Below are 144,179 nucleotides of genomic sequence, written 5' to 3'. Positions count from 1 at the left end.
TCTCCCAGCCCACACCTCGGCCCTCCCTCTGGGGCCCTGGGGTCTCCCCCACCCCCTACACGAGATGGGGAAGTGTGGGATCCCTCCTGCTGGAAGAAGAAGGCACTGCCCCTTCGTTCCAGCTCCTGATTTGCTGTGTGACTTCAGGCAAGTCCCTGCCCCTTTCTGGGCCTTGGACCCCTGTCTCTGAAATGAGGAGGGCAAAGATTTCCAAGCTCTCTGGGAACTCTGACACTCTGGGATCCTGCTGGGGGTTGAGGGGCCTGAGAAAGAGAATTGGGATAGGAGCTGGATTCCAGGGCCTTGCTCTTGAGTGGAAGGTAGAGGGGGTGGAAGGAGGAAAGTGGGAGAAAAGGAGCCCCAAGGCCTCCAGGTGGCTGTAAGAGGGGGCAAGGCGAGCCTGAGGTTTTGGAAACATTTATTTTTAAGTGTCCGGTGTCACCGGGGGCTTTTTCTTTGGGTTTTGAAACGCTCCAGAAGTCGGCACTCTGCATGTGCGTGTTTGCGGAGCAGAATATGGGCTGTATTTATTCATCCTTTAGCCCGAGCCCTTAAAAATATAGACGGCTAATGTCTTCAGTATGTATGAAATATCCCATATGCTCGGAAACAAAAGGGGCTCTGTTATTAAAGTTTCATTTCCACACGCCCCCTCCCCTCCCTCCCGCCCGCCCCTGACACCCTGCCCTCCTCCCATCCCGCTCAGCCTGATCAAGACAGAGCAGGAGCCAGGAGGCAGGCGGGCAGGGCTGGAGCCCGGGCACAGCCGGTCCCTGCGAGAGTGGGCGCGGATTCCGGCTCCAGGTGAGGGGGAGTCCATGGAGGACAGGAGCAGGGTCTTCCAGGGGAGAGGGGCCTCCAGGGTCGCTGGGATGGCTAGTGGAGGAGTGGGGACCAAGGTGGCCCTTCTTGCGGGCGCCTGTGGGGCAGGGCCCCTGGCAGGGCCCGGCTGTCTGGGACGGAAATGCCCGCTCTGCTGCTAACGGAAACCACATGTGTCTCCCAGGCAGCGGGACAGAGACGCCGCCAGGCCTGGCGCTTGGGACTGGGGGGAGGAGAGATGCAGGCTGGCCCCCACTGTGTGCCCCGGGGCGGCTGGGGGGATAGGGAGGGTGGGGGTCATTTGCATGTGTACCAGAGCGTGCGTGACTCTGAGTTCTGTGTGTGTGCATGTTGCATGGGTGGGTGGTCTGTGTGTCGGTGGGGGTGTGTGTGTGTAAGCGTGTCTGCAGATTGGTGGGGTGTCCCTGCTCGCAGGACCGAATGAGTCTCCCCCTTGGCCTCCTGTGGCCTGAGTCCTGGGCGGACTCCTACCTAACACCCAGAGCCTGGGAGCCCGCTGGCTGCCTCCTGGGAGGGTCCTCTGGGGTGAGGAGACACCCAGCCGAGCTGGTGGCAGTCCTCCTATGCTGAGACTACCCTGTAGCCACCGCCCTCCTTCCTTTTGCCTCCAGCCCAGTTCAGTCTCCTCACGCCTGCACAACCTCTAACCATTTCCCAGAGAGAAAGGCTGAGGCGTGGAGCAAGGGGCTGACAACAATCTCTTCTCCCACGTCTGCCGTCATCTTTTTTCAGAGTGCTCGCCTCCAGGAGCTTGGCATCTTCACTGTAGCCCTTGGAGGTGAGGAAACCAAGCCCAAGACAGGGGACAGCTTGCCCATGGCATGAGGGAGAGAGTATGGGGGCTGTCCGAACCCGCAGGGGTCAGGGGATGACTGGGACAAGGGCTCCTTGGAAAAAGGCTGCACTCAGATTCTAGGGCAAATAGGGGCACCCCGCTCTGGGGGAGCTCTGTAACCTGAGTCCTGGGTCTTCTCTCCCTAAAGAGCCAGCCTTGCCGGGAGCTGGGCTCTGGGTCCTGGGGGTGGCCCTGGCACTGCCTTGCTCTGGAAGTTGGATGGGTCTCCTCCTGAATCCGGGTCTCAGTTTCCCCATCCCCACAAAGACAAGTGTGGAGTAAGATAGTATTTCCCAAAGCGTGGTGTGCACGGCGCCAGCGGCTGCGGAGATGATGCCACGGGGACTGCCAGTTTTCATTTTAACAAGGGTTGTGTGTTATTTTCACCCCCTCCATTAGGGGAAAATACATAAAAGCGCCTCAAACCAGGGAGCAGATTTAAATAAAAATATAAACAACCCAAATGAATGAAGACTGAGTTCCGCTAGGAGATCCCTGGGGTCCTCTCCATTTTAGCAACAGGCCCGCTTTACGTTTCTACCATTTTAAATGCTCATGAGAGTGCTGGTTCCGGCTATCTAGGACCTAAAGATGTGATCTGCTGTGTAGATCATTTTTTGGCCTCCACAGATTAGCAGCCCTGTTATTCTGTGTCACCTTGGAGTGTGTGGGGTGTGTGTGTGTGTGGGGGGGGGGTGTGTGTGTGTGTGTGGGGTGTGTGTGTGTGTGTGTGTGTGTGTGTGTGTGTGTGTGTGTGTGTGTGTGTGTTGTGTGGGAAGGGACTGGGAATGGAATGGGCAGAGCTGGGGAAAACATTAGCCCATCCGAGGTTGAGAGTAGGTGCCCAAGGTCAGAGGCAGGGAGCTGGGGAAAGAGATTGTTCCCTGCCTGACTGACATTTTCAAGTGCTTTGTCCGCCCTCAGCCTTGCACTGAATCGCCGGGATGGGTGGGTAGGCGAGGGGCCGCCCTAACTTCAGCCTTTCCTGTCATTCAGCCCTGGCTCCCTGGCCACTTGGCTGCGTTTTATGTGCCAACCCAGGACTGGCCCAGGAAAGGTGCCCCGGGAGGATGCAGGGCGTGTGGGAGGCCCCTTGGCGGAGGCCTCATCACTCCTGCAGGCTGGGCTGCTTGGGTCTGGCGCCATTGAGCATGTGCTCCTCACCCCCACCCCACTGTGTGGCTCGCTGTTACCGTTACTCAGGACAATGTTTGTTTTTTCATGGATCTTCATTGGCAACTTGTCTCGTCACCAGCCCTCTAGGCCAGCACGGCATTTCCCTGCGGCAGGAAGTGCACCTTCCCAGACTGTCTGACTTGTCTCATCCTGCACTGGGAAGAGGGCATCCAGAGGGCTCAAGGATGGGGATGGCATCCTCGGTGGGGATGAATGCATGGCCCCTTCCTGGGGAGGCAGCAAGTGCCCACGAAGGAGCCCAGGGCAAGCTCCCTGACCTTTTGGGGTCTCAGTGTCCCTACCACCCCCAGGAGACATTGTCCTCAGAGAGGCTAAAGTAATTTTCTAGTTCTGTCCTAAGATGAAGCAACACCCATCTACCTCTAGAGGGTTCTTGTTCCTCTGGAAGAGGGCCTTTCTAGGGAAGGAGCGGGGGACAAACCTTGCGAGTCTGGGGAGGGACTCCCTGAGCAGGGATGGGCCACATGGAGTCATCCATACTCCTTGAGCCCAGGTTCCCTTGTGGGCTGGACTAGCTGTCTCAAACTCTGGGGAAGCAGCTGGCCGGGGTCAGGGGCAAAGTCCCTGCTTGCAGAACTTACCACATTCTAACTGGCTTTCAGTGGCCCTGGGAGCTACCAGCAGCTACACCCAAGGCCAAGGGCAAGTGGAGACATGGGCAGCCTTATGGGCATTGTTACAGAGAGATCAACCTGGCCAGGGAGTGGGAGGTGGCACTGATTACTGGGGAGGACACGGACTTAAAGAGCAACCTCTTCCTAAGGAAACATTCTCATTTGGAAAATGAAACTCTTCATACGACCACTGTCTGCTTAAACATGTCCCCCACGGTGGGCTCTGCCATGGGTTCCAACGGAGGCAGAGGATTCCAGTTAAACTTGGCTCATCTACCCAAAGTGATGCCCCGGGGGCTCCACTTCCTTAGATTTCACCTTGATTTCTTTTTCCTGGGTTTGCTACACGCAGAGTGTGGAGTGGTGACAAAGCAGTCCACCTATAGGGTCACACCCAGATCTACTGACAATATTTTCAGGCAAAGGAAAGCTGAAGTTTGCTCTTGGGTTAGGAACAAAGAAAAAGGAAAGAGATCAGTTGGACCTGCGCTCTGCTCCGGCCGCAGCTGTGGGACCTTGCCAGGTCCCTGCATCTCTCTTAGCTTGACCTTCCTGATCTGTAAAATGGGTTGTCATGAAGAGTCAGGAGATGATGGTACAGAAGACCTGGCAGACACTGTATCCGGCACTCGATAAATAGCAGCTCAAAGGTATCAGGCCTGAGGATAACTCTGCTGACTTCGGGAGGGTGTGTCATCGCCACTTCACACAGGGGAGGGGCCTCGGAGCCACGTGCAGTGAGATGAGGGTAGAGCACCAACTCTTTCCCAGGCCTGGGTTCCGCTGGCTCTGTGCCTGCTGGCAGGTTCCTTCACTCTCTGAGTCTCAGTTTCCTCAGCTATAAAACTGGGCCAGGGATAGCACCTAGGGACCTCATCGGGCGGTTGTGGGGATTAAACGAGCCAACCTAAAACTCCTGGCATGTAGTGGGTTCTCAGGGAACACTACTCTAGCTGAGCGGGAACCTGGAGGCCCGAAGCCAGGTCCTGGGCTGACCTCAGGGGCCAGGCCCCTCAAAATGCTTGCTTCAAATCATCCCAGTCGTCCCCAGTTGGGGCCACAGCGTTTGGAGCAGGAAGGTCAGGCAATCAGAGGCTCTGCAGCCCTGGGAGGGCATCTCCCCTCTGGACTGGTTTCAGGTCCTGCCACAAACACTACCAAAAACATCTCCTAGAGGGGTGCTCTGTCCCGGTCCCTGTCCCCAGGCAGAGGGTGGGCAGTAACAGTACACCTCACTATCACGGCCAGCAGGCGTGTGAGTTGGCTTCCTACCTGAAGGATCTTGAGAGAAAGGAGGAAACTGGGAAAACTGAGGCTCTAAGAGGGAAGGGGCCTGCGGAGGTGAGGCGGGGACTGGAGGGGTGCAGGCGAGAGGGTGGGAAACCTTGTGGGGAGAGGGAGGCGGGGAGGGCCCTGTACCGACCCAGCCAGGGCTTCCTTCTAACGCTGTTCCCTGGAAGCAGGAACCGGTTGAAGGCGAACCGGAAAAGAGAGAAAGAAAGCAAACAGAATCAGAGAAAAGCCTAGAGCTCCAAGCGCTGGGGTTGTTTGGTCTGGCTGACCACCTCCTGGGCCACTCACAGCTGCTCTGCAGACAGATTCCAGCAACCCTCACCACACGCGCTCACACACACACACACACACACACACACACAGTCCCACACAGAGACACACACGTATGCACAGAGGCAGGGCGCAGGAGCTCCGAGCAGGAGGGCAGGTGCTGGGACGGAGGGCTTCCGCAGCCCCTTCCAGCTTGGGCGCCTCTCTTCCCACACAGCCACGGCACACAGCAGCCCAGCCCCTTGCTGCAATTATAGTAACACCTACCAGGCACTTACTGTCGAGCTCTAAGCCCTTTACTTGGATGAACTTGTTTAAGCCTCACAGCAACCCCACGAGGTGGGCACTGTAATCAGCCCCAGTCTGCAGATGGGAAAGCGGGCTTGGAGTGGCAGGGCCCGGAGCGTGGTGCCCCTCCCTGTCTCTGTGCCAGGCCCTGGGATCAGCCCTTTCACCCTGCCCCCACTCTCCACACCATGTGACCAGCAACATGATGCTGCCCTCTTCTCAGGCCCCAGGAAGGGGAGTCACAGAGAGTGGAGGGCACAGGGCTGGATGTCTTTGCGTGTGCGGAGAGGAGAGACAGGGGGTCGGGGTCGGACAAACTCTCGCGTCACAAGTAGGCTCAGTGTCCTCCAGCCTCCTCTTCCAGCGTCTCTGCCATAGCTCCCTTCCGTCACCTGCCCCAACCCCTGAGACTCACCTCTATCCCCTAGACCTCACCATCCAGCATCTCTCACCCTCACGCTAGTTTATCCAGCCAGCCATTACCTCAACGAGCGTGTCCTGAGCTTCCTAATAATAGCATTGGATGCCTGTTGACAAAACATATTTCCCTTCCATTATTTTATTTCATTCTGCATGTGTGTGGTGGTGGTTATTATTTTCTTTTACCCTGTCTCCACCATTCACTGAGAATCTTTTCCAGTCGAGGGCCAGACTCACTAAAATGCATATCAGAGTCCTCCACTGGGCTCAAAATGCCAACTGTACATGTACAGGGTGTAGGAGATGTGGCTCAAAAGCAGCAGTGGTATAGTGATGTCTTGGTGAAGCATAAAGACAATATAATTCACCGGAGATATCGCAGTTGAAAGGGGGGAAACGCTACTCTGATGTTAGGCTGCGTTAATAAAGATAGAGTGCCCAGAATGAGGGAAGTCATGGCCTTGCCCTGGTCTATGCTGGTTTGATTTTCCTGGATTACTGTGGTCAGTTTAGTTCTGAGAATCTGACAGACTGGGTTGAGAGTAGAGGAGTGTGAACAGGAGAGAAGGGGTCGGAAAATTCTTCCCTATATGGAATAGTTGAAGCGACTGAGGTTTAGCTTGAGGAAGGGAATAGAAAATACTCAGAGGATGGGATTAAAATCAGTGGGGTAGAGTGGGGGGAGATTTCACCTCTCTAGAAAAGGGATGCGAAAGATGGAATGAATGAGCTGCCTCTGGGGAAAGTGAGGCCACTGACACCAGAGATGCACAAGGCTGGAGGCCTTAGTGAAAGGGGATTTGAGATTGAGATGGGGGCTTTTGTTCCCTTCCAGTCCCAACACCGAGCCGCTCTGAGTCGGTGTCTCCTCACTCCAGCTCTTCCCACAGGTTGTGCTGAAGGTAAGGGGTCCCCAGGGAGGCCTGAGCACATCCCACCCCTGGTCTCTCCATGCTGCACATCCTCAACTCCCACGCCCGCCCCACAGCCCACCAGGACCAGGACACAAAGTCTTGGACAGGCTAATCCACATGGTTGGAGGAACCCTTGGGAAGCACCTTGTCCACCCCCTCCCTGTATGGTGGGGTGAATGGAGGCAAGTGAGGAGAAAGGGTTTGCCCGAAGTCAGTGGCTTGTACGAGGTGATCATAACTCCACCTTGAACCCAGACCTCCACCCCTGGGCTCCTGCCTCCGAGCCTGCCAGGTCATTAGTGGAGCGACAATGTGGTTCCCCCAGTCAGGGAAGGTTCCCAGGCAGAATCAGTCCCACTCTTTTCCACACCCCATAGTGTCTCTCATTTGAGATCTGCTTGACATGCATTTATTGAGAACCTACTAGGTGCCAGGCATTATGCTAGCACTTAGTGATGTGATAGTGGCTGCATTAGAGTAGGGGGTGAGCTTCTTCCCTCTGTCGCCTTCAGAGCACTTCTCAGTTTTGAAATTACTTGGTTTATTTATTCATCTAATGGCTTACTCCCTGCCTTCCCTGTGCCACCCTGCCCTGCTCTCAACCCATCCAAGCCCCCACTGTACTCCCAGCTCCCAGAGCAGTCCGGGTTCATAGGATATGTTTATAAACTGCTTGCTGAATGAGTGAATGGGGAGCAAAACTGACGCGATGCCAGCCCTTGTGGCATGGGTAACAACCCATGGGTAACAACCAGGGTAACAATCAACACTTCCTGAGCCCGTCCATAGGCCTGGCACTATGCCAAGTGTTTCTCCCACATCATCTCATTTGATTTTCACAACAGTGCCTAGAAGGTAGTGCTATCATTGGCCCCATTTTACAGATGAGGAAACTGAGGCTCAGAGAGGTTGAATAGCCTCTCACGGCTCTTGCCACCTCCCACCTTATATTATAACTATCTAAGCCCCTGTCTCATGCCCCTCTGACCACACTAGACTCCTGGAAGGCAGGAACCACTTCTGCTTTCCCTCTGTTCTCCCCTGTGTCCTGCACAGCGCTGACCTTCCTTGGCACCTATAAACGTTTATTACATTCAGTTGGGTTGAATAAAGATTTGGGAAAGGAAAAGAGGACACGGTGAGGAAGAGAGGATGAGTAGAGAACACCAAGCAAGGGGCAGACAGCAGCATAACGCAGCGTCAGTGCTGGGAGCCAGCTTCAAAGACCGTTTCACCCAGTGCCTCCCCCACCCACATTCAACTTTGGGACTCCCTCCAGAGCAGCCCGCCAAGGAGTTTCCCAGGCTCTGCTTGTTCACCACCAGTGATGGGGAGCTCAGCACCTATTGAGGCATGAGATGATCCAAGGATATCACTTAGCCCAGGGCCAGGTGGTTCCCTGACAGCTCGTCTTTCCTGAGTACTTTCTCTGTGCCAGGCACATTAGAGCCACAAGAGGTAGGTACTATTATTATCCTAGTTGGACAGATGAGAAAACCGGGGCATGGAGAGTTGTATAACTTGCCCAAGGTCTCACAGCTGGTAAGTGGGAGAATACAGAATACAGTTTGAAGCCCAGGAGTGGGGCCCTAGAGAGCCTGCCCTCCTAACCTCTATGCCAGCGCTGTCCATTGAAATAAATGCAAACACACATGTAATGTTACATTTTCTAAAAGCCACACTAAAACAGTAAAAAGAAACAGGTGAAAAAAAAAGGAACCTGAGAAATTTATCTTAATAATATGTTCACTTAAATCCAAAATAGTATCGTTTTAACATGTAATAAATCTAAGAAAACTCATTAATGTGACACTTTACGTTCTTCTTTGGGTTCTAAGCCTTGGAAATCTGGTATGCATTGTAGCACATCTCAGTTTGAACTCAGCACCTTTCAAAAGCTTAGTAGCACATGTGGCTAGTGGCCACCATACTGGACCACACAGTTGTGTACTAGACTGCCTTTCAAGGTGCTTGCTATGCTATATCCTAGTGCATAGGAAGAATCCAATAAATGTCAGGCACCGTTATGATTATTTTTATCACTGGCTGTTGTTGGTGGTGGTCCAGGGAGAAGCTGGGCTGAGGCCCCAAGCCCTTGGCATAAGCACTGATGTTTCTGTTCTTAATCTGAGTCCTCCAAGCCAGCAGCTTGATGTCTCCCAGGCTAAGCCAAGCTTTGTGCACCCTTGGCCTCTGGGTTGGGAAGAGCCAGCCTAATTCTCTCTAGGAGGTGAGGGAGAGACCAGGCCGAGGTCTCTCCATCTCCCCAGCTGGCCAGCTGAGCACCACATGAAGTGAGGCCTCCTTGGGGTTTATAAGCCTGTGGCCCATCTGCTGTGGAGTGTGGGGTGGCCAGGTACACATCTGGAAGGAAAAGGACAAAGGCCCCTCCTTCTGTGGTCTCTGGAAGCAGCACCTCCTGCACGCCTTAGGCAGATTAGGTCTTTACACAGAACAAACAAACACACAAATCCCCACACATTTTTTTAATACTTCTTTTTTTCATGAAACCCCACGAGTTAAATGGAACAGAGATAAGGGGTTGGCATTGCCCCCTATCCCTCTGTGGTTCCTGGACAGTTGCTGAGCGCTTGCAAAGTGGTTCCCAAACCTGCCTGCACATTGGAATCACCTGGGAAATTTTGAAATATACCAATGCCTCAGAGGTTGCGATTGAATTGCCTTAGGGTGCGGCGGCTGGGGCTTTGGAATGTGTAAAAGATCTCGGGAGATCTATCAGGCAGACGATTTCGGGAACTGCTCTGCTAACCCTTTGGGGCACAAGCTCATCTAGTCCTCACAGCAGCTAGGATGCTGGTGTGGTGGTTATAGTTCCCACTTTACAGATGGAAAGATGGAGGCTCACAGAAGTAAAATAACGGGCCCAAGTTCAGACAGCCAGGAAACAGGCATGGTAGGGATTTACTAGCCATGGTCTTAGCCAGTGGTGTGCTGTTAAATGTTTAACGACTGGCTCTCTGGAGCCAAAACAAAAGCCCTGATTTGTAGCATCTGCCCATATCCATGGTGGAATGACTCCCACCATGGCTGATTTCAAGCTACCAAAGTGACGTCACTGAGCACAGAGTTGGGAAGTGGTTCACACAATTGGCTGTTGGGTCAGTACATTGGGCTCCAGCATGTGGCTGGGCCACGCGGCACGGTGAAGAGGGGGGGATCCTGTTGAGTAGGAGGTAGATATTGTAGTAATTTGCTGAATTTTTAGTCATAGAACACTTTCTCAAATGAAAAATTTGAAAGCCCCCAATATTTCCAACAGATAAAAAGCAGTATGTTATCAGTAGAGGTTTATTTTATAAACTTAAATTATAATAAGATCTTGCTCTTGCTAAACTGGGTGAGCCCCAGGGCGGGGTGGAGACTTATGATAATGGGCAGTAGGTGGCGTGAACAGCAGCCTCCACTCAGAACCAGAAGCCTTGTGGTCCAGGCCTACCTCTGACCTCAGTGCCCGGGTGGCCTTGGGCCAGTCCCTGTCCCTCTGGGCCTCCATTTTTTTGTGTGTCCAGGAGGAGCCTGGACGGCACGTGGGACCCGCAGGGTGTGGTTTTCTAAGCTGGTGTTGGCCCTGCAGCACCCCTGCCTGACCCCAGCCAGCCTTGGCCCTGTATTTATAGCCATGACTTCAGTCTCTCCAGTGCCACTGAAGCTAGTTCCCTGGACCACATATTTATAAACCCAGCAGGGCAGAAATAGATGTGACGTGCAGGGAACTTGGCTGATTTGGTGAGCAGACTGGATTTGGTGTGTCCATTTGGAATGGGCTCAAGCTCCCAGCATCCTGGGTACCAGGACTCAGGCAATCCAGAGCCGGAAGGGCGCTTGGAGACTCCAAGCCCAGCCCTGTATTTGTGTGGTTGGGGGTCACTCAGGCCCAGGAGCGAAGGGACATGTCCAGGTGTGCAGAGGGCATGGCAGAGACAGGCCCAGAATAAAGAATTTTTCTGTACTGTGCAAAATGGCCTCTCCCCGGACCCTGGGGAGACCGCCCCCTCCACGAGTGATCATATCAGGTGCCAGGTACCTGTCAGGTCCTGGTTTGGTTGTTTTTCTGCTCTGGGACTGTGGGCAGAGATTATCCTCCCTCGGCCTCTGTTTCTCCATCTGTTAAATGTGAATAGTAGTAGGTACCTGCCTTCTAAGGTTACTGTGGGGAATAAATAAGGTCATGCTTGATATCATATACCTGGACAGTGCCAGCACACAGTCACAGTCAGTGTTCGGTCAGTGGTGCCTTATATCCTCAGTCACCCCTTAACAAAAGTAACCTATAGGATATCATTATTATTATCCCCAAACTCATTGTATAGCATGTGTTTTACATCGAGGAGACACTCTATCCATTTAATGAACTTGGAAAAGAACGCCCTCAAAGAAATAAAGCTAATATGTGAAATCACATTTTTATATACTGGACCATAAAAATGCTCAATCCTAGATGGTAGACAGGTTCGTAGTGGAACATGAAGGTTCTAAAGTGGTGAATGCTTGAATAATCAGAGTGTTAGCGTAAGACATCTCCCAGGGGCTTGCAGGGTTTGTGTTCCTGAGTTTGCCACCTAATGTTGATTTTCCATATTTTTAATTGTATATGAGAATTTAATGTAATACTGAACCTGAAATACATATGCCATACAAAACAGAAGATAGCATCATAGTAATACCACTGTTTTTCCTGTCCTAATGATACATGCACTCCCCAGTCCCCTTTCCTGCTTAATTATTTTTCCATTGCACTTATCACCCTCTGACATACTTTCTTATTTATTTATTGTCCGTCCACCCCAACTAACGTGTGAGCTTCACGTGGGCAGGGTTTCTCTCTCTTTTGTTCACTGTGTACTGCCAGGGCTTAAAATAGTGGATGGCACAGAGCAGGTGTTCAGTGAATATGTGTCAAAAGAAAGAATGAATGAATAAGTGAATGTGTGCGTCTCCATCCTACCAAGAAGGCAACTGGAATTCAGTGAGATGAGTGACTGGTCCAAAGTTACCAAGCTATCATGAGGCTGAACTGAGGCCTGGCTGACACTCATCTCTCCTGAGACCACCCAGTGTGTCCAGCTCAGGAGTTCTTCCCAGGCCCTCACAGCTACCTCTTCTCAAGGGATGGTTTCCTGACGCTTCCAGAGCTCTCCCAGCTTCACATGACGCTCGTCCAACACTGGTCCCTTAGGTCCCAGGAGTAGGACAGGAACAGTGGGGAGAAGGGAAGTGGGGAAGAAGGAAGAGCAGTCAGAGCAGGCTGGGCAGCCAGGGTGGTGATGGCCGGAGGCCAAGGCAAGAAGAAAGGAGGCCACGATCGGTCAGTCTGTCCTGCAGGTCTGGAGGGAGGGGTCAGTAATGTGGGGTCACATTTGCACATCCCTCTGGGACTGACTCTGCCCACTGGAAAATGCCAGGGGAGGGCAAGTCCAGGGAGGATTCAGGGACACCTTCAATCGTGGATACTGCCATCCCCACCAACCACTCTGCCCAAGGCCTTTTTTAGCTGGGGAAACTGAGGCCCATTGAAAGGAAGTGACTCTTCCAGAACACATAGCAAGATAGTTCCAAATGCCAGGCTTCCTCATTCTCACCAGTTCTGGAGGTTGGAGGGGGTTGAGACTCCCCCTTTGGAGCCATGGGGAAGAGACCCCCACCCACGTTGGCTCCCATCCCCCCCTTGAGAGAAAAGCACTAAGGCAGGAACATACTCTCAGTTCAGACCCTTGAGGACAACAAAAGCTCTCTTCCTAGTGGCCAAGAGAACTCAGCTCTGGACAGTCCAGACACTACCCTCCACCCCACTCCTAATGCGAGGGTGCTGCCAGACAGGGGTGGGGTGAGTAGGGGCACCCTGAGCCATCTGGACCAGTTCTGGGTGACCCCTTTCCCCAGAGTGACTCCAATTCTGTCCCTAGGCTATACATACAGTTAGTACCTCAGTTACTCCAAGTCCATTATTCCACTTGATAAATATTTATTTAGTGACTCCTATGTTCCAGGCAGTGTACCAAGCACCGCAGATAATCTTCCCCTCTCTCCCTTCCACCCTCCCATCCTCCCATCTTTCCATTCTTCCTCCTCATTCATTCATTCGTTCATTTAGTAACTACTTAAACTATTAAGGCAGTACAGCCTATGGAGAAGAGGGATATCTGGAGCTGGACTATCCGGATCTGACCCCCAACTCAGCCACTCACTAGCTGTGTGAGCTTGGCAAGTCACATAAGTTCAATTTCCTTATCTGTAAAATGGGGATAATAATAGCATCTTCCTTATAGGGTTGTGATGAGGATAACATGAGTCAATGTACACTAAGTGTCTGGAATAACACCTGATGTAGTAAACACTTCATAGACTTCAGCCATCATCCTTGTCATTGTGATTATGTGCCTGGCGCTGTGCCAGGTGCTGAGGAAATTGCTTCAAAATGCTCCTCTCACAGAGGCGTCTGCACGCCAGCCCTTGTTTCAGCCTCCACTTCCACCCCCAAAGCTGGGCCTTGTCACGGCTCCCGCAGCCCTATAGGGCTACCCTCTACATGACCTCTCAAGCCAGCAGGAGAGAGTCCAGGCAGCTGAAGCCTGTCGCAATTTGGCCACCTTCTCTCCCAGCCTCACCTCCCTCTGCCCTGCCACACGTGCCCTAGCCTCAGCCTATCCAGGCCCTTGTGGTTCTCCAGATTCGTCCTCAAAGGGTCCTTCCTTCTTGCCTCCACGGGGCCTTGATGGACGGAGTACCCTCCATTCATCAGACTGCCAAACGCTTCCTGACAAAATCCTTCAAATTCAACTGAAACATCGTCCATCATCCCAGGAAGCCCTCCTTCCTTCCCCTCAGCCAAGAATCATGAGATCTGCCTCTGCATCTGCATTTCCCTTTGTTTGCAACTTTTCTTTATTCCATGAGCAATGGGGAGCCACGGAGGGTTCCTGAGCAGCTGAGCAACACACTCAGAGGTACACTTTAGAAGAATGGGCCAGATCCTGTAGAGGACGGAGACAGGGAGAGATCGCAGGTAGGCAGGCCAGGCATGGAGTCCTTCAGAGGAATAAGGGTTTCAGCTTCCTGGGCTGCTTATCCCCTCTCTGCCTACTCTAGTCTCCCCCTTACGAAATCAGATCCTGTGATTTCCCCAGCACTGACCCAGGAAGTCAGGGGGAAAGTCAAAACTAGGACCCCATGCCTGATGCTGCCATGTGCCTACTTAAGCCTGATCCTCAGCATTCCTCACTCCCTTTATTTCCTCTGCAGCTGCAAAGCAGGCTGAGGGCACTGAAGACGATGAAGAATCAGGGCAGGCCAGACTGTGCTTTATGTTCACCTGGCCTGTGAGCCAAGCATCCCCAGAGCCCCATAGGTGAGCAGCACCCGGCCCTGCTCCCTCATCCCCCGCCAAGTAAAGGAACGAGCCTGTATCTTTCAGTTAATCCCTCAACAACCCTGTGAAGTAGGCTCTGTGTTAATCTGTTTTACAGAAGGGGAAACTGAAGCTCACAAAGACAGAGAGACTTGCCCAGAGTCGGGCAGCCACTGAACAGAGGAGTCAGAATTCAAACCCAGATCTGATTCCAAAGCCAGTGCCCTTCCTCCACCACATAGGGACGTGAGGCTCCCAAGGCCACGTCTCCTGGGCCCACTCATGGCAGAAGGCAACCACTGAAGGAGCCTCTGGAGATCTCGGCAGACTCTCAGAGCTGCACGGACAGGGGCTGTAGAGATCTGATGCTCAGCTAGGCCTCTGGTCCTGGGGGCCCTGCTTGGACTCCTGGGAGGCGAGGGGAGGGAGGACAGGAGGCTGACCGCTCAGGAGGGAGCAGGGCTTGTGCAAGAGGCTGGAGGCAGGTGTCTTGACACCTGGGCTCTAATGCCAGGCCTGTGTCTGAACCTTCTGTACAACCTAAGCGATACCTTCCCTGTCCTGGGCTCAGAGCTCCCCTCTCTGAGATGAACGCAGTGGGTTTGCTGGACTCTGTCAGCCCTATCAGCTGAGGGTGGATGGCCTGGAACCTTGGGCCTGTGGCCAGAGGAGGGCTGTGGATTTGGGGAAGCTGGTATCAGAGGACTCCCCCTCCCGTTTCTGTGGAGGCCGGAGCAGGCTCTCTCCTGCCCACGGTGGAGCCGTGCCCACACTGACAGGTGTGCTGTGTCTGAGCGCGCAAGCTCGGGGGCTGGGCGGGGTCCCTGGAGTCAAGTCTGCAGCCACTGAGAGTGCGGGTAAGAGCACGGGGCCCAGCAGTTCTACCACTCAGCCCCCTGTGACCCTGGATGCAGAATTTCTCTCTCCGTGCCTCAGTTTCCTCATCTGTAGACAGCACTCAACGTGGCTGTCCCACAGGAGCGTTAGGTCAAAGCCTTGTCCAGGCACCAGCAGATGCTCAGGAAGGGGCAGCCGCCATTACTGTTCCGGGTCCTGACACCCCCGCCCCTTCCCCAGGCTCCGGAGCAGGGTGGGTGTTCCAGGGCTTGGGCCCACAATGGGGCCTGCCCAGACCCCCCAGCTGGGCTGGGAGCCTTCCCTCTTTGGGAGGGAGACTTGAATTGGAGCGCCCCTGCCAACTCCTCCCTCCCGGCTTGGCAGTGCGAAGACAACGCCGGCCAAAAATATTTGTGTGGGTGGCGGAAAGTTAACTTTTCCGCCTCTGTCTTCTTTCCTGGAAACCGTGGCCACCGTCAAATACAGCAAAACAGAAGCAGGCATAGAGTGAGGCGAGGCCCTGTGGGGCGTCCCAGGGAGCCCTGCCCCCCACACCCACTCCTGCCTCCTGCCATCTGGCTCCATGGTGGGGCGGGTGGCGGTGGTGATGGAGGGCTCCAAAGGCTTAGGATCATGGCATCCTGCAATGCCAGGGCTGGCTGGACCCTCCAGCATCATCTGGCTCAAGCCCACCATGGTGCCTTTGGGCAAACCGACTCGAGTACAGAAGGCCCCTGCCCAAGGTCAAACAGCCAGCTAGGACTCTTCAGAATTCTACCAGCCCTTCGTGAGATTCTAAGATTCTCTGAAACTCTAATGGCAGAAATCTGGCAGGAGCTGGCGAGTGAGAAGGAATCTGGAGACGAATGAGGCCCTGGAACCTCTCTTCCCTGTGTCCACCATGACGGTCAAGGTGCCAGAGATCAGCCTTATCACTTACTAGCTGTGTGACTCAGGCCAGAAGTCACTTCGCCTCTCTGATCCTCAATTTCCCCACCTCCGAAATGGGATAATAACAGTACCTCCCTCATAGGAGCCTACTGGGGTGGGGGATGCCTGACCCTGCCTGGGGGCGGAGGCATGGCCTCCAGGTACCACAGCAGCAGAGGTCAGCCCAGGCCCTGAGGTCGCCAACGTCCACAGTCTTTCACAATTCTCAGAATTCTCACTGCCCATGGGGCAGCCAGTAGGAGGTGGGGGGGATTCTTCTCTTTCTGTTTTATAACAGGATAAGTGACATTCGGAGAGTTCAGATCCTCCAGAGTTCACACAGCTGAGCAGTGGTGGAATCCAAGATCTGTTAACCAATATCTATAAACTTCAAGGTTTCCTCCCGAGTGCAATTGGTCACTGACCCTGACTTAAGCTCTACCTGCCCATCCTGGGGCATCTTGCCCACCTCTGCCTGGGGCCTCCACAAACGATTTTTAAATCTTTGTCTCCAACCTGGACCTCTCCCCTGCTCTTCAGGCCTCCCTGTGGAGCTGACCGTGCTCAGCTCCCCCGGAAATCCCAAATCAAACTCATCTCCCTGCTCCCCTGAACACCTGCTCCTAACCATTTATTCCTGATCTCTATTAACGAAATCACACTGTCACCAGAGTGACGAACTGGGCTGCATCCTAGCCTCCTCCCTCTTCCTTCACACCCACTCTCCATCTGCCTCCCCGCCCAGCCAATTCTTCCGCCCAAGTTTCTCTCCCATCTATCCCCTCCGTGCATCCCTGTAGAAAAGACTCCATCCTCTCTCTCCTGGATTGCCATCATTTTTTTTTTTTTGCCATCATTTTTAACATTTCTAAATAATCATACTGTTATTATTATTGTCCCTGTTGTCATTCACAGCTCTCCCCACCAGATTTGAAGGCTTCTCAAGCCAGAGTACCATGTCTTCTTTAGTCCCACTGTAGCCCCAGTACATTTTATAGTGTCTAAAATGTAAACAGGAGCTCAAAAGTTTTTGGTGGAATGAAAGAATAGTCAACATGTATTAAGTTATGTCTCAGAAACTGTCCTAAGTCCTCTGCATGCATTTTCTCACTTAGTCCTCATTGCAACACTATGATGGAAATATTACGGTTCCCATTTTACAGATGGGGAAGCTGAAGTTCACAAAGGTCATGGGACTTGTTGCCCACCACACAGGTGGCAGAGGTGGGATTCTAGCTCAAAGCCTGGGCATGTAAGCACATCACTGCACCCCATCCCTTGGTGCACAGCCTCCTCAGGGGGTCCTGGCCCCAGTCTTGCGCCCTCTGCGCCATTGCTGTGATTCCTTGTGGCATATGTACCTTTGGTGACACATGAGAGAATTTTTTCTAGGAGGTGCCCAGATAAATATTTTTAAATAACTAGGTATTTATTTAATGTGTATTAAGGGGGAAAATGACTTAGCACAACATATTTGTGGTTTCTCTGCAATTATTGCTTAAGATAAGTCTAAAGTAATAGAAGTAAGTTATTTAAAGTTGATTTACAGAAAGATATTAAGCAAATAAAGTGTAAGTGACATAAGGATATGGCAAAAATTGGGGCAAAAATTTGGGATGTCGAATGACTGAAGCTTGGGACTTTCCTATGGACACGTGAGACCTGTACCCCCAAACACCAGTCAGTTCAGTTCTCAGGGTTCCCCTAAAGTGGAGTCAGAGACTCAGCCTGGAACACGCAGAGAACCATCTCATGCACTGTTTCTTTTCTCCCTCTGCAGATAGATCATCTTGAAGGGGAGGCCTCACAGGCGAGAGACGTGTTAAGGAGGAGGGCTTGGGGGGCCACCACCCACCCAGTCCAGGAAGTCTAGCAGTTGAACCCCATTCCAGCTCTGTGAAAAGTCCCCGAGAAGAGCAGAGACCAGGGCTTACTCGGGAGCCTCCAGTCTGGCCTCAGCCCAGGCGCCAGCTTCTCTGTGTCCCTGAGGAGAGGCAGCACCATGCTGGGCCCTCACCTTCCAACCCCACCCCTGGGGCCCAGCGAAGGCAAGTCCTCACCCTGCACATTTGGGCTTCCTGACGGGAGCTACAGGTGTCTGGCCTTGGAGGCCGAGGAGAGCGGCGGCGAGGAGGGCCTACAGGGAGAGGCGGGGCTCACGGACTTGGAGGAAAACGAAGTGGCCAGAAGGAGTGAGGACAATGCCTGCAGAGCCACCCAAGGGGCACCACAGCTTCCCAGACCCCGGGGCATCCAGTCACCCAGCTGCTCCAGGGAGGCACGAGGGGGTTCCCAGCATGACAACAGAGCCAGCCAGGACTGGGACACGGTGAAGGCCCAGCAGGTGATGACAGCCAGCCTCAGCCCCAGCCCTGGGCCCAGGGTTGCCCAGAAACCAGGTAAGCTCATGGCGCTTTTCCCCTGGACTGCCAGAGTCATGGGGGACCCCACAGGTGCTTAACACAGGCACTCCCGACCATATTTTCCCATGGTACACAAGAGACCATCAGAGTCCCACGGGCCTGCCCAGATTAACAGCTGTGGGGAGACAGGGGAGGCTGTGTCATACGTGTCATTCCAGCTGTACCACATCTAAGTCCACTCTTTTCTCTGCCAAAGAGGGCACGTGAGAAGGCAGCGAGAGAAAGCCACGTTATCATGCTTGGTTAAAAAAAGCCCATCACACGCTCTTGTCTGCCTTTTTTTTTTTTTTTTTTGCGGTTCGCGGGCCTCTCACTGTTGTGGCCTCTCCCGTTGCGGAGCACAGGCTCCGGACGCGCAGGCTCAGCGGCCATGGCTCACGGGCCCAGCCGCTCCACGGCATGTGGGATCCTCCCGGACCGGGGCACGAACCCGTGTCCCCTGCATCGGCAGGTGGACTCTCAACCACTGCGCCACCAGGGAAGCCCCTTGTCTGCCCTTTGATCATTCGTGGTAACAAATGACCTTAGAGTCTGAGCAACTGATGGGGCAGGACCACCTTGCTGAACGCACTAAGCGCCAACTACTTGCGGGGGCTGGGGATGCAGCACGGGGCGCAACAGATGTGGTCCCTGCCCTCGTGGTGCTTTGGAGGTAGAGACTGAGCCTTTGATCTAAACCGACCTCCTAATTTTACAGGTGGGAAAACTGAGGCCCAGAGTGAGGAAGAGACTGCTCCAGGTCACTCGGCCTGTCGGTGGCTGAGCCGAGCCCACATTCCTCATCCAGGCCTTGGTTTCCCATCTGTTAGAGGCGACAGAGGCACGTCACCTGGGCTGCAGTGATGACTCAGTGACATTGTGTAGGGGAGAGCTCGGTGTGCATGGCACAGGAGGAAGGAAGGAAGGGAGGAAGATCAATTTCCCACAGGCGGCAAGAGTCGGCAGGGCGGGACAGGGAAACCCACACTGAATCACCTCCACCGCTGGGTCCATGGCAACGCTGAAGGGGGTCCAGATGGGGAGGACATGAGCCGGGCCATGCTCGCTCAGGCGGGAGCTGCTGCCAGCAGATCCCGGGGGCGCAGGGCGTGCGGGGGACACAGGCCTGGGAGGGCTTGTGCGTCAGGAAACTGAAGGAGCACTTCATATCTGTGCAGGCGTCGCCGACACCCAGCCTGGCGTCTCACCAGCCTCCCACCCACTCCCTTTTCCGAAATAATTCTCTCCAGGCTCTGACCACACCCCACGGGCACCATTCCCCATCCCCGTGGCCCCCAGGTTTGGGTCACACAGGGAACCAGGCAGGAACAAGGAGGGGCCTTCAATGCATTTGGGGTAGGTAGGAGGAGGATCCCAGGGGGATCCAGCAGCCTTGAACTTGGAGACAGGCCTCCACACCAGAGTCGACACAAATCCAGGTCCCCTAGAGCTGGAAGCCTCAGGACCTGCTCCCTTCCCTCTCACAGACCATGGCTGGGGGTCAGGAGACATGGGTGCTGGTTCTGGACCTGATGCAACTAGCCAAGGCCCCAAAAATCCCTTCTCAGTTTCTTCATCTGTGAAAATAAAAATAGGAGCCCTATCTACCTCATAGAGCTATCGGGAGGTTGCAGGGTAATCTAGATAAACGTGTAAGGGATGTTGATAACAACTACAATGATCATTGTCAGCGCAACAATACAAGAGCTATTATTTGTTGAGCCCTCATGTGCCAAGTCCACTGTGCTAACAGCTTTGCACAGATCACTTCATTTAATCACATAACAATCCCCATAAGGGACATACTGTTACTGTCTCCATTATACAGAAGAGAAGACTGAGGCTCAGAGAATATAAGTGACTTGTCCAAGACTCATGGCTCGCAAGCTGCAAAGCCATGATTCAATCACAGTGTTTTGAATGTGGGGCTTTGCTCTTGGCTACCACTGTGCTCTGGATCTACACGGGCGAGAGTTGTCTGCTGACACCCTTGAGGGGAAGAGACCATATGTGGAGAAACTACCAGTACCGACTCCTGTTGGCTTCTCACACAGAGCTGGCCCATTTCATGGTATCTCATTCTTGTTGATCTTTCAAGGCAGCTATTATTCTCCCCATTGTACAGGTGAGGCAACTGAGGCTCAGAGACTTACGTCCCTTGCCCAAGGTCACAGTCAGCGCTGGAGCTGAGACTATGGTCTTGTTCTTCTTGCTCACAGTCTGGTTCATTCCTCTCTTTAACAACTAGCCAGATGGTTATCTAGTTCTGTCCTGAACATTTCTAGGGACAGAAGAGGTAGGAGTAACCTCAGGAGGATGGAGTGGGCAGGGGAGACTTCTCAGAAGTGGAGGCAGAAAGGAAGCTGGGTCTTGGGAGAGAGTAGAAACCCGGGTGGTCTTGGGTCAGAGCCTACACTGGCCTTTCTGCTCCCTTGAGAAAGGGAGTGGCCAGAGTCCCTTCTCTCTATGCGGAGATCTGGAGGGAAGGGGCCTGTGGCTGCCAGGTTATTAGCGGATTAGGGCGTCCTTTTAAAACTTCCTCCCGTTACTGCCAAAGGATTATAAGCATCTTCAGACAGTTACACCCATCCTTCCGCAATTATACCTGCCTCTCTTGAGTGCTCCCTGACAGTTTTAACTATGGGTCACGGCATCTTCTGCCTTGGGTATCCACCACTTGGGGTGGGTGGGTTTCAGTGACATTTTGCTCAGGCCTGAGTACAAGCTGAGCAGAACAGAAGGGGGTCCTTGGCAGGCTGGAGGGTCAGGGGATGCAAAGAGATGAGGTGGGCAGCAGCCTGCAGCTCAAGTTTCCTGCCATCAGCTGCTGCCAACTTGAGAGAAGATACGTGGGAAGGAAAGTGTCCCATAGGGCTACTCATCAGCGCTGGCTAGTCCATAGCTCACCAAGAGAGACCCACGCTGTACTTCCCACAAAGTCTCAGCTGGTCGTAACTGGCAGGGCTTATTGAGATTACTCTATAGATAATCTTGTGGAGATTCCTAAGTCCAGAGATGGCAAGTGAATTGTCCAAGGTCACACAGTAAGCTGGTGGCAAAGCTATAGCTGGAACCCAGAATTTCTGCCCCTCAATTCAGCTGCCAGGCCCTGTGTTAAATGCTTTGCATGGGTTCTTTCTTTTCATCCTCTAAACAACCCTCTGAAGTTCATAATTTTCTTATCTGTTTGACAGATGAGGAAACTAAGGCATAACAAGTTTAGGTGACTTGTCAAAGTATCAGGCCAGCGGGTGGAGGAGCTGAGATGTGAACCCTGGGAGGTCTGGCCCATGCTTTCAACCACCCTCTGTGCTGCCTTGTCTCCATGGAGACAAGGCAGCAGGCTGTGTTCTTCCACCCACCTGGGGCTGGGGAAAGGTTGTTCAGACTCTGAGGGATGGTGGACAAGCCATACCCCTTCCTCCTTGGAGACACTCAGGGAGACCTGGGACCCACTGCCAATCCAGCCCCTCCTCTGCCCCTGGCTTTGGGATTCCCACCTTCCCTCCTCTCCAGGCCATTGTTCTGGAGGTCCAGGTTATCTGGAGAATGTGGAGACCTTTCCAACTCTACTGGACACTGCCCCAAGCCTTTGGGGTGGAGATAGGGGTGTGGACCTGGGTTGTCAGAGGAGCCCTGCCCCTGGCCATGTCTATCTTGCTGAGGCAGAGGAGTCAGTACCCATGATGAGAGCTGATCCCTGGGCCAAGGACAAGGCCCCTGCTCCTCAGGCCCGTGGAAAAGAGGGCAGACAGAAAGGCAAGGTGCTGCCCACTCTCCCTCCCCCCACCCCCCGACCACGGTGACTCTAATAGGGGTGATGGTGTAGGAGCAGGGCTCACAGGTTCTCATAGACCTCACACGTGTACCCACACATACTTGCTCACACTCCCTACAAACACACGTGTATGCACAATGATATCTACACACCATGTTCTTATGCAAATGCTCATGTGTATATATTCACAACTGCACACACATGCATGCTCTCAGACACCAACACACCCGTGCATGGGGTAGACATTGGCACACACCCTCCCACAGATGCCCCTCTCATCCATGCATGCTTAACTTTCACATGTGGACACATGTGTCAGATTTGCATACATAGCAGTCCCACCTGAAAACATACAAGCACACATATTCCCTCCCTTAGGTACAGGTTAAAAGCATGTTCCTTTCTCCATTTTCTTTTGCTCACACACCTACACTGTGCAATCTCTCTTGCATGCACACACTCTCTCCTACAGGCATATCCACTCTGCACACCCACTGTCACATACCCACATACAGACCGAACCACTTTCTGTCCTTCCTTTCCCCCATCTCTTTCACTTTCATACCCACCCACACAGTAATCCTAGCCTCCCTCCCTCTCTCTCTCTCTTTCTCTCTCCCACACAGTTTGTTTCCTGGTTTCTCACAGGCTGGGCTATAGCACGTGCACTCACAGAGCAGGCAATACCCTGCCTGATGCCAATCCCCAGGACCCCTTCAGTGCCCACCTCCACCCCCCCCCCACTGTCACCTGGGGCAGCCCCAGCACAGGAGCAGCCACCGGGTCAGAGGGATTCTCTGAAGCCATGAAGCCAAGCAGAGGGTCAGCAGCCAGGGAGGGTTTGTCCCTTCTGTCACCTGACCCCATGCACTCTAAGCCCACCCACTGGGGACAGGGGACGTCTCAAAATCAGGCCACTTACACCTCTGCATTTCACAGAACCTTGGGTGAGTGGGCTTACATCAGCACATTTCTAACTTCCTCTAGCAGAAATCTAAACACAGAACCTTGATATAAAGGACACAAAAGTGGAACCACCCTGGTTAAAGGGGTGGGGTACTTGGAACCCAGGGAAACTTCGGTGAAAACCCAGGACAGCGTTTTTCCACGTGCTTTGTTGGGGGCGTGAAAGGTGCTTCTTATCAGCCCACTTTCCAAGCCCATTGCTAGCCCCTCCACCACTGGGAGGGAGCATGTGATTGTGGAAATCTTGACTTTTCACAGCATCCCCACTAGATTCTGATGCACAATGACCCTTGCCATGGGGCTCTGAATGTCACTGCCCTTGTTGTTGCTGGCCCACTAGTTAGGACAGTGGATGGCCCCAGACTGCCTGGGAGGTGACAACCTTCCTCAACCTCTATTTGCCAAGGCCTACTTAGGCAGTCCTACCTGCCTAAGTCCTAGACAGTTATTCTAGTTACTGGGGCTGAGAAGGGAGAGGACGGGCCTAAGAGGGTACTGCATCTGGGTCTGAAAGGAAATGGGCTGGGGAGATGGGAGGTGGTGTCAGTTATGGGGACTCACAAAGACAGACTTAAAATGGGGTTAGTGGGAAGGATAGAGAAAAGAGGGGGGCATGAAATAGATGGGAGAGACATGAAGAAACTGAGTGAAATAGCAAGCAGAAGGATTCAGGGACCCATCGAGAGACACAAAAATTGAGGAGGAAACAGAGAGACAGACAATCAGGCAGCAGAGAGTGAGGCCAGGGAGAGGAAAGAGGCAGAGAGAGGGGACCCGAGGGGAGATGGGAGGCCTAGCCCGTGGAGGAGGGAGTCGCACCTCCGAGGGCTGGGCGGGGCGGGCGGGAAGGGCGGCGCTAGGGCCCCGGGGAGCGAGCGGCAGGAGCGTGGCTCGCCAGCCCGCCCAGCCCTCCCGGCTCCCGGTCCCGGAGCAGCCTGCTAGGCGGTGGAGTGGGCTGTGGCGGAGGTTAGGAGGGGGCGCCAGGCGCGGGGGGGGGGGGGTGTCGGCGGGGGTCTCGATCGGGGCGGGGCGCGCTGACGGACGTGGCCAGGTGCGCGGAGGTGGTGGCGCCGGTGAGCTCGGGGACCGCGCGCGGAGGCTGGAGGTGAGTGAGGGGCGCCGGCCGGGCAGGGGTGCCGGTGCCGAGCGAGCCTCGCCCCTTCCCACCTGTGCCGGTCTAGGCGCCGCCCATGTGGAGGTGGCACGTCTGGGCTCCAGTCCCCACACGCAGGGTGACCTTGGCTGAGTCGCTGCTACACTCTGGGCCTCAGTTTCCCCACCTGTACGGTGGGGTGGAGGCGGGGACCTGGGGAAATCTCGAAGCTCCGCGGCAGCTCAGCAGCGCGCCCCGAAGCCGGGCTGCGTGGGAGCTCCAGCCCTCGAGCCCCAGCCCGCAAGCAGATCGCGGCCGGGTCAGCCGCGGGCTGGCGGGCGGGCGACAGCCGGAGGTCTGCGTCCCCCGGCCCGCTCTGGGGAAGGGGGAAACGGCTTGACTCCGGGAAGTGGCGGGTTGGGTTCTGCCGGGGGTTGACCAACATGGGCAGCTGTGGGGCAGCGGGAACGGCGTGTGCTGGGCCCGGGCCCTCACCCCTTACCGCGGGCGGGGCTCCCGGGTCCGGCTGCGCGGGCGAGGCACGCAGGACGCGGAACCCGCAGACCGCGGGGAACACCAGCGCGAGCCCCACCTGGGGAAATCGAGGCCTTTCCTGAGTGCCTAAGGGGGAGAGGGGGACCTGTCCTAAGGACTCTACACCGCATTCTCACAGTTTGCCCAGTCTGCCAGGGTGAGCGCGGAGGCCCTAGAGGTGAAGGGCGGGGCTCCTATCTAACCACTACACCGTGGAATCGGGGGCTCCATCCAGAGCCCGGACAGGACCTTTCTGAGAACTCGGGAGAAAAGGTCTCCCTCCTCCCCACCTCCACCCCAAGTTATAGGCTAACTCTGGATGGGGACAGGACCTCCCGTGTTCCATGCCTGGGTTGTTCACAGGGACAAGAGCCAGTGGGGAAGCAGCACGCGCCCCAGTCCCCGTCCTACGCTGAGTGGCAGGTGGCACTGGAGTAAACCACCTTGCTCTGTGATCTTGGGGCAAGCCTCCTGCCCTCTCTGGCTCCCAGTGAGAGGGTGGGCGGGTGGCCCCTGAGGGGCTAACTGCGTTGGAGACAGCAGCACTGGTAGTGGCTGTAGTGGCAGTCGGAGGTTGTCCCAGCCCTGTCATGTTGCACGATTAGGATGAGATAGGATGCTGCTCAGAGGGACCAGGGCATGCTGGGGTAGGGGGCTGGGAGCCTTGCTGGTGCCAGCCTGACTGTCACCACCCCCGGGCCTGGCCCCCACCCTGTGTTGGGGGACAGCACCACAAACAAACTGATGTCCTCCTCCCAGTGCTTTGCTGTGTTATCTCAGGCAGTGGAATGGGACCTCAAGGGAGGTGAAAATACTTTGTTTGCTTGGGAGGTGGGGGAACACCTGCCTCCGTCTCCCTGTGGGATCTTGGGTTGGTGCCTCTTCCTCTCTCTCCTATCTGTACAACGAGGGGAACGGACTAGGATCATTCTGGTTTGATATTCAGAGAACTTCCCAAAAGCAAACTGTTTGCTGCTATGCTACCTTGGCTCCCCATCGCCACTTTGCAGGCCTTGAAACGGCTCCCCCCACTCCCCGCCCCCAGACTAGTACCTAAATTAAACTGTGGTTGGAATCAGCATTTACATTATTAAAATAAGGCCTTTTAACTCCTTCCCTCCCTTGTTATCTGTTGCCTTTCCTCTAAGGTAAAAAAAATAATAATAAAGCAAAAAGAAAAAAATCCTGTGGCATTCGGGGCCTGGTTCCCAACTGATCCCTAGCCTCTGCAGTCAGCACTTTATCTAATCTCCCCATTTTAGAGTTGGGGAGACTGAGGCCGGGGAGGGGAAGAGATTTGCTCAGGGTGGTTCTGTGAGGAGAAGGCAGCAGAGAGCCCCCTTTCCTTGGGACAGAGCAGCTCCTTGACAAGCAGGAGGGGCCAGTGTGGCAGAGGAGCGCCTGGAGAGATGGGAGAAGCACAGGAGGAACCTTTTCTCCATCTCCTCTCTACCCCTAGTCGTGCTCTATCTCCCTGGATGACACGTGTCTCCCTGAGCCCACTGCACAGCCCTGGGCGCTGGGATGGGCAGGGGTCATCACACTTTCTCCACCCGCCAGGGCTGCTATCCCACAAGGCTGAACACACCTCCAGACCTAGGGGCCCGGCCTGGGAGGCACCTTTTCCTTCAGGGCAGCTCCCAGGCCTCCAGACATGAGCTCATCGGAGATGCTGATGCCAGGAAGGGAGGGACAGAGGGGGAAGCAGGCTGGGCTGCCCAGAATGGGGCACCAAAGGCCCCTGGGGCAGTGGAGGGACGCTGTTGTCAAGGACTGGCAGGCTCTGGCCCCACTGTAGTGTGAAGGCAGGGACAAGATAGGCCAACAGAGGGTCAACTGGGGTGGGGATGGGGACAGGCCAAGTGCTCTGGGCCGTAGTACAGAGTTGCAGGTGCTAGACCGACCTCTGCGACTTGCTTGCTGTATGACCTTGGGTGAATCCCTTGCCCTCTATGGACCTCAGTGTCCCTGTCTAGCAATGGGGTGCGTGGATCCTTAGGCGCTGGGGTTACAATAGTGAACAAGATAGACTGGTCCCTGCCCTCAAGATTGCTCTTTAATTGGGGAGATAGACAAGAAAAAGGGAAGCAAAGAAATCAGCAAGATAGTTTCAGATAGATAAAAGTAGCCTGAAAAACAAACGAAAAGCCACATTGCTAAGATGAAGAGCACTTAGAGGGGTTCTTTGTCTTGGTGGTTAGGGAAGGCCTCTCTCTGGAGGTGGCGTTGGATCAACACCCTGAATGTTATTTGAAGGTGTGGTCATGGCTGCCTTTGTGGAGCTGGCATGTCCAGAACTTGGGTCTAGAAGAATGGGAGGGATTTGGTTGGGAGAAAGGGTGTTTCAGAGGCTGGTGAAAGGTCTAAACTAAGAGCTGGGGGAAGGGAGTGGGGTGGGCATTGGCTGTAGGTTATGAAAATGCCTTCATTCCTCAGGGCTTCAGGCTGTCCACCCAAAGGAACCCAGGCCTGTGATCTGGTCACAGGGGCAGCTGGGCTCTACCAGGCGCGCGCGCGCGTGTGTGTGTGTGTGTGTGTGTGTGTGTGTGTGTGTGAGAGAGAGAGAGAGAGAGAGAGCTCAGAGTCCTTTGTGAACTGTCCCTGGACACTGTGGCTCAATTGCTACCCAGTGTGGCCAGAGGAGAAGTCAATGTGGGGACAGCCTCCAGGCCCTGTAATTCCAGAGGCTCACAAAAGCCCTCTCTCTCCGAAATGAAATCTTTACCAACTGGCCGCTGCCTGAAATTCCATCATCCTAGCTTCATCTTTTCCACTCAGTGAGGCAGTATAGTATAGTGCTGTGTTGACCCTACCCTACCCTACCCTTCTCTGTCCAGCCTCCGAGGGCTGCTGCAGGTGACGCAAAATTCGGTCTACTCCTGTGCTAGCTGTTTCCCGCGTGTCTAATACACAGATCCTGTGGTTGGACCCCTGGATTCTCTCCCCAGCTTGCTGGGAGATCTTGAGTGTGTTATATAACCTCTCTAGGCTTTTGTTTCCTCATCTATAAAATAGAAACAATAACAGACCCTACCTTGTACTGTTGTTCTGAAAATTAAATGAGATGATAAAAATAACTATTACCTATTAAATAGTATTATAATGTTTTGATCTCTGTTAAAATAGCAAGCCCTGGAGAAGAGGGACACTCGCTGAAGACTCATATCTCAGTATATGTTACTTTTTGACGTTTAGCCAGGAACAGGTTTGATAGTGGGAGGATGGGCACAGTATGGTGGAAAAGGGCCTGGATCGAGCTTCAGGAATGGGTACTTGAACCTCCAGCCTTAGCCAACAAGCTGGTGGTCTTGGACAAATCATTTGCTTCCTCTGGGGCTCAGGCTTTGGTTCTGAGCTACCATGAAATGGACTAAGAAGGATATAAGGGGATCGTGAGTGTGAAAGAGCTCGACAGACGCGAAAGCCACTGGGCTGGCGGGAAGGGTGGTCAGCAGGGTGGGTCAGGAAGGGGCAGGAGAGTGGGCTGACGTGAGACTCCTGCATGTCGTCCTCCGGAATAAAATCTTTTGGAGACAAAGAGTGTTCGATAGGTAAAAGCCAAAGTTCTTGAAAAATAGTTCACATTTATGGTAACTTACTATGTGCCAGGGTGTTTTACGTTCTTTACACGTCACCAACTCTATGAAGTAAGTCCTGTTATCATCAACATTTTACAGATGGGAAACTGAGGCACAGAGAGGTTAAGTGAGCTTCCCAAGGTCACACAGTGGTAACTGGCCAGGTTCAAACCTAGGCAGTCTGGCCTCTAAGCCCATGTGCTTAACTCCTGCACAACATGCTCTCTCCTGCCTTAGGTGGAGTGCCAGAGGCTCAGAGGGGCCAAGCCACGTGCTTAATAACACACCTCTTTGCCCTTTGATCCTCATCATCTCTGCCCCTCAGGTGCTGGAAGGGGGAGCCTCACTGGGTCTGGGGCCTGGGGTTCTGAGGTTGACCCTTGAGCCAGCTCAGCCTCTTATCTTCTCCCCTCATCCCCTGGGAGTAGGTCAGGGAGGATCATGTGTGCCCTGGGAATGCTGTGGGCAAAGGAGGCTCTGCCAGGGCCTGACAAGTGAGCGTCATTAGTGTCGTGAAGCTTGAGTGGATCCCAAGAGCCTGAGCTGTAATAAACTGTCATGGAGTCTGGCATGACTCTCTTCACTGTACGGACGGGGTAAACTGAGGTCAGAGAGTCCAGGGACAGGCCCAAGCCCACACAGCCTCCCTGAGTCTCCTGTACTGCCTTCTGGGCTGCTTAGGACTTGTGGGTTTCGTGACGATATGGGACTTGGGGACCCTCCCACCAATCTCCAAGGTGGCCCCTGGTCTCAGCCAGGACGTGGTTCCTAATATGTACCCTTTAGGAGGGCACATGAAGTTGGGGGATGGGGAGGGCGCTGATTAAAAAATAGACCGTCACGCGCATGCGGAACAGGCCTGCCACCACCCAGCTTGAGCCAGTTGGCTCCCCTATGCCCAGCTGCCAGGCCCCACTCAGGGCTCCTGCTGGGGGCCCCGCCCACCCCAACCCTGGCTCTGGGCCTGAGGCTGGATGCTCCCAGCCACCTCCTCTCCTCTCCTCCTCCACCCCTGCCCCGCCTCCAGCCAGATGGTGCCCTCACTGAGTCTGGGTGGGCCTGTTGGCTTTAAGCTGTGCCACGGGGGGTCTGGCGTCACCACACACTGGCTGTGTGGCCTTGAATGAGGCCCTTTCCCTCTCTGGGCCTCAAACATGGATGAGTAGAGCTACCAGTTAAAGCTCTTTCTAGCTTTCAGAGCCTTTCCCAGATTCTACCTCTCATTTAGACCCGACAAACAGCGCTCCCCATTCAGAGAGGTGATATGACCTGTGAAGGCCACTCAGCTGGAGCGTAGCAGAGCAGAGCGTTAGACCCACATAATCTTGCAAGTCCTGGTCCTTTACAACTTCTCCAGGGTGAGCGAGGTCACTGGGAAACGTGGAGGTAGATGTCAGCACTGGTTTTATTCATTTATTCCCTCATTCGGTCAGGAAATGTTTATTGAGCCCAGCTATGGCCTAGGCACGGGGGCAGGAACATAGCAGAGAAATGATAGCCAAGGTCCCTGCCCGGCGGGACCTCCTTACCATGGGGCAGGGCAGACTGACACTAAAACAAATGACGATGGAATTACAAATCTCATGAGAGTTTGGAGGAGAGATAGAGAGGGTGCTGTGGCAGAGGAATGTGACCTCCCAGGATAGGCGCACCCTCCCTGAGACCTGTAAACGTATCTGAAGGAGGAGAAGTATGGCCAGAAAGGGGCAACGGAGGGGTATGGGAGGAAAGGGTTCTAGGCAAAAGCAGCAGCCAGTGCAAAGGCCCTGAGGTGCGAAGTGCTTGGTTCCTGTCTGAGCACTTGAAGGAAGGCCAGCGTGGCTGGCGTGTAGGGAGGGCAAACACCACGAGGGGAGCTGCAGCCTGGCATGGAGGGGCAGTGGGGCTAGTCATGCAGGGCCTGGAGCCTGCAAAGGGGTTTGAGACCAAGCCTAGGAAGGAGGAGCTGTTCCTAGTGTTGGTCTTAGAGGCTGATCTTGCCTCCTTTCTTTTCTGCTTTCCTTCCGATGCCCATCCTGATAGTGCAGTGGGCCCCCCCGCGCACTCCCCCAGCCACTTCTCAGTATGACTGAATGCAGAGTGCTCAGACCTCATCTTCCTCTGTCTGGATCTTGTTTGCATTTTAATAGCCCCCTGTTTCATCCTGCCTTCCAGGAGGGTACCAGCCCCTCGGGCCTCAAATGCAAACTGATGAGGGCATGATTTTGAGCAAGGGGCTGCAGTCACTTCAGCTGAGCGCCTCTGTTCCGGTGGATTCTTATTTCCTCTTATGGCTTGTGGGAGCCTGTGGACCCCAGGAGGTTCAGCTTTTGGCTGAATGAAGGCCCGCCCCCCGGGCCGACTCCTGCTGCCTGAAACTGCTGTCTGTCCCCTGTCCCACTCCAGCCACCTCCATTCAACCCCAGAGCCCCTCTAGGACCAAGCCCCAGGAGGATTCAGGAGGCCTGTGTTCTGAGCCTAGCTCTGCTGTATGCTTTCGGGCACATCCCTTTTCCTTTCTGGGCCTCGGTTTCTCCATCTAGTTTATAAGGAAATACACTAGTTTTTCTGTACTCATGGTATGGCAATCATGTATGCAATATCAGCGTCACCCAGAAGCTTCTTAGAAATGCAGACTCTGAGGCCGCACCCCAGACCTCCTGAATCAGAATCTGCAATTTAACAACAACCCTGAGTAACTACTATGTACATTAAAGTATGAGAAGCGCTAAGTCAGTCATTTTTCAACTTAAAAAAGTTTTTTTAATCAAAAGCTATAGAATCTTCTTCTCTCTCCAAAGTCTTACAGATGAAAACACATTAAGAGGGGAACCGCCCACTCTGTTCATCACATGACTGGGGGTGGGGATCGTGGGGTATGGGCTAGGGGCACGGGCTTTATTGGGATGGGCATCAGAAGGGAGGAGGAAAAGAAACAGCCCCAGTGGGCGAGGGTGGGTGGTGCCCCGTCTCCTCAGGCCTCTCCTGACCGGGTGCCCCCAGGAGCCCTTTCAGCTCAGACCTCCAGGGTCATCAGTTTGATGGGTTTGGAAAGGTGGGCCTGAAGAAAGGGCGCCTGATGGGCCACAGTCTAGCGATGCCTTTTCCTGCTTGTCCCCATCTTGGTGTCCTCCTCTCTCTTCCCTGAGAAATCCCTGAAAGGGTAGCTGGTGCTATTCTTAGCATGACAGGATGGCGAGCAGAGAATGTGCTAGTGCATTATTTATGCCTCTGAGTCAACAGGATTGCACTCAGGTCTCCCAGAACACGGCCCTCCCCAGCGGCCTTCATCAGTGTCTTCCCAGGACCCGTGACCCATCCCTCTGGCCCCGAGCATCTCTGCTCTGTGCATCCAGCCCCCACGCTGGGAAATGGGTCATGAAAGACAATGATGAGCTGGGATCAGGAAGAAGTTCGAGACGACATCTCATTTCTCACCCATTCGGGTGCGTATTAATCGAGCCTACGACACGTGGTAGGTGTGGGTGCCCTGATGACCGCTTTGTGGGTTCCTGCCTTCCAGGAGCTCACACTTCAGCCTGCAAGTTAGTGGCGCTCCAGCATTGCAGAAGCGTGGGTACCAGGCGAGATGCTGGGTACTTTGCACAAAAGACCTTATCCTCACAATCACCCCGAAGGATAGGAATTAGGAGACCCCTTCGCAGAGGAGGAAACTGAGGCTTAGCATAGACAAGGTAGTGATCTGCTCAGGTGGGATCTGGACTCAGGTTGGCTGGAACAGAAACACCATTCCAGATCAAACGGTAGCATGGAGCATAAGGGCTTTGGGAACCCCCTGCCCTACCCAGTGAGAAGGGTATTTCAGCTGGAAGGAAATTAACCGGCTGAGGTTGTCCCATTGTCAGCGAACCCCAAGTGACTGGAAAAGTCAGTGCACCTGGAGTGGAAGGACTGTGTTTGCTGTGTACACAGTGCACACTGTGGGCTGGGCTGTGACAAGGCCCCGGGGTGGCGCATCTAACGAAGCTGGCCCAAGGACTCTGGCTGGGAGCCAAAGACCTGTGTTCTGTGAGATTCTGGCCAGGCCCCTTGACCTTTCTCTGCCTCAGTTTTCTAGTCTTTAAAATAGCATCACAATCCCTGCTCTACTTCTTTCTCTGACGGATGTGAAGCTGCTAGGAAAACTATAAACGTGTGTGCATGTTCAAGGCTGGTGTATGATCACTACGTGGAATTACTTATGTAAACATATTTTCTCAAACTTATTTTTTGTTGACGTGGGTCTATCTGCCAGCCTATGTTCCAAGCATTTCCCTCTATGTTCATTTAATTATAAACACATTTATAAAATCATGAGCTCTAAAGCCCCCTGGGTCCCCAACCTAGCTGTGCTTCAGAACCCCTCAGGGAGACTGTTAATGTGCATACTCCGTGGTCCTGGGTCTGGGGCGGAGCCCAGGAATCGGCATGTTGGACACACTCCCTGAGAAATTCTGCCACACCCACAGGTTTCCGATCTGGGCCAGAGAGGGGACAGGACTCGCCTGAGGCCTCGCGATGCGTTGGAGACCAGGTTGCAACTAAAACCCAGGCCTGAAGCTCGCAGTCTGGCCTTTTCCTTCTACTCATCAGCTGCCCCCTGAGCTCCCTAAAGGCATGAAGCCAGGGATGCGGATGACTGTGACGAGCGATGATGCCAGTAGCGGCTGATCCTGTTTACAGCGCTGTGCTAGGCATTTTCCATGGCTTTTCTATTTAACTGCAGTAGGGGTAGAAAAGGGGACATGCTCCACAGCAACGTGCTCCCTTGGGACATTTGAGCAGCAGGTGGCCGATTTTAATGTAGCCCTGGAAATGGGAAACCATGACTGAGGTGCAGAGATATGGAGAAGTGAATTTGAAACCACGCCATCGGGGCACTTGCCCTCCAGGCAAGGGTGGTCTGGTAACTCAGAGACAGGGCAGGCTGGCAGGAGGGAGACACATATGTCCGCTCATAAGGTGTGTACCCGCTGCACGTGCATCTGCGTCAGTGTGCCACCTGAGTACCTGTGTGTCTCCACATGCATACCGACGGGTGCTATGCGTGCACACACGGGTGTGTAGGTTCTTCCCCCTCTACGGGTGCACACGCAAAGAGCACCTTTGTGTGTGGGTGTGTGTGCAGAGGAAGATATACTATTGCTGGCTAGGCTCTCACCAGCATGAGGGAGCTGTCCAGAATGTGCGTGTTGCAGGGTGTGTGTGTGTGCGTGTGCGCACAGGCACAAATGGTTGCAATGCAGGGGGATCCCCGAGACCCTGCAGGCCACTAGAAAGACCACTAGAGAAGCTGGTTTCCTTATTCACGTCCCACCTCCACATCACGTGCACCATCCTCAACCTGCCAGGTGCGAGCCTGCCTAGGGACCTTAGCACTAGCTGTTCCCTTTGCCTGGTCTTTCCTCCCCTAGAAATGCACAAGCCTCACTCCCTCACCTTCTTCACTTCTTCACTCCGATGGGACTTCTCAGTGATGCCTCCTTTGATTACCTTATTCACCTTTGCACACCACTCCCCACCCTGTGCAGTCTGTATATCTCCCACCCCTGCTTTATTTTTCTCTACAGAATTTATTATAGAATAAGATTATAGATATATAATATAATAAGATAATATAATAAGATTATAGAAATAGTCTGATTTTTTGGCTCCCGTGCTAGAATGCAAGCAGGGCTTTATCTGTTTCTCTTCATGGCTGTGAACAGTGCCTGGCCCTTAGTTGGTGTGCAATAAATATCAGTTGAGTGAATGAGTTCATACACCACCTATACTTGTTTTCTTTAAATTGTCTAACTTTTGTTGCTGAAATATCCACTTTTACCTCTCCCTAAGCAGTACTATACCTTTGATGGATTTATTATCCTCCTTTTCTAATACACGTGTGAAATTTACATAACTAGTAAGATGTTATTAAGTATCAGGGTGCCACTTAAATCCTTTTGCTCCCACTAGAGGTGTGGGGGTACCACACTCTAGGAATCACTGGTCCAGGCCAATCCCTTCTCTGAAACAAACACATGGACAAACTGAAACCCAAAGAGGGTCAGGAACTAGTCCAGCATCTCACCCAGATTGTGACAGAACAGACTGGAACCAAATCCCCTGACCTCCAGCCTGCTTTCCTTTTGCAGTTCGAGGGACAAGGGGACGGTTCAGCCTCCCTCTGGCTGGAGACTCCTCCAGCTGGAGGGGAGCCACACATGCCTGGTAACCGGCGAATGGCATGAGGGGATGGCAGGGTCGGTAGCCTCCTGCCCGCTCAGGACCACAGCACCCTCCTGGCTGCAGGACTGCGTACTGAGTGGTGGGAGCCTTGGCCATACCTTCCCTCCCAGGAGTCTTGGGTCTGGGGCCATCCAAGGGGGCCTGGGTGCTCACATCCAGTAAGAGGCAGACCTGGTATTCAAACCTGGTTCTCTCCTGCTACAGCACAGTTAGCTAGAGGTTGACACCGGGGTTCCCTTGCTGAGAGGATGCTGGAGGGGGAGGGGAAGGTTGGGCTGTGCCTGACTATGAGCAGAAGAGGGAGACCAGCCCCAGAGAGGGCTGGAGAAGGGAGGGAGACAGACAGCGCCCTAGCCTGGTACAGTTATACAAAGGTAGGTTTGTGCAAAAGGCTGAAGTTAAATCCCCCTCAGGTGTGCACAATGCTTTCTGCCATAGAAATAATTTGTGCATCTCATTTGCTCAGCAGTGACTCTGCAAAGCAGCTATACTCATCCCTGGTTTACTGATGAGGAAGTTGAGACTCAGAGGTGAGGTGACTTACTAAAGGTAGCCCGCACAGGATGCTTTGTTGAGCAGGACGTGGGAAGGGAACAGGCTGCACCTCTGGTTGGATTTGGTAAAGGAGGGCTGTCTGGGGGAGGACAGACAGGCTGAATAGATATGGGAGTAAGAGGCAGGAGTGGAGAGGGTAGACCACTCACTGGCCAAACTACTTTCGCGAATCATAAAACCTTTCTGAGCCTCAGTTTCCTCATCTGTAAAATGGGTATGACAGTACTTCCAGTTCACAGCTTGCAAAGATAAATCAAAACATAATGTGATAATGCCTGGAACATAAGAAGCGCTCAGTAAACAACAACCTGAGTAGTAAAAGTGAAGGGCGCCCAGCCTCTGGCGAGTTTGCCCTCGGAGGTCACCTGCCACAACCGAAAGATTCTCAGCACCTTTCCCAGCACCTTCTTCAGCAGATATGAGTGACTCTGAGAACAAAAGAGGGTTGAGAGGCCTGGGGGAGCGGTGAGGGGCTGCAGGCAGCTCGTCTATCCCAGGGCCTGGCAGTGAGGATGCCTCAGGGAGAAGCAGCAGCGTCCCCATCCCCGCCCCAGCCCAGGATGGGGCTCTGCTCTACAGGGTGGGGAGGCGAGCTGGGACTGCAGCGTGCTGGGGCCGTCATTATCATTCCTCCAGCATTTTTTTCTCCCCGTTATTTATTTTTCTGTGAGGAAGGAATGTGGGGAATTTACCACAGGGCGCTGGCCTTGCTTTGGGCAGTGCAGCGGCCTCTTCTATGAGAGGGAAGCAGCAGAGACAGATGGCTGGGGAGGTGGAGGCGGAGGAGGGTCCCGGCTGAATCTGTGGCCCCGGTGGGGCGGTTATGTAACCCACCCGGAGGCCCAGGGCAGATACCACGGTGCTTCTGAGCTCTAGGCATGTGCATTCCCATGTACATAGCTCCCTTGGAACTCTACCTGGACCACCCCAGTCACCCTTAGCCTCTGGGCAAGCCCAGTGGTGGACGTGTTCCTCTGTCAGAGGTGCCTTCCTCTCCAGCTGTCTTGACTGGAGGTGTGAGTGGAGGGGTGTAGAGGTTGGGGTGGGGACCACCTTGAGCCTTCCAGCCTCCACTGGCCTGTCCCATTGCTTGAAATACTTCCACATCTCCATCTTTCAAGACCTAGGGCATATGCCGCCTCCTCCAGGAAGACTTCCCAGATTTCTTCATCCTCGTTCATCTCTCTCTTAAGCTCTGTATTCTCCTGGCACTCAATGGAATATTCTGCCTCTTGGATCTAACACTGCCATTTGAGGTTTCATCTCCCTCTTCACCCAAAGTCTTGTTGCTACCTCCCTCCTTCCTCTCTCCCCTTCCTCGAGGAACCACCCTCTAGATCTCTGACCTAGAATCTCCATAACTCTGGGATCTAGACACATCGAGAATTTGTCTCCTGGGGTGAATGGTGGAGTGAAATGTGAAGGTAGATTTGGACTGTGGGAGTGCTCATCCTTCAGTCATTTGTTTAGTCAACACTTAGTGAACCCCTCCTGGGTGACGGCCTCTGCTGAGTCTGGGGAATTTAGAGAGAATGGGACCAACTCCAGCCCCAGGCTGCCCCAGGGCCAAGAGGAAGGGCTGTATCTTTGTCGAGGGCCTTGGGCTGGGTGCTGGGGACCCTGAGATAGACTAGGCTCAGCCCTGCTCCTGGCAGAGGCATAGTTCAGGGGAAATGCCCTCTCTCCCGCCCTGGCTCACCACCTTTACGTCTCCTGGATTCACTGTTTTCTCTGGAAGGGTTGGGTGTGGTAGTCCTTTCTGTACTCTCAAGGCTCCCAGGGCTGGGATGATGGAGGCTGATGCAGCAGGAGAGGGCTTGGGGGTCGCGGGGGAAGCCTGGCTTACCAGGGCTGGACTGGGGGAGGTGGGAGCCTGGGTCTGAACTCGGCTCCCTGTGAACCAGCCCTTTCCAGTTTGTTGTGCACCTGGAACTGAACCTGCCTCTCTCTGGGTCACCATTTCCAAGTCCCTGAAAATCTAACTGTAGATTAGTGTTTAGGCCAGTAGAGCAGGCAGGAGGAAGGTGGTGGCTCCCGGCCTTTGGGAGAGGAGGACCGCATAGCAGGGCCCTCGTCAGCCAGCAGTGAGCAGTGCCTGTGGCCTACGGGGATACCTGCTAGCCGACACCCATGCCGACCTGACTTAGCCCACCCACCCTGCCCTGCATGATCCCGAACCCCTGTCAGGGAGATACCAGGAGTTGGGCCAGTCCCAGCCTCCTTCCCCTTGGGCCTTGGCTCCTGACCTTCCTCAACCCGTTGTTTCCTTCAAGCCCTGCTCCTGCTGCGAGGCCCCTGGGCCCGGTCAAGTAGGGGAGGGGCACTGATCGAGGAGTCTGGATGGATTGATGAAAGCTTCCTGGAGGAAGTGGCAGTTGGGCTGGGCCTGGGACAGTAGGTGGGAAAGTGAGTGTGCTTTGTGGGCTGAGCTCTTCAGAAGGAGGGGCCCAGGTTTGGGATCAGTCAGACTCCCGGCTCCAGCTCTGCTCTGCCTGTCCCTTGCTGGCTGTAAGACCTGGGGTGAGTTGGCTAATTCTCTGGGTCTCGTTTTCCTCATCAATAAAACAGAGGTAAGGGGGCCTCTTTTATGAGTTGCTGTGAGGATTCAGTGAGAAAAAAAATATATGCTAAACCCTTAGCTTGGCAGCATCTGGAGCTCCTCATGTGTTGGCTGTTGTCATCCCCATTGACTCCATCCTTTCTGCAAGCCCCCGGGGAAGGTGTAGGGGACAAGGCGGAAGCAGTTGAGGGCCCTGTCCCCCGGCTCTTGCACTCTCTGGGGGAAGATAAGACCCAGACCCTGACTGCTGCAAAGCAAGATGTTGGGAGGAGGCAGCAGGGCCCATGTGATGGGTCCTGGGCTGGGTGCGGGGCCACCCTGGGTTCGAATCCCAACTCTGCCTCTGGCTAGCTGTACCACTTAAGTCACTTCACCTCTCTGAGCCCGTTTCTCCTCTAACATGGAGATGAGGGGACTGCTGACCTCCTGGCTGCTGTTAATGAAGCCAGGGCCTGGCACGGGGCATGTGGTGAGCACGCCCCGGTGAAAACTCTGACTAAAACAAATAATATGCCAAGTGATGAGGTTATTAAGCAGTGCAGATAAAACACTGATGATCTGGGGATTGAGCGTGCAGAAAGGATAGGAGACAGAGATGGGTTCCGGGTGGAGAGATGCGCGCAAACCCACAGCAGAGGCTGGAACTCGCAGGGCAGGCGTGGCACCACGAGCCGCTGGACTCCTCTGACGGTTGCTGAGGGCGCAGGGAGCAGGTGAGCGAGCTCTCGGGCAGACCCTGACGTCAGGGACCCTGAATGCCAGGACGAGGACTGGTTGCTTGATCCCCCATGTCCTGGAGAGGAGGAGAGAGGCCCGACACAGAGCGGAGCCAGGCAGGAGGAAGACGGATCTGGCAGCGTGGGGTGGGTAGATTGTCGGGGGAGAGACTGGGGGCGGAGGGACCATTTAAAAGGCTGTTGCGAAATCGGTTTTCCTGATAAAGAGCTAGGCTGAGTCATCTGTGGAGGAGAGAAGTCACATCCAGCTCCTCCGCGTTGCCGTCAACGTGGGATTTTCCTCTGTGTCAGCTAGTCGATTGGCTGCCTTTCGCGGAGGCTTTGAGAAGCAAGGCCGGCTCAGCATCCGGAGGGAAGCTGGGCTGCAGGGAGGACCCAGCCGGAGTGAGTAAAGCGAGCACCCAGAGGTGCCTCTGTGGTTTGGGGTGTGTGACTTAGGGCATACAGCATCCTCCTGTGGTCTCAGTTCCCCCTGGGCATTAAGGGAGAGGCGTGCCATGACTTCTGCCGGCCAGTGGGTGGCCAGGCTGGAGCTAGGTCTGGGGCTCCTCACTTCCATTCCTATGCATCTCCCGTGTCTGGCAGTCCTTCCCACCTTGGTATGAATTATTCTCTGCAAGGAGGCCTGGCAGTCTGCTGGGACTCAGGCAGGTTGCACTCACCAGGACTTTGGCATGGATGGAGAACTCCCCAGGGAAAGGAGGCTGTGTCATTTCCTCCTTTCAGGAGGGAGGATGCGGGGCAGGGGCTGGCAAGGTAGTCAGGCCATTACTCAGGTCCAGTTCATCTTCCTGCCCCCGGCTGAGGCCGAGGTTGTGCAGCAGCCAGCCATTGGTTCCTTCCTGACCCCACCAGGGGGGCAGTTATCCCAGCCTGTTTACCTGTCCCGTTGCCAAGACTCCCAGGCAGCCACAATGGGCCGTCTCCAGCCAGTCTCTCTTCCTACCTCTGGCTCCCTGTCCCACTCCACCCTGCCCGGGCCCTGGGCACTCCCATTGACGGCAGCCGTGTGAAGAAGAATTTCCTTGCATTCTCTCCCTGTCCTGACCTTCTGCTCTGGCCTCCGTTCCCCTGCCCTGCCTCCCTCCTCTGGATCCTCTGTCCAAAAGGCCTGATGGCCGGCAGAACAGGCAGTTGCCTACAGAAGTAATGGGGTGGGAGAAAGGGCTTATATACCCTGCCTGAGCACCACTTGAACTCAGGTCTCCTGACTCCCCACACCGTGCTCTTTCTACTCCACTAGTTTTTTATGTCCTAGCAGTCATCTCTACCTTAGTCACAATGCGTTTATCAGCTCTTCTCCCGAGAGGAAGAAGGACGACAAAGCATGAGCTGCTCTGGGCAGCTGAATATGAAGAGGCGAGGGCACTGCCGCGGGCACTGATCACGAGATGTGGAAACAGAGGGCTCTTCAGACCAGCATCCAGGAGCACCAGAGTCTCTGTGGGTGCCCCTCCCACCGGAGTGAGGATCCGGAAGGCAGGGTGGTTAAGAAATGAGATTCAGCAAAGCCAGATTTTGAGTTTTGAATCCCACCTCTGCTGCTTAAAAGTCATATGACCCCGGGCAGGTCTTTCTGAGCTCTGGTTTCATCTGCAAACTGGGAAGAGCGCTAGTACCTATCTCTTAGGGTCATCGGGAGGATCGAACAAGACGATGGGTCTACAGTGCGTGGCACAGCACTTTATACCGGGCAGTAGTGAGGGCTCGCTAATTATAGCACCCACTGCGATCTTCATTCGAAGGGCTGTACTCAGGGCTTCCTGTCCCCCTTCCCCACTTAGGGATTTAACCCTGTTGGACCCAGGTCTCCTGACGCTGGGCAGCTCCTCCTTGAGTCTGCCCTCACCCCTCCGTCTCTGGAAGGCCGGTCTTCAGAGCTCCTCACCCATTGTCCAGGGTGGGGCTTTCAAGGACCAGCCCTGAAGAGGCTGAGGGAAGAGGGGGTGTTAGGACTTGTACAGGTGTAGACTGCAGCCAAGCAGATTGGGGGCTCAGCAAGGGGCCTCTCCCCTGTGGCCCTTGGCCACCTCTTGCCTCTCTGACACCAGGGACCACAATCTTGGACCCACCTGACTGGGGCATCACTAGAGGTGGCAGTTCCCTAGTCTGGGGAACTTTGAATGGAGCTGCCACCCCCAGTACCCTGCAGTGGGGGACTCTGGGATGCCCGTAGTTGGCCCAGCCCCCCTTCTCCCAGCTTTGTTTGTGCAGGGTGGCAAAAGTCATCTGGATTGCTGGCTGGGTCTGGTCCAAGCCTCCTGCCAAATTCCTTTTCCGTGGAGTCATTGCAGGCTGGGATGGGGGGCACGGGAGCTCCCTCGGAGGCAGGGCTGTCTCACCCCCTGGCGTTTTCTGATGGGTTCCTCTTGTCCCAGAACAACAGCGTGGGGAACGTTCCCAGCCTGGCTGGGGGTCAGCAGACCAGGTCTTGGCCCATGGCCTCCTCTGCAACCCCTTCCCTCTCTAAAGCCTCCCAGGCCAGCTTATCCCTGAGGGCCCTTCACTCTCTGACACTGGAGCATTTTCTAGCCCCATGGCCCTTAGAACCAACCTTGGGATAGGACTGAAGCAGAGAGGTGAAGAGAAAAAAGAGAAAAGTGCAGGGATTTGGGAGGTCTGAATTACACAAACACTGAAGCCCCTTCTAGGAGCCTGGCACTGTGGGAACCCGCTAGCCGGGTACACAGTAAGAGCCCAATCTATGTGAGCTACGATGGCTGCAGTTGTGTCATAAGAGCCACTGGTGGGACCAGGGATGTTTATCCTGACCGTGCCCCGTGGGGATGTGATTTGTGCCTGAGTCTCTGCAGGGCTGTCAGGTTGCAAAGAGAAAGCTCTTTATCTGTGTGGCGATGAGGGGCAGAGTCATGTCAAGAGGTGGGAGTTAATATGAGGAGTGACTTTATAGCTAAAGAAAGAATGTTAATTAGCAGAAGGTACATCTTCAGGGTAGTGAGCTCCCTGTCAGTTGAGGGTATAAACAGAGGCTTGTACACGCAGGGACATGGCTTTAGGGACGCAGGAATTGTGTGGGGGATTGGACCCGGTGACAGCCATCTCTGAGATTCTGAGGTTCTGTGATTTGGGGCAATGATCCCTGCCTCCCAATAACTCTAGAATCCCCTGCTCTGTGACCTTAAGACAGTCACCCCTCTCAGGACCATGATCTGTAGGGTGAATCTCCTTTGCTAGAAGAAGCGCTGACCCCTTCCAGGGTGTCACGTGGGGTCAGCGTCAACTCCATCCCAGAGTAGCATGAGCCCTCGGTCCTCTCTACTTGGGCTGAATGACAGTAACCCCCGTGGCATCCGCGATCTCAGTGTAGCCTCCTAACCCTAATGTCAGTGCTTTTATTTTTATTTTTATTATTATTATTTTTTTGCGGTACGCGGGCCTCTCACTGTTGTGGCCTCTCCCGTTGCGGAGCACAGGCTCCGGACGCGCAGGCCCAGCGGCCATGGCTCACGGGCCCAGCCGCTCTGCGGCATGTGGGATCTTCCCAGACCAGGGCACGAACCCGTGTCCCCCGCATCGGCAGGCGGACTCTCAATCACTGCGCCACCAGGGAAGCCCCTGTCAGTGCTTTTAGTACCTTCTTCTCAGCTAAGGAAACTGGCTCCGAGAGGTGTAGTAACTTGCCAAGGTCACACAGCTAGCAAATAGCAGAGCCTGGATTTGGGCCGGGAGGCTTGGTTTCTAAGCAGACCAGAGGAGATGGACATCACATGAGCTGAGCAACTCCTCCTGTGTTGCTGGCTTGTCCCCTACTTAAGTTCCCCACAGGGGAGCAGCCTGGCCCAACCCCCAAAGCCTTCATCATGGGGTGATCCAGGCAGGAGAGGAGCCCTACCAGGAGGAAGCAGGCGTCAGGGGCGCATGGGGCAGGCTGTGTGCTGTCACTGTTCTGGACCTGTGGCCACAGGTGTGTGTGGTGGGGAGCCAGGTCGTGATGGGAGGAGGGAAGAAGGAGCTTGGGGCCAGACAGCCTGTGGCTGCTCGGCCTGGTCCCAGCGAAGCAGCTGTCGGCAGCCACTCTGTCCTGTGTGGGCCTCCCCGCTGACCCTAGTGTGAGCTCTACGCTGCACCACTCTCCGAACCTTGGTTTCTTCATCTATAAAATGGGGGTGGTAGTGAAACAGCTCCTCTATAGGGGCCCTCCCAGCTCTGAGAGTCCATGAATTCTGAGCCTCGCTGGCAAGATGCCTAGAAAAACTGTCCCTGGAGACCCACTCAGCATGTCATGGCCAGTGCTAATGAGGGCAAGATAGGAGGAAGGGCAGGGTCAGATTCCTCTAGAACTAATTAGCTTCCCTCGATGGGGGTGGGGTGACAAAGGGAGGAATTTTCCCAGCCACCCACTGAGCTGCTAGCCCGGCCACAGGCTGTCCCATCCATCTGTCCGTAAGTTCATTTGTTCATGCGTCCATTTCTTCATTCCTTATTCAATAAGCACAAATTAACCACTGACTCTGTGCCAGCCGGGCACTGGTGATATAGAAAGAAATGGTTGCCTGTAATGAACTTACAGATTAATAGGGCCTGACCCCCAGCCTGATCCCTGACCTCAGGCCCCAGACTCCGGTCCTAGCCTGCACCCCGACTCCCACCGACTCTGTCCCCTATATGTCCCAAAGGGACCTTTGGGACAAGCAGGCAGCTTGAGCATGCACTGTGGACCCAGAGAGAAATGGTTCTGATCTGACTCCAGCCTTGCCACCCTTTGCTGTGTGATCTTGGGTGAGTTACTTACAAGTCTCTAGACCTCATTTTCCACTTCTGTAAAATAGGGAGCAAGTAATGCTTGTGTCCTAGTGTTCTTGTGAGGATAAAATGAGGTAATGCAATGTTCTAGTAGAGTCACTGCTGAAATTAGCCCAATTTATTACTTTTATAACATTAAAGTGTGAGAATTTTTCAATGATTGTTTAAATGAAAATGGTAAGAAATTCTGCAAGGACTTGGAAGAAACTATTAACAGTTGTTACCTGATTTGTGGTAGAGGTAGAGAGACATTTTTTACTGTATACTTTTTTATGTTTTTAAGTTAAAAAAAAATTTTAGTCCATGTAAATGTATTACCTATTCTAAAAAGAGGAAGTGTTAGTGTTAAGAAATGACTATACTATGAGTTTGAAAGTGTAAAGGGCCCTAAGATATGCACTTAGGCATATGAATATCCTGCAGGTTCATTCATGCCCTCAGTAATGCTTCCTGAGTGCCCACTTTTTGCCAGGCACTATTCTAGGGGCTAGGGTTAGAGGGATGAACAAGTCAAGCAAGTTCAGTTCCCCCTTAGAGCTTGCGTTCTAGGTGCGGGAGACAGATAATAGACAAGGAAACGTGTAAAGAAGATAATACTGAATTGTGTTGGATGCTATGAAGAAAACAAAACAAAGAGATGGGTTGGGGGGGGGTGCTGATTATAGAGGAAGGCCCCTCCAGAGAGGTGACATTCACGTGAGTCCTGAGCGATGAGGAACCAACATGGAATGCCACTTGGGAAAAGATCATTCCAAGCAGAGAGAACAGCAAGTGCAAAGGCCCTGGGGCAGGAACACACTTGGCGTTTTCAAGGAACAGAAAGCCAGCCAGGAAGAGCCCAGTGGGAGAGAAAGGTGGCACAAGATGAGTCCGAGATGGAGTGGAGCCTTGACTGCTAGGGTGAGGTGTTCTTGCTGAGTTTGGTAAATGCCATGTCAACAACCTTCAGCGGGAATCCAAACAAGGGGGCAGTTAATACTAAAAGGGTAATCAGGGGAGGTTTTACATGGCTATTTGAGTTGGGCCATGATGGTTGGGTCAGGGATCTTTATGAGGAGATTCTAGGACACGGTGAGTAAAGATCAAATTCCGGAGGAAAAGGCCATCTGTAGTGGGGCATGGGTGACCATCTGTCTGTCTGTGTGTGTACCCCTGTGGCTCTGCAATCCCATTTGCTGACTCGGCCTCTGTCCCTCCTGCAGCGCTGGGCCGGAGCACTAGCCTCACCGAGAAGGATCTAAAAGAGGCCAAGGCGAGGAGCCAGCAGATCGCAGCCCAGCTGACCACCCCTCCCAGCTCCAACTCCCGCGGCGTCCAGCTCTTCAACAGGCGCCGGCAGAGGGTGAACGAGTTCACCTTGGAGAGCCACGGCCAGAGGGGACAGAAGCCCGGCCAGGAGTCCCTCAGGGTGCCCCCCGCCAGCCCCGCAGGCCATGCCCCAGGGCTCAGCCTGAGTCCCACCTCCCTCCCTGAACCAGGCCCTCCGAGAAACCCCGCCTGCCAGAGCGCTGACACAGGGGTCCCTGGTCACAGCATGGAGGGCTCCTCAGAGGAAGCCAACTTGCTGCGGCACCTGGAGAAGGTGGCCAGTGAGGAAGAGGAGGTACCACTGGTGGTTTATTTAAAGGAGAACGCGGCCCTGCTGACGGCCAATGGGCTCCACCTGTCCCAGAACCGAGAAGCCCAGCAGACACCCCCAACTCCACCTCCGGCGGAGGTCCACAGCCCAGCCACAGATGCCAGCCAAAACCCTCCCTCACCCGGCGCCACGCTCATCACGCCAGCTTCCAACAGCAACCACAACCTGCCAGCCACAGATGTCGATCAGAACCCACCGGCAACTGTCACCCCGCAGAGCCTGCCACTGTCCAGCGTCCAACAGAATTCCTCACAGGCACAGCTCCCGCCGAAGGGTGCGGTGCCAGATTTCAAACCCAGCACCCCGTGTGCTGGTGGGCAACCCCAGGAGCCAGCCGCGGAGGTGAGATCCAGCACCCTACTAATTGACAAGGTATCGGCTCCACCTACCACCACCAGCACCTTCTCCAGAGAAGTGACTCCCATCTCCAGCTCCAGGTCCCCAGCCCCAGATTTCATGTCCAGCTCCCTGCTCATCGATATCCAGCTTGGTGCCCCAGTGGCATCCACAGAACAAGAGATGTCCGGGCGGGCAGCTGCCACCACGCCCACCAAACTGTACAGCGAGGTCCACCTCACGCTGGCCAAGCCCCCATCTGTGGTCAACAGGACGGCCAGGCCCTTTGGGATTCAGGCACCGGGCGGCACGAGCCAGATGGAACGAAGCCCCATGGTAGAGAGACGACATCTTGGAGAGAAGGGTCCCGCTCCCCGGCCCCCCAGCGTGGCAGACAGGAGCCCTCGGCCACAGAGACACATCATGTCCCATAGCCCCATGCTGGAGAGGAGGCCCGTGGCACAGCGAAGCCCCGCCTTGGAGAGACGCCCCTTGGGGAACTTCACCCCGCCCCCAACCTATGCCGAGACCTTGTCCACAGCCCCCCTGACTTCCCGGGTTAGGTCTCCCCCCTCTTACTCTGCCCTGTACCCCAGCTCCGACCCCAAGCCTTCTCATCTAAAGGGCCAGGCAGTTCCTGCCAGCAAGACGGGCATTTTGGAGGAGTCGATGGCCCGCAGGGGCAGCCGGAAATCCATGTTCACCTTCGTGGAGAAGCCCAAGGTGACCCCGAATCCGGACCTGCTGGATCTGGTACAGACAGCGGACGAGAAGCGGAGGCAGAGGGACCAGGGGGAGATGGGCGTGGAGGAGGAGCCCTTCGCGCTGGGGGCCGAGGCCTCCAACTTCCAGCAGGAGCCCGCACCCCGGGACAGGGCCAGCCCCGCAGGTGCCGAGGAGATTGTCCCCGAGTGGGCCTCATGCCTCAAGTCACCGCGTATCCAGGCCAAGCCCAAGCCCAAACCCAACCAGAACCTCTCCGAGGCCTCTGGGAAGGGGGCCGAGCTCTACGCCCGCCGCCAGTCCCGCATGGAGAAGTACGTCATCGAGTCTTCGGGCCACGCGGAACGGGCCCGCTGCCCTTCACCCACCATGTCCCTGCCTTCGTGCTGGAAGTACCCCACCCACGCGCCCGGCGGCTTCCGAGTGGCGTCCCGAAGCCCCGCTCGAACCCCGCCTGCCTCCCTCTATCACGGCTACCTGCCTGAGAATGGGGTCCTGCGCCCAGAGCCCTCCAGGCAGCCGCCCTGCCAGCTGCGGCCCTCGCTCTTTGTCCTCTCACCCATCAAGGAACCTGCCAAGTCCTCGCCCACAGCCGCCTCGCCTGCCAAGCCGAGCTCCCTGGACCTGGCGCCCAGCCTGCCCAAGGCGGCCCTCCCACCGTCGCCTGCCCTGCCTCGGCCCTCCCGCTCCTCCCCCGGCCAGGATGGCCTCCAGCCCACTGCCGTGAGCCCTACCTACAGCAGTGATGTCTCGCCCGTGTCTCCCTCCAGGGCGTGGTCTCCCCGAGCCAAGCAAGCCCCCAGGCCCTCCTTCTCCACCCGGAATGCCGGGATCGAGGCTCAGGTGTGGAAGCCTTCTTTCTGCTTCAAGTAATGGACCCCACAGGGATCCCGCTGCCTGTCAGAGCCCGCTCTCCGAGGGCTGGATGGAGAGCAGGAAGTGGCACAGGGCTGAGTCAGGAGTATGGGGACTCAGGTCTCAAGGGCTGATGCTGCCACCAGCTAGCTTTGTGACATCGGGCAAGTCACCTCCCCTCTCTGAGCTGCAGCCGCCCCTTCCCTACCACAGAGTGGTTCGACTCCATGTCTGAGGGATCTGAAGTCTGCCACTGCAGGGGGAGGAGGGTCACGGAGAGAGAACTCCCTTGGCAGGCCCTAACGAGGCTGGGGGGCTTCACCTGGCCTTGGTGAGCTGTAGGGATGCCAGCGTCTTGCTGAGGGGCTTCTGCAGCATACAGAGCCTGCCCTGGCCTGTGGGACCAGCCAGCCAAGGGTCTGCCTCCTCAGCCACCCCGGTGGGGCCGTCCTCACCGTGGCCCCAGCTCTGGCAACTCTCTGCCTCTTGCTGGATTCTCACCTCCACAGGTCTGTCTCTTCCACCCACCTCTGCCTTCCGGACACTGTTTCCTCTCCGCTGCTTCAGAGACCTCTGCCTCGGCCTCCACATTTTCTCTTCTCTCGGGTTCTGCTGGATGAGGACTCAGCCCACCACTGCTGTCTGACACTCTTCTTCCTGGCCCTCTGCTCAGCTGCCTTCATGCCCGCTCCAAACATCTAGCTCCGCTTTCGAGACAGCTAACGCAGTTCATCCCAGACCTCAGTCCTGGTTCGACCTAGCTTGCCCTCACCGTTCTGGGATGTGGGAGGTCCCAGGGGACCCCTGAGAGACAGAGAGCCCTGTAGGAGGCTGCGCAGAGGTTGGTGTGCAGCTAGGAGAGAGGCCCCTAGCAGTGTATCCGTCAGCTGTTTTGCCTTCAACCTCAGCCAAGATCTGCACGACTGAAAGCAGCCGTCTACGTGCAGTGGAAGGGGCCGCAAGGAGAGAGGCATCTCAGCCTGCCGTTTGCTGTGCGACTTTGGCCAAGTCACTTTCCCTTTTTGTGCCTCAGTTTTCTCATTTATACGAGGAGGGCCCTCCTAGCTGGACAATCTGTGAGGAATGAGAGGACAGGCTGGTGCTTTGGGAGAAAGGCCCTGTAAGTGATAAGACAGTCCCCTGGGAAGAGAGGGGAAGGAAATGGGACAGTTGCCATAGGACAGATGGTGAGTAGATGTAAGGGTGTCCTTGGGAGGGTGTGGCTGGAATGAGCTGCAGCAGGAGGCCAGGAGATCAGAAATTTAGGCTGGGACTGCTCAGGCTCAGGATCGCCTGGAGACAGTGGGAACACGGCAAGGGCTGGGGCAGGAGCACAGCAGCTCAAGGAAGGGACAAAGGAGACCTTAAGGTTTAGAAGAAAAGGCTGGGACTTAGGAGGTCTGGATTCTCAAAGATGGACTCCGTGTGCAGCTTTGGGTCTCAGTTTCCCCATCATACTGTGAGGGTTTTGAGTCAGGTAGTCTGAGATCCTCACCACCTCTGACACCTTTGATGTGCTGCAGCCCCCCAAAACCACACTTTGTGGGGGTTAGAGAACATAGACGCAAGAGGCAGAATTCAGATGGAAGCTTCCCAAGACCGGGGGCGAGCACCACCCACTTTCTCTTTCCCAGCCCTATTTCTGGGCTCCCCAGAGGGGCGAGGGGTGGTGGAGGCGGTGCCCATGCCGGGCTGAGCCTGCAGTTTTCGTGAGCTCTCGGCTCATCTCCATGGCAACAGGGGGTGCCTTCCCAGTGAGTTCATTCTGCCCAGAACGTGGGGGCATGCATGGGAGAGTCGCGAGGGAGCTCGGCTCCTTCACGCCAAACCCCTCCCAGGGCAGAGTGAAGCCCATGTTCCGGACCCCTGCTCCCTTCTACCCCTGAGGGCCAGCAATGGAAGAGCCCACCCTCCATCCTGCAGCTCCTGTGATTGGGCTGGCTGAGCTCTTCCCTCAACTTTGTTTTCTCTCCTGTTCTCAATACACTCTGCCTCAAATCTGTCTTGCTTCTTTCTTTCTTCCACACTCACTGGCTGGTGGTCAGGGCCCTCTCCCTCCTCCCCAGTTCTGGCCTGAGAAGTGGGGTGGGACTGCTTAGTTACGGCGTGTGAGCCTGTGGCGTGTGTCCACGTGCTGCCTGCATCTGCTGAGTGTCTGAATCTGCCATGGGTACAGATGTGTGCTGGCTTGAAAGTGAGGGCTGCCCTCTCTTCCCTGGGTCAGCACTGAGGGAACCAGAATCCTGTGGAAATCATGTTCTGTTTTCTCCTTCCTTAAGAGTTTGGCCAAAAAGCCTGAAGGGCACGGGGGAAAACCCATGCCCCTTATGGTCCAGGTTTGTTCGAATTCTTTAAAAGTGGTATTTAAGTGCCTTTAGCCAGAGCATATATACTTTCTGGTTCCCTCAGCAGCCGCCCCCCCCCACCTCCCCATCGCCCCCATTATCTAAATCCGGCCACTTTCCACAGTCATCACCGCCGGGCTCTTGCATAAAATGAGTTTCTGCCCTCGTGGAGAGGAGCGTACGGCCATCAAGAGCCAGAAAAATGGGTGCTGGGCCCAGATCTGCATCTGACTCCTTGTGTGACCTTAGACAACCCGTGGGCCTCAGTCTCCCGTTCCATGCAACAAGAGGATTACAGAAGCTGTCTGGGAGCTAGCTCTCTTTGATCTCTGATAGTTCCTGTCTGACTCTGCTCTACTCGCACCTTCAGCCCACACATGTGTCCTGCTTTGGGTCTGGTGCTGGGTTAAGTGGGTGCTCCTCTCTGAATTTTCACCCATGTGCATTTCCAAGGAGTTCTGGTGTATATGGTACATTGAGAACTTTTTCAGAAAGTGAATAATTCTGATTCCCTGCAGCCTGTTTGTATTATTCACTGCTCCCCCGCCCCCCAACACACACACACACACACACACACACACACACACACACACACACACACACACACACACACACACAGTCAGTACCCAGACATGGCAGTTTCGATGAGGTCAGGCCCTGGCCCACCTCCAAAGGGTGAGGAGCTGCTTACCACTGCCCCCAACATTCCAACCCAGGCATTCTGAGAAGTAAATTCTGTTACTCCTTCCACTTGCTGGCCCTAGCCTTCCCCTTGTGGCCACAAAGGCAGACCATCCTTGGAGATTTCAGACAGTTATCATAGCTTCTCTTGCCCCAGCCTGCTTTGCGCCTGGCTGAAAGCCCTTGTTGCTCTGCCTCAGTGCTTGTTGATGGACTTGGAGCATGAACCCTTGGCCCTGCTCCCCCCAGCCAGGCTCACTGAAAGATTCCTGAGATGGCTCACAGACAGCAGCTCCCAGTGTCTCTGGCTCACATATACACAACTCTGACCCTGGGAGTAAAAGGGGTGGAGCCCATGCTGAGCTTTAACTTTCCTGCTTGATGATTGGGGCCTTGGATGTCCCCGGGAGGTTCCTAACATTTCCAATCCCATGAAAAATCTGTTCACCCATGAAAACGTATCTGCTATACGTTCCTCTATAGGTTAAAGGGCTCCATTTCTGAGTCTGGGCTCATCTGGTAGCTGCTGCATTGTTTGGAGAATACATGTACTTTATTGCTTCCTTTTGATTGGGAGAAATTAGATTCTGATTGGATGAGAAGCTGACTGGCTTGGCTGCGGCTGGTTACTGATTGGATGAGAGAATGGATCTTATGAGAGGTTCTAGATTTTGATTGGGTAGGAGGCACTGAATGGACTGGCTAGTTCTGGACTCTGAGGGATGACTGCTGGTGAATTTGGATTGAAGACTGAGTGGACTGGCTTGTTGCTGGAATCTGATTGGCTGAACAGCTGGATGGTTTAGCAGATACATGCTGGGCCTGGATCCCCAAGCCCTGTACTTTCAAACCAGTTCAAACTGCTTAAGCCTGCCTCCCACCTTTAAGCAACAGATAGTCACACACATTTCCTGGTGGGGCAGAACACACCAGATAGTTATTTACATGTCTGAACTTCATTTTCATCACTGTAAAATGGGTGTGATAATACCAGCTACTTCACCAGGCTGTTGTGAGGATATGATGAGAGAGTAAGGATGAGACCGAACTTTGTAGACTGGAAAGTTCCTAAGGAGGTAGGAAGCAGGTATGATAGTGTATAGCAGAGCAGTGTATAGCAGAGCAGTGTATAACTTCACAGAGGTTCACCAACTTGGCCTCAGGGAACCCACACTCCCCACCCCATGCTGGCAAGAAGTCCAGTGAGGGGAGTGTGCTGCCTAGGGAGGAACGACCCAACTTCCTTTTATGTTTCCATCTGTCAGTGGGAACCTCCTCCCTGTTCAAGGTGTCCAAGGAACAATTAGGAGGTGACCATGGCAACATGGCAGGGGGATTGAGACAGAGAGGGCCTTTCCCTAAGTCCAACTTTAGTAATAATGATCAATATTTTTGCTTGTAATTTTTTGAATAGATATTATATCCATATGGTTCAAAACCTTAAACTTATATAAAAAGTATATAATACATTAGAAGCCTTATTCCCACTCCTGTGGCTGTGTCCCCTGCCCTGTTCACCCCATTTCCTAACACAGAGGCACTCTGGTTAGTTTCATGTGTACCATTCTAGTATGTCTTTAAGGTAACTAACATCTATTGCACACCTACTCTCTTCTAGGGAAACTTCTCATACTGTGATAGTCTTTGACGTAAGTTATCTCATTTACTCCTCACAACAATCCTATAGGATACATGCTGATATTATACTCCCATTTCACAGAGGAGGAAACTGCAGCCCAGGGGCTTCGAGTTGCTTCTTTTGCTGAAGCAACTTGCCCAAGTTCATTCAGTAAACAAAGGGGTCTGTCTCCAAAGTGAGCGTTCTTAAACCGCCAGTCATCTGCCTCCCTGCTAAGCGCAGGGGCAGGCAGCGTGGGCTTGTTCAAGCACCTGAAAGATGAAAGTTGGGGCACCTGCGTTTTTCTGCAGGCACTACCTGACTTTGGTCGCTGGCTTCCCGACTCTGTACAATGGACACAGCCAACTCGGTCCCTTCTGAAACCCCGGTATAGAGGAGCCCAGCACTAACGCCTGCCCCCACCCTCTCTGTTCTCTCCCCAGGACCGCCGAGAGAGCCTGCCCACCTCCCCGCCCTGGACGCCGGGCGCGTCCCGGCCCCCCAGCAGCCTGGACGGCTGGGTGAGCCCGGGGCCGTGGGAGCCGGGCCGCGGGAGCAGCTTGAGCAGCCCCCCGCCGCTGCCGCCGCCGCCGCCGCCGCCACCGCCGCCGCCGCCCATGTGCCCCTCGTGGAGCGAGCGCTCCGTATCCCCTCTGCGACATGAGACCGAGGCGCGGCCCCCCAGCCGCCAGCTGCAGGCGCTCCTGGCGCGAAACATCATCAACGCGGCCCGGCGCAAGAGCGCCTCCCCGCGGCCGGCGGGCGCTGAGAGCCTTCGGCCCTTCTCCCCGCCGAGAGCGCTGCCACCGCCGCCACCGCCGCCGCGCATGCGCTCGCCCCTGCCGTCCCGACCCGGCCAGGCCGCGGACCCCGGGACAACGTTCGCTCCCATCCCCCGGAGCCCACTGCCCGCCGGGCCCTCGCCCTGCGCTAGTCCCCGGAGCCCGCTGCCCGCGCGACCCAGGCCCTTCCCCTACCGCCGCTCGCCCACGGACTCCGATGTGTCCCTCGACTCCGAGGACTCTGGGGCTAAGTCGCCCGGCATCCTCGGCTACAACATCTGTCCCCGCGGATGGAACGGCAGCCTGAGGCTCAAGCGTGGCAACCTACCCACGGAGGCCTCCTGCACCACCTAAAGGCTTCCCCGCCCACACCCCATCCCTGCCCCGGAAGAGCCGAGCGAGAAGTGTCGTGGGGCTTGGGAGCTCCCAGCACCATGTCCCCAGGGGTCTGGCCTCTTTGATAGCCCCAGAGATAAGGGGTCAGGGGAGGAGAGCTCTGGGCTTGGGGGTGGGGTGGTGATCCAAGCTTGGGTTCTAGCCCTTGCTCTGTCATTCAGTCATTGTGGGAAAGACCCTTCTTCTGCTCCTCAGCTTTCCCATCTGTTTAATAGAGCTTTGGCCAAGGCAATCTCCAAACTTCTAAATTACCCCTTCTATCAGTACACACACACTAGTGCCTTGGAAGAGGCAGGGTGTTTTATGTATGGACCCCTAGACTTGCTGAATTGCAGGGTTCCATACTCCGCCCCCGCCCCCCTTCCTGGCTCTGGTCTCTGGAGTCTGGTAAATGAGGGGTGTGTTCAGAGGATCCTACGCCTGGGTTCCTTGTCCAGGCCCTGGCTTGACCATCTGCCTCCCTGGCACCAAGTCCCAGGCAGGAGCAGCTGTTTTCCATCCCTTCCCAGACAAGCTCTATTTTTACCATGGTGACCTTTAGAGAGGGTCTCCCAGGCCAGCTCAAGGTGCCCTGCTGGCTTCTCTGGAGAGAAGAGGAGGGAAGATTCCTCCTCTCAGATCCCTCTCAGGCTTTTCTCCATCCCAATTCAGGCTTCCCAGGCTCTCCAGGAATGATGCTATAGGTGTCTCCCACCCATCTATCCCTTCTGGGCCCTTTCATGGCAGGCTCTGGGCTCAAAGCTGAGCCGGGCAGAGAAGAGTTGATACGGAGCTATCTGTTATCCTCTGGCTTTAACTGGTAGCCCTGAGTTTGAGGTTGCCCATTTGGAAAGAGGGAGGCAAAGAGTTCTTTGTTATGGGTGGTATGCCAGCAGTGGCCAGGATGCATAGAGGAGATTCTAGTAGGGAATGGACTGGCTCAGATGACCTCTGGGGGCTCTTCCAGTCCTGAAATGCATTCCACAGTATTAGGAAGGGAGGGAGAGTAGTGCTGGAGGATTGGCTAGGGAGATGAGCTTGGGTGGGTGAGTGAGGGGTTAGACCAGAGTCTGCCTGTGTTTCTGGTTCCTTAGGAAGTACTCCACTCTTCAGTTTCAGGCCCCAGCATCCATACAGTGCCCAGATGATGGGGCCCTGTTCTGCCTCATCTCTTTCCCATCACACTCTGGCCTAGCCAGTGTCTGGTGCCCAGTGACCTTGGGGAGCCTGGCTGCAGGCCCTAGCCTGTCCCTTAGGCTATAGTGACTGTGATTCCAATCCCCAGGAGGGACACAGGGAGGAATGTACCTCGGTCCTATAGTTTCCAGAGTTGGCTGGTGGTGCCCTCTAGAGGTTCAGAATATCAGTTTCAGGAAACTAAGTGTGTGGGGGCGGGGGGGCGGGGAGGGCTGGAATTGGCTGAGGATCAAAGGTATGTATGTAAGTGAAAGGATACCAGGATGTTGCTAAAGATGAGGGACAGAGGGTGATTTTGGGGTTAGGAGGAGACTTACCCATCCCTCAGGGTGATTTAGACCAGGAACCCCTAATTGAGGCTAGGGCAAGCTGGGGTTAGGATGGGAGTCAGGGTGAGGGTGGGGTGCTTTGGAATAAAGGACTGATCCCAAAGGATTCCCAGGGCCTAAAGATTGGGAACATAAGCCCTGTTGGTAGGAAGATAAGAGGGTGCTCCAACTTGTCAGTGATGAGTGATCACATTACTGAAGTCCCCACCTGCTTCAGGGACCCCTGTAGCATGGGAGGCTGGGGCTAAGGGCCTCTTTCAGAGAAAAGACACTATCAGGCCACTAGTTGATGCAGTGGCAGAGAAAAATCCACTTCTACCTGCATTTCCCACAAAGAGCCAGCAGGAGGCAGCCTTGGGAAGCTGCAGTTCTGTCTGGCTGTTCTCTCCCTGTAACTGCTTTCTCTCCGAGTCTTCTCCTCTAACCCACTAGAAATTGCCTGTGTCATGCCTTTTGCCTCCTGTAGAATTCAGCTCTGCCCCTCAATAAATGCTTCCTGCATCTTTCTGTCTCCTGTGTCATTTTCAGCTATGTCTAAAGCCCTTCCCTTTTCCCCACCCATGGAACAGTCCATGGGATGCTGGGTGGATGAGAATGATACACATGGGATGGGAGCTTGGGAAGTAACAATCATGAACAGAGATGGGGAACAATGAAAACACTCTGGGCCATAGAAGTCCCTGGGTTGAAGTTCTGGTCCCATCATCTACTAGCTGGGTGACCCTGGGTAAACCCACTCCTTCTCCAGGCCTCAGCTTCCCTATCTGTGTAATGAGTGAGTTGGTGAGGTGATGTCTCAAGGTGGTATTGCCCAGGCCCTGACCCCAGGACACTGTCACTGGAGTGGCCAGGGCCAAGCTGCATCAGGGCCCAGTGCTCTGGGCCTGCTTCCTGATGGCAGGTCGGGGCTTCAGACAGGAGGAGGAGCCCCTACAAGAGGTAACATCAGAGTCCAGCCAACCCTAGAGAACTCAGGATCCAGACCATCAGGAGTGCTCCTCTCCTGATGGGGGCGTCCTTTGCCCAGAGAAGGGGATTGGGGCCCCACTCCCAGGTGAGGCCAAGATCCCTCACCTTCCTCTCTAAAAGCTCAGGCCCTGCAGAGGCTGGGCAACGGACTCTGACGGGCAGGAAGCTGAGGTCAGGTGGTCCACAGCAGAGTCCAGGCTTCTTCTTAAGAGATATGCCCTTGGACAGTCTATCCAGCACACAGGTACAGGAGCTCCCTGCCCTGGACCCGGCGCATCCCTGCTGATCCCACCCTTCCCTGGTAGTGGTTAGTGCACCTCTGACTCAATCTTTATCTTCAGCAGGAACCTCTCCTGAGCACAGTATCCCCCTGCCTACAGGTGATCCTGGTGCCCAGACACGCCAAACCAATTTCACCCCAAACTGAACTCAGTCTCTGCCCCCAACCCCAAGCTGCCCCCATCCCCCCTACTCCTCACCATTATTTTCCTTGAATGACGCAATCCAGAAACGGGAGCGGCCCTTTCTTCACCTCCCACATCCAGTCTCTACCTGGGACCTGGTGGTCCCTCAAATACCCCTCAAGCCCCTCTCCTCCTCTCCATGCCCTCTGTCACCTCCCTGGTCCAGCCACTCCCAGGCCTCACCCGACCACAGTGAAATCCTCCTGCCTGAAGACTAACTCCCGCCAACCCACTTTCCACAGGGCAGCCAGAGATATCTTTGGAAAATGACCACGTGACTGCTCCGTTCCACCGCCTTAAACTCCAACAGCCCTTTTATAAGATACACGGTACTTTTGAAAAGCCTGCTGTGATCTGGCCCTTGCCCACCTGTCTGGCCTCATCTCTCAGCACCACCCCAGCCCCCAGTTCTAGCTCTCCTCGCTGGCCCCTCACATCCTATGTGTGACATGGCCTCAGCCTGCAGTGCCCGTGCCCCTCTCTGCCTGTGAGCTCCCACTCAGACTTCAAGGCCCAGCGCAAACGTCTCCTCCTCTGGGAGGCCTTCCCCACCCCCAGGCCGAGCTGGTGGCACCCTTCCCTGGCCCTCCCAGATCATTTTCCGTGATGCGTCGCAAAGGCTGTTTACAGGTCTGACACAGGCCTGGCTGAGCTCCTTGAGGACAGAGCCCTGCCTTATTTATTTTCAGTCCATAGAGAGAGGCTCAGAGAATGTGAGAAGGTGGAGGGAGGGAGGGAGAGAGGGAGGGAGGGAGGGAGGGAGGGAGGGAAGAAGGGAGGAAGGAAGGAAGCAGAGGAAGAAAGGAAAGGAGGAATGAACAAGTCAAGCAAAGTTACTGGGGGACAATTCATTCATTCATCAATCTACCCATTCAATCATTCATTCAACAAATATCTACTGAGTTCCTACCAGGCCCCGATCTAGGCCCTAAGGATACAATTCGCAAGCTCAGGGGACCGGTGACTCACTCAGCGTTTCCAGGTGACTTTGGTGTGTGCATATGTATGTGTACTGTACGTGTGCAAGGCCTTCTGTTTGCAAGGGCCTGCTGCCGGGGCACCTGTCTTCCCTGGGGCCTGGTGCTTTTAGCATCTGTCCCTGGATCCTGTTGCAGCCCGAAATAAGGCTATGAGCCACGACAAGGCAAGGACAGCTCTCGTCAGCTGAGGCAAGAGCCGGAGGCACGGCATACCCAGCTCACTGACGACCGCCTGCGCAGACACCAACCACTCAACTCTCAGCTTCCCGACAGAGGTGTTAATCTGAGGGTCTGACACTCCCTCCTGCCCGCTGTGGTTCCATCTCTCAGGTACCAGGACTCAAGGGGAGCTCGAGGCGCTGTCGGGGGTGGGCAGTGGGGGAGAGCCAATTCCCAGAGCCCCTTCCCCCAAGCAGAGGAAGGGCGCAAGGGGGTCCGGGGAGGGTGGGGCCTCGTGGAAGCCTGGATCCTGAGTTGGGAAGGGAGGGATTCTAAGCTCTGGGTTACTCTGGGTTAAATGGAGAGGGGGTGGCTAGGGTTCAAGGTTGGGGTAGGTAATGGCTCTGCTCAGGACTCCAAGATCTTTCAGCAATAGAGGGAAGCAGGGTCCCTGTCTGTAAAATGAGGGGCGGGGTCCTTCCCAATGTCTGTGAATTTCTGTAAGGAGAGTGTTTGTCAAGAAACAGATCCGGGGACTGTGGAACCCTAAGTGGTCCCAGCTGGAGCACTGGCCACCAGCTCGTGGGCATCGCCCCCAAGGCATGCATGTGTACTCATGTTTGCACACAGTTTGAGGGGGTCCGTGTACGCCCTGAAGCACATCCATGGATACCCACGATGTAGCCTCCTCAGGTTACAGGAGACCTTGCTCACAGTTACCGAGGGAGTCAGGGACACCGATCAGAAGCCAGGCCGCCCGGCTCAGCGCCCACGGACCCGGGGCTGGGTATGGGCGTGGGGGGCACAGATGGAGGCAGATTGTTTCTCTAAAAGAAGAAATACAGAAAAACCTGGAAGCCAAGCAGAGGGGCACAAGGGTTGGTAAGGCCGTCAGGAGGCTCAAGGACTTTGCCTTCTCTCCTGGGGGCGAGTTAGGGGATCTGGACTTGGGGCCTGCAGGGCTTCCCTGGGGCTTTGGACCTCATTTTATTTGTAAATCACCTCCAAGATTCCTGGGACGCGCCATAAGATGCAAATGGGGGGATGGAGGAAGAGGGAGAGAAGGAGGGAGGGAGAAAAGGACACCGTGTAAGTGAGCTGAAGGACGGGGGTAGGAAGGGGGCTGATGGCTGTTTTCAGTGTCCTTGGACCAGCCTGAGCCCTCAAGCCTCAGAGCCGAGTCCTGAGGAGAGGAGGGGCGCACCTCGCAGACCCCAGTGCAGCGTCAGCCTAACCACCCGTGCTCCCTGACTAACCACCCCCTGACTTCAACCTCCAACCTCTTTCAGCCTCTGATTAGCGCTCACTTGAGTCAGTGGACAACAACAGTCAGAGACCCTCGCCTCCCCTTCTCCTAATGTCCCAGAAACTGCCCCCAATGCGTGTGTGCTTCCCTAGCTTCAAGGAAGCAGATTTGTGTGACCCTGAGCATCTCCTTTTCCTTCCATGGACCTCAGCCTCCTCTTTCCAGCTCAGACACCCTTGCTTGAGACTTTGGTGTGGGCCAAGGCTGCGCAGGGCCGGGGTTGGGTAGACCAAGGATTGGGAGGTCTGGGGAGGCACGGAGGCAGCCTGGACCATTTGTGGCAGTCTCTCCTCCACAGGATGATTCCCAAGGAGCAGAAGGGGCCGGTAATGACTACCACGGGGGACCTCACTGAACCAGGTAAGGTTGACCCAGCCCGTGAGCATTCCTCAGATCCCATGCTTTCTTGCTCCCAGGCTGCAGCCACTCAGGCCTGCTGGCCCCAGGCCTGGGCAAACAGGTGTGAGTTCGAGGCCGGCCTGTGGAATCTGCCGCCTGGGCTGGGAAGCTTCCCGAAGCACTGGGAAGGGCCTTGCTCTGATGCCCGCACCCCCAAGAGCTGAGGTTGAGTGCCCTAGACTGGGTCCTGCCCCCACCTAAGTCCTTACCTCAGCCCCAGATGGAGCTCTGAGGGCTCTGGCCCCAGATTCAATCCTAACAATGGCCCAAGCGTCCCACAGATTGCCCCTGCTTGTTTTAACTGGGCCGTCTCCCTGAGCCCCCATGGCAAGAGACAAGGGGTCAGGGGAGAGCGGGGCAGGGGGGCAGGAATAGGCTGCCCGATCTGACTCAAACCATTTCACTTAAAAGCACATTCATCCAATGCATAAATCATCTAAAATACATGATTATCAACTTTACAAGACCTCTTGGCATAATTTTGGAGTCTGTTGATTTGGCCTACTTTAGAGCATTTCAAATATTTTAAAAACAAACTAAGCTAAGTCAGGACTCTCAAACTTCACTGTGAATCGCAGCGACATGGCATTATTGGTTAAAAATACAGATTGCCAGCATCAACCCCCAGGAATTCTGATTCAGGGGACCTGGGGAGGAGGCCATACATTAGCCTTTTAGCCAAGTACCCAGGTGATTCTGATGCAGGTGGGAAGTGAACCAAGCTCTGATAAACCCCTGTCTAAGGGCATTGCTGCACTTTTAACTCCTTCAGTGTTCTAGGAAGTATTTAATCATGTGTATGACTTTATGTGTGAGTCGTACTTTTAACCTGTTTTGTGTGTTCTTGCCTCCTTTTGTTGGTGTCATTTTTTTTTTTTATTCCATGATTTTCTGTGCTGAAATACACAAGCTTTGTGAGGTACCGATGCTCTAACTAGAAGAATCAGGCAATGCATTTTCTTTTCTCTTGTCTAAGTAATCAATTAGTTACAGACCCCCAAATATTGACACACAACATTTACGCCAGACTGGAAATACGTGAATTGTTGACGATTGCTAAGGTATTAATTAAGGACAATTTTGAAGCCAAAGAAAAGTAGAAAGTAAAAAATCTCATGGTGTCACCGCCGAAAGATAGCCATCGTAAAATAATAATAATAAAACACTTACCGTTATTGTGTGCTCACTGTGTCTCAGACACTGTGCTAAGAGCATTTGTACCTTTCGTTATATATATAACCCTCACAACAACTCTGTAAGTTAGATACGATCACACCCATCTTGCAGATGAGAAAACAGGGGTCAGAGAAGCTAGGAAGTCACATATATAGTAGGTGGTAGAACTGAGATTTGACCCCAGATCTGTCTCCAAAACTGCTCCTTTACCACACGGTTATATAAATAAAACATTCATTTTATAGACTATTCAGACAAAGCAGACATGAATGACTTTGAACGTGAAAGTTCCTCATAACAAAACCATCTGGAGAGAACCACTATTAACAGTTTTGTGTAAATCCTTCTTCTGTTCATATATAAACATATTTATATAAACACACACACGGGCTAAATACTATACACTGTGTTCATCATCTTAAATTTTTTTCACTTAGCGGCACACCACAGACTTCTTTCCATCCTAGTATGACTTATCTCACCCCTCCCCTCCCCTCGCTCCCCCAGCATATAAGATATTATATATATTTATACACGCACATCCCCTAAGGGAGGCCATGAAGGCTCAGCCCAGGTTGGGACCCTTAGGAGTAGAGCCTGAGGATTCCCAAACAAGTGACTTGTTGAGCTCCCACTCCTAGGAGAAGGGAAGTGACAAAAGCACAATCCGGCAGAGGAAATTGCTAAGTAAGGATGTGGGCTCCAACACATAAATTAATTGCCCTACAGAATTCATCTCATCTTCAGCAAGGGGGCTGTTGCAGCCTCTACTCACCGGGGCAGTTCTCTGTAGAGGTGGCAGTTGTGAGCTGTTAGTCACTGATAAAGGGCATCTGGGCAGCATGCACCGCAAGACTGATTCCCAGTTTTCACAATTCGAAAAGTCACTGCAGTAAACATCCTTGTATGTATATCTTCAGGCATGTTTATTCAACTTTTCTGCCCGAGGACGAATGCCTAGAAGTGGAATTGCTTAGTCAAATAGGTTTTATCTATAGCTTTTTTTTTTTTTTTAATATTGAGCTCAGTTCATCTGAGCAGCATTTGAGAATATGATGCCAGGGGACTTTTATTATGTATTTAGGTATATGTGGTCTTTCATCTGTTTAAATATGCAGTACATTTTCTTGTTCAAATACAAAAACAATGCAAACAATTTCCAGCCCTCCTCCTTCCTAGGTCCCCAAATTGTCACTGCCAATATTTGGCATATCTCCTTGCAGATTTTTCAATGCATACATAAACATGTGTTTATTTTTAAAAATATACGAGTGGGATCTTAGAATACAGATTCTTCTGAAATTTCCTTTTTTCCCCCTTTTAATCTACAGTGGATTTCTTTCTGATCCTAACATGTAGAAGGTGCTGTCTCTATATTTGCTGAAAGAATGAAAGAAACATCAGCCTCCTTTTTTAAAAGGCTGTTTAGGATTCCATTGAATGGGATGAATCACAGCACCTGAATGGCCCTCAGTGTTGCCTGGTGACCACATCACCCATCCCTGACCCATTCACTCTCCCCTACTGTTCTCTGAGATAACTTTAGCAACCTCTCTTCTCAAACCTCCAATACCTCCTCCCCCACCTTCATTCTCAGCTAATGACCTTGCTTCTTATTTCACGGAGAAAAGTAAAGTGGCCAAAAGAGAACTTCTGCAAGCTCCCGCCTCCACATCTGTCCACTTGTTTGCATCTGTGTCCCTGTTCTCTGTTTTCCTTCCTGATACGATAGATGAACTCTCCTTGCACTGTGTGAAGCCAACGCTTCTTGCTGGGCACTGAACACCCTCCCTGCCCTCTCTCCTGCTCAAGACATTCCTTCAGTAACTCTCCCCTCTCTTTATTGCATTGTCAGATTTTCTCATCAGCTAACAAACATGCTATTATTCCTCCCTCTTTAAAAACAAGCAAGTAAGCAAACCAAAAGTGAGCAAACCACTCTTGCTTCCACAGCTGCCCCCAGCCATGGTCCTTCAGAGCACACCTCCTCAAAGCAGCTGTCTATACTTCCCTCCTCTCTCTCTCGTTCACATTTTATTAACCAACTGACACACACACACACACACACACACACACACACAAAAGTTGAGAGTGCAAATCCCTGTGGCCCTCCTTTTATTTCTGGGTTCCAGAGCAAATCCCAAAGAGCATGTCATTTCATCTCCCAAATACGTCACAGAAAGTAATAAAAAGGACATTTCCTTACATGCCACAAAGATATTAACACACTGAACAAAAGTAAATGTTGATTTAATACTATCTAATAGCCAGTCCTATAGTCAACTTTCTCCAATTTTCTAGTTAACGGGGATCCAAATAAGAGCCACTTTTTGACTGAGGTAGCATTGGTTCATATTTAATGTTACATATTGATAGTTTCACGTGTACAGAATTATGTTTCTACTTCTGTATATACTACAGCACGCTCACCACCAAAAATTTAGTTTCTATCCTTCATCATACAGTTGATCCCCTTTACCCATTTCACCCTCCGCCGCCACCCCCATTCCCTTCTGGGAACCACTACTCTGTTCCCTGTATCTACATGTTTGTTGATGTTTGGTTTGATCATTTATTTTGGTTTATGTTTGTTTGTTTTTATATTCCGCATATAAGTGAAATCATATGGCATTTGTCTTTCTCTATCTGACTTATTTCACTTAGCATAATAACTGTACCCTCAAGGGCCCTTGTTTTTATTTGGTAGCTATGTCTCTTAAATCTCCTTTAATCTAAAACACTGCCCCCGCCTCCTTTTTTCCCATGTCATTCACTCCTTTGAAGACACCGGGCCACCTGCTCTGTAGAATGTCCCACATCCTAGATTTTGTTCATCGCTTCCTTGTGTTGTGTCAAACTGTTCCTCTGTCCTCTTCTCTCGAACCCTGTCTAATAAGGCTTTCACACCCAAATACTCCACAGGAACGGCTTTTGCGGAGACTGCCAATAATAACCCCATGTTACTAAATACAATGGTCAGTTTTCAGCCCTCCTCTTACTTGACATATCAGCAACATTTGACTCCATTGATCAGTCCATCTTGCCTAACACGCTTTCATCATTTGGTTCTAGGACACCACAGTCTTTAGATTTCCTCCTAACTGGCTGGGTGTTTTCTCCCAGGCTCCAGGGCTGGGGCTCATCTCCTCAGTCTAAATGTTGGAGGCCCCGGGGCTCAGTCTTTGGATCTCTTTATCCATTCTCATATCCTTGGAGATCTCACCTAGCCTCCAGGCTCCAAATACCATTCAGAGAGCTGGAATATGAACCTATGTGTGTTTGATTGTAGAGATGACAAGTCTTCCCGTGCTGCCCATACACATCCCTCTCCTAGCAACGTCCTCACCATGCTGACACTCCTTTCTTCCAAAAGTCTTCCCTTGTGGCACCAACATAAAAGTATGTGTTTTGCTGGTGGGGAAAGCACCAAGGATATGGATGGGCTACCAAACTACTAAGGACGGTCATCAGCCCTGGAATCCATCTACATGGCTATAATGACTGGTCCTAACTATGAGAAAAGAAATAAACGGGACAGTCTTCATTAAAAAACAACAACAGCAAATACCATTTGTATTTCCTGATGCCCCAAATTTTACGTCTAGGTCAATTTTCTCCCATGAACACTAGACTCATATATCCAGCTCCCTACTCGGCATCTCCGCTGGGATGCCTACAAGGCTCTTCAAACATTATACTCAGTTTTGGAGACAATTAGGGGAGTTTGAATATAGACTAGGCATTATATATATTAAAAAATTCATTCACTTGGAAAGGTGGAGATCTTTAACTGATAAAAGCAAGTTACAAAGCAGCTGTGCTATGATTTCATTTTGGTTAAAAAGTCACATATGAATACATAGTCAGTGAAAAAGACGGGAAAGGATATACACTAAAGTGTTAGTAGTGGCAATCTCTGGATGGTAGAAAATGGTGTTTTTCTTCTTTTTTTTTTTTTTGCGGTACACGGGCCTCTCACTGTTGTGGCCTCTCCCGTTGCGGAGCACAGGCTCTGGACGCACAGGCTCAGCAGCCATGGCTCACGGGCCCAGCCGCTCCGCGGCATGTGGGATCTTCCCAGACTGGGGCACGAACCCGTGTCCCCTGCATCGGCAGGCGGACTCTCAACCACTGCGCCACCAGGGAAGCCCTTCTTTTCTTTTATGTCTATATTTTCTAACTTTCTTCAATGCACTTATATGCTGTTTTTATAATAATAAAAAGGCTATTTTAACATTAAAAGAAGACATGTCTAGAATGGAATGCCTGGTCTTTCCTCACATCTCCTCCTCCTCCAGCCTTCCCATCTCAGAGAGCCGCTACTCCATCCTCCCAGCGGCTCAGGCCAGAAACCTTGCCTTTACCTCCCACACCTCTTTCTCTGTCTCTCACGTCCCACACCCATGGCCTACCTTTAAAAGATACCTAGAATCTGATCATTACTCACTACCTCCACCACTATGGGCAAAGAGCTTCATGGGAAATGCATGGAATAAAGATACCTGGCCAAAGAACACCTGAAATGATGCTCAATTTCACTGAGTGTCAAACACATGCTAATTAAACACAGAGGAGTCATTTCTGCCCATTGGGTGGGCAAAGATTCCTAAGAATAATGACACCCAGGGTCAGCAAGTGTGGGGCAAAGTCGGCACTCTCATACACAGCGGATGGTGCTGTGCGGAGGTCCCCTTACAGGCAGCAACCCGGAGTGCCCTGAGGGTTTGGTAGTAAGAGCTCCCTCTGGCCTCTCTGGGCAGTCCCTTTGCTGGACCTGGGCAAGAAGCTGAGCGTGCCCCAGGACTTGATGATGGAAGAGCTATCACTGCGTAACAACCGAGGATCCCTCCTCTTCCAGAAGAGACAGCGCCGCGTGCAGAAATTCACCTTTGAGTTTGCAGCCAGCCCGCGTGCGGTGAGTAAGCCTCCATTGTGTTCACAGGGAAACTGAGGCCCAGAGAGGGCCAATCGTTAGCCTAGAGCCAAACAATGCGCCAGATAGGACTTCTGCCCTCTATGGCGGGGTCCCTCAAGTTCCAGCCGGGGACGGCTGTGATATTGCCATCAGATTGACCTCTGCCTTGCTAGGCGATCCTAGAAAAGGGTTAGCCCTTTAGGCACCTTTCCCCAGATACAATACATAAAGTGTATCGGACAGGATGTCCCATGGGGTGAAGGGACTCTGACTCCTACAAAAAGTGCAGAAGAATAGTCAGGTGCTCTGGGCTGAATTTGCAGGAAGCAGGATTTAGATTACACTTGAGCTTGATCTAAGATGGAAAATGCAGAATGCCGTCCTCTTCTTCCCACTGGAAGAAGGCAAAGGCCACGAGACAGTCAGCTGGTAGAGAAAGGAGGCAAGAATGGCTTGTCCCCCGGCTTCAAAAAGGTGGCAGGCATTTACAGGTACTCCTAATGAACTCAGGGGATTTTCATCCTACTCCACTCAATTTCTGGATGAAACAGGAGATGATGAGAGGGATCGATGTGGCAGAATAATAAAAATGACAAAACACCTACCTTTGCTACGTGCTTATGACGGTACTAGCTAAGCAGTTTGCATGCATCATCTCATTTAATGATCAGAGAGTGATATTATTATCATCATCTCCACTTTACAGAGAAGGAAACTGTGGCTCAGAGAGGTTAAGTATTATATGCCCAGGGTCAATACTATAATAGCAACTAACATATATAAGAGCACTTCTCTGTTCCAGGGTTTAGCGCTCTACACTATTAATTCATCCTCCCCTCAAAACATCCCTGGGAGGTGGGCTCTAGGATTATGACCTCCCACCACCCCCTGCCATTTTTTTAGTGGAGGGAGAACCCTGGCCTCCTGCCCCGCTGAGCCTTCCTGCGGTTTATTTGCCCCTCCCCTCCCCCCAGCTCGTGGCAGGAAGCGCCAAGGAGAAGGTGACTGGAACAGCGGAACCTGGGATGGTGAGCGTGCACAGAGACCCCGAAGTGGTGGAAGCCTGGGGGAAGGGGCCAGGCAGCTCAGACTCCCCGGTCCGCCACCTCTGAGCTCCCGCCCCTGTGCCTAGGTTGCCAATAGCTCCGAGGGGCAGAACTACCGCTCTGAGCTCCACATCTTCCCGACCTCAGGGCACGGGGGCCCTGAGGATGCCCAGCCCACAGCCGCCCGGCCAGTGAGTGCCCACAGCCCCAGTGCCCTGGCGCCAGGTAAGTGGCCTGCCCGCGTCCCAGGACCAGGGGACCGTAGCGTGGGCGAGCTCCATGGTGGGGCAGGAAGAGCATCCAGAGAGCGTCTAGTCCACCTCCTTCCCAGCACACACACACACACTCACCCCACTCCAAAGACCCAACACAAGCCCAGAGTAGCGCAGCAATGCGCCAAGGTCACAGAGCCAGCCAGGGTCCGAGGCAAGACCAGAGTCTGTGCCCCAACTTGCAATTCCTCTGCTCCGTCCTCCTTGTTTCCAGGGATGGGGAAAGGTCCTCTTTGCTGGAGCAACTTTAGCATCACATTCCACCCCCTCCCCCAACTCCCCTTTCCTAGCCCCCCCCAAACAGTGTCTGCAGCGGGGCGTGGCGGCAAGGTTAAAAGGAACCCAGGCGTCCCGCTCGCCCGCCTCCCACGTGCCATGCTCCACCCCTTAGGCTATGCCGAGCCACTGAAGGGCGTCCCTCCCGAGAAGTTCAACCACACGGCCATCCCCAAGGGCTACAGCTGCCCATGGCAGGAGTTCCTCAGCTACCAGGACGACCTGGGCGAAGGCAGAAGTCATACCCCCAGCCTGGCGGAGTATCGAAATTTCAACAAGTAAGACGAGGCGGGCTGCTTAGGGAGAGACCTGGAGGGAGGATGCGCTGGAGCCAGTCACAACCACAGCAGTAGCTGCATCTCCTGAGCACTTTCTACAGGCCGGGCTCTACCCCAACGCCTTATATAGATTTATTGAGCCCCTGCTAAAACTCAGTAGATCTCTTGCCCTAGTACAACTAACTAGTGCTCAATAAATGTACCGGGAATAAATGGGTGAATGTGCACACACCTTGCTGGATTCTCCTCCACAACAGGGTGGGGCAGGTGCCACAGTTTTTCCTATCCTGCTGGAGAAGAGGATCATCAACAATCTGCCCAAAATCACAAAGCAAGGAAGCAGTGGCGGGGCTGGGAACCAAGTCTGGTTTTGTCTGACTCCAGAGTCCAGTTGCTTATTCTCCATCACTGCTGTGTGCCATCTCCTTGATGGACATCAAGGTGCGGGTCCTTCCCTGGGTGGGGGCCCCAGATCTCACTAGTCCTAGGCCAGCTCAGCGTTTTCCTCACTTTCATCAGTGGTCTGGAAGAGGCCAAAAAGTGATCTTGAGGCTGTACCACTGTGGGGAGTGGCAGTGAAATGTTGGACACCAGAGGTGAGAGCCACAAAGCAGTGACTCAGTGTTTAGCACAGTGGGCCCTCGACGGACAAGGGCTTAATGCAATCTCCACCCCTGGCTGTGTGACCTTGGGCAAGTGGCTTAACCTCGCTGGGCCTCCCTTTCCCCACCTGTAAAATGAGACTGTTACGGTACCTGCTTCATAAGATGGTTGTGAGGATGGCATGAGAGGTCTTAGGCAAAATTTCTGGCAAGCGATAAGCTCTCAATAAGTGGTAGCTGCCATTATTATTATCATTATTTACAGGTTGAAATGATGGCTGCAAAAGCCAACAGGGGAGAACTTAAAAGGGATAGATTAACATCCCGCCCTGGGGGCCTGAAAACAAATCACAGCAGTCAGGACAGGAGCTTGGCAGGAAGGAAGGCTTTGGGCTGGGGGACGCATTTCAACCGCATTTCAATTGGCTTCCTTAGTGTGCTGCTATTCGTGAAAAATGCTCCTCTGGCTTGGGCTGGATTAAGCGAGAAAGTGGAGGGTCCACAGAGAGGAGGCCACAGTCCAGCGCTTCTGGCACCTGCTCAGATCACACATGGAGACTGTGTCTGTCTTGCTAGGCCTGGAGACCAAGCCCTCTGAGGAAGGGCTGAAGGAACTGGGGGTGATGGGCCTTGAGAGGAGACTGCTCAGGAGGGATGTGACTGCCCTCCAACAGCTGAGAGCCAGAGGACCATGATGGGAAGAATGGGCCCGACAGGCCTCGTGTGAACCACGAGCCATTGGCAGACATTTGGGGGTTTCCTGCCAGGCAGGACTTTGCTGTCCTCCTGGGGCCCTCACACCCTGCCTGTCCAGTTCTTTAAAACCCTCAGCTGACATTCAGTGCTAGCAGCCAGCTTCCAGGCTGGCCATTGCAGGTCGCAGCCCCACCCATCTCATGCCTCAGCTCTGACAGGCTGAGGCATGTTCCCACAAAAATAAGGAGGGTCTTAGGGACCCCTGAGCCCAGACCCCTCCTGGGACGGAAGAGGCAACTGAGGCAGAGAGAGAAGGAACTGTAGCGTTGGTGGCCAAGCTGTGCTCAGGATCCAGGGCTCTGGGCTCCTGATCAAGGGCCCAACCGTGAGGCCTGCTTGACTTGGAAACAGCCCAGCCTGTTCCTGCGGGGCCCTGGCTGTTGCCATCACAGCTGTGGTGGTCCAGGCAGAAACACTGTCCTGGCTGGAACCCAGGCTCTGGCCCAAGGTTTGCCTTTTTACCCCAGAGCAGGCATTCCCCTCTCTCCATTGGTCCCAGGCTGCAGGGAGAACACTAAATGAGCAATGCTCTTTATTCTCTTAAAATTAAAAAATAGTTTGAAAATCATGTATTTATATTATCTTTAAAAAAAACCCTAGGCAACTTCAAATAAAGGTAGGGCCCCTTTGTTCCCCATGCTCCAATCCCAGCTCCCTTCCCAAAGGTAACACTGTTGTCAGGTTGGTATGTACGTTTTCAGAACATTCTCTACAAGAGAATATTCTCTACCAGCAGCTACATACCTATGGGGATGTAGCATTGTTTGGTGTGCATGTGTGTGTGTTTTGCTACTCTGTATTTCATCCTGTAACTTGCTTGCTTTTTTCACTCTACATTATGTCTTTTCAGTCTCCTCTTTCTAATACCTATATCTCTTTTCATTCCTTTTAAGTTGCTATATAGTACTCTGCCATGTGAATATACTATATTTATCTTATCCATTCCTCTGCCAGTGGGCATATGGCTTGTTTCTGGTCTGTCACTAATCGCTGCTCATATCTGCTTCCTTGTGCATACGCTTCCCTAAGCCATATGCTTACAGGTAGAGCGCTGGTTGACAGAATTTGCACATTTTTCAGGTTTAAAAGATCCTGCCAGCCGCATAGCACAGGGAGATCAGCTCAATACTTTGTGACCACCTAGAGGGATGGCATAGGGAGGGTGGGAGGGAGAGAGACGCAAGAGGGAGGAGATATGGGAACATATGTATATATATAACTGATTCACTTTGTTATAAAGCAGAAACTAACACACCATTGTAAAGCAATTATACTCCAATAAAGATGTAAAAAAAAGAAAAAAAGATCCTGCCAAATTGCCCTCCAAGGGAGCAACACCAATTTACTCTCCAACCAGCAGTATATGAGTAAGACTTTGCCCCACCGCCTCACTAACTTTGCCCCATTACCAAATCACTTATTCTTGCCATTCTTATGGGTGAGAAGTGGCATGTCTCTGGGGTAATCTGTAGTCTCTGATTCTCAGTGTTCTTTCTAACCCTCCTTTCTCTCTCCAGCCTGTGATATATTGTTGTAAGGGGAGATGACAAGAGGAGGGAAAAACTCTGTTCCAATTCTACACCCTTCTGGACCTTCCTTAACAGGAACCTAGAGTTTTGCCAGGACAAGCCAGTTCTCACTGAAAACCTCACTCCTATTTCAAAGCAAGAAGCCATCCCACTAGGGGCAGATTTGAGAATGGGCAGAGCTGGAGAAACCTGTTAAGACAGTACAAAACCTTGCTGAGCAGCAGGGAAACTGAGGCCCAGAGAGAGGAGGGGAGGGGCTTCCCGTGGCGACCCACAGGTCTGTTCCGCCACCCTTTCCCACACAGCCTTCCTCCCCTGCTGCTCTTCTCTCCCCAGGACACCAGTGCCCTTTGGAGGAGCCCTGGTGGGGGAAACCATTCCGAGGGCAGGCACCCCCTTCGTCCCGGAGCTCACCAGTGGCTTGGAACTCCTCCGCCTCAGACCCAGCTTCAACCGGGTGGCCCAGGGCTGGGTCCGCAACCTCCCAGAGTCTGAGGAGCTGTAGCCCCAGCCGCTTCAATTCCCCCATCTCAGAGTTTGGGTAACACCTGGAGCCAAGACTCGTGGACAGCACTTCACAGTTTATGAAGGGCCATCACACACAAATGGCCTCAAAGGTCACGAAGTTCAGCAGTTCCCAAATGTGGTGTGCTTCAAAATTACCTGGAGGTGTTTTAATACAGACTTCTGGCCCGTCCCAAACCTGCAGCATCAGAATCTCCTGAGTGGAGGGTCTCTATTAGTAACCAGTACTCCCAGCTGATTCCAGGAAAACTCGTCCCCGGTTTGTATCTTTAGGAATCCAAACCACCAATGGCTGAGGGTTTCTGTTCCAAGCCTCCACTCTTTCCTGCTCCTGTAGTCTAGCTTACGCTGCCCCAATGACAGGGAGCTCGCTAGCCGCCTATTTACCTGTGAATCACTCTGATAATTAGATTTTCCTTTTACTGAGACACAGATGGTCCTTATTTACGCTGTTAACATTTACTAAGCACCAACTGTGTGCTAGCCGCTGGGCCAGCTCCAGGGAGAGGGTGTGGTAAGCCCAGGCCCTAGCCTAGGGAGGAAAAGACAGTAGAGGAGACAGATTTGTAAAGCAGGAAGTCATCTTAATTTTCCCTAAAGCACGCTAGTTGACTACTGAGGAACAAAGTACCCGTGAAGCAGAGGAGGGGTTCTCTAACCCTGCGTGTGCGGTGGGATTCTGGGAAGCTTCCCAGAGGATTCGAGTGGGGCCGCAGAGGAGTGACAGTCCATCAAAGGAAGGGGGTGTGATGGGGAGAGTGTGATGGGGAGGGCATTCCTAGCAAGTGCACAGCAAGTGCAAAGGTACAGAACTGTCATGGGGGCAGGTGTTGTGGAGAAGGGAGATGGCAATGTCAGAGGAGTCAGTGACTCCTCAGGGGGCCAGAGTGGGGTGGGCTGCACTAAGGAGACGGGGAGGTTCTTAGGCTGGAGAGCAAGGGGGCTCGCTGGTTGCTGTGTGCAGCACAGACTGGAGAGGAGTACAGCTGGACGCCAGGATCCTTGAAGGAACAAGGCCTGGACTAGGGAGGCGGCCATGGGGTCAGAAAGAAGGGGCAGCGCTCGGCACCTCACAGGACAGGTGCAGAGTAGGGTGCTTACAAGGACGACCCCTTTCCAGCCCCTTCCACTCACCGTTTAGAGCAGGCGCCAGGGTAGATCTTGTGCTAGTCTCCGCCAGGAGTCTTTCAGCCTGTATGCTGGCTCGTTAGGAAGAGAAGGGCAAGGAACGCCTCCCTGCAGGTGGTGGTGATGATGATGATTGTGGCTGCTTCTTATTGGGTGCCTCAGGGCTTGGGCTGGTAGTAGGTTCTCTCCATACCCCATTTCTAATTTTCAGTACAACCTTGAGACGAAGGTATGGTCCCGTTTTACGGATGTGGATATTCAGGCTCACAATGGGGAAGTGACTTGTCCAGGGACAAGTGGGGATCTGTCCGATTCCAGTGGATGTTTCGTCTCACCCCACTGGGCGACCAAGCCCATTCACTCTGGAATCACCTAGTCATGGTGCCCTGCTTTAGAGTTTAGAGGTTAAGAGCACAGGCTGGGGCTCAGACTGGATGGGGTGGGTTCTAATGCCACCACTGGCTGTGTGAACTCAAGTCATTTCTCGCCTGTGGGCCTCTGATTCTCTACCTGTAAGATGAGGACGAGAGTAGAAGCCCCTGCATAGAGTTTTGTGGGCATAGTGATGGACACATACCTGATAAGCACTCAGTCATTATCAGAGTCCATGCAGCTGCTACTCTCGGCTGATAAGATGTTCCTGCAGTGAGTGCACCTCGAGAAGCAGGCTCATGGAAATGTCACTGGGGGTCCATAAAGCTGAAACCTGAAGGAAAGCCTCTGATCACCGTAGGGCTCTGTTGGACATGGCTCACCTCCTTCCCCGCTGCTTCCCTCTGTCTCCACCCTGACGCCCTCTCCTGGGGAGATGAGAAGGCTGGGAATCTAGCTGGTTCCCAGGTGCACGGCATAGTGGTTGCATTTTCCTTTTGCTCTGGAGTTTCACTCTGCCCCACACAGTTTCAAGGGGCCAACAGCTGACTCAGATTTGCTTGCAGTTGATGTGTTGGCTTGAATTCGGGGGCTTCCATTTAAAGCCATGTTTCCGAGAGCTGAAAGCCAACCATTAAAGTGTCTGAAACACAGAAGAGAGGATTTGGTCTGCCTTGGGTTGGCTCTGCTGTGCCCTGAGGGTAACGGCAGCCACCAGGGACAGAAGAGGAGAGACTGGTAGGGAGCCTGCTTCACCCCAGAGTAAATTCTCATTCCTTCCTTATTCTGATGTGACTTTTGCTGATGTTGTTTTAAAAAAAAAAGCCTACTGTAAAAATAAATAAATGAAGAAGTAAAATGTGAAGGTATCTGCCCACATAGCTCCTCCCATGCACATACAGAGACTTTCCCACTCTCCTGCATTCTGCCCCGTTCCCATATACCAGAGGTAACCAGTGGTAATAGTTTGGTCGCTCTAGAATTCTAGACTTATTTGAATAAATACTTACATGTATATAGATGCATAAATACAAAGATATATCTTCCTTTTAATGGGATCATACAGTATTTGTTGTTCTGTATTTTGCTTCTTCATTCAACAAGTAAAATTTCGATCCTGAAAAAGCAGGTCATTAACCTTTCATGTAATTTGGGGGCCTAGTAGGCCCTTCATATAAACTCTATGCTTTGGCCTGTTTTTGTTCTATACATGAATGAAATCAGACCGTGACATGGAAATGAAAAGGGCTGAGAATAGCCCAAACGTTGGGAAACCTGACAATAGACGTGGCAGTTCACATCAGTGAATATGAATGAACTACAGCTACATACAACAATATGGATGCATCTCAGAAACAAAATGGTGAGCAAAGGAAGGCACATATACAAACATGTTTACTGACGCAAGGAGGTGTTGAATATAAAAGTCAGGATGGTGGTACTTTGGAGGAAGAAAGGTTTGTGATTGTGAAGGGACATAATAAAATGCTTCTGGGGAAAGCTGGACTATTTCTAAATCTGTGTGATTGTTACACAGATATTCACTTTAAAATATTTAACTTAGTTGTGCTTCTGTGTTTATGCACTTTTTCTGTACATGCGTTACATTTTACCAAGACAATCCCTCCTTTTAAAAAAGTTAACGGGGGACTTCCCTGGTGGCACAGTGGTTAAGGATCCGCCTGCCAATGCAGGGGACACAGGTTCAATCCCTGGTCCGGGAAGACCCAATATGCCACGGAGCAACTAAGCCCGTGTGCCACAACTACTGAGACTGCACTCTAGAGCTTGCGAGCCACAACTGCTGAGCCCACGTGTCACAACTGCTGAGGCCCACGTGCTTGGAGACTGTGCTCCGCAACAAGAGTAGCCACCGCAATGAGGAGCCTGTGCACTGTAATGAAGAGTAGCCCCCGCTTGCCGCAACTAGCCCCACACACAGAAACAGACCCCATGCAGCCAAAAATAAATAAATTTATTTTGTAAAAAGTATACAAATAACAAATGCTGGAGAGGGTGTGGAGAAAAGGGAACCCTCCTACACTGTTGGTGGGAATATAAGTTGGTGCAGTCACTGTGGAGAACAGTAAGGAGGTTCCTCAGAAAACTAAAACTAGAGTTACTGTATGATCCAGCAATCCCACTCCTGAGCATATATCTGGCCAGAACTGTAATTCAAAAAGATACATGCACCCCAATGTTCATAGCAGCTCTATTCACAATAGCCAAGACGTGGGAACAACATAAATGCCCATTGACAGATGAATGGATAAAGAAGATGTGGTGCATATATACAATGGAATACTACTCAGCCATAAAAAAGTGAAATGCCATGTGCAGCAATATGGATGCAACTAGAGATTATCATACTAAGTGAAGTCAGAAAGACAAATACTGTATGATATCACTTGTATGTGGAATCTAAAATATGACACAAATGAACTTACCTACGAAACAGAAACAGACTCACAGACGTAGAAAACACACTTGTAGTTACCAAGGTGGGGGTGGGGAGGGATGGACTGGGAGTTTGGGGTTAGTGGATGTAAACTATTACATATAGAATGGATAAATAACAAGGTCCTACTGTATAGCACAGGGAACTATACTCAATATCCTGGGATAAACCATAATGGAAAAGAATATAAAAAAGAATGTATATATGTATATAACTGAGTCACTTTGCTGTACATCAGAAATTAACACATTATAAATCAACTATACTTGAATAAAAATAAATTTAAGAAATCACCATTACTCAGTACAAAAATGGGTTTCTGCTTTTTTTTTGTGATCAGATCTGACTACATCTTTTATGAGAGTAACACTAGCTGCTGTTACAGACAGATCCCCAAGTCTCAATGGCTTACTGTAACAAAAATTCCTCTTATCACAATGCTCTCCCTGAAGCAGTGATAAAGTAACCCAGGCTCCTTCCATTGTGTGACTCTGCCATCTTCCAGGGATCATCCTCCTGTGCATTCAGCCAGCAGATGGGGAAAGAGCTCATAGGACTGGGTGGGTGAGATGTTTTTTACCGAGGTCTGGGAATGGCAAAGTTTACTTTTTGCCAAGTGTACCCCTGGCTGTATGCCCTAGAGAAGGAAATGGAGTTTGGTAAGCACCTAAGAGTTTTTGCCAAAAATCTAATTGCTCATAATTCTGATTTCCATAAGAAAGACTAATCAAGCATCTATTCTATACTTCAATTTATGTTGGTTTATGCTTTAAAAACAAATACACATCCACAGCCAGGTAAGTGCACAAAATTTAGAATCTTTCTCAAAAAGGCAAGAATATGCAAATTGGATAGTCATATTTACATGTGTATATAAAATGTATAGATATAACTGAATTTACCAATCATTAAAACACTATGTTTCACATTATTCACAAATTGGCTAAAAACCTCTCACCTGCTCAAGTAAAAAACCCTACCCAAAAGGGTGTCAAAATACTTGGAAGTACCCCTACATTGCTTCACATCTGATATTACTAGAATTAAAATAAAAATTTCTAAGTGCTTCTAGATTAATTTTAGATCTTAAAAAAAAAAAGGCAAGATAAAGTCGTCTCGAAGAAAACAACAAAAATTCTCCAGAGAAGCTAAAATAGGGTAATGAGGGGTATATCCATTCTGTAAGTATGTATTTTAGATAAAAATGACATGGGAATTGGCTTCTGGAAAAATGCACTTGTAGATAAATTTTTCCTGTTTCCTTTTAAAATGACTTGTATAATACTAGGACAACTTTTTAAAGCTACCATGTATCAACAACCACATGACAGGCTCTGTGCTGTGCCTTCTGTGTATTCCTATTTCAAGCCCACAACTAACCTTTGACGTAAGTACTAAAAAGGCCTGGTTCTTTCAGAATGGATAGAGATCAGAATCAAAACAGTCTAAAGCAAAAACATATTTATATATAACTTGTTTCTAACTCCCACTGACCTCAAGTTCAGTTACCAAGGATAAAGAAAACAGAAATAAACCTATGACAACATTTAGAAAATTGACCCGTTTTAATTTTTTAAAAACAAAACCACAACACAACATCAATTTTTTTTTTTGCCTTCTACAATTCAGGTATATCCAAATATTCTAAGACCGGAGTCCCCTGCCCAGAAGCAGGGAATTAAAACGAGACGCTGAAGTCACACAAAGGTGAATGCTGAAGATCGAAGTTCCAGCTATAGGTCACAAGTCTTCCATTCAAACACACTCTAATTCTTTTCCTTTCACAGTTTGTTCAAGTGTTTTACTGGAAGTTCTTTAAAATAATTTCATCCTAGACACCAGGTTTCTTCAATGATACAAAACCCCATGACATTTGTGTTTCCATCCGATTGACAGGAATAAAAAGTAACTTTTATCTTTGTCTCTTTTTGGTAGCATAAAGAAGTAAAACTATCAGCCAGATTCCTTTAGTAATAAATGAGGAAAGGAGAGATGAGAAAAGACCTGGGCTGTGCTGGGTGCTGGTTTCTACTTGTCTTTCTGAGTGTGACTTTAGAAGCGTTAAATCACACTCTTGCCACTACAATGATTAGTACTAGTAATCTTTTTTTAGATGATAAAAAGGAAAATATCCAATGGACATAAAAATGGTCAAAGTTGTTTGTTTTTTTACTGCAGGTCAACTTGTTCCCCCCAGAAAAGATACAAAATGAACATTTAATTGGGATGGTAACTCCGCTGGACATTCCAATTTACCCAGTTGCTTGTTCCCCACACAGATAAGGGGAAGAGGCATTAAACTTTGTTAGTAATGTTATAGTAGTAACCAGATATGTTAATGGCAGCTTATTTCAGGTCCATCAATCCTTTGAGCACATGTAGGAAAGCATGGCTGTTGTTCTCCAACTGCCCACATCTGAATACATTCCGCTATCATGGAAACTACAAAGGAAGGAAAAATATATTTATTCCAAGATTCATTTACTGGGATTTTTAAGCGCCCTCTCTTCTGAAGAGCCCCAGAGTGGTGATAATGTGCTAGGGGCTGCTGTGTTTCCCGGCATGAGCTCCCATCCTCTGAGGGTCCTGAGAAGGATAGTGGATTGGTCCTGGAGCCCTCATGAAAGGAGGGGGTGGTCCCATCGGGTGGAACATGTGTGGCCCAAAACCTACAGATAGGAGAGAAAAGTCTGTTAGGCTTGCAGTTCTCTTAACAACCTTTCAAACCCTGAATTTTCTAAGGTCAATACCACCTACACATAAATCAAATTGACATGGGGCTTCAGAAAATGTCAGTTCACAAGACTTGCTTAGGAATGTCTACCTGCATGACTTCCTTGGTTTTAGAAACCTTCCCCCTCAAGATGGCTTAAAAAAAAAAACTCCACATGTCTCAGGTATTGCTAGTGTGTCATCTGAGCCTCTGCTATCTATCAAACATGCCAAGCCTATCAGACAGGATTTGATCAGAATTGGGGAGGTGAGGGAGAAATCAGGCTGATGGCAACACCCTGTCATCATTAACCTCAATGCTTTATACTCAAGTGAAGGGTGTTCAGAAACCAGAACTTCCTCCAGAGAGTATGGGAACTCCGCCCAGGAGAACCTGCTGCTTGTGATTTACTTACACTGCTCATACTGGCATTGACAGTGCTATAAAGAGCAGTGCTATACAAAGTGCAAGTCCCTGAACTGTTTATTAATTGTCATGAACAAGATAAAGAGCTTGAGCCAAAATGTAACTTCATTACATGACCAAGCACACTGTTTAGTTCATCTGACAATTCTTTGGTAACACGACTTTCTTGACGAATTTACATTTTGGTGCAAACTCCTTACCTTGTTGCAGGCAGGTAGTAAAGGCTTTGCAAGCTAAAACACACCCACAGCCTACAGGACTTCGCCAGGGTTTCCCGATTTCCTCAGAAGGAAGCTGGTTACCTGGGGGTGGGGGCGGGGCAATACCAGGCGGGGGTGGCAGGGCGATGTTCACCACGGCTGGAGGACCGCTGGGGGGTAGGTTGAAGTAGTTGGCTGAGGCCTCTTCTTCTGCAGCAGGAGGAGGAGGAAGAGCTAAAGAAGAGAAACAGCTGGTTAGAGCAGAGGACAACCGTGCAACAGCGCTTCCACTGCCTTGAAATCCTGGGAGGTCCTGCTGGGAGAACACAGCTGCTGGGAGCCAGAGACCTGGGTCTCTTCTAACGTCCGTGGGACACGAGGGCAGTGTGAGCAACTGAAGTTAGCAAGCTACCAGGTAGGCAGAAAGTCTGCACTCACCTCCTGGTAGCCCTGGAACGGGCTCTAGCTTGATTCCAGAGTCTGTGGTTCCGTCCTTCTCCTTTTCTTTTCCTCTGGCTGCTTGGGACCTGGGAGACACAGACCCTTACGCCATCAGCACATGGTCCCACCTTCTCTCACACCTCTGCTTCTCATGTTTCCTAGACAAACGGATTTCCTTCACTCCTTGCCTCCTTTTCGGCACACATTCCTTTCCCATAAATGCCATAGTGCACAGTGGATAAGAGCAAAGGTTTTGAAGCCAGAAAGACTTGGGTTCAAAATTCACTAGAACTGCTGTAGGGGATGGAGGAGGCAACACCCATGTGTTGAGCCCAGTGCTCAGAAAGCCCTCCGTGAGGACTGCTGCTGCTGCTGCTGCTGTGAAAGGTCTCCCTGGCTCCAAGCCAGAAACACGTTCCACCTTTGAATGTCCAGGGCATTTTACTTGTGTCTCTCTTATGCAATCACCACTTTCAAACTTATGTTAGCTATTCTTCTTCATTAGATAGTTGGCCTACAGAGGACAGAATCTAGGTCTAATTCCTGTGTAAACTCTCAGGCCACATTTCATGCCCTGGCATTACCCTTGGCCTGTAATAGCTGGTCAAAAAACACATGAACCTTCAAAGGATCAGATCACTACACCAAAACCCTGAATAAGTTTCCAAAGTAGCATCTTCCTAATATCCACAGGAATGGAGTGCCAGACAGAATGAAAAATTCTTTTTAAAGGTCCTATTGATTTAAGCCTATTCACCGAAAGCTTACTAGTCCCCAGATAATGAAAAGGTTCTTGAAAATCTCAATAATGCTATTTTAATACAGTCTAATGCTCACCTTCCCCATTTCACGTTGAGCCTGCGGCCATTGACGATCAACTTGTTAAAGGACTTCTCAGCAGCCACTTCTGCAGCCTGCCTTGTGGCAAACTGGATGAAAGCACACTGCTGTCTCTGCACAACAGTGATTGTCCGGATCTCTCCAAACTGGTAGAAGTGATTTCTGAAGGGATACAGGTAGAGAAAAATGGGTTAATAACACAGACATTCCCAGGAAGTTGAATATGGATTATTAACTCTTTTTTTTTTTTTTTTTTTGCGGTACGCGGGCCTCTCACTGTTGTGGCCTCTCCCGTTGCGGAGCACAGGCTCTGGACGCACAGGCTCAGCAGCTCCGCGGCATGTGGGATCTTCCTGGACCGAGTCACGAACCCATGTCCCCTACATCGGCAAGCGGACTCTCAACCACTGCGCCACCGGGGAAGCCCTGGATTACTAACTCTTTAACTGATTCACCACAAGGCAGGTGGCCCCATGGTGATCTGCCTAATTACCTGTAGGTGGTTCCCCCATACCTTAAACCCTATTGTGGGTGCTGTGTATTGAGGAAGGGAAAGAAAAATAATGAGTAAATAAAGGCTATCAAACATCTCAGGGTTTTTCCCATGGAGGAAAAGGGGCTCCAGAAGGCTCCCTAAAGACCTTAAACCCTAGATAAGGGGCTGGCAAACTACAGCCCCCATGGCTGATGAGCCAAGAACGTTTTTAAAAAAATTCTTTTTTAAGGTTGTAAAAAAGAAGAAGAGAAAGAGCAGGTGGGAAAAAGTCTGCCACCCACTGGGGACACTCTAGCTCACTTAGGGTTTAAGGCAGACAAGCTACCAAGGGCAGGTTGTACACCTATAAGAGTTTCTTTTCCCCTCTATCTCTTTGCAAGAGGCAATTTCCATCAGTATCTGCCCAGATGTTTCATCTAGCCATGCAAAATACAAGCCAAGAATAACACAAATTTACCAAATACCAATCTCTTTAAAAAGCCAACAAGTTAAACCATAAGGTTATATAATTGCAAAGCTCTCCCTCCCCTACAAAATTAATCATACTTGGATATGTGCCATCTTTAGAAATTCTAATGGCTATTAGGCCAAACAGAAGCTCATGTAATTAATACCCTACACAAGCATGGAATAAGCACTGTTGAGGAACATTACATGGCATCACAAAGGACAACTTTATAAAAATTCCAGTCAGCATGACACTAACTCTAGAGCAACTAAAGAAAAATGTACCTTATACAGAATTATCATGTTTTTGCCAAAAAAAAAAAAAAAAAAAAAAATCTAGGGCAGGTGAAGGCAAAAACAACTCATAAAATTATATTCACAAACCTTAGATCTGTCTCAGTAATGGTATCGCCCAGACCACCAACATACAGTGTGGTGATAGTCTTGTCCTCTGGTGGGTCCAGACGAGGCATTGTTGATGCTCGCTTTAAAAGTTTATCTGCCACAGGGTCATTGATTCCATAATATCGGTCTTTAATGTTCTGATCAGCAAGGGGGTCATCTGGATCTGTTGGCTTCTCATGTCTATGGTTCAGGGAAGAACAATGCATAAAGGTGAAACAAGGGAAAAAATTTTACAGATACCACCCAACAGGAGCTACAAAAGTCCCCTTTTGATCTAGAAACCATGGCCATACCAAAACATAACTATTAAAACAGAGCTAATATCAAGGGATTTACTGTATCACACAAGGACTCGCTAGCCTCCGAAAAGCCACTTAAACGGCCACAGCGTGGCAGAGTTTCCTTATAAAGAAATGTTTTTGACACAATCCACTCCAAAACAAAAGGTAACCAAAACATGATTACCCTCCTCTAGGTCAAGCGTTCTTAATGTGTCTGAGGTCTTGCATTCCACTCAGAGTCTTATTAAATCTATGGACCCAACCCCAGAAAAAAACATAGCTACTAGCTTTTTGTTGGGTGTAGGCTTCACCAACCCCAAAGTAAGAACTCCTAATCCAGATGCCTGGCAGTCTTGAGTCAAACACACTTACACATTCTTTACAAGTCTGGTCTTAATCTGATTTCAACTATACACTGAGATTCAAGCCAATCATACCCTGATGGCAAAGACTTACATCTTAGGCAGAAACTTTTGAGGTCAACATTGATATTTTATGGCAGAGCAATTTAGTTTCCCAAGGCTTGGTTGTAAGTAAAAGTTCCATTATAATAAGTAAAAACAATTTGATCAAGCTCTAGTCCTAAGATATAAGACATATGACACTAGTTCTATAAACTTCTACATTTTAAAGCAGAAATAGTTTAAGCTAGCACCTCCCCCTTCTTAGATGACTAATCATCTGAAAGCAAAAACTGAAAAAGCAGTTCAGCTCTTGCCTGTATGGACACTCCTCTCCTCTCTTACATTCTCCTTTCACCCAGAAGGAGCAAATGTGGGGCCGATTTCTTTTGTAGTAGGGTGTGGTCCGGGCCAGTTTGAGCAGCATGTCACTGGTGGATGTGGCCTTCCCCAACATGCCAACTGGCCGTGTTCCATCAGAGTTAGAAATCTATAAAGGAATGACACATTCAAAAGATAAATTACACAGGTTGTATCAATCCCCCAGGATTCTTTCATTAAATATAAAACTACATCAAGCAAGTGGCAACATACTTCTCGCTCCATATTCTGTGTATAGTATTCTTTGTTGACATCGGACTTTGGCATGTCATCCTTAAAAGACAATCCTGCGTCACGAACCTGGATGGGCAAGCCTAGAACAAAGGAAAGGAGGAAAAAACTCAAAATACATTTTAAACCATATCCAAACTGAATATGTAGACAGAATACATCATTTTCTCCACTTTCTTATTTGGTACCAGAGGCTTTATTTATTTATTTATTTTGCGGTACGCGGGCCTCTCACTGTTGTGGCCTCTCCCGTTGCGGAGCACAGGCTCCGGACGTGCAGGCTCAGCGGCCATGGTTCACGGGCCCAGCCGCTCCGCGGCATGTGGGATCCTCCCGGACCGGGGCACGAACCCGTGTCCCCTGCATCGGCGGGCGGACTCTCAACCACTGTGCCACCAGGGAAGCCCCAGAGGCTTTATTTTAATTCAAAATCTTTAGCACCATCAGGCCAATACTACTATAGAGCATTCTAAGAAATTATCCAAATTCCTGAGTTTTCATGAAATTTCATGAAATTAATGTTTTAGAAAATCTTTTAGATGAACAAAATTTTACTATAGTTAGATTTGACCTGCAATTAATAATGCATCTAGCTTTTAATATGCCATAATTTATTTAAAATAAATATAAAAAAATGAATTATTTTTAGGCTTGTCCTACACATCCTCTGGATAATCAGTCATGTAAGGGTCATTATATTCCAGAATCAGAACACCCCCTTAACAAACATACAAATAATATTAAACAATATGTGACCAGGACTCTGATTAGCAGAGTCAACTTTCTGAACTTAACATAGATAAACTTGTATTTTCCTTTTCCCTTTTATTTTACTGTATAGTAGAAACTTTTGTTGAAAGAATATTTTTCGCATAAATAAAAAGTCATCTGCAGTTAAAAAAATCACTCCCAAAAGCAGTTACTCTGAAACAGTAGCAATATAGTGTATCAGTCCTAACAATATATTTGATACAAAAATCTAGAGCACAATTAGCCAGAACTTTGTCAGGGATTGTGGGAAAAAAAGCTCTGGATTTAGAAAGAAGCCAAAGGCAAAGAAATTACCTATCATAGCAACAATGCCTTTAACTTACCTTGGCTACAAAGGTATACAGAAGGGAGGTTTCGGCCAGTGCTGATCAATTACCAACTTTTCTTTAAGTCCCTACTGTTGTTCAGAACGCTAGAATAAATTAGTATGGTTCTTTTCTTCTTGGGAAAAGCAGAGCACAGCAGACACTCCAAAGTGGGTGAGAACCAGAGAAGGGATGAGAAGTGGGAGACAAGAAAACTGGTTTGTCGTGTAGAGTAGTTGCACACTTTCAGACCTATGGGACAGGGCAAACATACCATACTCTAGGTCCAAGAGGCAGGTCTGACAGACATTCTTCAATTTACTGCAGGTCTGGCAAACTTCAGTCTTCTTGAAACGCATGCGGACCCCGGGGCACCAACGAAACACTGTGAACGGCCTGGCACAGATCTGGAACACAAAATAAAGCCACAGAGTATTAATGGTCCTGATCTGGACAATCAATCCAGGAGATTTCATAAAAGGATCCCTCAATCTAGCGTGTAGAAGAGATCTTAGCAATCATCTAGTCTAAACACCATATGATGTTTCAATCCTTTACAACACCCTTCCTCAGTAGTTAAAAAATTCACATAGTACAGAAATAAAATACTCAAAAATCAAAGTCCTCCCCACCCTAGAGGTCACCACCATTAATGATATAACCCTTAATCTTTTACGGGGTGAGTAGGGAGTGTCATATACTCCTCTGAGAATCTTATGATGGCTATGACCTTCCTCCTCAGCTAAAATGCTCACGTGCGTAATCAAACAATACTTGGTATATACAATCTCAGGGGGTTCAAAGCCCAACCACAGACACCAAGTTAAGAATCCTTACGTTAAAGGGCTCATTTTCTTACCCCTACACTAAATAGTTAACAGCCAATGAGTATGTAAATGATACATGAATGTCTGTGTAGCGCTCACTTTTAAAAAGGACTTCATACCTCAACAAGTGGAAGAGAAACGGAAAATAAAATTAAATCATTACTCTTTAAATATACTTACTTTGCATTCCTTCCCGTACTTTTCTTTGGTCTGAAATAGAAAAAATAGAAAAGAATGAGTTATGGAAAGAAGAAAACCTAATGCCTGTTCCTTCTCTAGACAGGACCTAAGAAATTTATCTGGAAATCCCTGGCATCTTGAAGAGAGGAGGAAAAAATCCACCCTTTTGGGGAGGGAGGGGGGGTAAGGGAGGGCTGGGGATATAATCTAGTCACCTACAAGTTATAACCTCTTAAGAATCTTACAGATCTAACACCAGGTAAGTATGTACCTTTCCACAACCGCAACTCTTAGATTCATTTCTGGCTCCGAAGTTCTCTCCCAAGAACAATTTCCTAATGGTTTCCACAGTCCCTAAATGGAGGATGCAGCCATGGCCAGCCCATTTTACAAAGTTTAGTCAGAGTTAACTACTACAGACTCATCCTGTGCTGGTCCCCTGCATATAGTCAACCAATACCTCCAAGACTGATCACAACACAGCCCTAATCTAAGTATTAAATGTTAACTGCTGCTAATTTTACCCTTATTTGTAAGGATAGAGGATACCTTATACTAAACAGATTACAAGGTGCAGAGGCCAAAAGGCACTTGATTAGGAGTCAGGAAACCTAGATTTTTAGTCCTGGGTCTGCTCCTAATTTGCTGAGGTACCCGGAGTCAGAATATCTGAACTTAGATCCCAGCTCCACACCTTACTTGCTATATTGAAAAGACATAAACTCCCTTTGCCTCTGGTTAACAGACCTATCTCCTAGGGAAATGCTCAATGAATATTAGCTATTATTATGACTTTTATATCACAGGACCGTTGCTGAGTTCCAAAGTGAGAGAACAAGCATGACAGTCCTTTGCAAATTCGTCGTACTCTTAGGGTTAGTAAAGGGGCATTATTACTTCTCAGCTAAGACAAACACATCACCGACAGTGTGCAAGTGCCACAACACTGACAGAACACAGACAGTAAGTCCCGTTTCACACACGATCACTCACCATTCGGATATATGGGTTTTCTCCAAGACACGTCTGGCACAGAATAGGGAAGTCCTGGTGAAAATGGGAAATCTGGTCGAACGCCAGGCTCCGAAGACCCTGCCATCTCGTCCACAGTGATGGGGCGGGGGGAGGGGACGAGGAGCGAGGTTGGGGAACAGGGCAGGAACCCGAGGTCCAGCACTGGCCGGGTCGCGGACGGGGTGCTGTCTGCACTTCCGGCAGACGGCGGGAGAAAAGAGCCGCTCGAAAAGAGTGGAGGGGGTAGGGATGGAAAGGGGGTTGCTGCCGGACCCTGGCTAAGCCCTCTCCCTCCAAGCCCGCAGGAGGGCCGCCCTTCAGCTTTCAGCCGTGGCAGAGTTAGGCCGCGATGCTGGCTTCTCCCCGGAATTCCCTCGGCTGCGCCGCAGCCATGTCCCTGCCCGCCCGCTGGAAGCCTGGCTTCGCTGCCTCTTTCCGTCCTCCATCAGCAGGCATACTCACCGCATCCTCCCAGTTCTGCCTGTTGTAGGTGTTGGAACCCAGAGAGGTCGCCATCTTGAGAGCGTCTGGAGGTAGCCGCAGCTTCCGAGTTGGGAGAGAAGACCGCCACAATCCCGTCAGGCCCCGAAGCTGCCTGCCGGCCGTCGACGTCTTATTTACGCGTCTTGTGCGCCCTTGAGCGGGGGACGGGCCTTGTGCGTCATGACGTCGCCCGCTCAGAATTTCTTCGCTTGATAGTTGGCTTCCTGGTGCTTCTTCAGAGTGGTGACAGCAAGGGATGAAGAGTCACAAGTACAATCGGTTTATTTTAATATTTGAGTGAAAGAATAAAGGAACAAGTAATGAGTGAGGGGTTGGGATTAAAACAGCGTTGGTCCCCACTGAGCGCTTATTATGCCAAACGGTGGAGTAACGTCTTGCCGTTACCGTGTCTTACTTAATTCCCACAATAAGCCCTCTCTCTGTAGGGTTGCCAGATTTAGCAAGGAAAACCCAGAACGTCTACTTAAATTTGAATTTCAGATAAACAGCGAACCCTATTTTAGTTCCAAATATGTTCCAAACATGCTTACACTAAATAATGACTCGTTTTTCTGAAAGTGAAATTTATCAGGATGTGTTGTACTTTATCTGGCAACCATTACCCTCTAGGCAAGTATTATGCTACCTCTTTTATAGAAGGAAACAGGTTTAGAGAGATTAAGTAACTTGCTTCTGGTCGTGTAGCTAGAAAATGGTGAAGCCACAAATCCAAAGACAATAGTGCTGTGTTTCCAACTTCTGAAATGAAAAGGGTCCTGTGGATCAACACATGTATTGTTACATCGTTTTTGGAACAACTCATAACCACACTGCCGATATTTTATGAATTTCAAGCGTCCTGGTGTCACTTTCATAGTTTTTGACATATCCTATCATCAAATACTTTTATTTATGCCACCTTATGTCTTAAAAATTAGGTTTAAAGCATAATTTGTGTAGAGTAAAATTTTACCCTTTTTACTTGAACATTTATGAATTTTTGCTTATAGTCATACAAATATAGAATAGTTCTATCATCTATCATCCCCAAAAGTTCCCTTGTGCTGAGTGAATCCACTTCTCCCCATGCTTGATCCACGGCAACCACTGATCTGTGTTCTGCCCCTATAGTTTTGCCATTTCCAGAATATCATAAATGGAATCCTGTATTGCCTTTTGGGTCTGATTTCTTTCTCTTCGCATATTGTATTTGAAATTCATCCATATTGTTACATGTATCAGTAATTTGTTCCTTTTTATTGCTGAGAATTTCATTGTATGGATGCACTTGGGGTTAAACACACACCGCCCCCCCCAACACACACACTTGCCAGTTGATGAACATTTGCGTTGTTCCAGATTTGAATGAATATAAATAAAGGCATAAGCTCATGCAGCTCAATATCAAAAAGACAAACAATCCAATCCAAAAATGGGCAGAAGACCTAAATAGACGTTTCTCCAAAGAAGACATACAGATGGCCAAGAAGCACATGAAAGGATGCTCAACATCACTAATCATTAGAGAAATGCAAATCAAAACTACAATGAGGTATCATCTCACACCAGTCAGAATGGACATCATCAAAAAATCTGCAAACAATAAATGCTGGAGAGGGTGTGGAGAAAAGGGAACCCTCTTGCACTGCTGGTGGGAATGTAAATTGATACAGCCACTATGGAGAACAGTATGGAAGTTCCTCAAAAAACTAAAAATAGAACTACCATAGGACCCAGCAATCCTACTACTGGGCATATACCTTGAGGAAACCATAATTCAAAAAGAATCATGTACCACAATGTTCATTGCAGCTCTATTTGCAATAGCCAGGACATGGAAGCAACCTAAGTGTCCATCGACAGATGAATGGATAAAGAAGATATGGCACATATATACAATAGATTATTACTCAGCGATAAAAAGAAACGAAATTGAGTTATTTGTAGTGAGGTGGATAGACCTAGAGTCTGTCATACAGAGTGAAGTAAGTCAAAAAGAGAAAAAGAAATACCGTATGCTAACACATATACTTGGAATCTAAAAAAAAAAAAAAAGGTTCTGAAGAACCTAAGGGCAGGACAGGAATAAAGACACAGACGTAGAGAATGGACGTGAGGACATGGGGAGGGGGAAGGGTAAACTGGGACGAAGTGAGAGAATGGCACGGACATATACACACTACCAAATGTAAAATAGCTAGCTAGTGGGAAGCAGCCGCATAGCACAGGGAGATCATCAGCTCGGTGCTTTCTGACCACTTAGATGGGTGGGATAGGGAGGGTGGGAGGGAGACACAGAGGGAGGAGATATGGGGATATATGTATATGTATAGCTGATTCACTTTGTTTTACAGCAGAAACTAACACAACATTTGAAAGCAATTATACTCCAATAAAGATGTTAAAAAAAATAAAAACAAAACCCAAAAATAAATAAATAAAGGCATTATAAACATTCACATACAGGTGTTGTACAGACATAGGTTTTCATTTTGCATGTGTAAATACCTAGGAGTGGGATTACTTGATCATATGGCTTTTTCCTGTATAAGAAAGTGCTTGCGAATATCTGAGCTTCATGCATCTGTGATTTGTTGTCCTTCATTGTACTTTGAAAATTCTTACCTGTCATCTCTTTAAATATTCTGCCCAGTTTCTTCTCCATCTGGGAGAAGAAAGTAATTACACGTTAGACTATTTGATATCATCCCATAGACCTTGAATATGCTGTTGTTTTCTTTTTGAGAGTTTCAGTTTGGATAATTTCTATTGATCCATTTCCAAGTTTCCTGATTATTTCCTCAGGTATGACAAGGTGTTCTGATGAGCCCAGAGAAAATATTCTTCATCTCTGATCCTGTGGTTTTCATTTCAATCTGTCCCTTTCTTATAGTTTCTACCTCTCTGCTGAAATCTGTCATGCATATTATCCCTATTTTCAACTAGATCTTCGACATGTTAATCAGAGTTTAAGTCCCTGACCAATAATTCCAACATCTGGGTCATAACTATATAGGGTCTCATTGATTGTCTATCACAAATGGGTTGACTTTTCTTGCTTCTTTGTGTATCTCAAAATTTTTATTGAATGCCAGTCATTACTTATGTAACAGTAGAGACTGAAGTCAATATTATTAATGCTTGGAAATAGGCAAGCCTCTTCTGTCACGCCATTCGTGTGGGGTTTGGTCATCCTGGCCAGAAATTGAGCTAGGTTTGGGTTTTGTTGCTGCGATGGTTGCCTTCAGTGTTTGAAACCACAGGTTTCATATCCACTAATTTTGTGCTTTGGAGCTGAAGAATTTTTCTCGTGTTCATACTTCATCCTTAGCTTTCAGCTGTCCTGCATACCTGCACCATATGGTTAAGTCTCTATGCCTTTGCCCATGCCCCCAGCAGCTGCTTGCTACGTTGCGAGTCAGGGAGGACTCAGGGATTCTTTGTTCTAATTACGCCTCAGTCTTTTTATTTTAATTTTTAAAAAATTAATTATTTTTGGCTGCGTTGGGTCTTCATTGCTGCACGTGGGCTTTCTCTAGTTGCGGCGAGCGGGGGCTACTCTTTGTTGTGGTGCGCAGGCTTCTCATTGCGGTGGCTCCTCTTTGTTGCAGAGCACGGGCTCTAGGCACAAGGGCTTCAGTTGTGGCATGCAGGCTCAGTAGTTGTGGCTCACGGGCTCAGTAGTTGTGGTGCACGGGCTTAGTTGCTTTGTTATCACACGGGATCTTCCTGAACCAAGGCTCGAACCCGTGTCCCCTGCATTGGCAGGCGGACTCTCAACCACCGCGCCACCAGGGAAGTACAGCAGGCAGATTCTTAACCACTGCGTCACCAGGGAAGTCCCAAGCCTCAGTCTTTAGTAGGTCCTTCGTGCCCAGGCCTTGGGAATGGGTCTTTTCTCAGCATTCTTGCCCCTTCTCTCTGTGGCAGCCAAACCCTGACTTGTATCTGTGGTTGGTTGGTCTTGAAGGGGGAGAGTTTCTTGCCCTTCTTGCATTGGCAAGAGGCCTTTAATGGTATTGGTATAAAATCCTGGGGGGGCTCAGGACTGAGTCCTGTCCCTCCCAAGTGTAGAGGTTTTTTCTTACCTTGTCCCAGCACCAACGGGTCTTTACCTGTGTTCTAGGCAGACAGGGTTTTCTGCTCCTCCCCCAGTGGCTTAGGCCTTTTTGCTCCTAATGAGGGAAGGGCCTAGCCAGGGGGAGGCAAGGTTTCATGCCTTTCCTACTCCTCCTTCCTTTGCATGCCTCCAAACCAAGGGAGGCTCTGTAGAGCTCCAGCACCCCACTCCCCCCAGGTCTTTCTCATGAACACCCGGTGGAGGTTTTGGAAAGAGCTTGTCAGTGCATGCAAGGTCCCCTAGTATCTCAGGCTCCCAGGGGTTTTATACTGTCATGTTAGCCCCAGTTTGGCCTTTAGCAATTCTTTTAGTTGATTTCCCCTTACCTGCTTATATGTTGGTCAACACTTCTTCCTCCCATGCTCTGCTACAGATGAGCCAGTCTACATCCCACCTCTCCTTGGAGGGGTCTGTCCTTCCTTGAAATTCAGGCTAGTTGAGTGCCCTGCCACATCAGCTATCTGATATAGATCCAATAAAATTTATGATTTTGTCATCTATCCACTTTCAGTCAGGGTGACACTCTTTCCACACATCTACATCATAGGCACAAGTGGAACTCCTAAGTCTCCTCATGTTACTTAAATATATTTTAAGAGGAACATTTTTTATCACTTCTGTAAATGGAAAATTAGTATCACTTGTGTAGATGTAGCCTTAAGAACAAGTACAATGAAAATGAAACAATATTTTTTAGTAAGTAAGCCTCTGTTGTCTGCCAAAGGCTCTGAGACAGAAGCCTATGTTTAAAAGAAAAAAAAAGTGCTACATAAGAGAACTGATACTTTATCCTTATTTGACAGAAGGATGGGGAGAGGGGAGCAGGGCATGAGAATGATAGAGCTTTCTCACTATTTGATTCCATAACATTTAATGTTACTTTCACTTAACACTTAAAGTCATTGTCTTGCGTAGGTGGTTTGTATTGTGAAATATATTCCACTATTGATGTCCCTGACCACCAGAAAATGGGGATAAATAAAGCTAACTACAGTTGACCCTTGAACAACACAGGTTTGAACGGCGTGGGTCCACTTACACACACTTTTCTCCCCCACTAAATACATACTACAATACTACATGATCTGCACGTGGCTGAATGCATGGATGCAGAACCTTGGATACAGAGGGCCAACTGTAGAATTATACACAGGTTTTTGACTGCCCCAGTGTCAGTGTCCCTAACCCCTGCATTGTTCAAGGATCAACTATATTGCAATTGAGCAAGTGACTTGGCTCTGAGTTTTTGAGTTTATTCCAGGCTACCCTTTGACTGGAATATAGGAGAAAGAGATGACAAAGGGGCCTGGATTTGGCTCTGCAAGGGTGTGCATTACAGCAAAGGAACTATACACATACAAAACCCAATACTAGGCAGAGGTAAATGCCCTGGAGAGGTTAAGTACTACAGATTAAGACCACATCTAGATGGGAGTAGGATACCTAGGGAGTATCCTAGGTTGAGCTAACACTGGAACAAGAGAGCTCAAGGGAAGTTAAGATATTTGGCTTATGACAAAAAGAGGCATATGTATATATATTTTTAAAAAAGATAAAAGACCAACAGCTATGTAAACAAGGAAAAGGAAGATGGTATTAATTTATTTAACAAATATTGGTTGTCTGCTACTTGCCAGGCATTGCTCTACACTCTGCAGATACATCAATTTTTAAAAAAAGACAAAAATCCCTGTACTATGGAGCTTATGTTCTCGTATGATGAAACAAAAAATAAAGTATATAGTGCTGGATGGTAATCAGTGCTATGAGGAAAAAAAGCAGCAAAGAAGGGGGATACGTGTTTAGGGAAGGTCAGTTTACATTATCACATAGGGAGGTCAGGGAAAGCCTAAGAAGGAAGCATTTAAGCACAGACCTGACTGGCAGGGGTTTGAGTTGTACAGATATCTGGGAGAAGAGTTTTCCAGGCAGAGGGAACAGCCAGTGCAAAGAACCTGAGAGGGCGCAACCTGGGGTGACTCAGGAATAGCAGAGACTTGTGTGGCTAGGGTGTAGAGAGCAAGGGAAGTAGTTGATGAATCTACAGTAAGAGGAGGGAAAAAGTTGAGTACAGATGAAAGTGGACGAGTGGCTACCTGAGAGGGCTGGGCCACTTTGTACACTTAAAAGGATATCTTTGGGAGCAATGACCCAGGATAAAAGCTGGTAGAGTCCTAACAACGTAACATTTACACATTGGTTCTGATAATATGTTCATAAGGAGCTCAAGCAACATCTACCTATATAATATTACAGTGAACTACCTTGAGGTTTTACCTTAGTTCATTTAGACAAATGGAAGAAGGGAGCACGCCCCACTGACTCGCATGCTAACCCTAACTCCACCCCGGGCATGCTACTCCACTCAGTCTTCATGAAACCAAACAAAAGACACTTTTCAAGCTTTTTCTGCTTTATTTCACCACACGAAGTTAAGCAATCAGGCAAAACAGTAACCTGTCATTCATAAAGACCAAGGAGTGCCTCTCATTCCCAAAAGGGACCAAAAAGGATGTTTCTTCACAAATATGCATTACATTTAGCTCATTAAACAGTCTGAACAAAAGAAAACTCTGGTGGGCTAATCAAATCACAAATTCAAATTAACTTAGCTTTAAGTGTCCAAAACTGTAGTTTCTAGTGCTAATGACATCTAATTTGCCTGCATGGTGCACACTGACTATACTTTTAAAATCTTGCACCTAATCGAATATAAAAAAGGAACAAATAAAATTCCAAATTCACCAGCTGCAGGTATTGAACCATTTCTACTAACACACAGATACTGAACCATTTCTACTAACACACGAGGTACCAGCGTGCACTGAAAACTATCTTGAGGAACCATTAAATCAATGGCTCTGTTATTCTGCAAGTTAATTTGGCTTCTGAGGAAAAAATTCTATGATCAATAGTGTTTTTGTGTTTCTGTGTCACATGGGGGTGATGAGACCCATTACTTCAACATTATTATTTCTGGGAACAAACACCAGCTATATGCCTTCAACACGTAACTGTGTGTAGTCGATGCAAACGTGTAAACATAGGAAGCTATCCTCTACCTTGAGGCTTATCTCCTCCACTGGCAAATATGGAGCACTCACGTCACAGGAGGCTGTAGTGAGTAGTGAAATAAAAATTAATTTGACACTTCGTGGGGTCACAAAAAGTTAAGCTATTCCTATAGTCTGCAGATTTGTCATTATACAACACCCTGCCCCAACTCCTAACAGGCTAAGCCTTATTACTGTCATAATATTGGAGACATGAGTGTTTTTGTTCTCATACTGCAGCATATATATTGCTCTGTGGAATACTGTTTCATAATATTGGCTTGATCTTAAGAGTACTATTTAGTGTCTTTCAGAGGCTTCCTAAATATTTTTATCTTCCAAGGGGAACTGAAAAGTAACTATGTCCTGTCTGTACTCTAGATTACTATATATACCTTTAATTTTTTTTAAAAAACTAAAGGCTTGAACTTAAAAACAAAACCAGAATAAACAGGAAATTTCTCTTTCCCCAAAGGTCTGTTGGCTGCTTGCTAACAATACATTTACAGAAAATGTGGTGCAGGTGGTGGTCTACTTTGTCAAGTCTCAGTTGAGAAGACATCACAGAAATTAAGGTTAGCAACCCAACTCCAGGATACCAAGTGAAAACAGCATGTGTGCTGTTAGGCAAGTACTCTTTACGATTTATGGTCAAAATGCTCTTATTCGACAAACCGTATGATAAAAGTCTTAAATGCAGGAAGGGAGAAGTTTCTTTTTCTGAATATCCAGTTTTGGATTCAAGAGATTACAAATGTTAACTTCCCCTTCAAATCAATGGAAAGAACATTAGTTCAGATCATGATAAACATCTAACATTTAAAATGTTTTCTGAATTCCAGAAGTGAACTTGTCCACCAAGTTTTCTTTGGGTTCTTTCCAGGTCCCCAGTACTCAGAACAACTTACTGAGTTAAAGAGGCCGAGCCGAAGAGAAGCGTAGGGAGTAAGACATAAAGACAGGCTCGCTGCGGCAGCATCAGTCCCTGGATATTGTGGCAACAGTTAAAATGAACAGAATTTGCCACCCCCTTGACATGACACGTAATTGCTTGCTTCTCAGATTCTTCCTAGAAGAAAAAGTTCTGTATTCTACTGGGAAAAAATTTTTAAGAACAATTAATAAATAAGTATCTTATATTCACTTAAAAGAGGGCAAATTAAGGTGCCTTAACTATTTCACAGGTTTTTCCAATCATCACAAAACTAAAGACAACATGACGATTCTATTATCCTGTCAAATGGATGGGAGCCAAGATGGCAAGTGAAGGGATACGTTTAGAGTGCTAGATTATATCTAGTGGAATGCAAAAAGCAGCTGGTATACTGAGACCAATGCTGGGTCATTAATAGCGGGCCTACCTTTCAGTTATTTTAAGTTTCATCTGTGAGACTCTGATCCTTTATGAGATCAGATCGGGAGATAGTATGGTCAGTTTCTCAAGTGGTCAATCGAATGCCACTCCAAGGAATAGCCACCCCCTTTCTTGGGATGGAACTATGCTGTTGTTAGTCAACGTGCAGGGTTCAGTGAGGGAGACACAGACTTACGGGTATTAACAGAAGAGAGGGCCAGAGGAACAGCAGTCACCCAGTGTTCCTAATGCCTTGCCTATGCCCCCAACCTCCTAGGAACAGGATTCAGTAGTGCATGGGTACATCATTATAAACACGGCCTAACGAAGCAGCGGCTTCCACATTTTAACGCGGGTTTGTGATGATACTGTCCTTTGGGATCTGCCCGCCACTGGAACACTTTAAGGAAGAAGCGGGCCCAAGCTGAGTTCCACATGCTGGGTGAGCCAGATGACCTCTGTACCCTGGTCAGCTTCTTCGATGGGGCGGATGGGGGTGGCCAGGTTTTTAAAATCGTGCTTCATCTTAAAGCACACGGTCACTTCGCCCTCCTCACGCTGTGGGGTCACTTTGATGAAAATACCCACTTTGTTGGCCTTTCTGAAGGCTATAATGCTATGGAAGGAAATAAGCACAGTATTAGGCAGGTCGCAAGTCAGCCAAGCCTGTTAGACTCACAGTCATTTTATGCCCCACAGGAAATCTCTGTTGACAAGATATGACCACCATCCTGTTTGTCAACAATGAAGAGTTTCTTCAGCAAAATGCTGACCTCCTTATTTTTTAAATATTACAAATATAGTCATAAAAATTTTAAATGGGGAAAAGTAAGTCTTTCCTCTTATTTTCCTCTTCAGTACAGAGAACAACTGTAAACGGTTTGGCTCTTAACCTACCAAATATTTTTCTGTGCACTTACACTTTTCTACCTTTTTAACCAACACAAAAGGGACACTATTCTGTAACATGCTTTTTTTCACTGTTTATCACAAACACCTGTCCATATTGGTATATCTAGGTCTTCTCCATTCTACTTAATGGGTGCATAGCGACCATAATTAGTATACACTGATTTCCTCTGTTACAAACAGAGGAACCTTTATATACATATGGTATTATTTCTATAGGATATAGACGGATGCTAACTCGGAGCTTTAAAGGAGTTTCTGGAATACCATAAATCAGTGTGTTTTGTAAATAGAGTCTGTAAATTAGGAATTTTTAGAATAGAAAAAAATCTCTTTAGTTGAAGTTTCCATTTCAGTTTTCTGATATGCACTTGAAGTTTCTGTTTAAATAACTTAGCTTCAAAAAGTCAAAAGGCAATGAAATAAACAGAACTTGATCTACTATCCAGATGATACTCAATTACTTTAAGAAAAGTTACTCAAATCAAATATTTACATATTATCCAGTATTAGCACTACTAATTTCCAGATATCTGGAAGTCCTATAAAGTATAATAATATGGAATATAATTAATTCAATCTTTCATTAATCTGTCAGGTAATCTGACTGGAATTTATCTCAGATGATCTTTCCAGAAGTTCACCTTGGCTTAACAAATTTCTGTACTTAAATTAATATAATTTATATAAAGCAAGGATTATAGAGAATGCATTTTGTATTATATTAACACAATCACTCTGAAGTAACTAATCAAACCTTTGATTTACATCAGATTCATTTTAAAAATTCAGTTCAAAAATAGTAAAAAAGAAAAAGTCTTCCTAGCCTTAATTTCCCAGGCAACCACTGATGCCTGGGAAGCTTTTTTTAAAAAAATTCAGATTCCTGGTGCCTACCTAGACCTGTTAAAGAGAAGCTGTGGGGTCTGGTACTCTATACAGAATTAAAAAAAAAAAAGATTAAGGGCTTCCCTGGTGGCGCAGTGGTTGAGAGTCCGCCTGCCAATGTAGGGGACACGGGTTCGTGCCCCGGTCCGCGAAGATCCCACATGCCGCGGAGCGGCTGGGCCCGTGAGCCATGGCTGCTGAGCCTGCGCGTCCGGAGCCTGTGCTCCACAACGGGAGAGGCCCCAACAGTGAGAGGCCCATGTACAGCAAAAAAAAAATTAAAAAAAAATAAAAATAAAAAGATTAAAACACCCACGCTGGTGCTTTCTGAAGTTCACCCAAGTTTGGTAATCACCGTACTAACCTCCTCTTTGCTCTCACTTTGTCTTTCTAATTTGTCCCATGTTATTTCTTCTTTCCGGGATCTTGAGGAAGGAGCTTTTGATCATTCTGTTAAAAAACCTTAAATATTCCCTACACCAGTGTATTAAATGCTATTGCTTTTCAGCTCTGTAGCCTGCTTTGTGACACAGGATTCTGCTAACCACATTTCTGCTTGGTAGGCTGGTTCCTTACCAGGCTCCCTTTAGGGGCTCTAATGGAGACCAGAAGCCTGCAGGAAGAAGGGGCCTGGTTCTCCCGGTGAGCTTCCTGTCTGCATGCAGCTCCTGTGGGCAGCACTCTAGCAATGCCTCTTCACTCAGGAAGTGGCAGTATCCAGGTTTTCCAACTGCATAACCAGCTTCAGCATGCCACCCCTCCTCTGGCACCCTGTGATGCCAGCACCAGTCAGGCAGTGTCCCTGCTCCCATTTCCCAGAGGTCTGAGTTTCAGCTCCATGGGGCTCCTCCTTCAAGCTTCTAAATTTGAATCATTTAAACCATTTCCCTTTGTTCCCTCAGCCCTAGGAGTGGTAACTGCTTCATAAAATTACCGTCTCTGGGATACTGCAGATTTCTTCTTAACCTTTGAAGTTACCCAGTTAACAAATCTTTATATTAAATTCTCTCTGCTCAAATAACTGATGTGATTTCTGTTTTTAGACTGGAACCTGACTGATGTATTCTTCATCTGGGAAAGGTTTGGTTTTTTACTTCTCAGTTATTAGGTATGAGAGAGTAATATCTGTTACTCTAAGATGGAAAGGTTGGGGGGCAGGTAGACAAATCCAATGGTAAATCTTTGGGGATAGAATACTATATCCTGTCCACAACCATGAACAATCATGCACTTGAAAATTTTTTAACACAGGAAACATAGGTTAAAAAAACTGTGCTTACAGAATGATCCCAATGATGGAACTGTTAATGGTGCTAATCTCTGGTGGTGAAATTTTATTTTCTTCTTCATGGTTTTATATATAAAAATAAATATATATTCACCAAATTTCTATAGTAATTTTTTTTATAAATAGGAAGAAAAAATTACTTTAAAAATTCAGATAAGAAAATTGAGATCTGTGAGTGGGCCTTGTGTACCAGCCAACTGTGGCGCGCGCGCGTGCGTGCGTGCGTGCGTGTGTGTGTGTGTGTGTCACAAAAGGATCACTCACTCAGGATCATCCTGAAAGTCCTGGGGTTCTGCCAACTCATCATACTCTGCTGCTGCATCCTTGCCGGCTAAAACAAGCTCTTTGGGAGGCACCACCACCTGGAGAGCAACACAAAGAGGGCTGCCTCAGAAGGAATCAGTGCGTTGTAGAACATTCATTCAGTGGAATACAGAAAAGTATTGCCCTGACCTAGACATGCAGAAGTAAGCAGCAAGTTTCAAGAAACATACATTATTTCACTTATAAAAAGTTTAACAAACATATTGTTTGGACATTTCTGATAAAAGTATAAGAACAAAGAAATTTAAGGGAATGGTAAAGTCAGGTGAGTGCTTACTTCATTGGGGCTGCTAAGGGGAATTTAAGTGGGCAGGATGTGGGGGCTTCAACTGTGTCTTTAATGTTTTATTTCTTAAGGGGCTGGGGGAATATGGGTGTTTGCTATGTTATTCTTTATGCTTTGTGGTATATCTGAAACAGTTCTTCATGTTTTTGTTTTTTTTTTGCGGTACGCAGGCCTCTCACTCTTGTGGCCTCTCCCGTTGCAGAGAACAGGCTCCGGACGCGCAGGCTCAGCGGCCATGGCTCACGGGCCCAGCCGCTCCGTGGCATGTGGGATCCTCCCGGACCGGGGCACGAACCCGTGTCCCCTGCATCGGCAGGGGGACTCTCAACCACTGCGCCACCAGGGAAGCCCTCATTTTTTTTAAAAAAAGAAAAAACATAATCATAATGTGAAACAGTAGTTCCAACATATTTTCTGAAATGCAGATATTGGGTATGTTTATGGCCATGAAAAACAGTTAAGCATTCTTTACACTTAGCCTTATGTTGTAACTAGGCTTCAACTTCGCTATGTTTGAAGTTAACAGATAACAATGTAAACAACATTACTAATTATGGATACAAATGTGGCCGGGGAGCTGTAAAGGGAGAGAAAAACGGCAAATCCATAAGCTGGGTATACTCATCAGGCACTTATTTCTGTCTCTATCCTCACTGGCATAGCTTATTAGTGTCATTTTAAAAAGGAGCAAGGACAGATGAGTGTCATCTCTCTTTGGAAGTGATGCTAGTAAATGAAATCATTAAAAAGCAGAAGTAAAAAAAAAAAAGATAAATTCTCTACTAGTAAGTATAACTTGAATAACAGCTAATTAAAGATAACAGGCATCCTTTCTACCAACTTTTGTTATGAGTATCATACTGAATTATGAGTCAGTAATAGATGGTCTATAGAGAAAAGTTCTTGTTCTAAAATTTCAAGTACTAGATGAATCATGAAGTAGCAAAAAGCAGAAAGGCCTCATTTCATTCATTCAACCAACACTGAGAGTCAAAATTACCTATTTTAATATTTAGTACTTGGACTTCCCTGGTGGTGCAGTGGTTAAGAATCTGCCTGCCAATGCAGGGGATACGGGTTCGATCCCTGGTCCGGGAAGATCCCACATGCTGCAGAGTCACTAAGCCCGTGCGCCACAGCTACTGAGCCCATGAGCCACAACTACTGAAGCCACGCACCTAGAACCCATGCTCCGCAACAAGAGAAGCCACCACAATGAGAAGCCCGCGCACTGCAACGGAGAGTAGCCCCCACTCGCCGCAACCAGAGAAAGCCTGCATGCAGCAACGAAGACCCAACACAGCCAATAAATAAATAAATAGACTATTAAAAAATATATATTTAGTGCTATGTATACTCTGTGTAAGCAGAGGGCATCTAGTGGAGGCACATCAGCTTTTAAAAGGAAATGTTATTTCCTTTGTGTCTTGAAAAATGAGTATGCATCAGGCAGAAAGAGAGTGTGGCCATGTATGTCAGAGGAGTGGGGATGGGAAGGAGGAATTCTAGATAAAATGAATAGCATATGTAGTCCTCTGGAAGCATGAAAGTTTATGACCCATTGGATATGCTTGGATTGCAACCATTAATATGCACAATTTCGAGAATGCTAGATTTGGGGGTTTTAGGGAAGATCATCCTGGAAGAAAAGAGAGAGGTGAGGACATCAGGGAGCTCTTAAGCTATGCCAAGGAATGTGGACTTCATCCCAACGTCAGAGGGACACCAAACAAGCTGCATGCCATGATCAAAGTTAGGTATTAGAAAGATCACCCTAATGGCAAGATGGAAGATGGGCTGGCATGGAAGTGGGGGTGAAGAAAAAACAGGGAGTTAGGAAGTTACTGTCACAGTCCACGTAAGAAATGATGAGACCTTCTAAAAGGGCAGTGGCAGTGTGCTTGCGGATAAAGTAAAAAAACTCAAGAGGTGAAATCAGAAGAACTTGATGACTGTTTGGATGTGAAAATGAGACAGTGTGGAGTCCTTTAAGCCAGGGCAAATGAAGCCACTCCAGGAGAAGTCAGGGTTACTCAGGATGAGGCAAAGCGTTCCTACCTTAGCAGTGCTGTTGATATCATCAGGGTCCCCCTCCTCGTACTCCAACAGAGTCACGTGGGTGAGGTTTTCCACTGGATTTGTAAGAGTCAGGAGGACCTGGCTCTCCTGGGGAAAAGGAAAGGCATCTTTCATATATGTTCCACTGCTGCCACCTAGGTCCACTTTCCTAGATGCCTAGATCACAAAATTATCACCCCCTCCGGCCTCCACGCCTCCAGCATTACTCTTGAACAGTAACACCCACCTGTGCCTCTACATCACTGCATTCTCAAAGGGCTCACTAACTCCTATTCTGTTACTTATATGCTAGTCTACATACTCTCTGGAGCTGCTATTTCACTGAGGAAATGGAATAGATCCCACAGAAAGGGCCAGTTACTAGATGCAGAAATTCTGAGAAATACACATTATCTAAGTGATTGTTTAAAGTTTACAACTCTTGCCCTACCCAGGTCGCCACTTAAGGCTAAAAAGAAGGAAGCCCTCATAAATAAAATATGGCAGCCACAGGCTAGCCAGATATATTAGCATAGAAAAAAATGGCACATCAAGACTGTAAAAGACTTTGAAGAGTTCTTGAACCATAATTTGCCCTTGTTTGGTATGCTCTTTACATTAGCAAAAAAAAAAAAAATTAAAATGAACAGGGACTATAAAAGTGTCTTTATGAGCAGCATGAAAGAACTAAGACGCTGCTGCAGAACACTGTGCAATTCACTGTGGTGTCTGTGTGGGAGATAAGGGCCTCAAAGAAGAGAGGGGCTGTGGTAAAGAAGAAATCTAGTTGATTCCTGATATCTCACACATACACACACATGAGATGGTGGAGAATCTCCTGGCTGGAGGAGAGCTGAAGATGCCTGTGGGGTCTAACATCTCCTTTCTTTCCCTACCATGATTCTACCTCAATGTAATGTGCACACTGCTCCTTCTGCATATATTTCAAAGATGCTGTTATCAAGAATCCCAGCTTAATGACACTTAAAATCTCAATCCCTTTATTATTTCAAACTTTCTTCTTTATCCCTTGCTCATTGCATCCCATGTCAAATACACACAGCCACCACATACACATATGCACACATCTTTGATCAATTAATCCTTTCTCTTCCTGTAAATAAGCATGGTACTAACCTTCATGTAGCGAAGGTTGGGAATTGACATGATTCTCACTTCTGGGATATAATTGCTATGCGTGAATAAAAAAATGCATTAATGGTCATTGGAGTCTCTTAAAATTGTTACTTTTTTTTTAAAGCCAGTGCAGCAAAGAAACGATTTCTTCATGTTAATTAGAACATGTCAAGAGAAAATTTTAAAGAATCATACCACTATGATAAGAACTTAAGACATGAAACCAAACTGGTAATGAATTCTTTCTGACATCTTACATATACCTCTAGTTTAGAGCCTATATATGTGTGTGCATCATGGCAGATATCTCTACCTTATATGTGTATTAGATATATTTTTTGAGATTTTTATTAATTCATTTCTGTAAATCTATAGGCAACTGGTTACAAGATCCAAGACTGATTTAATAATGCATTATAGGCGTATAAAAACACTACCACATATTACCACTTTTATATAGCACTTACTATGTGTAACATTTGAAGTATGTTACAAATATGAACTCATGTAATCTGCACTGCAACTGCGTAAAATAGATATTACTATTATCCCCATTATAAAGAGGAAGAAACTAGGCTTGGGAGAAGTAGCTTGCTGGTAAGCGGCCAGCATTCAAATCTAGGCAGTCTGGCAGCAGGGCCCTTGCTCTTAACCACTATGTTACGCTACCTCTCTAAATAAGACAATAGAATTTTGTACTTATATGTGCTTGTTCTGGACTCAAAACCTCAAAACCCAGGTTCAAATTCCAGCTTAGTGTTTATATACTGAGATACTTCTTTGTAAAGAGCAGGGCAAGATATTTACCTCTTTGTGTCTCGGTTATAAACTGAGAACATTGAAAGTACCTTTATCTTGAGGTTATTGTGAAGAATAAATTAAATAATAGTGCAAAAAGTGCTTGGAACAAAGCATGCATAAATATTATCGTGCATATATTAACATAAGACAAAATCTATTGCAGAAACACTACAAGTGGGCAGGGGCAGGAGTGCATCTTAGCATTAAGGTATTTTAACTTCAGACTAGGTATTTTTCATGACGGTCATCAGGACTACCTGAGTAACTTGATACAAATTCAAGAGCCCCACTATCAAGGATTTGGATTTAGCTGGTCTGATGTGTGACCAGAACGTATGTATTAAGATTCCCCAGTGACTCTGCCATGATGCCAGAAGAAAAGCACTTTTTTTCAAAGCAATCTTAAGAAACTGATGCAAAGCACATCCTGCCATTCAAGATTTCTGTAATAAGTGTAATTCTTAATTAAGAAAGGAGCTCGTACCACACTTCTCATGCCACTTTTGTAGTCCTAACCAGTCATGCATTAAATAATAGTTGGGAAAACAGAACATACTGTACGGTGATTTACAGTTACAGAGCATTTGTGAACATATAGCTCATTTGATCCTTCTCAACAACCACAAGAGAGAGGTAGGACTGGTGTTATGTCCATTTCAGAGATGAGGGAAATCAGTTGAGACAAATTCTGTAAGTGCCAGAACCCATATCTGGCCCTCCTAAGTCATGAGACCAGCACTTCTCTGCCATTTTGACTGACAATGATTTCTTTTTAATTGTTGCATAATATTCTACATGAGTGTATCTCAATTTAATCAATTTTTTTTGTTAATGGTTAATCAGTTTGACATTAAAATTGTTTCCAGCTTTTTGCCTTTAAAATGTTATAACACACATCTTTATGTATTGATCTTTATATATTGCTTTGTTTCTAGAGAATAGATTCCTGAGACAGCACTACCAGGTTAAAAGGTCTATGTCATTTTGTCTTGATATTCCAGGTCTCTCTCCAAAAAAACTCTAGCAATTCAGTCTACCAACAATGTATGCAAGTATGTTTACCCACACGCTCACGAGCACTCAATACTACTTATTATTTAACATTTTTCCTATCAAGTCTCAGCATCTTTCCATATATTTACTGGCCATTTGGAATTTCTCTTCTGTGAGCTACATGTTCAAATCCTTTGCCCTACCTCATCCCCCCGCCCCCAACAAGCCCATTCCAGGGATATTCAACTTTTATTAATCATGGAGTAGCAAATATTCTTTCTTGCTCTACTGTCTCAGGACTTTGTTGTCAATTTTGCTTTTACAACTCGTATCTTTCTGCTAAGGTCAAAGCTGGCTACTTTCCTTAGTGGCTTCTGGGCTTTCTGCCTTACTGGGAAGGGCTCTCTCACCCTAAAGTCAAGACAATAGTTTCCTAATTTTTCTTGTTTGATAGATGATTTTCACACACAAAATTCCCTTCTACTGACAAGTCTCTGTGAGTTAACGCTAATTTAATCACTTTTATCCCACTCAACAAAGCATTATCAGAATACAGTTAAATAGCATGAACATTGTTACAGGGATATTCTTCCATCTGCTATATTTTATTTTATTAATTTTTTTAAGAGATCATTCCCAAACAGAGGTACTTTATCATTTGTGATGAATGACTAGTGACTCTCCAACCAGCAACATACCACATTGCCACAGACCATACTATCACGTGCCCTGATATAACACCCTGGATTCTGTGTCTGTAAATCTGCTTTCAACTTCCTGGTATGTATTTCAAAACCAAAACAGGAACAAAACAGCAAGATTATTCTGAAGCAGTTTCTCTTTCCTTTTTTAAGCCAAGAGTAAGCACATGTCACAGTGAAAAAACAAAAAAAACAGTAATCCAAAACACCAATCCCAAATACTCACACAGCAACCAGCTGGATTTTGAATTTGATAGATGTTGGATTAAATTCTGGCTTGCTCAGATTATGTTCACATTTCTAAAAAGAAAAAAATATGTATCAGAGGAAAACAGGAACACACTCTGCTGATCCAGAGACCTGCCAAATCCAGAAGCATAGCATTTACTACAGTTTGGTTTTATTTTGCTGCAAGATCACAGATGTTTTGAAATAGAGTGTATACTACCCATAACCAAAATATACAAAAGATGTTTTGGACTTCTGGAAATAAGCAACCACACTATCAAATATTAATAACCTTGTAGTGCTTCAAAACTACTGAAATAATAACACAGACTTCTTATTAAGCATGAACGATGTGGATTTTTTCTGAGTTTTCCTCTTCCTTGTTTTGTTTTGTTTGTTTGTTTGCCCGTGCCTTGAGGCATGCGGGATCTTAGTTCCCTGACCAGGGATTGAACCCGTGCCCCTTGCAGTGGAAATGTGGAGTCTTAACGACCTGACCGCCAGGGAAGTCCCTTCCTTGTTTTCTTTTATATTATTATTAGTCCTTTTAAATTTCCTTTCTACTAGCCTAAAACATATGCATTCTTGGTTTAAGTGAATTTAAACATCACATCAACTTTACGAGGTAGGTGTAGGTACTATCATTATTATTGTCCCTATGTCACAGATGATAAAAATGGGACACAGGAAAGGTATATAATCTGTGCAAACTTCACAGAGCCAGTAAGAGTTGGAGCTGGGATTTAAATCCAAGTGGTGTGATTCCAGATCTCATGCTTTAAAATACAGTAACAATTACTTGGTTACTTTCTTCAATGGGTTCCACATGCATCCAGTTAAAACATTTTTTTAATGGTATAAAAAAGAAACAGTGTAAAGATACCAGTTACCTGTCCCACTGTTCCTCTCCCCAGAGCCAACAAGCTTCTCATGTGTTTTCTCACAGATAGCTGATGCACATAGAAGTATACACATACATCACCTTTCTTTTTCACAATAACACAAAAGAGAAGATTTTATATTCTTCTGCCTTTTTCACTGAATCGATCTTGGAATGACATACCAGCACACACAGATGTACCTCTGTGTCCTACTGTAATGATTTCCATAACTTATGTAACCAGATCCAAATTGATAAATGTTTCCATGATTTTGCTACTACAAATAATGCAGCAATGAGTAATCTTGTATGCAAATCACTTCCCACACGTATAAATGTATCTGTAGGATAATTTCCTGAAAGTGAGTGCATGCGTTTATTATTTCGATGGATATTGCCAAACTGCTAACTTTTGCCAATCTGATGATTATGAAATGGTTTCTCACTGTAGTTTTAATGTACATTTCCCTGATTACTGTACATGTTCGCGTATCTTTCCTATTTATTGGGTATTGGGATTTCCTCTGCCATAAATTGCAAGTTAGTACCACTTGTTATTTTTATACTGGGTATCTTTTCCTTACTGATTTGCTATACTTCTTTACATATTCTGGATACTAATTCTTTGTCAATTATATACCTTACAAATTACTTTTCTCAGTCTACGGGTTACCTTTTCATTTCGATATGGGTTTTCTTTGGAATGGGGGTATAAATTTTATTTTTTTTTAAAAGGTTTTTTTATTTTTTATTTATTTATTTTTTTAATGCGGTACGCGGGCCTCTCACTGTTGTGGTCTCTCCCATTGCGGAGCACAGGCTCCAGACGTGCAGGCTCAGCGGCCACGGCTCATGGGCCCAGCCGCTCCGCGGCATGTGGGATCTTCCCAGACCGGGGCACGAACCCGCGCCCCCTGCATCGGCAGGCGGACTCCCAACCACCGCACCACAAGGGAAGCCCTAAATTTTACTTTTAATGTGTCAAATATATAACTTTTCCTTTATGGTTTGTCTTATTTTCGGACTACTCCCTTAACTAGAAGCCATAAAGAATATTCTCCCATATTTCCTTCTAGACATACTGGTCATCATATTTACTCTTTAAAGTTTCCAATGCTCCTGAAATTGACTTTTGTGTATGGTATGAGTTAGAGACCCAATTTTATGTTTTTTTCATAGAATCATTTGACCTAGCAAAATTTCAATAGTATTCTTTCCCCAGGGACCTGCAAGGCCATATTTAGTAAAATCAAGTTTCCTCACATGCATGAGTCTGTTTCTGCTTTCTCTATTCTGTTCCAACAGTCTATTAATCTAACATACACAAATATTTTTTATGTTTATATATATATTTATTTTCCCTCTTTTCTTATACAAAAAGTTATGTACCTGCTGCGCACCCTGCTTTTTGCATTTAAAGATACATCCCACATTAGTACGTTCTGTTTTATAGGTTTTTGGTACTCATTGTGTGGATGTACCCTAACCTCTATATATTTTGGTTTGTAGAGGTGTACCTTCAGGGTAGACTCCTAGAAGTGAGATCAATGTGTCAATACGAAACTGATTTTTTGCCTGCTGAATCTGTCCATTTCTGAGAGACAGGTGTTGAAGACTCCAACTACGATGGTGGACTCACCTATTTCTCCTGCAGTTCTATCAGGTTTTGCCTCACACAGCTTGACACTCTATTGTTCAGCACATACACATTAAGAATTGTTACATCTTCTTGGAGAACTGACCCCTTTACCGTTATGTAATACCCTTCTTTATCCCTCATAACTGTCCTTACTTTGAAGTCTGTTCTGTCTGAAATTAATATGGCTACTCTTGCTTCCTTTCAATTAGTATTGACATGGTATATTTTTCTCCATTTACTTTTTTTTAATTTTTGAATTTTACTTTTTTATACAGCAGGTTCTTATTAGTCATCAATTTTATACACATCAGTGTATACATATCAATCCCAATCACCCAATTTATCACACCACCATCCCCCCCACCCCTGCGGCTTTCCCCCTTGGTGTCCATACGTTTGTTCTCTACATCTGTGTCTCAACTTCCGCCCTGCAAACCAGTTCATCTGTACCATTTTTCTAGGTTCCACATACATGCGTTAATATATGACATGTGTTTTTCTCTTTCTGACATACTTCACTCTGTATGACAGTCTCTAGATCCATCCACGTCTCCACAAACGACCCAATTTCCTTCCTTTTTGTGGCTGAGTAATATTCCACTGTATATATGTACCACAACTTCTTTATCCATTCTCCTGTTGATGGGCATCTAGGTTGCTTCCATGACCTGGCTATTATAAATAGTGCTGCAATGAACATTGGGCTGCATGTGTCTTTTTGAATTATGGTTTTCTCTGGGTATATGCCCGGTAGTGGGATTGCTGGATCATACAGTAATTCTATTTTTAGGTTTTTAAGGAACTTCCTTACTGTTCTCCATAGTGGCTGTATCAATTTACATTCCCACCAACAGTGCAAGAGGGTTCCCCTTTCTCCACAGCCTCTCCAGCATTTGTTGTTTGTAGATTTTCTGATGATGCCCATTCTAACTGGTGTGAGGTGATACCTCATTGTAGCTTTGATGTGCATTTCTCTAATGATTAATGATGTTGACCAGCTTTTCATGTGCCTCTTGGCCATCTGTATGTCTTCTTTGGAGAAATGTCTATTTAGGTCTTCTGCCCATTTTTGGATTTCTCTATTTACTTTTAATCTATAGGTGGCTTTATATTTAAAGTGGGCTTTTCCTTTCTTTTTTTTTTTTTTAATAAATTTATTTATTTATTTTTGGCTACCTTGGGTATTTGTTGCTGCACGCAGGCTTTTCTCTAGTTGTGGCAAGTGGGCTTCTCATTGTGGTGGTTTCTCTTGTGGCAGAGCACGGGCCCTAGGCCTGCGGGCTTCAGTAGTTGTGGCCTGTGGGCTCTAGAGCGCAGGCTCAATAGTTGTGGCGCACGGGCTTAGGTGCTCCGCGGCATGTGGGATATTCCCGGACCAGGGCTCGAACCCGTGTCCCCTGCACTAGCAGGCGGATTCTCAACCACTGTGCCACCAGGGAAGCCCCTTCCTTTCTAAAAAGGTTTTTCAATATAGAAATTTTTTAACATATGCAAAAATACAGAGTAGTATTATAAATCTCTTGGTACCAGCCACCCAACTTCAACAATTAGCAACGTGTTAGCAACAATGGCCAATCTTGTTTCACTTAGACTCTTACCCACTCCCTATGCCTGACTATTTTGCAACAAATATCGGACATCATGTCATTTCATCCTTAAACATTTTGGTATGCAGCTCTAAAAGATAAAGATACTTTAAAAAAATAACAATACCATTATTATCCCTAAAAAAATGAATAATTCTTTTAATAGCATTAAAAAATCCAGTCAGTATTTAAATTTCCCCAAAGGTTTCACACATTTTTCTTTCCTCCCTCGCTCCTCCCCTGGTCCCTTTCTTTCTATCTTTCTATGCTGTGTTTGAATCAGGAATTAAAGTCTATACACTGCGTTTGGTTGATAGGCCTCTTCTAATCTAATGCTGTGTTATCTGATAACAGGAGCTACGAGTCACATGTGATTATTTAAATGAATTTCATCTTAGAAAGATTCAGGCCCTCAGCTGCACTACCATATTTCAAGTTCTCAGTAGCCACAGGTGACTAGTGGCTAACATGCTGGACTATGCAGATAAAGAACATTTCCATCACCACAGAAAAGTTCTGTTGGATCGTACTGATCGCAAAGGTTTCCTTTCCATTTTTTTTCCATACTTTGTTTTCTTTTACAATGTTTCTTTTATTTATTGAAGAAACCCTGCTGTTAGTTTCATAGATTCCCAGAGGCTTTTGCTGATTTTTCTTCTTTCTTGCTTTCTTTTAAATTGATTTTTTTTATTAGTCCTTTTGTTCCCCTCTCTACTGGCCTAAAAGCTTTATATTCTTTCACTATTCTTTTAGGGATTAGCAGTATGAACTTAACCTTCAAATACCCCAGCTTCCACATCTGTAACAAGGGTAACAACAGTACCTACCTCACTGAGTTAGGGGGATTAAGTTTATCTTGAAAGTTTTAAAATAGTGCCTGGACACTGGAACGTTATCTACAAGCATTTTCTACATTTACTACATTCCAGAGGTTTTGATACTGACCATGCCAATCGTGTTTATTTTTGCTTTTCTCTTACACAAATGACAACTCTACAGAAAGGAATACTTACTCGGCAGCGCAGGGACCGTTTGATCAGAAGATGCTTGTGACGAGGATAGAGCTGTGAAGCACAGATTGGCTGGAAGTCAGGCTGTAAGAGGCGCTGCTGAAGGGTGGTCACTAGCATGAAAGGCAGAAACCAAGCTTGGTGTACAGTGACTTGCTCAAAATCAGATGTATATGAGATAATTACACAAAATAACACTGCCTTTGTGAACAGTGCTCTTCAAAAAACTACAATATAGAAATTTGACAGATGTTTTAAAGTTCTTCAAATGATTACATCTATCTTATTTTCTACATGACTCATTTTAGTACTAACAACTATGCTATTAAAAATCTCAAATCAAAAAAAATAAACCTCAAATCACAAGGCATATAAGTAACAAAAACAGAATTAGATGTAAAATAGAAACAAAGCAGAATCATGTATAAAATTACCCTCTGTTAAATTTACTGGTCTTGTATAATAGTCTTCAGGTAGAGGTTCCACTTCATCTACAGCCTGAGCTGGCTCAACCTTTATCTCTTTCTGGTCCTCTCCTTCTTTAAGGCTAAAAGATAAAAGCCATCATTTCTCAAGGGTCCACCTGAATATCTTCAAAGTCCATGATATCAATAATTGAAGTATTCCTCTACTGTAGAATATTCTTTCTGTTTAGGGTTTTCCTAAGTATGAGTATCTTCTTCCCCATTGGCAACTGTTATTAACTTTAAAACCACATTCCTTCAATGTTCATTTTGATATCAGCTTTTTCCCTCAAAGCCATTTAACGTCCAAACTTACGAAAGTCCAGCAAGGGTACTGATGGTTGTACCAGCTCGTGGTCGCTGAAGCCTGGTTCCAAGACCATATTTGTCCTAAACAGAGTTCAGAAATTCCTATTAGAAATTCTACTTTTAAATATCTTGTGTATCAAAATAAAGAATTGGGGAGGGACAGCATGAGAAGCTCAGGGAAATAAGCCAAAAAAAAAAGCTAATTTTAAAGTTTCTTTTAAAGAGAGTAATTGTAGCCCCACATCATCTTACTCTTAAAATAATAACAAAAGCACCAAACATGGAGATTGAAACTACATTAATGCAGTGAAAATGAGCAAAATGTGATAATCTAAGAATATCTAAGCTATGGCTTAGGCCAGAACTCTGTGGAGTATCTAAGACACACGATGAACGTCTTCTTGGAACACCACTGATCATCTGCTAACTTCTTCAGGGTTAGCAAGAATCATAAAAGAGAACTTACCACTACATGAATAGTATGTTGCTGTAGGCCCCAAAATAGCAGCAGGTTGCAACAGAGACAAAAAAATGCAGCATAAGACAGAAGCAAACTCATACAGCAGGCAGGTTATATGGGAAAGTTGGCAGAATAACACATTTAATTCAAATTCCTCTCCTAAATACACTAGTGCATATGCTGATTATACCACTGAATTGTTCAAAAAATTCACCGAGACTTCATAAAAGTCTCTGGCAAATATGGATGCTTTGCAAGTTTTAATGTTTTATTAAATTCTAAACTAGATATTTTTATATGAACCTTACCAATTCTTAGGGTTTTAATGCCTTAACTAATTCTCATGCAGAGGTAGTACAAGAAGTTAATTAACCTTTACAGGTCTCATTCCCTTTAGTGTAAAATGGGGATATACCACCTACTACACAGGATTGTTGTGAGGATTAAACAAAATAATATGTATAAAGTGCTTAGCACAGAGCTTGACACATCATTGCTATTCAATAAACATTATTTATTAAATGCCAACCTGCTTGGCTCCAAGCAAACACACAGAAAATAAACTGTTCTGTGAGAGCAAATAAAACTCGGGGGACAATAGCAAAAGCTCCAAATCCTAATTTCTTGCTTCTAATTGGTAGTTTACAAATGAGTAGAGAATGACTTTTGTAAATAATTCCTATCAAAAATTACACCTGCATACATCACTACTTATTTAACCACAAAAAGTGCTCTATGTAAAAGTCAGGGTTTTTTATACTGGAGAAATATTGGAAGGGGCCAAAAAATTATGGTAACTAAAGCTGGGAAACCACTACTACCAGGATGCTAAAGGTGGGTGGGCTACATAGGTAATATGGATAAAACCTACCACTCGCCCATATTCTCCTGTCTTTCTGTAATATCCAAAAGCTGTAAATGTGGGTGCCTACAAAACTAAACAGTAGCCGCTTTAGGAATAATCAGAAGAGAAAGGGGTGTGATGGAGAAAGAAACACAAAGGTACTTAAAACTCAAAGAACTCAAACAGAACTAATGATATGGCAAAAGCATAACCGCTGGACTTAGACACCTATCAGCTGAGGAACCTTCTTCTGCTAGCCATCGTTCAGGAATCTAGGGACAATGGCCACTTTCTGAAATGTTCCCTGTTCTTATGCCACACCGGTCTCGATCCATGAATTGCAAACTCCTTTTTGTACCAATTTCTCACCGAAAAAGCCAAAGGCATATAGTTTCTACGCCGTGCTAGTTTCTTGCGATCTCGCTCAACCTTCTCCTTCTGAGCAAGCTGCTGGTAATATTCAATCAGTTTGTTCATCTGTAAGAAATCAAAGACTCAGTATTCGTTTCACGAAAAAGCTAACAAGAAACTTACAAAATTAATCAACTCCACTGACTAGACATATAATGAATAGACAAGACAAATAATTATTAAGGTGGGCAAGTTTGCCCTCTTCTTCAAAGAGAATTTGTTTTCATTACATGATCTATTTTCAGAATTGAAATGGAACCTTCAAGTTCAACAACAGGAAGAAATGAGCAATGAAAAGGCTTGAAAATTTCATGTTCTCTTTTCACTGCTCTTTAACTTCATTGCTTACTTCCCCTCACAACTGCTCCTATTTTCTCTGCATGACCAGAGGACCGCCTATTTCCAAGGATGTGACATTTCATACTTTATTTTCTCCCACTCTCCATCACGTATTTTCATTTAAAAATATATTTTAATCATAAAAGCAATATATAACTGTGAAAAGTTCAAACAATATAGAAACATAAAGAATAAAAAGTGAAACTTCTCTTTTATCTCTCACGCCCAAGTCCACCCTTCCCCTCCCCACAGGTATCCATCATTAGAGTTTAGATATCTTTCTTCCACACTTACAGACACGGGTATGATATTATATCCTGCATACATTAAAAAATGCATGTATAGACATATCGCTTTTATATGTGTAAAATAAATACAGCTCTTTTTATTTTTCATATAAGGGGAAAAAACTTACTATTTTAAAACTTTTTCACTGTAAGTGCCATGAACTTTCCATTCAGTACAAATATATTTTTACCTCATTCTTTTTAAAGGCTGCATCTTATTAAACAGTACAAATGTCCTAAAGGTATTTAACCATTTGCTCTGAGAGCACTTAAATGGTCTCCTGGTACCCACTCTTGTCCTCTCAATTCAGCAGTAATTATTTTTTAGAAACACTAACCTGATTCTGTCAGCTCTTTTGCTTTAAAGGCTTCTCAGACTCCTTAACTTGGTCCACATGGTTCTGCACAGTCTGACCCCAAATCCTTTTCTCCATTCACCTACTGCTATGCTCTACTCTGGCACACTTGCCTCTTGTCTATAACTTGCTTTGCTCCTTCCACTTACAAGCTCTCTGCCTATGCTGTTCCTCCGCCCTGAATTCTTTTCCCTTCTCTGCCTGTCATCCTCAGATCCTAGCGCAATCCTCAGATGTGGATCTACCTAATTGAAATTCCCCCTAAAAATGCCCACATGCACAATTTCTCCTCCTTCATATTACTTTGAGTTTTTCCTTTATCTGGGGATTATTTAATTGATTTTTGTTTTCCCGTTAGACTTAAGCTCTTTGAGGGTAAGGACCATGTATTCCTATTGTTTAGCACAACCCCTGACACACAGTATGCAGCACACGCTTGGTAAGTGTTTGATAAATGAATATACATATTTTTGTGCATAAGTGCAAGTATTTCTGTAGGTCAGAGTCCAGGAAGTAGATACTGCTGAGAGACCAATAAATCTGTACTAATTTACACTAACAACAGTATATGTGAAAAGGTCAAATTCCATACACTCCCATCCAAGATATTTTCAGTATTTCTAATTTTTGCTGATGTCATAAGTGAATAATTATAAATTATTATTTAATTTGCAGTCTGTACAACTTCATTTCGATAGCATTTTATCATCTTTCTAATATTCTACTTCCAGGGGCAACAAAATCAGTTCTAATGTATACTGCAGAGATCAATTCACTGTGAACTATTAAAGGATGTCTAAATCATGATTCTATAAGCAACCACTACTGAGTCCAAGGGCTTCTTCCAAATTAGCAGTGTTTCCAAGAGTTAAAATGTTTATATGTGGATGAGATTTCTGAGACCAAATGGATCCTTAACACAGTTGGTGCGTACGTGGAAAACAGAAACGTATCATTTCCCTTTTCCAATTCACAACCTGAGTACATAACTAAAACTACACCTAGGTTTCTCTATTAACTTAAGTCAGACTGGAAAAAACTGCCACTGTGATTTAATGTCTTACAGTGAGAAGCACTTTCTAAGTGTAAAAAACACCAAAATACACATCATGGATTTATAAGCATATGCCATATACACTGATAAAATGGTCTTTTTCTTCATCTTTTCTCATTTCATCCTCTCTCTGATGACCCTTTACTTACCCGTTGCGTGTGAGGATTTTCAGGTTCCTGCCAACCACCACTAGCTGCAAAATAAAGGAATATTAAACAAGACTTATGTAATTGGATAATTTTATTTCCACAAAAACAGGTCATCTGCAGGCCACAAAATAAAGCTTGAAGACATAAAATCACACAATTTCCAAGAAAGAGTCCTAGAAATTATACAGACTGAAGGGCTCAGAATGAAAATTTTTCTTTAAATATAATGATGGTGATAATAATAACCACCACCAGGACCACAACTACAACTAACACATGTGTAACTTCTGTGCCAGGTATTTGAAATGTATCACACTTCATTTTATTCTCATAATAACCCTCTGAGGATTTCCCTGGTGGCTCAGTGCTTAAGAATCCACCTGCCAATGCAAGGGACACGGGTTCAAGCCCTGATCCGGGAAGATCCCACATGCCGCGGAGCAACTAAGCCCATGTGCCACAACTACTGAGCCTGTGCTCGAGAGCCCGCAAGCCACAACTACTGAGCCTGCGTGCTGCAACTACTGAAGCCACGTGCCTAGAGCCCGTGCTCCGCAACAAGAGAAGCCACCGCAATGAGAAGCCGGCACACCGCAACGAAGAGTAGCCCCTGCTTGCCGCCGCGACTACAGAAAGCCCCGTGCACACAGCAACAAAGACCCAACGCAGCCAAAAATAAATAAATAAATTCATTAAAAAAAAAATAACCCTCTGTGGTAGGGACTCTCATTATTAGTCTTATTTTACAAATGAGGAAATTGAGGCTCAGAGAATTAAATAACTTGCCCAAAGTCATAGAGACAGTAAGCGGTAAAGCCAGGATTCAAACTCAGGCAGTCTGACTCCAGAGAACTTGCCCGTATCTGCAACACTGGGCAATTTCTGTGTTCTACGACCTCAGTTTAGAGAAGAGTTTCTTACATAAGAGACAAAAGCACAAATCATAAGGGAAAAGATTATTCCAGAAAGCTGAAAGTAAAACCATAATGAATACTTCAACAAATGGTGCGGTAACAATTTACAAAAAATTAGCCTTGACCCTTACCTCACAACATTTACAAAATTTACCCTGAAATGGTAATAAACTTATGTGTAAGAGCTGAAACTATAATATTTCTAGAAGAAAACAGAAGTGAAAATCTTAGCGACCTTGGGTTAGGCTAAAGTTTCTTTACTAGAACACAAAAGGCACAACTATAAAATAAAAAATTGATAAACTGAACCTCATCAAAATTAGAAACCTGTAGGGCTTCCGTGGTGGCACAGTAGTTAAGAATCCACCTGCCAATACAGGGGACATGGGTTTGAGCCCTGGTCTGGGAAGATCCCACACGCTAAGGATCAACTAAGCCCATGCGCCACAACTACTGAGCCTGCGCTCTAGAGCCCATGAGCCACAACTACTGAGCCCACACGCCTAGAGTCCGTGCTCTGCAATGAGAAGCCACCACAATGAGAAGAAGCCCATGCACCACAACGAAGAGTAGCCCCCGCTCACCGCAGCTCGCCCAAGTGCAGCAACAAAGACCCAATGCAGCCAAAAATAAAATAAAAATAACAATAAATTAGAAACGTGTTCTTCAAAAGACACAGTTGAGGGCTTCCCTGGTGGCGCAGTGGTTGAGAGTCCACCTGCCGATGCAGGGAACACGGGTTCGTGCCCTGGTCCGGGAAGATCCCACATGCCGTGGAGCAGCTGGGCCCGTGAGCCATGGCCGCTGAGCCTGCGCGTCCGGAGCCTGTGCTCCGCAACGGGAGAGGCCACAACAGTGAGAGGCCCGCGTACCGCAAAACAAACAAACAAAAAAGACATAGTTGAGAAAATAAAAAGGCAAGCCGCAGACTGGGAGAAAATATTTGCAAAATATATGTTCAACAAAGGACCTGTATCTACAATACAGAACTCTCACAACTCAATAAAAAGATTAAAACTCAGTTTAAAAATAGGCAAAGAGGGCTTCCCTCATGGCGCAGTGGTTGAGAGTCCGCCTGCCGATGCAGGGGACACGGGTTCGTGCCCCGGTCCGGAAAGATTCCACATGCCGCGGAGCGGCTGGGCCCGTGAGCCATGGCCGCTGAGCCTGCACGTCCGGAGCCTGTGCTCCGCGACGGGAGAGGCCACAACAGTGAGAGGCCCAAGTACCGCAAAAAAAAAAAAAAAAGGCAAAGATTTGTACAAACACTTCACCAAAGAAAATACATAGATGGCAAACAAGCACATTAAGGAAATGCAAATTAAAACCACAATGAGGTATCACTACCCACTCACTAGAATGGCCAAGATGAAAAAAGAAAAACAATACTAATAGTTGATGAGGAACTGGAACTCTCCTACACTGCTGGTGAGGACCCAAAATAGTACAGCCACTGTGGAAAATAGTTTGGCAGTTTTCAGTCAAGGAAAACATACACTTAACCCTATGACTCAGCAATTCCATTCCTAGGTATATACTCAAGAAAAACGAAAATACACTAAGATTTCTAGGCAAATGTTCATAGCCAGTTTTATTCACATGAGCCCTAAACTGCAAAAAATTCAATGTCCATTAACTGGAGAATGAATAAACAAATTATGGTATATCCATACAATAGAAGACAACTCAAAAATAAAGAGCAAAAACACGAACGAACCTCATAAGCATTATGCTAAGTGAAAGAAGACAGACACAACAGACTAAACTACTCCAATTATATAAACTTCTAAAAGAGGCACAATTACAGTGAAAGAAAGAAATCAGTGGTAGTCAGGGGCCAGGAGGTGGGGGGGAAGGAAGTGACTACAAAGGGGCATGAGACAACTTTTTGGGGTAACGGAAATGTTCTATGATTGTGGAGGTGGCTACATGGCTATACACATTTGTCAAAAATCAAAGCATTTTACACTTAAAATTGGTGAGCTTCATATATGTAAATTATATCTCAATAAAGCTAACCAAAAAAAGGGGGGGGGGAACTGTAACGAGATACCATTTCACAACCTTCAGTTTGGAAAAACTTGAAAGAAGTCCAACAATGCTAAGAGCTGCCGGAGATCTGGAGCAATGGGTAGTCTACTCATATATTATTAGTGGGAGCAAAAATTGGTAAACCATTTTGGAGAGCTAAACATGTACACATCTTAAAACCAACAATTTTACTTTGTTATATAGAGAAACCCTTGCTCTTGTGACAGGAAACACACACAAGAATGTTTCTAACAGCACTGTTGTCAGAACCAAAAAATTGAAAACAACCTAAATGTGAAGAAGAGATCTGTGGTAAGTCATGCATGAATCACCCACCATCACAACTACATACCACAGACAAACCTGATAGAGATAAATTGTAGCAGGATGCACAAAGCATGGTTCTATTTGTTTCAAGTTGAGAAGCATTCTTTGCTAGTGGCTACATACATACATGAAGACGTGCAAAAGCATACATGGTTTTTTTCAGATGACAATCTGAATCAGGACTGTGATGACTATCTCTGTCTAGAAGGCAGAAGAAGGCAGATGCAGTGGGGGGAAGGCTGTACAATGGGCTTACACTGTTTGAGTTATGTTTAATTTCTTAAGCTGGGTGATAAGTTCATAAAAGTGTATTATTTGTATAATTAAAAATAACTTTTTTTCCAAATAAAAAGGACTCCTATTGAAGGTGACACTATAGCCCCTTGCAAGAAAAGGCAGCGATAATATCCTTAAGTACAGTATTTATATTTTAAAAGTTGCCTTAAGGCAATTACGAAAAATAATTATGTGAAAGAAATGTTTTAGTAATATTTTAGAAAATCTGAATGTTTTACCTAATTGCATTTTTAGAACTGGTGATTTATTCTAAATGTAAATTTGAGAGACATTAAAAAGTTTCTGCACATTACTGACACAATGGCTTACTTACAAATAAACAAACAGTTCTAACTAAAGTGGTTTCAGGGCTTCTCAGACACCAGTGACATCATGGAAGAAATGAAATTACCTGTACTCCTTAAGAACTCCTAGTATTCAATTATCACTGTCAAGATACCCTAGAGGAGCTAGATTTCTAGAAACAAGCACAGTCTTTAAATTCTGAAAAATAAATTCTCCAATTCTAATAGCTTACAGTCCAGAAAGTATTAAAAAAGCACTTACAGAGTAACAAACTGAGAAATCTATCTGGATTTCTAGGCTTCCTTTCTTTAACTTGATAAAAAGAAACAAATACAAACATGGAAAAAATACACTTTAACTCACTGAACTAAGTGCCACTTTGAGGTTGTTTTTTACATGTAACATAAATTCATAAACAAATTCAAACAATTTACTTGCTACACTGACATTAAAACACACACACAAATATTTACTGACAATCTAAGAAGATGCTACAGAAACTTTCCAATATAAATCACAGTTCAGGAAATGCCTACCCACCAATGAGCATTTTTAAGGGACTTGTTTAGTTAGCTTTTTGTTTTTGAAGAGTATTTTATCAACATAATGTATGACGTTAGAAAAACAACCAAGAGCTCAAGCATTCTAAACCAAAGGGTGAACTCAAGAGAACCAAGGATTAAGTTTTAAGACTAGAGTTGAATCTAAAGGAACTTCACCCATATTTACTTCCAAGCTATGTAAGAATCTGTAGAAAACTTTTAGCTGAAGCCCATCTTCATTTTAGTTACGTCAAATAACATAATGAGTTTTTAGTTGGCTTCCTCATGTAAATAGTAAGTTGAGTTTTTTTTTTTTTTTGCGGTACACGGGCCTCTCACTGTTGTGGCCTCTCCCGTTGCGGAGCACAAGCTCCGAACGTGCAGGCTCAACGGCCATGGCTCACGGGCCCAGCCGCTCTGAGGCTCGTGGGTTCTTCCCAGACCGGGGCACGAACCCATGTCCCGTGCATCAGCAGGTGGACTCTCAACCACTGCGCCACCAGGGAAGCCCCAGTAAGTTGATATTTTTAATGGAAATGTAAAAATGGGAATTTTTAACAAATCTAAAAAGTTTTCACAAAATTAAACAAACAAAATTTCAGAAAGAAAAAAGACAATGGGGAGTTAGCAGTGCTGCTGTTTATATAAAAAATAAACAGCAACTCAAGATTTTGAACTGATTATAATAAAGAGTGTTTCTACTCTCTGATATTAACCATGGAGTACAGGATACAAAAAAAAAAGGAAGTTTCCTAATGAAGGTAAATGCAACCTCTGCTTTGAAATGCTCAAATGATGGAAAGGTAATTTAATACCTTAGGTTTTCTTTAGGTCCAAACATACATAACTTTCCTGTTTCACTTATGATACATATAGATGTATCTTTGAGCATGTGTTTGAATGCTCCAGGATAGATACTTGGACATGTAATTTCTAGGTAAAAGAATAAAAGCAATTTGAAATTTTAATAAATGTTGTCAAACTGCTCTCTAAAATGGCAGCAGACAAAAGAACTATTTTCCCATATTCTTGTCATACTACCAGATTTTTAAAATTTTGCCAAATCAATGGACGAAGTTTTAATTTGCATTTTCATGATTACTAGCAAAACTGAACTTATCTTTTTGCATATTTATTGACTTAAAAAAATCACCTCACCAAGTTGTGTGCAAGAAAAAAAATCCAATGATTTGTGCACACTTTGGTTATGGACCATCTTTACTTCCATTTCTGAGAGCTGCAGTTCATATCCTCTGACAATTTCTTTCTTTCTATTGGGTAGCTTTCTGATTTCTAAGGGTTCCTTATTTTTGGTTATTTATCTTTACTGTTATATATGATCCAAGCTTTGTGACTTTTATCTTTTAGGTTTGTTCATGGTATGTTCCACCATCAGGAGCATTTATTTTTTATGAAGAACATTAATCTTTTGATTCTAAAAAAGTATCAGATTTATAAATGCTATTTTACCAACTTTAAGAAAATGAAATAGTTTACCAAGTCTCAGATGAAACATCACGGTCCATGTGAGAATGTGGGAACATAGAAGATTTAATGACAAAATACTCTGAATTTATCGCCTAGCTCCCAACAGGTAACAGAAATAATGATTTGTGTGCAATTACAGCACTGCCGATTTCACAAAATCTCATGTTGAAGTCCGCCTCACTCACCCACAGATTTGTCTGCCATGCCCACATCTCTAGATGTCCAGCGACAAAATCCACAGGCCAGGTAATAGGCTTTCTTCACCGTGGTCTTGGCTGGGTCATCTGGAAGCTGTGTGGAAATGCTTGTTGCCCGAGTGGAGAGGGTGTGCATACAGCCGGGACAGTCAAAGCAGTTGGCGCATCTAGGACACAACAAACAATCATTGATTCATTCAACAAATATATACCGAGCACCTACTATGTGCCAGACATTGTTCTACATGTTAGGAATTCAAGAGAGAACTATAAGGGAAGCGTGGCTCTCAAGCAAAAAGAAATTAAAAAGTACTCTGAAGAGGCTCCTACAAACTTCATTTTAAAATTTCAGAAGTATTACAATAATTATTTTTAAAAATGCAATCATCATCAAAGTTCCTGAAGAGTTACAGCATGACCCAATCCTACTCCAGAGAGGGAATCATGGTTAATAGTCTAGAGTTAACTTTTAGACTCTTTTACAGACCACAAAGATTTCTGTGGGACAGAGAAATGTTACAGCTTATGACTTTAGAGAGAACAGACCAATTGCACAATGGAAAACTGAGAGGCAACAATACAATAAGCTGTGAAACTGGGTTTGGAAAGTAACTGCTTGTTTGCTGTGCCAGAGAGCTGAAACAGATACCAAACAATGTTACCAAGATGAAATGTTTCAGAAGGGGCATTTTCAGGGTTTTCTGCTCTCTTTAGGCATTACTCTTCCTAGTGAAACACTCAACATTCCCCTACAGTCTCCCCCATGCCTTGTTATTCTTAACTTTCCCACCATCTGAAATTATCAAGATTTCACCTCCAGTCCTGGACTTGTTCTGACGTTCCATTCTATAGCTCCAGTTTTCTGTGATATTTTGCTACTAGGTAATATCCTCAGATAAGGATAATAATACTACCCACCTCATAGGGATATTCTGAGGATTCAATGACAAAATTTAATGTATGGAAAGCATACAAAACTGGTTTATAAGGAGCTATTTCTCCGGGACAGGAAAGACAAAACAGTGGTTCATATCCATGGAGGTACAGAGGTGTGACTGGTTACAAAGGACTTCCACACCATGCTAAAAACCAAAATGGCACCAGTAGCAGTGAGTACCAGATCTTGGTTTTTAATACCAGATCTTGGTTTTTAATACCAATCTTGGTTTTTAATACTACCCAGATCTTGGTTTGCAATACCAATCTTGAATAAAAGGTACCAGGGCTCCTTGGAGAAATGGCTAATTCTAGGACTGGAGCAGAAAATATAGAGGATGAGCCTGGAGTAAGTAAGAAAGTTCTTAAACAACTGAATAACACTGCCCTCCTCCTCACTGCCATATAATGACGGGGGTATGCCAAAGGGAGAAGGAAGTCTATTAAAAGAGGTCCCAATGGCCAAAGCCGGAACAATCTGAATTAAAAAAAAAAAAAAAAAAGTAGTACTGGATTATAACCTAAAGTATAAAATAAATATTCACAAGCCCATACTGCTTGAAGTAAATGACTAAATAAATAAAAAGGGGAGAAGAGAAAAATCTTCCATACAGAAGAATTCCAAGTAATACATGGAGATAGCCTTCATGGAAGGGGATCATAACTCCCCACTATTTAAGTGTGGGCTGTAATAGTGCATTTCTTTCCAGAGAGTACAATATGGAAAAGGAGAAGAAAACAAAAAGAGTAACTTTACATCAGAGAAACCTGACAAACACTAGCTCAAGCCAGGTAATCAAAGTTAACATCAATAGTGATGTCATGTTGGTGGTATATACCTTTGATATGATGTGATGAGAGATGCACTTTACCTGTGTGGTTCTCCTCCCCACAACACATTCCCCCAGCTGATGAGAAAAACATAAGACAACTTCCAATTGAGGGACATTCTATAAAATATCTTACCAGTACTCCTCAAAACTAAGGAAAGTCTAAGAAAATATCACAACAAGAGGAGCCTAAAGAGACATGACTATTAAATATAATGTGGGTATCCTGAATAGGATCCTAGAACAGAAAAAGGAGATTAGGGGAAAATTGAGGAAATCTAAATAAAACATAGAGTTCATTTAATAATAATGTTACCAATAATGTTCATTAGTTGAGACAAATATACCATACTAACATACGACATTTATAATAAGGGAGACTGGGTAAGGAGTAAACAGAATTTTCTGTATCATCTTCACAGTAATTCTTAAGTCTAAAACTGTTCTAAAATACAATTTATTTTTTTAAAATGAAAGTTTCACCTTTGGCATAAGTGATGTTAAAAAAAGAAAAACAGCTTGTTAAAAATGAGAGTTAGTTCCATGTGCTTTTTTACCAGCTATTAAAGAAATAGCTGGGGAAAATAGAAAAAATTGATCCCAGTCTTACCTATTCTTTTTTAGTTTGGCTTCAGCCGATGGCATATTTTCTAAACAACTGGGACAATAATGGGAGTCCACCTAGAAAGAAACGAGAAATCAAAAAATCAGAGGAAAAGACATTTAGCTTGGCTTGTATATATGCCTATGCCAATTAGTGAAATTTAAATTACATTATTCTGCAGCAGAGGTGAGAGACCATTGATCTGGCAAAGAACCTGGACTGTTTTCAGCATCGGGTTTATTCTTCAATCACCTGTTGTTTTCTTAACCTCTGGATTTCCTGAAATCCTTCTATTTTTCCTTTCTGATCTTTCCTATTCCCTTTCATCAGGGTTTTATGTATTAGACGTGTTAAAACATGTTTATGTAAAAGATCTCTATGATAATCTAAATAGATTAATAAATAAACCCAATTTATGAGGCTGTGATCAAATATCCTTCTATCTAGTCTAGCTTTGTGTGACTGCAATAACTTGGCCACACAAATTAAGAGTTTAAAAGTTTTCCCATTACTGAGGTATTACATGTTCACTGAAGAAAAGCATACATTAACATTTACAAAGTCAGCTGTAGCCAACCAATTAGATTTTTAAATGGCAAATTAAACTACTAAGTTAACAACATAGTCTTATTGTATTTAATGCAAAAACATAGTACAAAATTAAATTCATTGTATTTTTTAAGGACTAAATATTTTCTTTAATGTAGTAGATCCTATTTGATAATTCTAGAACTCTAGTCACCTGCAGATGGACAGATTCACTTGAACATAAATACTATGACAGAAACTGTTTTCTTTTTTCATCATCTGCTTATAAACAGAACCACCTTTGAAAAGATAAAGTTACTGCTCAAATAAGTCTCCAGGAACACAAAATATAATACTGTTAACTTATATTTGCACTTACTCATCATAAAAGGCAAAATATAATTTATTCCTCCCTGTCCCCTTTCCAAATTATGCTCATCCCTTCATGTGCAGCTCCAATCCCAGGCTTGTCATTTGAAATTTCTGGACTGCTTCAGCCCTCACTAGCATCATCCTTCCCCAAACCCTAATGGCCTCCATTTCACAGGTGCACACCAGTCCGTAAAAGATTCAGTCACAGACTGAATGTCCTAGCTGAAGAGATCCTTACAGATTATGGAGACTCAGCTCCCTAATGATCACCAAATGAGAATCTAATCCAATAAATTCTAGAGGTGGAGCTGGGACAGCATCCTAAAGAGAAAGGACCTGCCAAAGAATAAGCATACAAAGTGCTAATGGAGATGGAGAAAAAAAAATCATGTATATAATACAGCATTGATTTTTCTCTTGTGTTATTTAACTGCTTTCTCTGACTATTCTTAACAGCATGAAAAATATTCCCAATAAAATAATAATTATTCATAATGTGTAAAATGGCTTATCGTATAGGACATATTCTCATATGCATTTTTAACCGGCCAGGGATCCTCACTCAAGTCCTCTGAATCAGGCTGCTTGGTTTCAAATTTTGCTGCCCCCTCCCATCCACAAATTTTTGGCTGTGTGACCCAGCGCAAACATTATGTGCCTCTTTCTTTAACTGTAAAGTGGTTTTTAAAAAAGGGTATCTATTCTAGTTTGTAGGATGATTAAAGATTATGTAAAGCACATGGCATATAGAAAGTACTGAATAAGCATTAACTATGTATTATTACTAATCAGCTTTTCCTTCACGAGACTGCAAGTTACTCAACAGCAAGATTTACGTCTTAACGCGTCTTTTAATCCGCGGAGCCTACTGAATGAACAACATGTTCCAAGTGCTGCAGAAGTTCTGGGGTTTTGTTATTTGGTGATTTTTTTTTCCGCGGGTCTTTTACATTTTGAGCAATCCCACCTCCAACGCCCACTTGCGCCAGTGAAGGTCAGAAATGTACCCTCAGGAGAAGCGCCATGAATATAACACTTTGAGCTTCTTAAACGACAGACCCGATTGTAAGCGCTTTTCACTCAGCTCACCCCATCCCAACCTCGTATCTGCTGCAGGCCTTGGGCTGGGTCAGGAAACATAACAAGGCAGTTGAAAGAGGGCCCAGTTTCTGCCCAAGCAGGGGCAGAACTTCCAGGATGGGAGGGGCTTGGATGAGAATGCCCGCGGACCTCCCCACTCCCTCAATCAATGCTGGAAAGACGATATCTCGCCCCTCAAGTGGCCTGAACTAAGCATCCCCATACCTTTTCTCCCCCTGACCCACCCAATAACCAACACCCACCCCCCGCAGGAGATGGCCAGGGTCCCCAAAGTCAAGTTTGTCCCAGAGGGCGCTCTAGAACAGAAGGGCCGCTCAGCCCCACCCAAGGCCGCTCCTCCTTTCCAAGTGACAAATTACGTACGTATAAGCAAATTAAATCACAGGCAAATCTGAGTGACGGAAGGCAGAGCCAATCAGCATGCTAGGAAAATTACCACCCGCTGGTCGCGCTGACTAGGAGGAACCGCCTCCCCCCTCCCCCAACACACACACTCTTCATGGGACGACTACATTACCTCGTGAGACACACATTCCAGCGACCGCAGCTCGCTACAATAGCGGCAGAAGTAAAGCTGCGAGAGCGGGGCCCGAACCTTCTTTTCTCCCTGGACTACGTAGAGAACCCGCTCCGATTGCAGCAACGACGCCATCTTTAGGGGGAGGAGCCAACGACGCTCTCGTCGCGTCACGTGACTCGAGAGCGAGCGTTTCCCTGGCTTCCCTCCCTACGTCTTTCAACGTAGACTTTGACGTAAGGTTTCCGAGCTAGATAGGCTTTGCGCCGGACGAAAGTCAAAGTGCGCATGCTCTTCTGGGGTTTCAGGTTTTCACCCCGCCTCCACCTTACCTCTCCAGGATGTTTGAGAGCGTTAGCCGTCTGGGCTGAGCTTAGACCATTTTTTGATAAGTACGGAGTTGCAGAACAAATCCATACAGACACAGTGCTCTCCTTTCCTTTGTTTCTAACAGAAAGGAAGGCTGCTCTTCTGTTTTATTTAACACTGCCTCTACCGCCCTCACCTTCCAGACAAACATCCGGAAGTTAGGGAGGATCTCTGAGACAGAGTTTCGTGGGAACTGGAAAACTAAGAGTCCACACCAGCACTTTCTTCTGACAGTCTTGTTACTGACCCATAGGAAACTTTCACGGACGTTATCTCGTTTGAAGTTTCTTAGATTGAGCTCCTCCACGCAGAAGCCGTATCTCATTCATTTTCAGGTTTCGCATATTTAGCGTTAGGACTAAGTTTATACTGTGGGTGTTCAATAAATATTGCTTAGTGAAGGAGTGGAATCAATGAATGAACAATGTTGCTAGGTGTCGTTTGCATTTTTCTAGTGCATAAACTAAAGCTTAGACATGTAAAATAACCACTTAGAGCTGGGCTGGCAGAGACTGGAGCCCATGTTACCTGCCATCAGTTAAGTGCTTTTTCCTTTGTACTAGTGTTGTATTATTACCTCTCTGATATTAGAGTTGGTGATTGAGAAGAAATAGAACTGAATAGTAATATTAGTTGACGTTTATTGAGCATTTACTGAATGCAGAACACTGTGTCAAAACTATACATACATTGTCTCATTTAATTTTCACCAGAACTTCAAAAGGCAGGTACTATCATTATCTCTATTTTACAGTGCAGGAAACTGAGATCGGGGTGCCCTTCTCTTCTCCCAAGAAAGCCTGGCCATCTCAACTGGGGCAGACTGAGATTCCTCTGCTCTGTGACTGGTAGTCAGCAGTAGCAGAATCCCCAATGTGTAGGTAGGGACCAGCCTGGGCCCTGGGCAGCAGCAAGGCACAGGCACTGGCACTGCAGACAGGCACTGGGAGCAGAGGAAGAAAGTGAGTCATAGGAGGATACCCGGCTTGGTTTCTGAGGCTCCCAGGGCCAGCCTGCTTCAGTGGTGCTGGCAGGTTTTACCAAAACAGACAACAGCCACGGGTTGGAGTCTGCTGACGCCTGCTCTAGCCTCCTGGGTGGACTGGATACCTTAGAATTATCATATACTAGAAAGATCCTAGTTCAATACTTGTATTTTTCAAATGGAGAAAATGAGGTCCTGAGTGTCAACATGCCCCAGGAACATGCCCCAGGTTTTCTCACTCCTGGTACAGTATTCTGTTTTCTAATTCCATAAATGCAGTTCCCTGTACACTACAGCAGTTCATTCATATTCACAGCAGAGTAAGAAACCAGTAGCTCTTCTAACAACACTTAAAAAGAGAAGAAAGCAAATACAAGGGAAACTGGAACATTAATTGATGGCCTACTCATTTTTGCCCTGGGACTTTGCTGGAATTGCATCATTCCCATTATGGGCACATGAGTTTCACACCTCTAGAATGCTGTCTGTTTGGCTTCAACAGTAATTTCCCAAGCATACCTCAAATCTAACCAAGGCTTGTTCCCACCCCCACCCCCTTCTCTGCTTAGTAGACTAACCGGAAGCTAATGCTAATTCTGTGGCACCATGGAACACTTCCTCTGTGCTCTGCTGAGGACGCAGGAAGGTGAGATGGGCATCCTCTTCCGGCTGGAGGATGCACAGGGTGACTTCAGGTTAACCAATGCAGCTATTACCCAGTTGCTGCTAGTGCTTAAGGCAGACCTCAGGCCCCTGAGGTGCTGGCTTATAAGAGATAGCTGGTGGCTATGCACTCTCTGTGCCCACTCACTACTGAGAACTCGCAACTGACACAAGAGACCATAGCTCTCTGTGAAATAAGGGTAAAGTCATGAAGCTATAGAGCTAAACGTGATCCTAGAGACTAACTAGTTCCCTCCCCTTATTTTCAAAATGGAGAACTGAAGCCCAGAGTAGGGAAGCGACTTGCCCAGGTTCCCAAAGGAAGATAGAGGTGAAGCTAGGGTTTGAATGCAGGTCTTTGTTCCAAGTTTATTGCCTTCACTACACTTTGCTGGACCTCCATCTCTCCACAATTCACCATACAACCCTAAAGCTTGCTTCTGGGAGACCACCAGTGTATTGTTTGTTGAACTGAATAAAAGATAATTGAAAATTGAATTGCAGCCTAACTCAGTATACTATCTTCAACTATCTGGAACTTGCTGCAGATGGAATCCAGTAACTAAAATTTTTTTTCTTTTTGGTCTTTAAGTAACTCCTTCTTTCAGAAGGTAAAGGAAGAAATAGGGGAAGGAGACTGGTCACAATTTTAAATAGGGTGGTCAGGGTTGGCCTCATAAGAAGGTAAGATAGGAACAAAGATTTGAGGGAGGTGAGAAGAGAGCTGGGTGGCCATCTGGGGGAAGAGCCTTCCAAGCAGAGTCTGAGCAAAGTCTCTGAGGCCTAACTGAGGCACAGCAAGGAGGTAGTGGGGCTGGTAAGGAGTGAGCAAGGGAGAGAGGTATAGGGGATGAAGTCCCAGAGGTAATGGGGGTGCAGCTCATGTAGGATCTTGAAGGCATTTTAAGGATGTTGTATTTTGCTCTGAAGGAAGTGGGGAGCCATTATAGGATTTCACACAGCACCGTGATACAATCTAACCTACATTTAACAAGGGTCACTCTGGATACTGTTTTGGGAATGGACTGTAGAGGGACAAGGATAGAAGCAGGGGGTGAATTTGGAGATTACTGCAGTGACCAGGCAACAGGCAACAGTGCCATGGACTAGGGATTCTGACTATATTTTGAAGTAGAACTCACAGGATTTCCCAATGCCCAACCGTGGGAAGACATGTACATAGACTTTCATATGAAGGGTAGTTTGGAGTTTCAGCAGAGATGCCCTTGTTAGGCTGGGGGAAAATCCATTTCACGGTCCAGCCAAATTCAGCTGCTGGGAGTTGATTTCCTCAGAAATTATCAAGACTCTCTCTTCTCCTGGAGGTCAAAATAAAAACATCACAGAAAGGATCAGACACTTTTATATTTAGAGGAAGCAAACTTGTTTAGTCTCTAGTTTACTTTGTTCCAAGTCACAAAGCACGGTGATTGCCACACAGGGAAGCATATTTCACAAGAAGCCCAGAGAAAGAGCCAGCCCATTGCTAAACACATGAATCACATCTTCGGAGCTCCAGCTCAGGCTGAGAATAGGAAACTGGTGTGGGCGCACCCAACACATTTGCAATGGTGCCAAGGGCTCTTCCAAACGAGCTTTACCTTTCGCCATGCAGGTAAAAGGAGTTAAAAGTTAAAGTGGGGGAAGAGATATGGCAACATAAGTATATATATAACTGATACACTTTGTTATAAAGCAGAAACTAACACACCATTGTAAAGCAATTATACCCCAATAAAGATGTTAAAAAAATAAAAATAAAATAAAATAAAAAAGTTAAAGTGGGTAGAGCACAGAATATAAGTCTGTGGTTTCTATGCTGGGTGCCCTATTGCTGTGTTGGGTGCTCTCTTAGATCACTTGTTTGGGAAAAGCAAGCTGCCGTTTTGTGAGCAGCCCTATGGAGACGCTTATGCAGTAGGGAACAGCCAGTGAGGACCAAGGCCTGCCAACAATTAGTGAATGAGCTTGGAAGTAGATTCTCCTGTTCCAGTCAAGTATTGAGATGACTACAGACCCAGCTGACAGACAGCCTGACTGCAATCTCTTGAGAGACCCTGAGTTAGAACCACCTACCTAAGCAGCTCCTGGACTCCTGACCCTCAGAAACTGTGAAATAATAAATGTTTGTTTTAAGCTGCTACTTTTTTTTTGAGACAGGGTTCAGTATCAGTTTTATTTTGATTCTTTCACTTTGAAAAAATGTAAATGCTAAGAAGTTTTGTTCACATGAATAGGTAAAAGGAAATGAAAAGTTTTTCTCACAGCATTGTCACACAATTCTTTGTATTTCCTCTGAGTTATGTACCAAAAATTCCATCATGAGCCTCAAAAATTAATTTTCATGATTTATTAGCTGACAATCCCATTAGTTACTACAGCAATTTTGTTGAAAGCAAAGAATTATAAACCTCCTGTGTTGCAAAAGGTCTTGTTAAGCAGAGATTAGCGTCATTCATTTTTCCACATCAACACCCTTATTGTGGCTGGTCCTGTTGTTTGGTACCCAGAGGCTTCTGTCCCTTGGGGCAATGCACCAAGGTCAGATTAGCCACATGTGGGGTAGCGGGGAAAGAGGAATGTTTTTTTCTGTAAAATGAGAGAAGGGCTGTTGAGAAAGAGGAGGTTGGAAAGAGGACTCAGTGTTTTCAGGGAGATCATTTTAGGAAGTCAAGAGTCTAGACATTGGTTTCTTTACAAATGAATGTGCCCATGGACTCCTGGCAATTCTTTGTGCGTCCCCAATGATATTCCTAACCTAGTGTGATTAATTTACCTCATCTCAGTTTCCACATCTGCCGTTTGGGACTGGCATTATCTAAATCACAGGATTAATTTGAGGATGGAGTTAAATTACATACCACATGTAAAGCACCGAGCACAATGTCAGACGTAGAGTAGGTATTCAGCAAATAATGGATTCCTTCCCCACCTTTCCAACTTGACATGCCCATTTCTTTTTTACATGCCCAGTTTTATGCAAGTACAATTAATAATATATTTTTATTTAACAGACTAAACAGCACGTTTTGAAAGGTTATGTTGGGGGAAATCCCTGGTGGTCCAGTGGTTAGGACTCCACACTCTCATTGCTGAGGGCCCGGGGTTCAAACGCTGGTCGGGGAGCTAAACTCCCACAAGCTGCACAGCATGGCCAAACAAATAAATTAATAAATAAATAAGGTTAGGTTGGGACCTAATCAAACTTAAAAGCTTTTGCACAGCAAAGGAAACCATTAACAAAACAAAAAGACCAGCTACAGAATGGGAGAAAATATTTGCAAATGATATGACCAACAAGGGCTTAATTTCCAAAATATACAAATAATTCATAGAAGTCAATATCAAAAAAACAAACAACTCAATCAAAAATTGGGCAGAAGACCTAAACAGACATTTCCCCAAAGAAGACATATAGATGGCCAATGGACACATGAAAAGATGCTCAACATTGCTAATTATTAGAGAAATGCAAATCAGAACCACAATGAGGTATCACCTCATACTGGTCAGAATGGCCATCATCAAAAGGTCTACAAATAATAAATGTTGGAGAGGGTGTGAAGAAAAGGGAACACTCCTACACTGTTGTTGGGAATGTAAATTGGTGCAGCCGTTATGGAGGTTCCTTTAAAAACTAAAAATAGAACTACTATATGATCCAGCATTCCCACTCCTAGGCATATATCTGGAAAAGAGGAAATCTTTAATTTGAAAAGGTACATGTATCCCAATGTTCATTGCAGAACTATTTACAATAGACAAGATGTGGAAACAACACAAATGTCCATCAACAGATGATTGGTTTAAGATGATGTGGTATGTATACATATTTTATAAAATATACAATGGAATATTAGCCATAAAAAATGCAATACTGCCATTTGCAGCGACATGGATGGACCTAGAGGATATCATACTAAGTGAAGTAAGTTAGACAGAGAAGGACAAATATCAGCTGATATCACTTACATGTGGCATCTAAAAAAATACAAATGAATCTGTATACAAAACAGACATAGAAAACACACTTATGATTAGAAATGAAAAAGGAGAAGTAACAATTGACACTGCAGAAATACAAAGGATCATGAGAGATTACTACAAGCAACTATATGCCAATAAAATGGACAACCTGAAAGAAATGGACACATTCTTAGAAATGCACAACTTTCTGAGACTGAACCAGGAAGAAATAGAAAATATGAACAGACCAATCATAAGCACTGAAATTGAAACTGTGATTAAAAATCTTCCAACAAACAAAAGCCCAGGACCAGATGGCTTCACAGGTGAATTCTATCAAACATTTAGAGAATACCTAACACCTATCTTTCTCAAACTCTTCCAAAATATAGCAAAGGGAGGAACACGCCCAAACTCATTCTATGAGGCCACCATCACCCTGATACCAAAACCAGACACAGATGTCACAGAGAAAGAAAACTACAGGCCAATATCACTGATGAACATAGATGCAAAAATCCTCAAAAAAATACTAGCATACAGAATCCAACAGCACATTAAAAGGATCATACACTATGATTAAGTGGGGTTTATCCCAGGAATGCAAGGATTCTTCAATATACGCAAATCAATCTATGTGATACACCATATTAACAAGTTGAAGGAGAAAAACCATATGATCATCTCAATAGATGCAGAGAAAGCTTTCGATAAAATTCAACACCCATTTATGATAAAAACCCTGCAGAACGTAGGCATAGAGGGAACTATCCTCAACATAATAAAGGCCATATATGACAAACCCACAGCCAACATCATCCTCAATTGGTGAAAAACTGAAACCATTTCCACTAAGATCAGGAAAAAGACAAGGTTGCCCACTCTCACCACTATTATTCAACATAGTTTTGGAAGTTTTAGCCACAGCAATCAGAGAAGAAAAAGAAATAAAAGGAATCCAAATTGGAAAAGAAGAAGTAAAGCTGTCACTGTTTGCAGATGACATGATAATATACATAGAGAATCCTAAAGATGCTACCAGAAAACTACTAGAGCTAATCAATGAATATGGTAAAGTAGCAGGATACAAAATTAATGCACAGAAATCTCTTGCACTCCTATACGCTAATGATGAAAAATCTGAAAGTGAAATTAAGAAAACACTCCCATTTACAATTGCAACAAAAAGAATAAAATATCTAGGAATAAACCTACCTAAGGAGACAAAAGACCTATATGCAGAGAACTATAAAACACTGATGAAATAAATTAAAGGTGATACAAACAGATGGAGAGACATACCACGTTCTTGGATTGGAAGAATCAACATTGTGAAAATGACTCTACTACCCAAAACAATCTACAGATTCAATGCAGTCCCTATCAAACTACCAATGGCAGTTTTCACAGAAATAGAACAAAAAATTTCACAATTTGTATGGAAACACAAAAGACCCCAAATAGCCAAAGCAATCTTGAGAAAGAAAAATGGAGCTGGAGGATTCAGGCTCCCTGACTTCAGACTATACTACAAAGCTACAGTAATCAAGACAGTATGGTACTGGCACAAAAACAGAAATATACACCAATGGAACAGGATAGAAAGCCCAGAGATAAATCCACGCACATATGGTCAACTTATTTTGATAAAGGAGGCAAGAATATACAGTGGAGAAAAGACAGCCTCTTCAATAAGTGGTGCTGGGAAAACTGGACAGCTACATGTAAAAGAATGAAATTAGAACACTCCCTAATACCATACATAAAAATAAACTCAAAATGGATTAAAGACCTAAATGTAAGGACAGACACCATCAAACTCTTAGAGGTAAATATAGGCAGAACACTATGACATAAATCACAGCAAGATCCTTTTTGACCCACCTCCTAGAGAAATGGAAATAAAAACAAAAATAAACAAATGGAACTTAATGAAACTTAAAAGCTTCTGCGCAGCAAAGGAAACCATAAACAAGATGAAAAGACAATCCTCAGAATGGGAGAAAGTATTTGCAAATGAAGCAACTGACAAAGGATTAATCTCCAAAACATACAAGCAACTCATGCAGCTCAATATCAAAAAAACAACCCAATCCAAAAATGGGCAGAAGACCTAAATAGATATTTCTCCAAAGAAGATATACAGATTGCGAACAAACACATGAAAGGATGCTCAACATCACTAATCATTAGAGAAATACAAATGCAAATGTAGTTTCTCAAAACTACAATGAGATATCATCTCACACTGGTCAGAATGAACATCATCAAAAAATCTACAAACAATAAATGCTGGAGAGGGTGTGGAGAAAAGGGAACCCTCTTGTTGGTGGGAATGTAAATTGATACAGCCACTATGGAGAACAGTGTGGAGGTTCCTTAAAAAACTAAAAATAGAACTACCATACGACCCAGCAATTCCACTACTGGGCATATATCCTGAGAAAACCATAATTCAAAAAGAGTCATGTACCAAAGTGTTCATTGCAGCTCTATTTACAATAGCCAGCACATGGAAGCAACCTAAGTGTCCATCGACAGATGAATGGATAAAGAAGATGTGGCACATATATACAATGGAATATTACTCAGCCATAAAAAGGAATGAAACTGAGTTATTTGTAGTGAGGTGGATGGACCTAGAGACTGTCATACAGAGTGAAGTAAGTAAGAGAAAAACAAATACCATATGCTAACACATATATATGGAATCTAAATAAAAAATGATCAGAAGAACCTAGGCGCAAGACTGGAATAAAGATGCAGACCTACTAGAGAATGGACTTGAGGATATGGGGAGGGGGAAGGTTAAGCTGGTACGAAGTGAGAGAGTGGCATGGACATATATACACTACCAAACATAAAATAGATAGCTAGTGGGAAGCAGCCGCATAGCACAGGGAGATCAGCTTAGTGCTTTGTGACCACCTAGAGGGGTGGGATAGGGAGGGTGGGAGGGAGGGAGATGCAAGAGGGAAGAGATATGGGGACATATGTATATGTATAACTGATTCACTTTGTTATAAAGCAGAAACTAACACACCACTGTAAAGCAATTATATGCCAATAAAGATGTTAAAAAAAAAAAAAGAAAACGCACTTATGATTACCAAAGGGGAAAGGGAGTGAGGGAGGGATAAATTAGGAGTATGGGATTAGCAGATACGAACTACTATATATAAGCAACAAGGATTAACTATATAACATAGGGAACAATATTCAATATCTTGTAATAACCTATAATGGAAAATAATCTGAAAAAATATAACTGAATCCCTTTGCTGTAAACCTGAAACTAACACAATATTGTAAATCAACTATACTTCAGTTTTAAAAAAAAAGCTTATGTAACTTGGCCAAGATTACATGAAATCCATTCTATATATTATATATAAAATACATATATATATACACACACACACACACACATACATACATATCTTTCACATTTTCTTCATCCATTCACCCATGGAAACAACTTTTTCCATGTCTTAGCTATTGTAATGTTGCAATGAACACAGAGGTGCAGATATCTTTTCAAGTTAGTGTTTTCTTTTTCTTCTGATAAGCTGCTAAATTTTGAGATACTTTGTTACACAGCAATAAGATAACTAATATAACCAGCTTCCCTTCCCACCACAAGAGTTAGCCTTTGTTGCACTGTACATTTGTCCTTTCATCTCTGCCCCCTCTACCATCCTTGTCATCACCTTGTATACTTCACATCACCCAACTATCTGAGGCCAAACCCAGAAGTCATCAAACCTGATGAACCGCTTGTGGTACCAACAGGAACAGATCATGGACTAAACTTGGAATTTGAGGAAAATTTAATAAAGGGACTATTTGCAAAAAGTGTGAGTGGGGTGGAGGGTAATCACAAGGAATACTGCAGTACCCCAGGGCTAGTGGAGGTGGGCTTCTGTTTGTAGCCTGAGGCCTGACAGGGTAAGGGGAGGGAGCACTTGCTGGGATCTGGAGACAGAGAGAACTGTGTGAAGAAGGCCCCTGACAGGAGTTGGACCTTTGGGTACGGGACAGAGCCAGGCATTGACATCCCAGGGGTAGAGGGTAGAATGCAAAACACCTCGGTTTCTGCTGGTGCTTCCCTCTTAGCTAAACCCAGCAGAAAGTCAGACATCAAGGAAACCTATGTTAGTTTGGGTTCCCTTAGAAGCAGACTATGCAATAACAGTTTAAGTAAAAGTCTTTTATTTGAGAGGTTCAGGGTAAACTAGTAGAGGAGTGAGGAAGTGACACAGGGAAAAGAAGGTAGGCAATAAGATTGTGTTATTAAACCAGTTATCAGAGTGGGTGACTGGAGCTGAGTCCCACAGAGAAACTCAGGAAAACAATGTAAACACATGCCTCAAAATGGTTCCAACAATTTTTCTGTTAAAAAAATAATTCTATCAAATGGTGAGGGAGTTGGGGTATTTATACCTCTACAGTCTTTGGTCGAGAGCTCTCCTGGGGATGGGTGTTAATTCCTGGGTATGTATGGAATGCCAGGCTGGCAGACTGGCCTTGTGTGGTTCCTGGAAAAGCCCTCAGACACAAAGGTGCAGATAGTAGCAGTTGGAAGTCTGTGGAGAACAGAAGTGAGTGAGGTCCAAAGGATTTGAGTAAGGCATTGACAGTGTCTCCTACAGGGCCCATTGATGTGGGCTAGATGTGGTACAGATGCACCTCCCCGTATACAATGCAGAATGGAGAAGTGTGTGGAAAGTGAATCTGGAGGGACAAATAAAACTTACATGCATATCTAAAGTAGCTAAGTAATATTTACCAATACCCTGTAAAATTTAGAAGCACCGTTTGGATTTCAAAACAATTTTTCATTTTGATTCTCACAATTACTGTCCTCTACCCTCTATCACTGTCATGCATCTAATGGTCTGATTGTGTACTAACTACAACAGGAATTACTCCAGTTCATGGATTAGAAAACAGAGGCATAGAGAGGACTTAACACAGTAAGTCAGTTAGGTGCAGGACATTTAGTCAGTTCTGCCACTTAATGACTGGGTTATCTTAGACAAGTTAACTTATCCTCTTTGGGAGGTTAAGTTAATAACATTAGGGGTAATAACATTTTCACCATAGAATTGTTACAAGGAATAAGTGGTATGATGTACGGAAAATCCTAGCTACAAGGTACACACTCTTAAAGAAATGTCTTTTAAGTAAGTAATCTTTTTTGGGGAAAAAAAGGCAAAGGCTTTTATTACATATATTTTTCTTGAGCTCACAGTTTACATCAAAAATTAGTCCAACTGTACTGAGATATCTTCCAACTGTACTGAGATATCTTCCAGAAAGGCATTCTCCTTTCTCTCAGCTACATGACTGTGTGATAATTGAACACTTTTGAATTAAGCCATGAGAATTGATTCAAATCATTATAACCACATTAACGAGACCATGTGACCATCACTCTGCTTGAAAGCTATAAAACAGAAACTTTCATTTCCTTTTCTTTCTTCCTGTCTGCTCAGAAACTTGTTTAATCTCAAATTCCACATGTTTGGAGAGTTCCATCATTTTACCTTCTTGACTAATCATTAGTTCAATTAGTTCTTTCAGCTACAGTATAAAAAAAAAAAGTTGTAATTTAAAAACTTCCTGCATCTAGTTTTCAGGCTAAAAGCATATTTCTTTAGAGAATTAGCAAGTAAATGGGGCTTCCCCAAAGAGTAAAAAGGCATTTTGCCCAAGGATGTGTAGAGCAAAAAGACCTTGGGAATTTTTTCAGGGGAGAAGGGGAAGAGAGGGAGCACAGTAATCTCAGGAGTCCTGGTGCCCAGTTCGGGACTTCCTGGAAAGAACTGAGCTGTTCAGGGGCCTGTAAAGAGGGAGCTTATGTCTGAGCCAGGACATAACCATATGTGGAACAAGATGGATCACCTCACATTCACATGCTTTTAACTCAAAACGGTAGTCATTTTATGATCTGTGAGTCTTAGATTTAAAGGGATTTTGGAAGTGTAAGTGACTTCAAAGAATTCCTAATTTAACTCCTTTTTTTTCACTTTTGGGGTCAAAAGACCTAGAGAGGGGTAGGGACTCATTGATAATCACATAGCAAACTAGTGATAGAGCCGGCAGAAGAAGCCATGGTATAGTATGATTTAGTGCCAGTTTCGTGCCCATTACCTTGTGCCCATGCTGCACTCACTTCCCTCTGTCTCCCAGGCCCTCTACCATTCCAGTGGAATCCTCTGCTTGTGTGCCTCCAGTGTAGGGAGCTCATGAACACCCCAAGAAAGCTTATTCTGTTCCATTTTCAGACAGCTCTAAAAAAATTGTTTCTTGGAGTGAACTAAGAGTTGCCTCTCCTTGGCTGACACTCTTTGGTTCTAGGTTGGCCCCTAAGATGGCTTGCTCTGTCCCAGTGTATCTTGGAGCTTTACTCAGAGTCCACATGGCCTCCATGAACCCCCCATCTCTAGATCCTGGTTTCTTGCAATTCTGTATTTTTCTGGTCTGCTTTAGAAGCTGAGAGGAATCTTATATTCTACACATACGCAATTACCTAGTTAAGGTTTCCTCCGGACTGTGGGAGCACAAATGTGATGACTAATTTTATGCATCAACCTAACTGGGAAATGGTACCTTGATACTTGGTCAAACACCTCTTGGTATTGCTTTGAAGGTATTTTTTTTTCATCTCAAGTCAGCAAACATTTATTAAGCATCTACTTTGTGGCAAGAACCATGCCAGGCACAGGAGAGGCAGAGACAAATGAAATCAGGTTCTCAAGGCACTTACAGCCTCCAGGGAGGAAGACTGATTGATTGATTGATTGATTGATTGATTTAGGTTGCGCTGGGTCTTAGCTGCAGCATGCGAGATCTTCGTTGCGGCATGTGGGATCTTTTAGTTCTGGCATGCATGCAGGGTCTAGTTCCCCAACCAGGGATCGAACCCGGGCTCCCTGCATTGGGAGTGCAGAGTCTTACCCACTGGACCACCAGGGATGTCCTGCTACAAAGGTATTTTTTTAGATGAGATTGACATTTTAATAAGTAGACTTTGAGTAAAGCAGATTACTCTCCATAATGTGGGTGGGCCCCATCCAATCAGTTGAAGGCCTTAAGAAAAAGACTGTCCAGTAGGTCTGTGTCTTTATTCCCGTCCTACCCCTAGGCTCTTCATGACATTTTGTTTTCTTAGATTCCATATATATGTGTTAGCATATGGTGTTTGTTTTTCTCCTGACTTACTTCACTCTGTATGACAGACTCCAGGTCCATCCACCTCACTACAAATAACTCAATTTCGTTTCTTTTTATGGCTGAGTAATATTCCATCGTATATATGTGTCACATCTTCTTTAGCCATTCATCTGTTGATGGACACTTAGGTTGCACAGACCTACTAGAGCATGGACTTGAGGATATGGGGAGGGGGAAGGGTAAGCTGTGACGAAGTGAGAGTGGCATGGACATATATACACTACCAAACGTAGGGTGGATAGCTAGTGGGAAGCAGCCACATGGCACAGGGAGATCAGCTAGGTGGTTTGTGACCACCTAGAGGGGTGGGATAGGGAGGGTGGGAGGGAGGGAGATGCAAGAGGGAAGAGATATGGGAACATATGTATATGTATAACTGATTCACTTTGTCATAAAGCAGAAACAAGTGCACCATTGTAAAGCAGTTGTACTCCAATAAAGATGTTAAAAAAAAAAAAAAGAATACACAGTACAAAAGTTTAAAAAAAAACAGACTGTCCACCTCTGAGGAAGAGGGAATTCTGCCAGCAGATGGCCTTCAGACTTGAGCTGAAGTATCAACACTTCCCTGGGCCTCCAGCCTGCTTTCTTACCCTACAGATTTTGAAGTTGTCAGCCTCCACAATCATGTGAGCCAATTCCTTAAAATAAATCAATCTCGTTCCCCCCATATCTCTTTATAATACACACACACACACACACACACACACACAATTGGTTCTGTTTCTTTGGACAACCCTGACTAATACCATGTTTTCAAGCATTGAACTTTGCCTTTAGGCATAACATCAGACCTGGAAAGAGAAGCCTTGTTTGATCTCTCAGCGTCCATCATTCATTCATTCAACGGAGGGAACATTATTCTGTACCAAGTGCTGGTGATAGAAAAGAAAATATTGCAAGAAGAGTTATGAACTTAGGGTCTTGATAAAATCAGACCCTGGCCCAAATCATAGTGCAGAGTGACAGAGAATTTAGACTCTGTAGTCAGACAGTCCTGGGTTCATGTCTGTCTTTGACAATTGCCAGTGACCTTGGGAAGTCACTCACCCTCCCTGAGCCTCAGTTTAGTTTACCCATCTGTAAGAGGGGATTAGATTAGACGATCTTTCGTTTTCCCTTTAATTTTGTACAAGCAGTGTCCTAATTTATCAAAACTTCAGGAAGTGAAGAACTATAAATAGTATCAGTCAACCAATAGGATGACAAAGGATGCTGAAATAAGATTGATAAATTAGATGCAAAATGGGTTGATGCTCTATAAGGCAAGAAAAACATCTACTTTAGGGCTCAGGAGAAAAACCTATAGATGAATATAAAATTCATATTTACTATGTATACAAATAAGCAGTGTTATCAGTCATAAGCTCTTTCACGTTCATAAGTTGATCCTATTTCATGCTCACTAAAACTTCTGGAGGTAGGCACTGGCATTCACAGTTTGTAGAAGAGAAAACTGAGACTCATAGACATTAAATACTTTGCCCAAGTCACACAGTTAGTAAGTGCCAGAACTGGGATCTGTTTGTAATGCTGTGTTCTCTCCAAATAGTTTGTCCAAGTATAATTTTGAAAATGTTAAAAATATTCATACATATAGTGAGTATGTATCAAAGTTTTATTTAGATGTTTAAGGAAGGAAATAGTAAGATGACAAAGAATGCTGACAAAATATTGATGTTAGATGCAAAATTGGTTAATACCATACAGGGCAATAAAAACACAACTTTGGGGGTTATCTTTTCTATCAGATAGAAATAATTTGCATCTCTACTAGACAAACCAACCAACCAAATGACCAAACAACCAATCAACCAAACAAACGAACTGTACCGTATCAAATTTTCTACAAGTTAGCATCTAACTTTACAGAGTTGTAAAATGTCTGGACCCTAATTAACAGTAAGGGACTTCCCTTGGGGTCCAGTGTTTAAGACATCGCCTTCCAATGCAGGGGGTGCGGTTTCGATCCCTGGTGAGGGAGCTAAGATCCCAAATGCCTTGCGACCAAAAAAACCAAAACATAAAACAGAAACAATACTGTAACAAATTCAACAAAGACTTTAAAAATGGTCCACATCAAAAAAGTCTTCAAAAAAACAAACAAAAAACCCCCACATAAAAAAGTAAATTAGTAAATCAAACGTACATATTTCTAGAGAGTCAGATGATCTTTAGGCAGGCTTGTTAGGCCATGCTCTTGTATGATGTTGACAAGATGTCCGGTTATCCTTTTGGTTTATTTCTGAGTTCTGGGTAAGTTTTCTTATCAGTCCACCTCTATGACTACAAACTTCAAAAATTATCTATGATCACAAAAATGGCTGATTTCATTATATGTTGGGGATATTTGACCTGACTCATGTGCATAGAAGCTCATTGTTGTATGGTCAGCAAATCTAGGGCGTGGGTACTGAACAACTACTACAGCCAGAGGATTGACTTCTGTTTGGAGAGTTCACAAAGAACTAGGATTGAATGTTCATTACCCACTATCATTCCACACATATTTTTAACTTGATTGAGATATAATTCACATATCATACAATTCATTCATTTAAAGTATACAATCCATCAGCTTTTAGTATGTTCACGGAGTTGTGCAATTATCATAACAATCAATTCAGAAGATTTTCATTATTCCAGAAAGAAGTCCCACATTCTTTATATGCTGCTCCGCACCCCCTCACTACCCCCAGGCCTAGGAAACCATTAATCTTTCCAGCTCTATTGACTTACCTGTTTTTGATATTTTATGTAAATAGAGTCATATAATATGTGGTCCTTGTGGCTGGCGTCTTCCATTTAGCATAATATTTTCAAGGTTCATGTTGAAGTCTGCACCAGTACTTCATTTTTTTTATTGCTGAGTAATATTCCATTGTATGGTCATGAAGATTTATTCTATGTGTTTTTCTTAGAGTTTTACAGTTTTAACTCTTTCATTTATGCCTTGAACCATAGGAATCCAATTTTATTCTTTAGCACTTGGATATCCAGTTGTCCTAGCACTTTTGTTGAAGAGACTCTTCTTCTCCCACCTAATTGTTTTGGCACCCTTGTAATCAATTGACTGTAAATGTCAGGGTTTACTTCTGGACTCTCACTTTTATTCCATTGATCTATATGCTTATCATTATTCCAGGACTACACTGTTTTAATTACTGTAGTCTTGTAGGTTTTGAAATTGGAAAGTGGGAATCCTCCAACTTTATTCTTTTCTTAACTTTGTTTTGGCTACTTGGGGTCCCTTGCATTTTCATATGAATTTAATTTATAAGTTTGTCCATTTCTACAAAAAATACACTTGGGGTTTTGATAAAATCGCATCAGATCTGTGTCTGGTTGAGATAATCATGTTATTTTTGTCCTTTCCTCTCTTGATGTGGCATATTACATTGATTTTTGGATGTTAAACAACATTGCATTCCTGGAATAAGTCCCGCTTGGTCATGGTGTTTTTGTATGTGTGTGGCCTTGTTGCTAGGTGCATATATGTTTAAAATTTCCTGACGGACTGACCCATTATAAAATGTGGCTCTTTTGATATAATTGGATTTACACCAACCATTTCATTTTTTAAATATCACATATGTATTTTTGTTCTTTTATTACTCCTTTACTGTTTTCTTTTGTATCAAGTAATATTTTCTAGTGTTAATATTGCAATTATTTAATGATTGATGTTTAAAAATTGCTCTTCTTTGCTCATCTATTCCAGTATGAGAAAACCAAAGCTAAGAAATTAACCTCTATCAGGCTTTACTTGCAGTCCCTAAAAATAAGTGAATTCATCTTTTCTCAAGGTCCTCAACATTTGCTAACGTTCCTGACCTGCCAGCAAGTGAACTTCTTACTGTCTTACTAGCATGATGCTGGGCTCTGTAAGCCATAAAATAGGTTTATCAGACCAGTCTCCTGGGAGCACTTCATAGTCTTGCTTCCACAAGGAGGTACAACTCTTGTTCCTTAATGGTTACACAATCATATCTTCTCAAATATAAAACTCTTTGGATGGCTTTGTTTGTATAATAGATTTATCCAATTGCAGCCTGATAAAGATTAAGGGCAGTTTCTTTGAATCTTGGCGGTTATTCTTTGCAAATAATTACATTACTAGGGGCTCAGAGAAAGTATTCACTTTTGAACTCCGAGGGATCAGTGGGAACAAAATATCATTTAAAAATATTTCCTTTTAGTTTGTATAAGCCTATCTTGCTAAACTGAGGGTTAGAGATAGATCAGGAAGAAAGCAAAGAAGCAAAAGAGAAAAACAGGACATCCTCGTAGGCATATCAAATACAAAACATTAAAAATAGTCCAACAACAATATTCTACAATGCATAAGCACAATCTACAATTATCTTCCCCTCATCAACTTATTAGGCTTTTGTGATGTATTCCTGACTCACAAATCTTGGACCAGAAGTGTACTTCCATGAAGTTTTCACTTCTGGACTAACAAGAGTCCTAGAAATCCTGATATAGATACAGATATCTACCTGTGGTTGCAATGTCAGCTTATGTGGAGAAGCCTAGCCCTATAAGTCTATTCCAGTTAAGAGTGCCTGGTGCAATCTTTCCCACCAAGTCATTTGGACTGTCCTATGTTGAAGACTTTAGCATGCAGCAGAAGACTTGAGGTAAGCATGCAAGGAAAGCAAAAGTCACTTGATCTTGATTAGACTGAAGGCTCTGTTAATTTCTTAGAGAAAACAATTATATCAGAATAGAGGAGAGTAAAATTCTATTGGGTTGTGGACTTTGTCAGTGTTTCCTCAAAGGTAAGAATATACTGTGGACATGGGGATACTGACAAATCTACTTTAAAAGATGAACATAGGGAAGATAGAAATCATTTTTTTGATGGGACAGCTTGTCCCAGTTTGTGGGCTTAATATTTAATGCATATCCTACAACAGGATTAAGCCAATTAAGAAATATGGAGCGGGCTTCCCTGGTGGCGCAGTGGTTGAGAGTCCGCCTGCCGATGCAGGGGACACGGGTTCGCGCCCCGGTCCGGGAAGATCCCACGTGCCGCGGAGCGGCTGGGCCCGTGAGCCATGGCCGCTGAGCCTGCGCGTCTGGAGCCTGTGCTCCGCAACGGGAGAGGCCACAACAGTGAGAGGCCCGCGTACCGCAAAAAAAAAAAAAAAAAGAAAAAGAAATATGGAGCATACCGAGACTTCCCTGGTGGTCCAGTGGTTAAGACTACACGCTCCCAATGCAGGGGGCCTGAGTATGATCCCTGGCCAAGGGACTAGGTCCTACGTACTGCAACAAAGATCCCATGTGCTGCGACTAAGACCTGGTGCAGCCAAATAAATAAATACTAAAAAAAAAAAGAAAAAGAAAAAGAAATAGGGCTTCCCTGGTGGTGCAGTGGTTGAGAATCTGCCTGCCAATGCAGCGGACACGGGTTCGAGCCCTGGTTTGGGAAGATCCCACATGCCACGGAGCAACTAGGCCCGTGAGCCACAATTACTGAGCCTGCGCGTCTGGAGCCTGTGCTCCGCAAACAGAGAGGCCGCGATAGTGAAAGGCCCGTGCACCGCGATGAAGACTGGCCCCCACTTGCCGCAACTAGAGAAAGCCCTTGCACAGAAATGAAGACCCAACACAGCCACAAATAAATAAATAAAATTAAAAAAAAAAAGAAATATAGAGCATATTAAACACAGCTAATTAACTTTACTATCCCTCCTGATTGTGAATGACACATCGTGGGTTATATGGTTAAGAGGCCAAGCCTTTGGTATTTTAGTCATATAGGAAGCAACAAAGATGGTTTGACATGTAAAAACACATTAATAATTACATTTTTATAAACTATGGAACAGATCTTGGGAAGGTAATATTGAAAAGAATTTTCAAAAAACCATCAGTAGTTTAAGATGGAAGCCTAGATGCCTGGGAACAATGAATGGTTGTAGCTTGGCTACCTATTAACCAGCGTGACAATACACTGGTGCTAAATAAACATAACTGTAGGTATAATTATAAGGAACTTCAACTATCTAAGAAATGAGGAATTTCTGCTACTGTTTTTTTTTGTTTTGAAATAATCAAGGCCATGACAAAGTCAGCAGAAAGTACAGACAGTTCTTCTGGTCAGATATATAATATCTGATATTTGGGCAGATTACACAGAAGTGAAAAATAACTTTTACTATCTCTTGTTGATAACAAACTAAATAGTCCAAGACTAGTTTGTCATTTTAACATAAAGGAAAAAAGTCAAGTTCTACTCTTGTATTAATATAACAATTTGCAGCAAAGACCTTTTTAACAAGTCCTATGAGTAAACCCATTAAAGCAGAGCCAATTTTGTCAAAAGTTAACATATTTCATTCTTTCTTTTGAGACGTACAATTTGTAGGTATTATAAACCATAGAAAACAAGGTTTTCTTTCCCTCAAACTTCTACAACTTACCTATTCAAATTTTGTCTCTTACTAATCTTCACATTCTGGCACAGTCAGCCATTTATTTTACTTCAATACAAAATTGCTCTTTTTACGTTGATAAACACAATCACACTCATAATCTTACATACACATTCATATTTCTTTGCTACTTCAATTCTTAATATAGTCTCAATGGCCCATATAAATTAAAACTTAAAAAAATAAATTTATTTTATTTTTGGCTGCATTGGGTCTTTGTTGCTGCACGCGGGCTTTCTCTAGTTGTGGTGAGCGGGGGCTACTCTTCGTTGAGGTGCGCGGGCTTCTCATTGCGGTGGCTTCTCTTGTTGCGGAGCATGGGCTCTAGGCACGCAGCCTTCAGTAGTTGTGGCTCGCGGGCTCAGTAGTTGTGGCTCACGGGCTTAGTTGCTCTGCAGCACATGGGATCTTCCTGGACCAGGGCTTGAACCCATGTCCTCTGTGTTGACAGATGGATTCTTAACCACTGCACCACCAGGGAAGCCCAAATCTTTTTAAGCTTATACATTTATTTGAAGAGAATTGACATTGTCACAACTAGATTTTTCTTCTAGAAAAGTGATAGGTTCATACATTTGTTCGTATCTTATTTTGTGTATTTCAAAAAGATTTTTCTAGTTCCCATCATATTGAATAAAATGGGATCCTAACATAACAGAGAGCCCAGAAATAAACCCACACACCTACAGGCAATTAATCTTCAACAAAGGAAGCATTAATATACAATGGAGAAAAGATGGTCTCTTTAGCAAGTGGTCTTGGGAAAGCTGGACAGCTGCATGTAAAGCAATGAAGTTAGAGCACACCCTCACACCATACACAAAAATAAACTCAAAATGGTTTAAAGAGGGCTTGCCTGATGGCGCAGTGGTTGAGAATCTGCCTGCCAATGCAGCGGACACGGGTTCGAGCTCTGGTTTGGGAAGATCCCACATGCCACGGAGCAACTAGGCCCGTAAGCCACAACTACTGAGCCTGCGCGTCTGGAGCCTGTGCTCCGCAACAAGAGAGGCCGCGACAGTGAGAGGCCCGCGCACCGTGATGAAGAGTGGCCCCCGCTTGCCACAACTAGAGAAAGACCTTGCACAGAAACAAAGACCCAACACAGCCAAAAATAAATAAATAAAATCTATAAAAAAAAATGGTTTAAAGATTTAAATATAAGACATCATATCATAAAAATCCTACAAGAAAACATAGGTAAAACATTCTCTGAGATAAATCATACCAATGTTTTCTTAGGTCATCCTCTCAAGGCAAAAGAAATAAAAGCAAAAATAAACAAATGGGACCTAATCCAA

The 144,179-nt window shown here is 46.8% G+C and overlaps 4 protein-coding genes across 5 annotated transcripts; 2 read left to right on the top strand and 2 right to left on the bottom strand.

The window, feature by feature from the left end:
• Positions 1 to 17,809: 17,809 nt before the first annotated feature.
• On the top strand, positions 17,810 to 52,452 carry SYNPO (synaptopodin; the record flags this gene model as incomplete). The annotated part of the gene is made up of 3 exons (XM_082835340.1): positions 17,810 to 18,206; positions 44,184 to 46,522; positions 51,622 to 52,452. 3 exons carry the CDS (start codon positions 17,810 to 17,812, stop codon positions 52,312 to 52,314), a joined length of 3,429 nt encoding a protein of 1,142 aa, XP_082691466.1. The 3' UTR covers positions 52,315 to 52,452.
• Positions 52,453 to 58,038: 5,586 nt separating this feature from the next.
• On the top strand, positions 58,039 to 69,493 carry MYOZ3 (myozenin 3; the record flags this gene model as incomplete). Its single annotated transcript, XM_082837489.1, has 6 exons — positions 58,039 to 58,099; positions 64,075 to 64,229; positions 65,204 to 65,263; positions 65,362 to 65,500; positions 65,939 to 66,101; positions 69,325 to 69,493. 6 exons carry the CDS (start codon positions 58,039 to 58,041, stop codon positions 69,491 to 69,493), a joined length of 747 nt encoding a protein of 248 aa, XP_082693615.1.
• A 6,386-nt stretch (positions 69,494 to 75,879) lies between these two features.
• RBM22 (RNA binding motif protein 22) lies at positions 75,880 to 84,393 on the bottom strand. Of its 2 annotated transcripts, none has more exons than XM_082835537.1 (11): positions 84,293 to 84,393; positions 83,810 to 83,863; positions 82,817 to 82,846; positions 82,084 to 82,216; positions 80,716 to 80,816; positions 80,439 to 80,611; positions 79,419 to 79,619; positions 78,089 to 78,253; positions 77,249 to 77,337; positions 76,913 to 77,044; positions 75,880 to 76,140 (listed from the first exon to the last, which is right to left on the bottom strand). In XM_082835537.1, the coding sequence occupies exons 1-11, from the start codon at positions 84,344 to 84,346 to the stop codon at positions 76,010 to 76,012; spliced, it is 1,263 nt and encodes a 420-aa protein (XP_082691663.1). In that variant the 5' UTR covers positions 84,347 to 84,393; the 3' UTR covers positions 75,880 to 76,009. The 2 variants fall into 2 exon arrangements, with proteins under 2 accessions (XP_082691663.1, XP_082691664.1); XM_082835538.1 differs by having other exon boundaries at positions 83,810 to 83,842; positions 84,293 to 84,361.
• A 6,437-nt stretch (positions 84,394 to 90,830) lies between these two features.
• Positions 90,831 to 123,345, bottom strand: DCTN4 (dynactin subunit 4; the record flags this gene model as incomplete). Its single annotated transcript, XM_082836845.1, has 13 exons — positions 90,831 to 93,456; positions 96,190 to 96,287; positions 98,594 to 98,701; positions 99,731 to 99,785; positions 102,452 to 102,525; positions 107,572 to 107,681; positions 108,003 to 108,115; positions 108,349 to 108,422; positions 110,015 to 110,122; positions 112,242 to 112,285; positions 118,311 to 118,489; positions 120,699 to 120,769; positions 123,211 to 123,345. 13 exons carry the CDS (start codon positions 123,343 to 123,345, stop codon positions 93,243 to 93,245), a joined length of 1,383 nt encoding a protein of 460 aa, XP_082692971.1. The 3' UTR covers positions 90,831 to 93,242.
• Between the last annotated feature and the right edge of the window lie 20,834 nt (positions 123,346 to 144,179).

The sequence above is a fragment of the Leucopleurus acutus genome, assembly GCF_964270905.1.
Source record: "Leucopleurus acutus genome assembly, chromosome: 3".
Lineage (NCBI taxonomy): Eukaryota > Metazoa > Chordata > Mammalia > Artiodactyla > Delphinidae > Leucopleurus > Leucopleurus acutus.
The sequence above is the reverse complement of the archived record's forward strand: the minus strand, read 5'-3'. Positions and strand labels throughout refer to the sequence as shown.

Excerpts from the sequence above, each read along its gene's own strand:
- RBM22 (XM_082835537.1), bottom strand. The coding sequence starts at position 84,346 with ATGGCGACCTCTCTGGGTTCCAACACCTACAACAGGCAGAACTGGGAG. Across the intron at positions 83,864-84,292 it reads GGCAGAACTGGGAGGATGCG|GACTTCCCTATTCTGTGCCA; the intron begins GTGAGTATGCCT and ends CATTTTCACCAG. Across the intron at positions 80,612-80,715 it reads CACAGAATATGGAGCGAGAA|ATTTCTAACTCTGATGGAAC; the intron begins GTATGTTGCCAC and ends ATTCCTTTATAG.